The following is a 144,179-nucleotide window of genomic DNA, read 5'->3' on the forward strand; positions in this document are numbered from 1 at the left end:
AAGGTTATCAAGAGTATCAGATATAGAAGAGTGGAGCGTCGAGAGGGCTGTGGCAGGGTGAGAGTCAGCAAAAGGGAGAGGAGGAGGTGAGAAGGTGGAGGAAAAAGCCTCAACTGACATGCGCTTCATGGGTTGGATGAGCGAGAAGGTGGGTGGCAGTGATGGAGGTGGCTTGGCCTGAGGGGTAGGGAGGGTGAGGTGTGAAGATAGGAGAAAGTGATCACTCCAGGAGAGAGGAGTGGAGAGAGGGACAGAGAGGGGATGGTCTGATGAGATCAGAATACCGAGAGTGTGCCCTGCAGAATAAGTCGGGCCAGAGGGGAGAATGGTGAGTGAGAGAGAGTCGCAGAGGTCACAAAAGAGTCCAGAGGGGGGGACAGGAGGCATCCAGGTGGATGTTGAAGTCTCCAAGAAGGAGAAGTTGAGTGGTTGAGGAAAGGAGTGAGGAGGAGAGGTCCGCCCACTCGGAGAGGAAGGAAGAAATCTGACCAGGTGATCTATTGGATGTTCTCCTGCTTACCTGGTCACTTGTTGGATTGCTTCATAAATACTTTGGGACCCTCTGCTGATTTTCTCCTTTGGATTGGTTCTGGACTATTACTTTAGTTTGCCCCCTTGTGCCGTTCGGGTTAGGTGGCTCTGCACAGCCTTTCTGGACCTTGGACTACCTCCTTCACCATTCACTGCCATCACCTTTCCACTGACCACAAGTAGGTTGATGGTCTTCTTCTTTACAAAACAGGTAAGAGTGGGTAGTTGTGGGTGGTGATGGCTGCATTCCAGCATTCCTGGCTGCATTTCTAAACTGTTGTATTATTCTTTGTTCCCTTAGCTCTGTTGTTGCTGCTCCTGCCTTTTCACTCAAGCTCCTGGCCTGTCAGGTGTTTTTATTTCCTACAGGCTGCGCTCTTGGGGGGAAAGTCTTTCTTTACATCTTGTTCAAGACTTTCTGAGAGTGAAGGAACACCCAAAGAGGGAGTTGTATCTGTATCACTTCAGGTTGTGACAGATTAAGGAGCCTACTATTGCCTGTCGGTTATGGATCCTGGGACTGATCCAATGGCATGCTGGGGCCAGTCTAATACAATAGTAGCAAGGATCTTACTACTCGAATCTAGAAGGACGATGGGCCGATAGTTATTAGTTGAAAGCCTATCATCCTTTTTAACAAAAGGTACCACAATTGCGCTTCTCCAGGACTCAGGAATCTTTTTCCTAGAAAACACATCAGAATGCAATGTGTTCAGAATAGTGGCCCAAAGATGGGAGTCTGCCTTCATTATAAAGTTAGATATATCATCCAGGCCGGCCACCCTCGTGGGCTTTGCGACCCTGATCAGATGTTCTGCCAGAGGGAATGTTGTCTCTCGTTCTTAAAGCAATAAGCACACACAAGAAAAACCTAATTAAGCGTGAATTATTTTTTTTCCAGAACAATATATGTTTTCAAGTTAAACAATAAAACTGTTAGGCAAATGTTCCAAGCTCCTAAAAAGAGATAGGTGTTCAGAAAAAAAGAAAGGACAAAAAAAAAAACAGAATGGTTTTGGGGAACATTTGATGCTTCTCTTTGAATTGAAAAAAAACATACTCTGTGCTGAGGAAGCGTCTTTGAAGAATGTTAGAAAAATGTTCTTGTGCTAAACAACTCAGTACTCTGTATTTTATTCTTGCTACTGCTCCTGCTGCTGATTGACTCTAGTCTGTTCCCGCATCTGTGGTCTTTGAAACTCCTTCTTTACCTTTGATCTCTGTATCGTTAGACAGGAGGACATCATGGCAGTACTTCTTGCCGTCACTCAGGTGGATCCAGGCTTTCCTTCCCTCTACTTTAACTGCAGAGGTGGTTGTTGCTTCCACTGCATAAGGTCCAACCTAGGTTTGTGCCAATGTCTCAAAGTTTTGATACAAAGGGCCTCATTACGAGTAGCCCGGTAAAAACAGGTTAATTACTGGCATGTCGGTAAGAGCGGGTCCATGCTTGTATAAACCCGCTAATAGCGGGTGATTATGAGTGCGGGAGCACGCGCACACCCCCATGCCGGTAATGGAAATACTGGCATGCCGTTAAAGGCGGTCCAGCCCCCCAATAGCAGCATCACGGGACCCTCCGATACCGGCACCGCCTAGGAGCAACCCCTAATACAGGCCCGGTAATACCACCATGCTAATACCGGGTTCGCAAAACCGGACCCGGAAATAACGTCATCACGCAGGAACAGGAAATGGGATGGTGGCCATCTTTAAAAACACAATCATTGCAATCCTCCAGAACCACCAGTCGATAACTGGAGAGCACAGTGGAAAACTATAGAGAATGTCAAAGGCTACCAGGAAGACCACCCCCCGGCTGCGGAAACAGCGTTACTCAGATGCAGAGCTGACCATGTTAGCGGACACTCTAGCTGCACATGCAGACATAATCCAGTCCCGCGACAAAAAGCGGGAGGTGCAGCAACAAAAGAGGCAAAACTGGCAGGAGGTAGCCTGTGAGGTATCAGCCGTAGGTACCATCCCGCGCAGTATGAGGGACTGCAGGAAGTGGTGGGATGACCTCCGGTTGAGGGTACGCAATATCATGGCCAGCAATCGGAGGGAGGCCATGTCCACAGGCGGGGGTGCCCACCCTCCTGCCAAATTGATGCCCTGGGATGAAACGGCTACCAGATTCATCAGTCCTGAGTCCATCGAGGGATTATGCGAGATGGAGATGGGTGCAGCATCAACCGTGGAAGGAGGTGAGTGACCCTGCAGATCCCTGTAGGGGAGACCATGACGTAGCACAAGTGAAGTGGTAGAGAGTCTAGGCAAGGCAATGCATGTCCCAACACCCACATGACCATATCCAAGTCCAGATGGCGGGCCAAACGCTGCCACACTGAAATGCATGCTGAGTGCCAATCCCATAACCAACACACAGCCAACACACCTGGACCGTGCCCATGTGATACATCACACAAACCCCAAATCAACGGCATGCCACCTGCCATGCAGTGAATGCTAACATGTCCCCTCTGAATACCCTGCGTGACACACCTGTTAGACATGAATGTATGATCAAATGAATAATGAACAGCACCATCTTATGCTTCTGCCATGTCACACCATCACTGATGCCCTGCATCTCTTCTACCCCCCAGGCACCGATGAGGAAGAAGCAACCCAGGAGACCACCGCGAGGGCATCCACCTCACACCCTAAGAAGAGGGCAACCACCACCACCCCCGCTGGAGGCAAGCAGGCCACAGCCACTGCCAGTGTGCCTGTGCGAGCAGGGACGAAGCCAGCAACACCTGCTGCCAGTGTGCCTGACACACTACTGACCCAGTAGGCCTGTAAGCGATATTCAATCAACACTACAGCCAAGTCAATGCCTAGTCTGGGATGCTGAGGAAAACCCTTATTAATGTATTTTTATGTCTAGTTCAGTACTCTGGATGACCACCCTTGTATAACACCCCCCTCTTAGAATCCCCCTGACCCCACTGAGCCAAGAAGTAGGTTTGTTTTGCAAATTAAAAGGTTTATTTGAGAATTTAAACAATATATATATATCACACTTTATAATAAATTAATATCTGATAGTACACTTAGACATATGATGTTGATCAACAATGGGTAATCTGGCACTAGCACACTTCTTTATAATCAATGAGGAGTTAGTATAGGATGGATAAAGTAGCAAAAATACTTTTATGATTTCAAGGGAAAAGCAATGAGGAATAAAATGCAGTACAGAAATACTTGATATGATTTTAGCAAAAGATAAGATAATCACCTTTTCTCTGGCAATTCACCCCCCTCCCCTATGCAATGTAAGAAATGGAAGGAGATGGAAAGAGGAGCACACAGTTCTCAGGAATGCAATCAAATACAATACGAAATTCAGTTCCCCCCCAGCAAGCTTAGAGGAAACAGGTAGGAGTTTGAAACACAGGCCCAAAATGCTTTTTAAATGTGATGGCAATGAATGGGAAAATGTGCCAAATGATTTTAATTCCCTTTAGAGATTCAGGGTGAGTGGGAGATGCGTGTTGGTATTAGTTCAGGCTCACTTTAGCAATGCTCTATGAGTTATTACCAAGTTGCAAACGGATTTTAACAAAGGAAAGAATGGAGCTGCTATTTTGACAAGTGGAGAAATTGAGCCAAAATCGCAAATCGCGGTAAATTCGCGAGTGCGTGAATCGTGATTGCGGCAAAAGTATAAGGAGTAGGAAGTCGTTTCTAGGCTTGTTGGAAAGCTTAGATTCTAAATCTCGTTCCTAGCCCAAACAGTTCCAGAGATACGGACGATTAAATAAAGGTAGTTTTTCAGATTTAAAGTAAAACTCAAAATGACAGGTGACAGCTTGCAGCTTCAGAATTGACAGGTGACAGTTGTGCAGCTTTACAAATGACAGATGACACGATTTCTAGGAGGCTGTTCTACTTAGGTTAAAATAGTTTGGATTAGATTATTTTAACTAAGAGATTGGTTCTGCACAGTTCTGCTAGGTACTCACAATATAAATTTGAACTAGGCCTCGTCACGGATCTGGTCAACACGTCCGGCTGCGGTTCTGTCTGCTCGGCGGGTCAATCAGGCACCGGTTCTGCTCACAGCGATCTGGGTCCGCTCTGCTCTGCTGGTCTAGCCTCTCTGGAATTCAGCGGCCTCTGGTTCTGGATACTGCTCTGCTTTCCGGTCCGGATCAAGTGGATTCTGGATGTAACACTGCTTTCTGGGTACTGGCAAGAGTTCTTGGCAAAAGAATTCAGACAGCTCGCCCGGCTGTGGAATAGTTTGCAAATGATTTTGAGGCCTGCTGACAAATACTTTTGCTTGCAGTGGGCCTTCTTGGTTCAAAGTTCTGTAGTCTCTGTTTAGCTTGGAAGTCTAAGTGTTGGATCTCTGGATGTGAAGTCGTCGGTCAGCATGCTCCGCAGCAAATGGAATTGAATGTCTCTGCCTGTCCCAGCAGTCTCTTTTTATGTGTTTTGAAAATGGGTGTGTGCCTGGGCCTAGCTAAGCCTGCCCCTCTCTACTTGTCATTGGCCCAATTCTCCCCTCTCCCATGATTGGGGGAAGGAAATTGATTGTCATCATGATGAAGTCTGTTTATGGGTCAGAGGATCCTCCCCTGGTCAGTTTTCCCACAAATCTATATTTGATTCAAATACATCTTTCCCAGATATACAATTTGTTGAAATTACATGTGCACATTATATATCCCTTATGGTCCATGCTTGTCCGCCTCTGATCTTCCTGGGGGCTTGCATTCAAAAATGACAACATTTTGTGCTTTTTAACTGGTTTTGCAATATCGGACATTTACCCAAAATTACACACATGTGCGCAAGGAGTATGGACATTAATTGATGAAGTGTCAGATTTTTAACATGCAGACATTTGGAGTGAGACCCTATTTTCCGCTAGCAACCCCCCAGAATACACCACAGGGTCCTAACGCCTCTCAAAATGTTCACAGAAAAATCACAAAAATAATGATATTACTTATATAATTCTGACAAGTCCGCACTATGAGTTATCTGTCTTTTTAAAATTTTGCCCTGGTCAAAAAGGGGTGTGGCTTCCCACATCACATGGTGGAATAACTGGTTTATCCACTTACCCCAAGCCAGCTTGTTCACAGAGGCACAGCTGCCCCCCAGTTTCTCCCAAGAGGAAGCTATTTTACGACGCCCACAATATAACATTCGCCTGAGTCCAGGACAGGCCTTTGTTCATCTCCCTGTAGTCCCCAGCTGCGCCACCCCTGATCTAATCAGAGAGGTGTTAACTCCTTTTGGCCAGGGGCAGAGTGGCTGAGCATCCATTTTCAACTCCTGTCGGGGGTAGTTGTCAGGCAGAATTCAGTTTCATTAAGACAGGTTTCAGCTAAATGTCACTTTTTGTTCCCAGTTTTCTACATTCAAATCAAACTGACAATTTTTACCTATACATTAAATAATTACTCCCTTCAAGTCATTTCAGAATATAGTTTTACATTGTATCCACCTCTTAGCAAGTCTTTCCTTGGTCTGGTTTTGTTTCATTTGTTCAGTTTTACACAAAAGTCTGGTGGTTTTAAAACGCCGGCTTTCTGATAGTGGTGAGTACTGGTAATGCAACCATTTTTGGGATTAAGAAAATGAATTCCCCATAGTTCTGGGTTGCTTTTGGCAATCAGCATTGCCATTCCCAATGGTTTCAGGCTACTGTGTGTGTAGCCCAATGGTGGTTTTAGGTAGTGCCCTCCTGTGCTCACAACGTAGGCAAAAATGGGTGGCAGCCTATTCTTCATGTTTTCCCTGTGCACTCTCTGGGGAGTTCTGGCCATCATGATGTTTTCCATACCAGTACTGCACAGTTTTATTGTAGGGCTTGGATGCATGGGTAAAAACATCCCACAAGCCCCCGTTCTTGCCCCCCCCAATGGCCATTCTGTCCTTTCTCAGATGGAACTCGCAAGATCTGGGATGTTCTCCTCATCTTCTTCCGGTAGATGGCACAGTTCAGCATATTTTCCCCCATCCAGTTGGATCGATCGGTTCTCCTCGCCAGTCCTGATGGGAATATTGGGCGGTACCCCGGGCCCCTCGGGTCTCTGCTCCCGGTCCCCGGTCGTCCTCCTTGATCAGTGTCCATGGTTTCATCTCTCCTAGGATGATAAAGCAAAGCGGCAATACACATTCCTAGACATTTTTCCACCACTATTAATGGTGTGGCGAACATATACATTTTATGAATCAGAAGATATGAACATATACATTTTCTTTTTTAACTTAGGAGACAAGAACATATATATATATACAAGGATCACAGAATTGTATATGCTATTGCTGGAATATTTTAGGGTTGGAACTGAATTACTCTGGAGCGCCCCCCTCTGGGATTCCAGTGGATTCCTCCAGTTGTTGCAGAGTGTGCCTGGGATGGCAACACTTTAGCTGATTTATATGTACCCACTTGTCTTCCCCCTCTGCCAAACCGCCTTTTGGGATGCGGATCTTGTAGGCCACAGGATAGATTTTGTCTATAATTTCAAACGGTCCCTTCCATGTAGGCAAAAATGTTCGCTGTTTGGCCTGGTTCCTCTTGAAATTGTATAGATAGACCCGATCACCCACCTTATATTCCTTTCGGGTAGTTTTTAAATCATAGTGGGTCTTCATTCTCTCGGCTGATCTTTCTAGATTCCGCTGAGCATAGGCAAAAGCATGTTGAAGGTGTTTCCTTAAATTCTCCACATACTCATGAGTTGTGGAGGCATTTATCAGTGTCTGCTCTTGAGTCCTGTAGAGCAAATGCTGGGGAAGCACCATCTTGCGTCCAGTCATCAACTCAAATGGTGACATTTTGGTTGCAGATGAAGGGGTAGATCTGATGGCCATTAGAACCAGCGGTAATCGGATATCCCAATTTGGCCCAGAATCTGCCACAAACTTTTTTAAGATGCTCACAATGGTTCAGTTATATCTCTCCACTGCTCCAGAAGAAGCTGGCCTGTAAGCAATGTGTAGCTTCCTTTTAACCTCCAGTATCTCCCACATCTTTGTCATTACTTCACTGGTGAAGTGGTTACCCCTGTCTGACTCAATCCTTTGAGGTAGACCAAAACAGGAAAAGATGTGGTTAATCATCAGGGCAGCTGCTATTTCTGCCTTGCAGTTTGGGGCTGCGAGACATTCCACCCACTTGGTAAACAAGCATGTAACGGTCAACATGTACGTGTTTCCTCTAGACGAGCGAATCACAGGGCCTACAAAGTCGATTTGCAAATCTGACCATGGCAGTGTCATCCCCCTCTTTTGGAGAGGCGCATGGTGTGTGAGGGATGATGGCTGAAATTGTGCACACACAGGACACCCCTTCAAGTATTGGTCGAGGTCCTGCCCCATGTGTGGCCAGTATGCAACCTCTCTTAAGATTTCCAGTGTTGTGTGAAACCCCCTATGACCGGCGGTGGCCGCATCATGGGCGTGACTTAACATCAGGCTTCGGAATGAGGTAGGAACCACCCACTGATCATGGCCAGCTTGGGATTTCCTTACCAACAAACCGTCTTGGATTCGGAACATTTTTGGGCATTTCATCAACACTCTTAGGTCCTCTTTCCCAATGTAATCGGTATCCGTCAGGGGAAAGTTCTCAGGGTCCTCAAGGTGCTGGTAAAACTTACCAATAATTGGATCCCCCTTCTGAGCTGTAATTAAATCAGCATCAGGGGTCTCCTTACTCCATTGTGCAGTTGAAAGATCATTGTGAGCATTTGTCTGGGACCTAGTGATAGCAGTGACCTGGATTTCCCCCAATAGGGACTCTATTTCTATTAGATCCCCTTGGACGGCCCCGGTTTTGGCCATCTGATCAGCTAAGTCATTTCCAGTTTTGTCTGGTCCCTCTACTTTGGAATGACCCTTGATCTTTTTCCAATGGATGGTCATCCCATTCGAGGTGACCAAATCATCAATGTTTTGAATTAACTTCCCATGCTTCAAGGGTTTGTTATTAGCACATAACATGCCTCTGGTTTTCCAGTTAACCAGGTGTTCCACGAACCCGTTCCGTACATAATCCGAATCTGTGATTATGACCAGTTCGTGGAGTTGATGTTGGACAGCAGTGAGGATGGCCTGATGCACAGCCATCAATTCTGCCACCTGACTACTTCGGGGACCAATTTTGTATCCAGCGGAGGGTTCTGGGAACTCCTTCACCCATGCATTCCCTACGCCAGCCACCAGTTCTTTCTCCCTGTCGTTGTCAACATGGTAAGAGCATCCATCCACATAGACAGTGGGCATTCCCTCACACTTGTCTTCTTCAAAGACTTTGTGTGGGGAATTAAGGTATGCCTCCATGTTGTCCTTGATTTTTCGAGTTTCGTCCTCGAGACAGTTTTCTCTGGCACAATCATGCAAGTCAGCCAGACCTTGCGCGAGGGGACTCTTCTTGTTTTGGCCATATCTGACCTCCACAGGAAAGCCTTGCATTGACAGAATCCAGGAAGTAATTCGAGAATTACTCACATTTTCGGCCCGGATTCTGTCACTTTGGAGATATTGCAGAGGCTGGTGTGGAGTCTCCACTATGATGTGTTCCCCCTGGATAAACGGGCGGTAATTCTTCAATGCCCACACCGTTGCCAGGAGTGCCTTCTCACAATCGTTGAATTTTTCCCCCACAGAGGATACATTTTTGCTCGCATAGGAGATTACTTTATTGACCTTGTCATGCTTTTGGTATAATACTGCGTCAAGCACGTATTAGAGAACCCCGTCTCCAGGAAGAACTCCTTGTTTCTGACAGGGTAAGCTAGGCAAGGCGCTTGTGAGAGGCTTCTTTTGAGTTGTTTTACCGCCTCGGATTGTTCTGGACCCCATTCCCACTTGACCCCCCCTTCAAGAGATGAATCAAGGGTCTAGTGAACTCTGCGTAGCCTTCAATGAATTTTCTGCTGTAATTAGTCAGTCCAAGGAGGCTCCTTAGTTCCCGCAGAGTTGTGGGGTCTTTCAGTTTCTGGAGTGCTTCCACTTTCTTTTCTTGGGGACAGAGACCCTGAGGAGTAATCTCATGCCCCAAGAAATTAACACGGGTTCTACACCACTGTGCTTTCTGAAAGGAAAGTTTTGCTCCGGCGGCCCTCAACTGTGTCAGAACATAACGGATCTCCGCTATGTGTTCCTCCACTGATGAACTTTTGATGAGGACATCATCTACATAAGCCAGGTTACCCCTCGCACCCAGGTCGGGCATGGCCTTATGTAGGAAAATGTTGAATTCATTGCCGGAGTTGAGGTATCCGAAGGGAGTCCGGGCCCATGTGTACTGCTGGCCCCCAAAGGTAAAAGCCAGTTTGTATTGGTCCTCCCTACTGACAGGCACGGTCCAGTATCCATTGGTCAGGTCTATTGCTGTGAATATCTGTGACCCCTGAATCTGGGCCAGCCCTTGGTCAATGTAGGGCAGAGGCCATCGGGAAGTATGGACCCGTTTGTTGAGCTCCCTAAGGTCGGCGCAGAGTCTCCACTGGCCGTTTGGCTTCAATATTCCCAGCACCGGATTATTGAAGGTGCTGTGTACTGGACAGATTATTCCCCGGGACTCAAGGTTCTTAATTATTTCAGTAAGGCCCTCCATGGATGCGAGAGGCAAACGATATTGCTTCACAAACACTGGAGTCATTCCAGGGTCCGTGGGAATTGTTGTTGTGTGGATGTCGGTGCGACCACAGTCATGTGAGTCTACCGCAAAGAGATCTTGGAAATCCAAGAAAACTTGTTTCAACTTTTGCTTCTGTTCCAGAGTCACACAGGCATCAGCTAGGTTGACTCTCTCTTCCACCATCTGCCTGAAGCCTGGAAAGACTTCCGGTTTGGCTATCTCAGCGGCCTCCTCGAGCTGGGTGGAGAAGTCCCTGGTCAGAGTGCTGATTTGGACTGGAGGCTTCAGGTGGGAAAGGCAGCCCTCATGGACCTGGAAAATCACCTCATCCCTCCTGAAGTCACAAGTCACATCTTCCTCACCATAAGGGCAAGAAGTGTACACCAGGAAGTTCCCCCCATGCCGGGTGAAAATCCTGTCTGGTGTTGTGTTGTCATCACTGTCACGGTCATCAATCGCCATTCCTATAATGGTGCCTGCGGCTAGAGTAATACTCTTTAAGTCGCTGTTATCCACCTCTATTGGAATGATGTCATGTTCTATGTTGACTAATGGTGTTGGGTTTACCCCTAACCCTTGTTGTTGGAGAGAAGCATTTAGATTAATATAAGCATCAGGGTTTTTCAATTTTTGTCCTCTTTTAACTTTCACTTCCAGGGAGAATTGTCGGGTCCTTTCTGGGATGGTGACTTCCTCTTTAATCTGAATTTCAACTGCATAAGGTAGCAATTGAGCTGACCTAAATGCTTTTTCTGAATCATCAAAGCCCATGGGATTATCTGCTAATCGGGACCAAGCTTTGAAGTTTATTAGGTCCAAACTAATGGCGAAGCGATTGAGAATGTCACTGCCTAAGTAAAAGGCGGCAGTGACGTCTCGCACGACCCAACAATTATGGACTATGCTCTTGTTGCCAATGGAGATTTTGAGCATACACCTGCTTGGCAGGAGATGTCTGGAATTAGGTACTTCCAGGTCCATTTCCCATTTGTCTATCAGTTTGAATGTGGGAATGGCTGGATCTTTTGGGAGTTGGAGGAACATGGCTTCGCTGATGAAGCTCTTACCGTTGTTCACACACACTCGAGCGAGAACAGAGTCCTTCCCATCATTTAACTGAACAGGGATGAACAACTGCTCTCCAATTTGCTGAATATCAGCCAGGCTCTGACCTGATTTCACATCTTTCTGGACTATAGGAGTGGGAGTTTCTGATTGTGGATTGGTAAAGAATTTCAGGGTGTTTCCTTCCAGTGTGGAATACCACCTTAAACTGGAAGGAAGGTTGATTTTCAGAAATAGAGAGGACCCCCCATCACCAGTCTTTTGTCCTACTGCTAATACTAATTAACAAGGGGGGTCCTGGGAGTCTCTCTGCCAGACATTAGTCCTGGTTGCGAGAGACTTACCCAGAGTCTTTAGCTCACTATCTTTCACAGAGAAGAAATATCCTAAACATATCAGTCTTTGTCCTGCCTCGGGGCAGTCCAGCACCGAAATGCTAGGCAATTCTCCTCTGAACAAGAGTACCAACAGCATCCCCAGACACGTGTTTCGGTCTGGTTGGACCTCATCAGTAGGGAGGAGCTGTGCCTCTCTAAGAATAGTGAGCAAGGGGTCCACGTCTGGATTCCCCTAGTAACTTAGGGTGAGACCCAAAGTTACTTGCATATGCAAATTAACAAGGGGGGTCCTGGGAGTCTCTATGCCAGACATTAGTCCTGGTTGCGAGAGACTTACCCAGAGTCTTTAGCTCACTATCTTTCACAGAGAAGAAATATCCTAAACATATCAGTCTTTGTCCTGCCTTGGGGCAGTCCAGCACCGAAATGCTAGGCAATTCTCCTCTGAACAAGAGTACCAACAGCATCCCCAGACACGTGTTTCGGTCTGGTTGGACCTCATCAGTGGTTCTCACTATTCTTAGAGAGGCACAGATCCACCCTACTGATGAGGTCCAACCAAACCGAAACACGTGTCTGGGGTTTCTGTTGGTACTCTTGTTCAGAGGAAAATTGCCTAGCATTTCGGTGCTGGACTGCCCCAGGGCAGGACAAAGACTGATATGTTTGCGATATTTCTTCTCTGTGAAAGATAGTGAGCTAAAGACTCTGGGTAAGTCTCTCGTAACCAGGACTAATGTCTGGCAGAGGGACTCCCAGGACCCCCTTGTTAATTTGCATATTTAAGTAACTTTGGGTCTCACCCTAAATTACTAGGGGAATCCAGACGTGGACCCCTTGCTCACTATTCTTAGAGAGGCACAGATCCACCCTACTGATGAGGTCCAACCAGACCGAAACACGTGTCTGGGGTTTCTGTTGGTACTCTTGTTCAGAGGAGAATTGCCTAGCATTTCGGTGCTGGACTGCCCCAGGGCAGGACAAAGACTGATATGTTTGGGATATTTCTTCTCTGTGAAAGATAGTGAGCTAAAGACTCTGGGTAAGTCTCTCGTAACCAGGACTAATGTCTGGCAGAGGGACTCCCAGGACCCCCTTGTTAATTTGCATATTTAAGTAACTTTGGGTCTCACCCTAAGTTACTAGGGGAATCCAGACGTGGACCCCTTGCTCACTATTCTTAGAGAGGCACAGATCCACCCTACTGATGAGGTCCAACCAGACCGAAACACGTGTCTGGGGTTTCTGTTGGTACTCTTGTTCAGAGGAGAATTGCCTAGCATTTCGGTGCTGGACTGCCCCAGGGCAGGACAAAGACTGATATGTTTGGGATATTTCTTCTCTGTGAAAGATAGTGAGCTAAAGACTCTGGGTAAGTCTCTCGTAACCAGGACTAATGTCTGGCAGAGGGACTCCCAGGACCCCCTTGTTAATTTGCATATTTAAGTAACTTTGGGTCTCACCCTAAGTTACTAGGGGAATCCAGACGTGGACCCCTTGCTCACTATTCTTAGAGAGGCACAGATCCACCCTACTGATGAGGTCCAACCAGACCGAAACACGTGTCTGGGGTTTCTGTTGGTACTCTTGTTCAGAGGAGAATTGCCTAGCATTTCGGTGCTGGACTGCCCCAGGGCAGGACAAAGACTGATATGTTTGGGATATTTCTTCTCTGTGAAAGATAGTGAGCTAAAGACTCTGGGTAAGTCTCTCGTAACCAGGACTAATGTCTGGCAGAGGGACTCCCAGGACCCCCTTGTTAATTTGCTACTGCTAATACTGTCACGTCTGGAGTTTGGTTGTTCTGGAAGCGAAATTCTACTTGGTCAGATTTTTGTTCAACCATGTGGCAGGTGCCGTTTAAACTAACATGGTTGACACTCTGTTTTAATTTTATTGGTCGGCTTGTCTGGGTCCAGAGGACCTTGTTTACACAATCTATTAGGGGTGACAACCTTCTCAGGAGGTCATTCCCTAGTAAACAAGGGGTGCCCTCTGGAGTCACTACAATGACCGGGTGTTTCACCTTGTGTCGCCCAATTTTAATGTCCAAGTCTGCAGTCCCCTCAACGGGAATTTCCTTCCCGTCAAAGTTCTGCAGTTGTCCAGGAAGAGAGGTGAGAGGAATTCGGTAATTCTTCCCCCTTCCTGCATTTAGTTCCTCAAAGGCCCTTTTGGACAGAAGGGTAGCTTGGGATCCAGTGTCCACCAGTTCCAAAATTGTACCCTGCCCCTGTACTTGTACCGGGGCATAGTATCTTCCCTCCTTCTCCTCAAGGGGGCACAGATAATGCACATTTTTGGACAACTGGTGGGCTAACTTTCTGGTTTTGGACATGGGGAGAGAAGAGATTTGGGCAGAATTCTGTGGAGAGTCTTGGGAATCTGAAAGAAAAAGTTGGCAACTGGAGATCAGAGCCATTGTGGGTTCCCCTGGTTCCGGTTCTGGGCCACCCCCCGCTTTTTGGAGGCAGTCTCCAGGATGGGTTTGAACCAGGGGATTTCGGTATTGTCGGTTCTGGGATGAGATGATGGGTGGCGGTAGCTCAGTCTCCACATCTCCCCAGTCTGGATTGGAATCCCTTGGGTCCCATTTTTCCTTGGGAGGAGTTCCCCCATTTCTGAAGGAGAAGATCCTTTTCCCAGGATCTTCTGAGGATCCCCCTCCCTCAAATTGGAAGACCTATACCTCCTCCACAAAGTGGGTCTCTTTGGGTCCTTTGTTTCTCCACCTCCTCTCTGCTCCTTGGGTGTCAGATTTTCAGGGGCAGGAGATTTTGTTTCCGGTTCCTGGTTTTCCAGGGGCTGTTTACAAGTTGGAAAGGAGGCTTCCTCCAAGGCTTTACACCCCCCTTCCCCGTGTGCCTCCTCCCTGGGAACCGGTGGGTTATCAGGGTGCTGCCCCCGTCATTGTTCTGGAGCACCAGGTCCAGAGTTTGGGGCATTCTGCGGTGGCATGCTCATCTGAGGGTTCTGTTGAGCCCTCAGTATGTGACCCAGATCCCGTGCCATATTTTGGACCTGGCGCTCTAACTGGGAAACCCGCTCAGGCTGATACGGGGCTCTATTTTCTCCCCTGGGCTGAGCCCGGGAAGGGTAGCTATCCCTTCTCTGGAATACCCTGGGTTGGGAAGATTCGGGTACCCCTCCACCCTTGGCCTCACCTCTCCCGGATTAGGTTGTCTGGGCTCAGGGAATTGGGGAAAGAAGGATGGATGATTTTGGGGCTGAAAATTGGGTGGATACCTGGGGAAAAAGTTCTGCAAAGGATTTGGTGAATTTCTGCCCTCCTGGGGGACGTTAGGAGGGAAGTTCCCTGGTTCAGGTGCTTGGCTGGATCCCCCCCCTTGGGCTGGAGGAGTCCACACATAACCCAGGATGGGTCGGTTTCCCTTGTAGCGGGGACTTACTTAGTCAGGGGAGCGGGGGACCCCATTTTTGGGACTACCTCCTCGACTCCCTGTCTGTGACTGGCCCGAGGGCCTTCTGGGCTGTGAATTATTTGGTGCAGGCAAGTTTTTACGCCCCCCCATCTCCAAATCTAAAACAGGGGCAACCTTTATCTCTGCCACCTTGGCAGCAGCAGGGGTGCTGTTGGTTTTGGGATTTTTCGGCGCATTATTTTTATTTTCGATGGGCTTCTTCACCTCATAGATCCGGGTAGCCTGTTCAATGACCCAGTCTAAAGATCTTTTCTCATGAAAATCTCTCACGAGCTGGGTCATTATGTATTTGGGTAAGGCATGGAAAAACGTACTGATAAATTCTCTGCTATCCGTGCACACCCTTCTGGTGGTCTGCGCAAAAGCACGCTTTAATTCTTGCACAAACTCTTGTGGGGCCTGATCCTCCCCACATTGCAAATTGTAGGCTGCCTTGCGAGCCTCTTGAGGATTTCTGTGCACAGAAAAATGTTTCAAGATGGCCGCCATGTATGTGGACCACCTTGAATGGTTTTGATCCTCCAGCCCCGCAAAGAAACTGGAGTATTCTGGTGAGAAGGTCCACTTTACATATTGAATACAGCTTTGGCTGTCCTTCAAATGGAAAGTCTCCATCATTTGCTCATAGAGCTCCAAGTGTTCCCAAACAGAATACTTGGCGTTCTTATGATAAGGCGTGATGACACTCCTTATTGCCTTTATTTGTTTCAATGGGTCCTTAAGCAAGGCCCTTTTTGCCTTATTGGCCTTTTTGGTTCGGGTAACCCTGGTCCATTCATCCTCCGACTCAGAAGCGCTGCTCCCAGAGGTGCCTGTCTGATCTTCCAGGTTTTCCCGGATTCTGCGAGCCTGGGAATGGCTGGCAGAATGTGGGGACCTGGTCTCCTGTGTCCTGCGACACTCAGAGGAGTCTTCAGATCCCTCCTTGCTACCAGGATTTGCTGGGTATCACCCCCACTGACCTAACTGGGCAGAGGTTTTCAGGATGCCCTTAATGGGCCTACTCTCCTGGGGTTCCCCACTAAATTGCACTGTGCTTAGGTGCCCATACCCGGATACCCGGATACCCGCCCATCCATTCCTGGGAGGTACTGGCCTATGAGCCCCATACTTCTAGCTGGATATTAATCTGCTATCCCCGTGGCCCTGGTCTCATGTGCGCGAGGGGACATGGGGGTGGCAGAGTCCAGGGACTGGGAGAGATGAAGGCCTCTGGTACTAGGGCTCCTGAGGTTATGCTCAGGAGTTTCTCTTTCCCAGCGAACCTCATCTCTTTCCGCCCCTGCTTCCTGTTGCAATGCAAGAGCCTGCGCTTTCAGTTCCTCAGTTAAGGCCATACTAGACTCTATCAGTCTCTCCTGCATCGCTACCTGTTGCTGGAGCCTATCATTGTGCTGACAGAGAGCCTCATTTTCTCTCTGTGCCTCCTGATTGGTCTTGGAGTACTGGGCCAGTCTCTGCTGCAGGAGGGTTACCTCCTGAGCTGTGTCCCTATTGGCCTGCTCCTTTCTTGCCAGAGCATCCTCCACCCTCCTGGTGTGCTCTAACAAGTTCTGGTGTTCTTTTTGGAGGTCACCCAGTCCCTGGAGGGCCAGGTGATTTTCTTCCATTTTCCTTTTTAAGTGGCAGACTTCCTGGCCTAAGGTATCCCTTTCCTGACTAAGAGCCTGCATCTGTGCCGCCAGGTCCTCCCTTTGCCTTTGGAAGGCACCAGCTTTCTGGCGCTCCTGATCAAACTCTGGCTGGGTATCCAGGTCTTTCAGAATCAATTTATTGCTTTCCTCTTTCTCTCTGTCTAATCGAATTTGCAGGGTGGCTACCTGCTCTGTGCATGCCCTGTTGAAGTCCAGTTGATGCTCCAGCTTTTTCTGGCTCTGCAGAAGGGAGTCCAAACCTTCTTGGTACTCCTTCTGCAAGGCCAGAAATCTGGTATCCTGGTCTGTCTTTTCCTGTTGCAGTATATCCATGTCCTCTTTTATTTTAATGATATACTGCCTACTATCATTTTCTGACTCCTGGCTCCTCTGCAGCCTCTGATCAGAAGAGACCAGGTCAGATTGGGCCTTTTCTAACACCAGCTGTTGCCTACTTGCCAGATCTTGGCCTTCAGCACATTTGTCCTGCATGGCTCCCATATATAGATACAAATATGCCGCTATCCTAACCATCTTGTCGTGTTCATCTTTAACTTTAGGAGCCATGTATAATTCACTCAGGGCCACATGTAATGGACCCTGATCTCTCCATTTATCTGACCCTGTTTCAGTGACCTGTTGCGCGATTGCCTGCAGCCAGACCGTTTGGTCCTGATGAGTCCACTCACCTCTCACAAATAGCTTATGTAAGAAGTGCTCTCTGGCTATTTTCATATCAACCAAGGTCATCATTCTGGAATTTGAGTTCCTTCCTGACTTACAGAAGTTTGTATTTTATTTTGCAAAACAGACCGTTTCCTTAGAGCGTTCCTTTGACGGGTGCTTTCACAGTGTAAAACAGCGTGGTGATCTAACCGGATATGTGTATCTGGTCAGTTGGCACACTGTATTAATCTGCACAAATGGTAAATCTACCCACTTTTGTAAGCGATATTCAATCAACACTACAGCCAAGTCAATGCCTAGTCTGGGATGCTGAGGTAAGCCCTTATTAATGTATTTTTATGTCTAGTTCAGTACTCTGGATGACCACCCTTGTATAACACCCCCCTCTTAGAATCCCCCTGACCCCACTGAGCCAAGAAGTAGGTTTGTTTTGCAAATTAAAAGGTTTATTTGGGAATTTAAACAATATATATATCACACTTTATAATAAATTAATATCTGATAGTACACTTAGACATATGATGTTGATCAACAATGGGTAATCTGGCACTAGCACACTTCTTTACAATCAATGAGGAGTTAGTATAGGATGGATAAAGTAGCAAAAATACTTTTAAGATTTCAAGGGAAAAGCAATGAGGAATAAAATGCAGTACAGAAATACTTGATATGATTTTAGCAAAAGATAAGATAATCACTTTTTCTCTGGCAATTCACCCCCCTCCCCTATGCAATGTAAGAAATGGAAGGAGATGGAAAGAGGAGCACACAGTTCTCAGGAATGCAATCAAATACAATACGAAATTCAGTTCCCCCCCAGCAAGCTTAGAGGAAACAGGTAGGAGTTTGAAACACAGGCCCAAAATGCTTTTTAAATGTGATGGCAATGGATGGGAAAATGTGCCAACTGATTTTAATTCCCTCTAGAGATTCAGGGTGAGTGGGAGATGCGTGTTGGTATTAGTTCAGGCTCACTTTAGCAATGCTCTATGAGTTATTACCAAGTTGCAAACGGATTCTAACAAAGGAAAGAATGGAGCTGCTATTTTGACAAGTGGAGAAATTGAGCTAAAATCGCAAATCGCGGTAAATTTGCGAGTGCGTGAATCGTGATTGCGGCAAAAGTATAAGGAGTAGGAAGTCGTTTCTAGGCTTGTTGGAAAGCTTAGATTCTAAGCTTTCAGAGGAGAGTTAAATCTCGTTCCCAACCAGTTCCAGAGATACGGACGATTAAATAAAGGTATTTTTTCGGATTTAAAGTAAAACTCAAAATGACAGGTGACAGCTTGCAGCTTCAGAATTGACAGGTGACAGTTGTGCAGCTTTACAAATGACAGATGACACGATTTCTAGGAGGCTGTTCTACTTAGGTTAAAATAGTTTGGATTAGATTATTTTAACTAAGAGATTGGTTCTGCACAGTTCTGCTAGGTACTCACAATATAAATTTGAACTAGGCCTTGTCACGGATCTGGTCAACACGTCTGTCTGCGGTTCTGTCTGCTCGGCGGGTCAATCCGGCACCGGTTCTGCTCACAGCGATCTGGGTCAGCTCTGCTCTGCTGGTCTAGCCTCTCTGGATTCAGCAGCCTCTGGTTCTGGATACTGCTCTGCTTTCCGGTCCGGATCAAGTGGATTCTGGATGTAACACTGCTTTCTGGGTACTGGCAAGAGTTCTTGGCAAAAGAATTCAGACAGCTCACCCGGCTGTGGAATAGTTTGCAAATGATTTTGAGGCCGGCTGACAAATACTTTTGCTTGCAGTGAGCCTTCTTGGTTCAAAGTTCTGTAGACTCTGTTTAGCTTGGAAGTCTAAGTGTTGGATCTCTGGATGTGAAGTCGTAGGTCAGCATGCTCTGCAGCAAATGGAATTGAATGTCTCTACCTGTCCCAGCAGTCTCTTTTTATGTGTTTTGAAAATGGGTGTGTGCCTGGGCCTAGCTAAGCCTGCCCCTCTCTACTTGTCATTGGCCCAATTCTCCCCTCTCCCATGATTGGGGGAAGGAAATGGATTGTCATCATGATGAGGTCTGTTTATGGGTCAGAGGATCCTCCCCTGGTCAGTTTGCCCACAAATCTATATTTGATTCAAATACATCTTTCCCAGATATACAATTTGTTGAAATTACATGTGCACATTATATATCCCTTATGGTCCATGCTTGTCCGCCTCTGATCTTCCTGGGGGCTTGCATTAAAAAATGACAACATTTTGCGCTTTCTAACTGGTTTTGCAATATCGGACATTTACCCAAAATTACACACATGTGCGCAAGGAGTATGGACATTAATTGATGAAGTGTCAGATTTTTAACATGCAGACATTTGGAGTGAGACCCTATTTTCCGCTAGCAACCCCCCAGAATACACCACAGGGTCCTAACGCCTCTCAAAATGTTCACAGAAAAATCACAAAAATAATGATATTACTTATATAATTCTGACAAGTCCGCACTATGAGTTATCTATCTTTTTAAAATTATGCCCTGGTCAAAAAGGGGTGTGGCTTCCCACATCACATGGTGGAATAACTGGTTTATCCACTTCCCCCAAGCCAGCTTGTTCACAGAGGCACAGCTGCCCCCCAGTTTCTCCCAAGAGGAAGCTATTTTACGACACTCCCAATATAACATTTGCCTGAGTCCAGGACAGGCCTTTGTTCAACTCCCTGTAGTCCCCAGCTGCTCCACCCCTAATCTAATCAGAGAGGTGTTAACTCCTTTTGGCCAGGGGCAGAGTGGCTGAGCATCCATTTTCAACTCCTGTCGGGGGTAGTTGTCAGGCAGAATTCAGTTTCATTAAGCCAGGTTTCAGCTAAATGTCACTTTTTGTTCCCAGTTTTCTACATTCAAATCAAACTGACAATTTTTACATATACATTAAATAATGACTCCCTTCAAGTCATTTCAGAATATAGTTTTACATTGTATCCACCTCTCAGCAAGTCTTTCCTTGGTCTGGTTTTGTTTCATTTGTTCAGTTTTACACAAAAGTCTGGTGGTTTTAAAACGCCGGCTTTCTGATAGTGGTGAGTACTGGTAATGCAACCATTTTTGGGATTAAGAAAATGAATTCCCCACAGTTCTGGGTTGCTTTTGGCAATCAGTATTGCCATTCCCAATGGTTTCAGGCTACTGTGTGTGTAGCCCAATGGTGGTTTTAGGCAGTGCCCTCCTGTGCTCACAACATAGGCAAAAATGGGGGGCAGCCTATTCTTCATGTTTTCCCTGTGCACTCTCTGGGGAGTTCTGGCCATCATGATGTTTTCCATGCCAGTACTGCACAGTTTTATTGTAGGGCTTGGATGCATGGGTAAAAACATCCCACAGGCCACACCCACACCTGTCCAAGGGGAGTCCCTGGAAGTACCTGCCTCCACTGGGGAAGAACTTGATGCCAGTGTGGAACCTGAGGAAGACACCAAGGTGACATGCCGGCTACCCCGAGCCCCGTGCGCACACCCTCGCCCCAACACCTGCAGTCACCCACCTGCAGTGAAGCTGATCCCTGCCTCCGTGACTGTTACCTACCCGCCTCTGAGGAGTACAGTCCCGAAAATGCCATCCATGTGACTTCACAACCCACCACTCCAGCCCCCTCCAAAACCCTGGAGACACGATTGTCGATGGTGGAGGCCCAACAGGAGGCCATGTTAGACCTACTCTGCCAGTATATAGCGGACGGGCAGGAAACCAGGTGGGGTATTGCCACAGCAATTGCAGGGACCACAGCGGCCATAGAAGCCAACACAGCCGCTGTTAATGCATCGGCTCGGCTAATGAGGAACTGCCTGGGGACGGTGACACAGTTTCTGACTTCAATGCTGCTCCATATGCAGCAGCCACGGCTTGCAGGAGGTGTGGAACCTGCCAGCGACTCACCTACCACCTCCACACCAGCTTCATCTGTCCCCACCAGCCCAGTGCGCTAGACACATAGGAGTGCAAGGCACACTGAAATGCTGCCTCCGGACAGGAAAATGTCCCGTAAGTTGTGTGGGTGGACAATGGAAGTGGGACACAAGGTTGGGGGTGAAGGGGTGCATCTTGTGGAGTCTATTGGGGTATTGGTGTTGGTTCGGGGGGTTTTGGAGTTTGTTGGGGGGTCTAGGAGTTTATTGGGCGGGTCTGGGAGTTTGTTGGGGGGTCTGGGAGTTTGTTGGGGGGGTAGGGAGGGCGGAGTGGGCACATTTTTGCTGTTGTAAATAATACACACGTTGTGATAAGAAAAATCCATGGCTGGACATTGTTATTTTCGTTTGCATCCATTTAATATGTTACGGTGTTCAGTGCCCAACTCCCAACATTCCCTGTGTGCATGTCCACATTGGCCCAGTGTTTAGTTTAGTTTATTATTTGTATAGCGCCGCCTGGCTCTGAGGCATCCAGGCGCTTTAGATGAATACAACATAGCAATATGATACAACATGGTCTTGCGGTAGACAAAACAAGAGGTTTAGAACATTATCAGGCAGTTACCTATATACAGATATAACACAACATGGTCCTTTGGTGGACAGTTCAGAGAGTTTCGAGCATTATCAAACAGTTACAGATAGTGTGGAGGGTTTTGTAAAGGAATCCAAAATGTACATGGGATGCAGGCTGAAGGCATGCTAATAGTATCAGGATGACAGCTTTACATTTCTTTGGTCAGTAACCATGTTTTGGCACAGTGTCTAAATCCGTGAAAGGACGGTGCAGATCTAAGCTCGAGTGGAAGTGAGTTCCATAGTTTAGAGGCAAGCACAGGGAAGCTAGAGCCTCCCGCTTTTTGGAGTTTATATCTGGGGATGTTTAAGCAATGTGTTTGAGCTGATCTGGTTGGACGAGCTGGGGTATGGTGAGTGAGGTTGTCTGATAGGTATCTGGGTGCTTGGTTAGATAAGCGTTTGTGAGTGAGTGAAAGGGTTTTGTATTCAATTCTTTGCGGTATAGATAGCCATTGGCAGGAGCATCTGACGTCAGAAATGTGAGCATGCTTGGGTATGTTCAGGGCTGCTCGCAGGGCGTTATTTTGGATAACTTGCAGCTTGTTAATGTTTTTCAGGCTGGTGCCCAAGTATAGAGCATTGCAATAGTCGACTTTAGAGAGGACTAGCGCTCTAGCTAGGGTGGTGCAGTTGGACGGTGAGAGGTAGGGTCTACTGGCATTGATAAGCTTACAGGTGTAAGCAGTGGAGGATGAGATGGAGTTAATCTGTCTTGTCAGTGTGAGGGAGGAATCGAGGTAAATCCCTAAGGTTTTGACACTGTTGGAGACGGTGATGTTATTGCCGTCGATAATGAATGCCTGGTAGAGTTTGTCGAGTTTGTTGAGTCAGGGTTGGGAACCTAGGAGAGGAAGCTCAGTCTTGTCGTCATTGAGGCACAGGCCGTGCTTGGCCAGCCATCCTTGTATAATGGAATAAATGTTGTTGAGTGCCGTGAGGTTTGTGGAGTAGTCGCCTGATAAAGGGATCAGTATTTGGGTGTCATCTGCATAATTGGTGTAGATGACACCCATGTGGTCCAGAATGTCGAAGAGGGGTTTTGTAAACACATTGTATAGTGTGGGGGAGATGCAGGAGCCCTGAGGGATGCCGCATGTGACTGAGGCTGGTTTGGCTGATGCTGTGGGTGAGAAGACCCTCATGGATCTGTTGGTTAAGAAGGACTGGATCCATGCGTTAGCATTGTCTGAAAATGTTGCTGCAGAGGATAGATGTTTGCAGAGGATGTCGTGGTTGACCAGGTCGAAGGCAGCCGATGAGTCAAGGAGAAGGAGTACTAGCTTGCCATTGTCTGTGATGTTGTCCATCTGTGTCTTAAGATCGATCAGTGCAGTCTCGGTGCTGTGTTTAGGGTGGAAGCCTGATTGTCTAAGTCCTATTAAGTTGTTTTTCTCAAGGTGGTTCTGTATCTGGAAGTAGGCAGCTCTGTCTAGGAGTGTCTGACTGACACATGTCTTTCATAGTCCCTGTGGGTCTGTGCTTGGCATACTGCATGGCCATCCCATGCATCATGTACCAGCAGGGGGGCTACTTCACCACCGTCTCCATCCGCATCATCCTCACCCGGGGCATGCATGTCAATGTCTGGTGGCAGTGGTACATTTCTCCGGACGCACATGTGTTGCAGCATGACGCAGACAATGGTGATCTTTGCCACCTTCTCAGGCCTATATAGGAGTGCCCCACCAGACCTGCTTAAGCAGTCAAAATGTGCCTTCAACAGGCCAAAGGTCTGCTCTATCACAACACGGGTGCGGGTGTGCACACAAATGTACTCCTCTTCATGGCTGTTCTGCGGGTTCTGCACAGGGGTAAGTTGCCACGACCTCAAGGGATATCCTCCGTCACCTGCAAGCAAATACAAATAGGTGTGTGTCACTCTGAGCTGGCACCTTCAGGAAGCACAGCCATGGCGGCAGCTATTTGCTGTGGACATGCACATGTCCCTGTACGTATGCAAAATTGTCACCTAGATGCATTCTAAACTGATATGAGGTGTGGTAGTCTGGATGGCATTCAATAGATGATGATGGGTGTAATCATGCATGCTGAGGCAGATGTGCTGTGGTAGTGCAACAATCATTAGCCTCCAATTCATGCTGTTCATTCTTCACTATGCATGGTCACACTGACCAAATTGCCACAGTTGCCATCCTGTTCATTGATGCATTGCTTGCCATCATCATGGTGGCATGGTTATGCCTCTTACTTGTTGTCATAGATATGCATTATTTGTGATATGTGGCCCAGTGATGTGTCAAGTTCCATTTGGCCGGTTCAGGTCAGGGGTGTTTAGCTCTGCATGCATTCTCCAATCACCGGCTATTGCCACCCAGGTGCAGTATGCCCCCCCTTTCCCACCCAGGTGCAGTATGCTCCCCTTATGGATCCCTACACATCAGCACCCCAAACCACTGCCATGGGACAGTTGTGCAACTCACCAAGCAGCCAAGCACGTGGTCCAGCATGTCGCTCCATGTGACAGGGTAGCGTGGAATTACGCAGTACCATGGCATCATGTGTTGATCCGGGAAATCGGGAGCAGCAATGTGTGATGATCTTGCTGGAGTCACATACCATTTGCACATTGATGGAGTGGTATTGCTTGCGATTGTGGTACACCGCCTCTATGGCATGGGGGACTACCAATTCCACATGGGTGCAGTCGAGGGCATCAACACAATTGGGCATGCCTGCCAGTGCATGGAAGCCTACTTTGGTGTCGGCTATCTCCTGGGCAGTCCGTGGTAGGGATATGTGGCTGCTTGCGTGCTTCAGGAGGGTATCCAGCACTTGGGTCAACATGCGTGAAAATAGTGGCTGTGGAATGCCATGCAGCTGGCCCACTGTGTGTTGGTAGGTGCCTGTGGCCAGGAAGTGTAGCACAGACACCACCTTTAGTAGCGGGGGGATGGCAGTGCATATATCTATGAGGCTGGCAATCTCGTTCTGTATCATGACCACTATGTTGGTGATGGTGTCACGGTCCAACCGGTACAGGGTGTGGATCTGCTGAGGGGTTAGCTTAAAAGGGCTGGGTCTGGTGCGAGGGATTAGTGGTTGCCTACGAGGCACTGCTGGCTGCACTGGTGGTAATTGCTGGGCCTGTCTCACCCTCCTTCTCCTCCTGCGCCTCCTCTGTGCTGCCTGTTGTTGCTGCTGTAGTTGTTGTTGTTGTTGCTGTAATTGTAGCAGAATGGGCATGTCCTCCAGCACCATAATTGCAACAGGTAGTGGTAGCATTTTGGTGTTGGAAGGGGTGTGGTGTGTGGGTGTGATATACTTGCCCAGCCTCCATTGACTCCACCTGTGGGGATTGTGTGCACCTGTGGCAGTTGCCTTGTATCCTGATTGCAGTTTGCGGGTGGTCCGTGATGCCTGTATGGCTGCAGCCCATGATTACCGGCTTTGTGATGCTGGTATTTGCATGTCCGCGTTGGTTGGGATGTCCCCCTATTACTGGCATGCCGGTATTTGCTCCCCGAAGGGGAACCACTATTAGCGGCACCGTTATTTAGGGTGCCGCTAATACTGGGTTGCCGGGTCAGAATACACCGGAGCGGTAAACGATGCCGGTATTAGCATTCCGGCATCGTTTTTGCCTTACCGCTACCTTGTAATGAGGCCCAAAATGTCATCACCTGGATATAACTGTAGCAGCTGTAACAACTTTTCTACATCAATATGTTCGCTGGCCTCTTCGGTGACTCCTGAAACACCCTGCCTCGCCTGCACCTGTTTGGAGATACATTTCAGGTATTTAATCATAGCCATCAAATAGTCATGCATTACTTCTCCAAGTACAGTGGCTGAATTCTCATTATCAGTTTGAGACTCTGTTGGAGGAGCAATTGGGGCAGTCGTTCTGTGCCCCGTCACCAGCTCATGAGGTGTAAGTTGGTGGTCGGTGCCTGGATGATTACGTAAGGCAAAGAGAGCCAGGGGTGTAACGCTCACCTGGTATCCACGGGGACGTCACTCAGCCTGTTCCGACCTCTTACAACCTCGAACCCTTCCCTGGAGTCTACTCGACTGGAGACTGGGCCTGAAACACAGGATTGGTAGAGTTTAACTCCCTATTTGTCTCTCTGTGCTTGAACCCCTTCTTCCCCGGGGTCCAACCCTTCCCTTTGATCCACAGCTCACCTTGTTTTCTTGGAAAGTGTACTCTCTGTCCTTCTTTCAGCACAGGTGCGCGTTGATTGATGCGGGCTCATTGCTGCCTAGGTACTTCACTGGCAAGAGTCCGACAGGTAAGTATAATTAGCCTTTTTGAACAGTTCTCTAACTTCGTTCCTTTCCTTCCTTAGATGATGGCCGGCGTCCGGGGATGTCGACGTGCTGCTGAGATGAGTAGCGCTGAAGGTGAGTGAGAGCGCGATGCGCGATGCCACCCTTTCGTATTTGTATTGAACTGAGCTCTTTTTCTGTGTCTTTTAGGTGCCGCAATGTTTTCAGCGTGGATGCCGGTTATGAAGAAGAAATGCGGTGAGTAAGCGTGGTATGTGGCGCCTCTAGATGTTTGCACGCTAACCTGTAGTGTCTTTTCCCTCTTGCAGATGGATGAGAAGTTCCGGAGACAGAGTTCCCCCAGAGCGGCTGGGATTCAGGTAAGCGTTTGAAGCTCGTACAGTCTTTAAAAATAAGTGAAGATTTGCTGAATGCTTACTAATGCCTTTTTTCTGTTCTTTTCCCTTTTCCTTAGGAAGCGGCGTGCCGGGATGGGAATGACACTGCCGAAGATGCCCGCAGAACAGAAGAAGCGGTGAATGATGGGCAGAAGCGCCGCAAGGTAAGGCTGTTCCTAACGGTGTTCTTGTTCTTGCAGGAGCTGAGCGCAGAAGAAAGATGCAGGTCTACTGGAGACCGATCCGAACACGGTGAGTGTCACGCTGCAGGTGCAGAAAACACAAAGCATGTTTCTCAGCCTGGGCGTGGCTTAAATAGTCTCTGGGTATCCCAGGTGTCTCTGGGCTGAACCACACCCAAAAGACAAGACCGCACATGCAGTTCTGGGAACCGAAATATGTAGGGACAGCCATCTTGTCCCCATCAAAACACTACAAGTCCAATCCCCAATGTTATCCTATGGGAGTGAGTGAGTCTGGTGCCACAAGCGCCAAGTCTGACTCCAAGTGGGACTTTGGAGGGATGGAGAGGCCCTTGAGGGCCATGTAGGTGATTGTGGCCTGGCTCCAGCCTGACATCTTGGAGGGCTGGTGACATGAAGGGCAGGAATCATGACAAGGGTAAGGCAGTTTAGCCAATTCTTATGCAGGGTATCTTTTATTTTAGCAATGTGTTCCTTTAACGTGCCATTGAGCCACTTGCAAAGCCTCTTTACTTGTGGGTGATTGTCACGCCCTCTCACACAACACATCTCTCACTTCCCCCCTCACACCTGTCTCCCTCATCAGGCGCTTCTCGCCGTCGTATTCTCCATTCACATCAGCGGGGGAAGCACGGCAGGCGGAATACCATGTTGGGCGGATCCGCCTCTTTTCGCTCTTTTCTGCGTTGGCGGTTGCCATGGCGCCTCCTGCACAGCCGGCGACGCCAGGATACCAGGAGGATACCAGGAGGTACCGGCAGCCCCAATCGCTGGCTGTGTTCGCTCCACGCAACGTGCGCGAGCAGTCACGTGATACCGCGCGCCGCTTCAAAAGAAGCCGGCAAACAAGACTCTTTGCTTCACAGCTACTTCTACGGAGGACTGCCAGGCGTTACCTTTTGCTTCTTGTTTCTCTCCTTGCCTCAACCTTGGAACGCTTCTCTTGGACCTGCTCTTGGATTACCCTTGGACTCTGGCGTGCTCTCTGATTTCCCGGACATCTGATACCTATTTTGTACTCTGGACTTGCTTTTTGGATTGCCCTTCTGTTTTTGCAACCTTCGGATTGCTTCAAGTTTTGCCACGGATCCAGTCTTGCTCCACCAGGTGCTTTCAAGAGTGCCAACTACATCATCTCAGCCTGCTGTGGGTTCCCCTGCTGTCTGCATAGGTTTCTTACCTATACTCCATCCCTTTTAGGTAAGCTGGTGTCACTGTATCTTGTTTGCGCCTTCTGCCAATTGCCAATTGTCTTTTTGGGTGTTTCCTTGATTATAACCCTTTGCCTTACAGCACTCAGGGGTCCTTCCGGCGTTCCCGGTACCAGGCTGATGACGACACTCCCACCTGTGGCCTCAAAGATTGCTAGGGCAGTATTTTACATTCTGCTCGAGCGGTACTTGGGGACGGAGGCATTACATAACTGCACGACCATCAAGTCGGACTCATCAAGTTAGAACAGACTGTGAAGCCTTATGGTCGTCCAGTTATGAATGTTTCAGCCGGGGACCCTGTGACTGCCTTAATGCAAGCAGTGACATCGCTTAGGACAGATATGGCAGCTGCTACCACTGCCCTCCGCACTGACCTGGCCACTGCCACCACTGCACTGAACCACCGTCTTGATGCCATGCAAAGCACACGACATCCCTTACCTGTTGACGCCAAGTTCGGCGATGCTGCCCCATCCCAAAACACGATTCCCGTCACACAACCCACTCTGCCAGCCCCGTCTGTGGTGGTTCAGCCCCCATTTCCTCTAGCAGCCCCTGAGAGGTATCAGGGGGATCCCTTGAAATATCGCACCTTCATAAATCAGTGCAAACTGCATTTCTTGTGCCGACCCCAGGCTTTCTCTGATCCGGTCTCTAAGGCGGATTTTCTTCTCTCCCATTTGTCGGGTGTGGCAGCCACATGGGCTAACCCATTGTTGGAGGGCAACCATCCTGCTCTGTACGAATTTGAGTTATTGACCCAAGAAATGGCCAAGGTTTTTGACACTAGATATAAAGCCCAATCCAGAGACATGGAACTCCTAGACCTATATATCACCAAGTTCAACCAACTCGCTACTGAGACCTCCTGGCCAGAGAACAAAAAAGCAGTAATCTATTATCGGGGCTTGTGTGGTTCCATGCAGGATGCTTTGTCTGTGGTGCCTTCTCTTCCCTCACTCTATATAGACTAGTTGATTTGACCTTGCAAATCGACGCCAGGCGGGCGAACGTAAGGGGGAAGTAGGGCTATCCCATACCTCACCTTCAACTTCATCCGGCACCTTACCCAAACCCATGCAGGTCGGCGGGGTACGCAGCCCCATTACTCATGCCGAACGAGAGCGCAGAAGGGCGGACAACGCTTGCTTCTACTGCGGTCTCAACGGGCATTTTGTAAAGGAGTGTCCCCACCGGCCAAGGAACAAAATTCCGGGTTTTCCGAAGACTCGCCCTTGAGATCAGGGGTTGGGGCGAGTCCTATACCAAATTCCTCTGATCCAGCTTTTGGTCCCGTCCTACCTGTGGTGGTACAAGCTTCCTTAAACCCAGCTGCAGGAGTCTCCCATGCAGTACGAATAGTGATCGACTCTGGAGCTACAGGCTGCTTTATAGATATAGCGCTAGCCAGTTCACTAAACTTACCTCTGATCAAAAAGAAACACCCCGAACCGGTTCATGCAGTAGACGGGACGTCCCTAGCCTTTGGACCAATCTTGCAACAGACAGCCCCGTTGGAATTAGTCATACAGGAAGTCCATAGAGAGACCATGTCATTTGATCTCATAGCCATGCCTCAGTTTGGAGTTATCCTGGGCATTCCTTGGCTAAAGAGGCACAATCCTCTGATTAACTGGGGCACGGGTCAGGTCTCCTTTGAATCAGAAACGTGCCAATACTACTGCCTGCTCGAGACACCTCGGGCTTCCAGTCCCGCAGACACCCTAGGGGTAGTCGCTTCTTTAGCCATAGAAGACAGACCCGACTCTCAGGACACTCACATGATAGGGGCAGTCACGAACAACATACCTTCTGAGTATTATGAATTTCAGGCTGTGTTTGACAAAGGTTCTGCGGAAGGTCTTCCTCCGCATCGATCCTACGACTGCCCCATTGATTTAGTCCCGGACGCCCCCATCCCAAAGGGGCGGATCTACTCCCTAACCCAGACGGAAGAGCGAGTCCTGCAAGAATACATACAGCAGGCCCTGCGTCTGGGTCATATTCGCCCATCAACATCTCCAGCTGCAAGTCCTATCTTCTTTGTGCCAAAGAAGGAAGGGGATCTCCGTCCTTGCATAGATTACAATCATTTCAACGCCATCACGGTAAATCCCATACCTCTCATTACCCCATTGTTAGACAAACTCACTCATGCCACGATCTACACCAAACTGGATCTGCGGGGAGTGTACAATCTCATACGCATGCGGGATGGAGATGAATGGAAGACGGCCTTCTGCTCACGACAAGGGTTGTTTGAGTATACAGTTATGCCGTTTGGCCTCTGTAATGCCCCTGCTACGTTTCAACGCTTCATGGATGACATATTTGGTGATATCTTGAACGCTTACGTGGTAGTGTACTTAGATGACATATTGGTTTTCTCTTCCTCCCTCGATGAACACATCACGCATGTCAAGGAAGTGTTGTTGAGTCTCCAAGCCAACGCACTATTTGCTAAACCCGAGAAGTGCATTTTCTACACCAGTCAGGTTGAGTTCTTGGGGTTCCATATCTCTCCCGGGGGTCTCTCTATGAATCAGTCCAAAGTCTGGGCAATCAACGAATGGCCAGTTCTGACCACACTCAAGCAACTGCAGTCATTTTTGGGTTTTGCAAACTTTTACCGACGATTCATAGCTGGGTTCTCCTCTATTGTAGCACCACTCACTGCACTCACTAGCCCTTCCGTCCCCTATGTCTGGTCCGTGACACAACAAAACGCCTTTGACTCTCTTAAAACTATGTTCACCACTGCTCCGGTGTTACAACACCCTGACCCTGAACTCCCGTTTGTCCTTGAGGCAGACGCATCCTCCTATGCATTAGGCGCTGTACTGTCCCAACCATGTCCTGCCACTGGTCGTTTGCATCCAGTTGCATTTCACTCTCGTAAGTTCACGGCAAGCGAATTGCACTACACAGTCACAGAAAAAGAACTATTGGCCATTAAGGACGCTCTACAGACCTGGAGACACCATCTCCTGGGCGCAAAACACCAGCCAGTGGTGTTCTCCGATCATAAGAATCTCCAAGACCTTGCCTCTCTGAAATGTAAAAACAGCAGACAAGTACGCTGGCATCTCTTCTTTGCCGCGTTCGACTTCGTGGTCAAACATAGACCTGGTGTTGGGCATGGGAAAGCAGACGCTCTGTCTCGTTCCCCTGGGGGGGAGGTTCTCCCATCCTTCCCTGAAACCTTGTTGAGTGAGACTCATGTAGTTTATGTCTGCACACCGTCACCTTCATTACAGTCCACCATACGACAGTGGGTCTCCCGCTATCCACAATCACTAACAGAATGGGATCCGGTTATGCAGGATGGGCTGCCCTTTGTACATGGGAAACTCTTTCTTCTCACAAGTGAAACCAGGAACCTGGCGTTGGAGTGGTCTCATGATGCTGCCATTAATGGCCACCCCGGGCAGCATCGTACTCTGGAACTACTCAAACGCTGGTGTTGGTGGCCGACTATGAAACGTGACGTACAGAACTACGTCAATACCTGCTCAGTCTGTGCCCAGGGCAAGTCATGCAGGGGCCGACCTTTGGGTCTTCTTCTTCCTCTCACTGTTCCTCCACATCCCTGGCACACGGTCTCAATGGACCTGATTACCGACCTGCCACGTACATAGGGTTTCGATACTATTTGGGTCGTTGTTGACTCCTATACCAAACTGGCCAGTTTCATACCATACAAGGGGGTACCCTCAGCCCCGGTCTTAGCCAAGCATTTCTTTAGGTCTGTATTCTGTCTCTTTGGCCTGCCCCATGTTTTGGTGTCCGATCGAGGCACACAGTTCACCTCCCGTTTCTGGCAGGCCCTCACCTCTCTGTTGGGTATTGATGCTCATTATTCCTCTGCTTACCATCCAGAGAGCGACGGGCAAACCGAGAGGGTCAATCAAACATTGGAGCAGTATCTACGCTGCCTAACGTTACAGTATCAGGACACTTGGCTTAATCTCTTGCATCTCGCCGAGTTTGCTTATAACAATACACTGCACTCTGCTACTGGGTTCTCACCTTTCTTCGCCCTCTATGGCCAACACCCCTGTACTATTCCCATTCCGGACTTCTCCTCTTCTGATACCCCCGCCACTTCGGCCTGCGCTCGGGATTTGGTCTCAGTCCATGCCCAAACGTTGGTCCACCTGCGTGAGGCCCAAACCTCCATGAAAACCGCTGCTGACAGGAGGAGGGTGGATGCGCCTGCATACAAGGTGGGGGACCGGGTGTGGCTCTCTACCCGCCATTTACACATCCCTGACTGTCGCAAACTTCTCCCTCGCTTTGTGGGTCCATATGAGGTGGTCAAAGTCCTGAACCCGGTGCCTATGCGCCTGGCGGTGCCCCCCCCCTGGCGGATCCACCCGGTATTTCACGTCTCCCTGCTTAAGCCATGCCCTGGCCCTACCCGGTTGACTGCCCCTCCTGCCCCGGTCTCTGTCTCGTCCCCCGATGTATTTGAGGTGCGGGCTATTCTGGGTTCCCATATACACAGGGGCGGGTTGCAGTATCTAGTAGACTGGCTGGGGTACGGCCCTGAGGACCGCTCCTGGATTGCTTCCCGGGATGTTCACGCTCCTCGCCTGGTGGCCCGGTTTCACCAGGAGCATCCATCCAGCCCACGCGGTCGTGGGCCTTTGAGGGGGGGCTCTGTCACGCCCTCTCACACAACCCATCTCTCACTTCCCCCCTCACACCTGTCTCCCTCATCAGGCGCTTCTCGCCGTCGTATTCTCCATTCACATAAGCGGGGGAAGCACGGCAGGCGGAATACCATGTTGGGGGGATCCGCCTCTTTTCGCCTTTTTCCACGTTGGCGGTTGCCATGGCGCCTCCTGCACAGCCAGCGACGCCAGGATACCAGGAGGTACCGGCAGCCCCAATCGCTGGCCGCGTTGCGCTCCACGCAACGTGCGCGAGCGGTCACGTGATACCGCTCGCCGCTTCAAAAGAAGCCGGCAAACAAGACTCTTTGCTTCACAGCTACTTCTACGGAGGACTGCCAGGCGTTTCCTTTTGCTTCTTGTTTCTCTCCTTGCCTCGACCTTGGAACGCTTCTCTTGGACCTGCTCTTGGATTACCCTTGGACTCTGGCGTGCTCTCTGATTTCCCGGACATCTGACACCTATTTTGTACTCTGGACTTGCTTTTTGGATTGCCCTTCTGTTTTTGCAACCTTCGGATTGCTTCAAGTTTTGCCACGGATCCAGTCTTGCTCCACCAGGTGCTTTCAAGAGTTCCAACTACATCATCTCAGCCTGCTGTGGGTTCCCCTGCTGTCTGCATAGGTTTCTTACCTATACTCCATCCCTTTTAGGTAAGCTGGTGTCACTGCATCTTGTTTGCTCCTTCTGCCAATTGCCAATTGCCTTTTTGGGTGTTTCCTTGATTATAACCCTTTGCCTAACAGCACTCAGGGGTCCTTCTGGCGTTCCCGGTACCAGACTGACGACGACACTCCCACCTGTGGCCTCAAAGATTGCTAGGGCAGTATTTTACATTCTGCTCGAGCGGTACTTGGGGACGGAGGCATTACATAACTGCACGACCATTAAGTCGGACTCATCAAGTTAGAACAGTGATAAGCATAGAGAATTTCCGTCATTCAGAAGAGGGATGTTATGTGCTCAAACACTCCATTAACAAAATGTGAATGTAGTACTTCACATACTCCCCATCTAGGAAACGCCTCTTATATGAGGAACTTTCCAGCCGATGTCACAGCTGGAGGTGTGCATGGACCAGCTTCAATCCAGTGGGAAAATGGGCATACAACTACGATCATGTATTTGTAGCCATTACCAATTTAAATGATAGCTACATAGTCGATATGCAAGTGCCTAAAAGGTCCAGTAGGACAGGGTATTGCTTCTCTTATTCTAGATGTGTGGCCAGCAGTTCGTTTCAGACATGTCATGGAATTTATAATAAAATGAGTCACGCGCTCATTCTGATGGGGGACAAACCAGTCACCTGAGATCGATGCTGCAAGACATTCTCTGGGGATGTGTGATGGGTAATGGAGTTGCTCCAGGACTAGTGTGAGCAGTTCAATGGGCATAACAGGTTTTCCTTTGCTATCCTTATGCCACACTAGGCTAGTACCCCCTTTTTCTTCATAACTCATCTTCTTCTTTTGGGGTGTGTCCTTGTAGCTCCACAATCTGTATTATAGGCAATGTATCAAACCTTCTGTCATTAACATGTTACGTGTATTTGTTTTGGCTTCTGCATCTGCAGCTCTGTTGCCACAAGAAATCAAATATATGCCTCTCATATGTGCTGAGCACTTGACCATGATGATCGCTGAGGGACATTCAAGTGCTTCCAATAGCCTCTTTAACAATGGCACAAGCTATACTGGTGTGCTGTCTGTGCAATGGAAGCCCCTCCTTTTCCATCATAACAAACCTGAATGTACAGTTGTAGTCACTTAGGCTGTGTCAGAGTACAGGGCTACCACCTCATCCTCATGCATCTCTAGTGCTAAAATAATTGCTGCCAATTCTGCTGCTTGCAATGTAACATGTGCAGGTAATCTTGCACTTTTCACAACTTGAACCTTTCCATGGTCTATTGCCTTTACTTCTGCCACCCCACTATGTCGTAATACACTGCGATGATCATTGATAACCCATCAACAAGTATTATGCCTCCTCATAGGGCATCTTCATTGATGTGTAGCATTTCATCATGGAAATCCATGTAGGTAGCACAATCATGTACATGATTACCCTCTTCCACTGGTACGGCTATGAACCTTGCAGGGCTCACTGTGCGACACCAACTGTGTATTGATGGGTTTGATATCATCACTTCATAGCCTGATGCTCTCTGGGTAGTCAATGTACTTTTGGGTTTCTCAAGAATAACAAAAAGAGTATGTTCCACTATAATGTAAGTGAACAGCCCATGGTGATACTTGCTGCCTTCTCAATTGCAAAGGCTGCTGTAGCCAAAGCAGGTTTACATGAATAATGGTCTCTCATTACTGGATATAAGATCCAACTGGAATATTCCAGTGGTTCGTACCCTATTGAAGTTTGCTGTGTGAGGAAATCTGTCACCAAAGCTCCATTTGAATGGGAGAACAAGGAACAATCATTATTATAACCTGGGATCCCCAGCACGGGAGCTGTGCTGATTGCTCCTTTCAATTCACTGAACACACATATTATCTCACCTGTCCATGCCATTTCTATCCTGTCTTTCTGTGCTCATTTGGGTTTTTCCAAAAGTGGTCTTATATATGTGCTAAATCAAAGAACCATCTCCTGCAAAAGTTACAAAGTCCTAAAAACTGTTGCATCACCTTCAAAGTATTTGGAGTGGCCATGTTGCTAATTGCCTCTGTCCTTTCAGGTTTCAGTTTTCTCCCCTCTTTTGATATTATCTGGCTTATGTGCAATACCTCTTCTTGACAATATTGCAGTTTTCCTTTGTCCACCTGATATCCGTTTTCAGCCAGAACTGTCAATAATTTCACTGAGCCTTTCTTGCACTCTACATGTGTTGCACTGAAAACTAATAAGTCATCCATGTACTGCTTGACTGTGCTGTCAGTCTGGACATTTCCCAAGTCCATTTGCAGCACCCTATTAAAGAAACTAGGGGATTCACAGAACCCCTGTGGGAGGCGACTGGACTGTAATGGAATTCCGCGATATGTGAACGCAGTCAAATATTGTGAATCTTAATGCAGGGGAATGGAAAAAACACATTATTCAAATCTATCACTGGGAAATTCTGCTTCAACAATGTTGTTTAGGGGGCATACCTCCAGTATAAATCTCCAAGACCCTCCTTGTGCCTTTTTTACAGGGTATACCGCTATGTTATATGGTGATTCAGAGGGTACTAATATACCCTACCACCCCAAGGCAGCAATGGTTTTATAAATACCCTCATCTGCTCCCTTGGACATGGGGTACTGTCTTACTTGTGGTGGAATGGCTTTCTTTTTAAATGTTATCTTCTATGCTCATCCTGCTTTTAATAAGCCAGCATTGTATGGACCATAAGTTTGACAGTTTTGCCAAATCTTCCAGCATGAATGATGGTTCTTTCCTCACCAATGATATTGATTGGGGAACTGCTCTGTACTCTATTTGCAAATGATATGTAAAACAAATAAAAAAATTGCTACATCATCTGAGTCATCATCTTCAAATAGGTCTTCATCAGTCAGTCCGTTCATTAAATCAAGCACTACTACAGTGTGCCATGTCACTCCTGCACCATCTACTCTGTGTAATATCACTCTGTTGTCTCTTACTATTGCTGCTTCTAATTCAATTGTAATTATTTGCCCTTCCTACACATCTGTGGGTATATCTGGCTTGAAAAAACTTCATGCGGATAACCTTAAGCCGCCTGTCTTGTATTCGTGGAAGCCATGCCAATAAAATATGTACTCCATACAGGAATACCTTGGGGATAAGTGGCACACCTCTCTGGGCCCTGACCATAGAATCTCTTACAAATTTGCTAAACTCATTCACATAATGAAAGCTCAGTGTAGAACAAAGTAACCCTCTTCGGTAAAAGATATTGTCATGTTTCATTTGCTCATCAGTTCTCTCTCCAATATGTTGACTGGTGTCTTTCGAGAGTTTAACAATGGCATAGCCAACTCATGCTCCCCTATCATTATGGGTAAACTGTTTGTGAAAAGAACAATTGTCATAGCCCCAGAGAATCCTTATGCATCCATCGATATCACTGACATTGGACCCTTCACCTCTCTAACACAGGATCTTGTTGCCCCAGTGTCAACTAAGAAGGAAAAGGTCTTGTCACCTATGGTCACCCAGACCCCCGGTTCCACTTGTGGGTCTGGGGCAATTGATAGAATTGGGCACTTCAGGTCTACCTGTGGGCTGTCCTATTGTGAATACATGCACAGTCCTGTTCCAGTGAAAGGATTCCTTGCCACTTCTGTCACACTCCTTACTCTGGGGGCAGCCGAGGCCTGCATCAATATGTTTGCGTCCCATTATACTATGGCATTCTGGAGTACTTGTGGTTGCATCTCTGGTTGCTGTATCTGGGTTTGCACCACCTGTTGTGATGGTTGTACTAGCTGTTGTGCTTGAAGCATTTGTGGTGTCTGTGTTTGCTGATGCTGTGTGTAATATTTGAAATGACATTCTGGTGGTTCAGATCTATACTGTGGTCGGTACGCTGACCCTCTCTTGGGCCAAATTGTTGCCTGTTTTGTTGCATGCCTCCCCTGATTTTGCAAGCCAGTGACATGTGTCCTAGCTTTCTGCATGACAAAAACTGTGCTCGAGGTACTCCAAATTGTGGTTGCCCTCCATTAAACCCTCCTGCCTGTGGTATTTGAAATCCATACAATGTACTTCTGGGTGCAAACCCTCTCCCCCAGGTGTAATAATGGTATTCCTCTCTTCCTGAAAAGGTTCCATTGAATCCCGGGTGCATCTGCTGTGCCTCCTGCATGCTATTATTTTCCCCCACACTCGATAACACAGATCCTTCTGTTATCATTTTTGACTGTTTCTTTTGCACTAACTTTGCTTTCTCTATCTTTCTTCAAAATTCTTTCTGTCCTTCTCTCGTGTCAGTCTGTAATGGCGCGCACCAAGCAGAAGTACCTGTGAAGTCCCTCTTGGCCTCGTATGCTGCTGGAGTTGTGAGAGACTAACTGATCAATTTGGAAAAAAAGCTTATTGTTGAGAAAACGCTGTTTCTTGGGCCACAGTACGTTATCCTCTGAGGCCACACCCCCTCTTTTATGAGTCCATATAGCCATCCGTGTGCGCACACCAATGCGTGCGCACCAAACGGAAGTACCTGTGAAGTACCTCTTGGCCTCGTATGCTGACAGAGTTGTGAGAGACAAACTGTGACCAATTTGGAAGTATGTGTCAACAAAAGCTATTCACAAAGGCTCTAAGTGGACATTTCAGTATTTCCCCTCGATTTGTGCTAATTCTACTTCATTTGTTTTATTTAGAAAATGCTTATTGTTGAGAAAACACTGTTTCTTGGGCTACAGTACAAGGTTATCCTCTGAGGCCACAACCCCTCTTTTGTGAGTCCATCTAACCATACGTACGCGCGCACCAAACGGAAGTACCTGTGAAGTACCTCTTGGCCTCGTGTGCTGACAGAGTTGTGAGAGACTAACTGTGATCAATTTGGAAGTACATGTCAACAAACGCTCTTCTCAAGGACTCTAAGTTGACATTTCGGTATTTCTCCGCAATTTGTGCTAATTCTACTTTATTTGTTTTATTTAGAAAACGCTTATTGTTGAGAAAACGCTGTTTCTTGGGCCACAGTACAATGTTATCCTCTGGGGCCACACCCCCTCTTTTGGGAGCCCATTTAACGATCTGTGTGTGCGCACCAGCGTGCGCGCTCCAAGCAGAAGTACCTGTGAAGTACCTCTTGGCCTCTTTGCCTCGGTGTCGAGGAGAAGAGGTACTTCGCGGTCCTTCCAGCATAATATCACAGGCAATATGCAGCCTTGCACGTTTAAAACAGATATGCTGGTAATGATTGGTAACCGAGCGGTTCGGGCGAGAGGACTCTTGTGATCCCCAACGCTCTACAATTCACCGCCGGTATGGTATGTTCAACACCGCGTACGCAGACTCCCTCTAAAACAGTGGCTGCATCTCCGAATATTGGTAATTGTAAAGATATTCAAGCATATTGGAAGGATGCTCGTGTACGAATTGCAACAGACACTGGTTCTGAGGTGGGGGTGGGTACTCCAGACATGGTGAAACGAAATGGTGATCTCGCTGCCCGCTGCTATAAATAGAGATACCTTGCAGGGGGCGCAGGAGTCACCGGCAATTCGGACGGCAATCATCCCAGGTGTTGCAATAACTACTAATTCAGACTCTCTATCTGATTCAACCCCTATAACGGGAGCGTCATAATTATCTGATAGCATTATGCTAAAGGCACTTCCACCAACGGCGAAGCCATCTATACCTGAAACGGTTAAGCATCCTAACACTGCTGTGGCAATCATTGATTTAGACCCTGAAGGTTCAGTCTTTTCGGTACAAATTTTGCTAGATAACCTGTCTAACTCTCCTGTGATGTTTGATTGTCAATAGCAGTTATGCATTAAGCATCTCTTTCATGCACCCAACTCTTAGGAGAGAGCACAATTCATTATTAAATGTAAATGAGCCGATTTTCGGCTCACAAAATGATAGGTTGCTAGAGGTTACCCTTCAGGTTATGAACCTGGCTATACAAGCGTTGGGCAAATTATTTGAAACAATAGACACCAAATTAAAAAAGCAGACAGGAGTCTTGGAGAATATGCAAATCTAGCAGGAATCACTGGGGCAGCAACTGAGTACTAAAACTATTTCTCAGTTGCCTTGTGAAATCGCAAAAACAACTGTGGCAACAGTAGCGTGTTAAACACTGAAACACAGTGAATCACAGCTAACAAGTAAGTCAAAAAAAGCAACCACAGTATTGCAGTGCATTGATAAAGTAATCTTTGACATAACAGAACCTGTACAGGTTCCTCCCACAATGGAGTCTGTACTAAAGGATACCCCTAGCTTGGCACATACCATAGCCCCAAAAATGGCGTATACATTTTCAATCCAGGCAGAGTGGGACAACTTTGAACTAGTTTCCCTAATAAGTTATCTAAAAATCAGAAAACAGTCAAAAGTTTGGTGGGACCGGGCAGTAAGCAGTTTTTCAAGGCCATCAGTATTCCACAGAAGAGTGACACAATTGCCTCACAGGCGATCAAAAATGTCCCAGAGCGGCAAAAGCTGAGCTGGCACAAGCAAGAGATCAGGAGGCAATTGCTAATCATAGATAGGAGATACGGAAAGCCATCGATGCCTATATGTCTGGTCATATGATCACAGATTTATTTGGCGTGAGTAAGGCAAAGGGGCCGTCAGTTGCAGTAGAGGAGTCACGCAAAGATGCTGCTCCGCAAAGGCAAACTTAATCGAGGAGTACAGTTACATATACCCTCAGCAAAAAAACAACTAGCCTAGGGGATGTGGGACCTCGGCAAGCCACACATATTGGTGAATCACTGCCCACTCCTTCCAAATTGAATAATGATCCACCCGTAGCAGTGAATAAACATCAGGAAGTTAAATTGGGGAACAACAGTTCTAACAATAATGGCTCAAATATCACAGCAGAAGTACTTCAACTAATAGAAAGAGCTTTAAGGGACATCAAACTCATAAAGAAACCCTCTACTTTGAGCGATGTTCATAAAGTTGACAAAAATGACAAATTCATTCCCTCAACTAAGTCAGAGGGTAAACGATTAGGAATGGATTCTTTGATTCTTGCATGCCGGCAATCTTCTTGTGTGCAATACGATCTCAATAGAGGTTGGTAATGGCCATCTTTTCTGATGTAGTACAGTTAGAGGATATAATTTCATCAGATATCGACTGTGTGGAGTTCACCAATAATTATAGTCCAAACTCAGTCAGACTTTGGTTGAACTCACGGGTGGTACAAAGTGTAATTTGGTCAGCAAAAATGGCTCTATATGAAATGGGTTTTGACCTAAAAATAGAGTCAACACCTCTTATAAATCATACATCAGATAAAAATCACAAAAATTAATCCAAGGCGAGCATGTCCCAGAGTTTGATGGACAAAGCGTCACAACAAAAAGTCAATTTATGTCAATGTATATGCAGCCAGGCGAATCAATAACTAGACATAATAAATCAAAAAAAGACCACTACTCTGTTGAGTTGGAATAGAGGCTTTAGCCATCTGCTCAACAATGATAGCAGCAATTTGGGAGCAGCTGACATAATATTATTGCAAGAAACGTCTCTCTTTGCTGCTTCAGTATGGGACAACCATGACATTTATCTAAATCCTGCTTATAAACTAGCCTCTGGTAGACCCTCCTCTGGATTGCTAATCGCTATTAAAACTATGAAGGAAACATCATCAGAATTGTGGGCCATGCCAAATAACCGTATGATAATGGTGAAGATAATGACCCAAAAATCGGGGTACGCAATTCTGAATGTATATTGGAATGCGATTGCAATAGCAGAGAATACATTCTATAAAGATCTAACTATGCTACTAGATCTGGTGGAGCTTGATCCAATGGTGACTTTTCTAATTACAGCAGGAGATCTAAACATCAACTGCTGTGAGGAAAAAGCTTGAGGAGATAGAGGAAGAATACATTGATGGAATATGTTCATTAAGTACTGCAACCTTCACATGCTCAATGGCATTTTTAAAGCAGACATACCGCCCCATGCAACATGGAAAAGAGGGAACAATCATTCTGTAATTGACAATATATATATGTTACCAGCTGTACTGGACTTTGAGGTTCGAGACTCCAAGCAAAGTGACCATAAAATCTTACCAATGAGATGGGAGAGTGAAGATCAAAGCCGGAGTGTGAAAATTCTCAGTGAGGACTCTATTTACTTGTCAATCCTGGGTTGAATCGACTCTGATGGTCGGAGGAGGGTGTACAGCACTTTAACTAATTATTGGCAAACTCACACAGTGAGAATAGTGGGATAATGGGCTGTCTAGGAATAGAGTATAGCAATACAATGCAACTATTCCAGCATTACAAATCAAATTATAACAAACCAAAATCTAAATTTCACCTGCACTCATTTGATTAGGTCGTTAAAATGAAGAAACCATTATACTGTGCCGAATTGAGGCAAGTGGCTCACTACCCCTTGGACCTGAAGGCTAGTCAACTAAGGAAGATTAGAAATCATTATGTAAATTGGGTAAAACAACATTGAGCACAAATGTATCAAAATGATGGTGGTAATATGCTGAGCATTCTTGCAACCAAGAATACAGAAAAAATGTAGTCAATCATTAATCAGGTTACGTTGGGTTCACAGATCGTGATTCAATCAAGCGCAGTGAGTGAACAAAGGTGGATACAATACTTCACTGATCTGTACTCTGTACTTTAAGGGCAGTGTAAGATTAGACTCTAGCAAGTGCATGCAAAAATTCCATCTCAACTTTGATCAAGATGACTTGCTGACTCATTAAAACAGCAAGCAACTCAAGGGCTTTGGGCCTGATGGGTTGACGAATCAAATGTTGTAGTTGCATCCCAATCTTTGGGCCTCCATATTATTTAAGATATTCTCGTCTATAAATCTTGCCCAAGCATTGGCAAAAAGTTGGTCACATTCAATCACACTCCCAATATTTAAGAAGGGAGATCGCCAGTGGCCTAGTAGTTATCGACCCATCTCATTGTTAGATGTCCCGGGTAAAATCTATGGGAGGTTATTGTTAAAAGAACTAAACCTATGGGTCACAGAATCATCTAAAAGATCCATTTCAAGCGGGATTTGTGTCAGGAATGGGGACTGTTCCAAATATCTTATGCCTACACCTGATCAAAAAGCAATACTCTGCACAGGGTCAATCACTATATTTGGCGTTCATCAACTTTCAGGCAGCGTTTGATTCTATTGACCGGGTTATGTAATTTAACAAATTGAAAAAACTTAATTGTCCACCATCTGTATTAGCCCTAGTAATGTTACTGCATACAGAAACAACAATGCAAGTGTAATTAACATACAAGGGTGCCCTGTCCGCCCCAATAGCGACCGAGAGGGGCTTGAAACAAGGGTGCCCACTTGCTTCATATTTGTTTAATTTCTTTATATTTGATATGGGCGAGATTTTTGTTATTACAGTTTGTGATGCGCCTAAACTGGGAAATCAGAAAAGAAGACATATGTTATACGACAATGATTTGATGATATTGTCCCAGACCCCAGGTGGCCTACAAAATATGTTGCATAGCCCTTGACACATATGTCAAAGAAAACAATATGGTAATAAACAGCAACAGATCACAGGTGGTGGTGTGTAAGAACAATATATATCACAAGAAACATCTATACAGATGGAGGTTACAAAACAAAGATTTGACAGTTGTAGACCATTATAAATATATAGGCATTATGTTCTCAAACTTAAAAAATGTAGCCTGACACAAGTCGGAATTGCAATACAAACTACAGGCTTTAACCTCAGAAGCAAAATTATTAGCAAGCAGCAGGGTCCCGAAGATTTGGCAAATACTCACTTAAACATGTATTAACATTCTATCAGATGAAAGTAACGCCAATATTGTTATACAGCAGGGAAGCCTTTTGTCCTGAGTCAAGAGAGAAATGGGATAAATTGTCGTCCAAATTTTGGAAACAAGTTTTATAAAGTTACCCTAATGTACTCCATTACCCATGATACGCTTCCAGTTGGGATCTCTGTCTCTATATTCACAACTTTTGTGGAAGATGTGCTCGTTACTTCATAAATGCTTGTTGGGAATGCAAACACCCAACATTTTGAGCACAGTAGCGCAAAATCTTTTGGCAGTTTCTACTACATTCTCCAGAAATTGGTGTCAAATGTTATTCAATGCCATGGCAGAGGCTTCCATTGATCTGGACCTATTAATCTATAACCCCGGGTGAGCTCAAATCAAACTTTTCCAATTCGACTGGATATATAACATATCTGCTTGTGCCCGCTTTAAGGACTTTGACATAACCTTGTTTGGGAGGAAAAGATATAGGCAAATGGTGGAATATATTATCAAATGTCCATCACCACATGTTCAAAGTAAATACATGCGCTTCAGGTTCAACCTGTGGCATAACCGAGAAATATTGTTTAGAAGGAAACTCATTCCTAGAAGTCAAAGGCGTTGCCGATACTGCTTAGATGAGCAAGAACTCGAATCCTTGCAACATCTTGTGATAACATGTCCTGGCATCTCCTCAATTTGCAGACTATTTTTTCAGCATGTTTTTGATTTGAACACCCAATTAAATCAAGATGAAATATGGCAATTAGTCTTCTCATGCCCAAGACTGGCTCTAAAAGTGGCAATTGTACACTTTCTAGAAGCCACAGTGCCAGATTGAAAGGTGTTTAAAAAGTGAAAAATAGTTTAATAGATTAATGTGACATCTGGTTTGCTGATTCAAATTTATTTTAATATATTAATGTGACATTGGCTTTTGTTAATCTTAATCTTAATTTATGCTTCAAAACTGTACAAATTGTATTTTATTTATTGTGTTGTGTATGATATTTGATAAGTTGTGTTTCACAACTAAACAAATAAAATAAAAAACATAAAAAACGGTGGACAATATTTTATTGTATCTCTGGCCATGGTATTGCCTCAATCTCCACAATTTTCTTTAATTTCCTGTGATAGTGATACATTTGACCAATGATTCTCTTGTCTCTGCATATCATTTCTCTTGTACATCGTGCACATAAGCAGCAGGGTCCTCATCTGGCCCCATTTTCTGTGTCATTATTGCACTCATATCTGGTGTGTCTGGGAATTGTACTCTGATTGTGCGACAAACGTCTGACCTACAATTGTTAAAAGGTGCTCCATCATTTCTCATGTTTTGGGCTGTCAACCCAAGATACCCTGCCCGTTTCCAAATTAAAATCAAATTGTTCTGAAATATAGCAGCAAAAAAGGTTTTCAAGTCTCTCACAGCCAACATCATGAACACTGTTTCTCATTGTAACTCATAAATCAACTTCCCTGCCCCTATTGTGAGCAATGGTCATTTATAGATCAACTTATTTTTATCTGTCTGTGACCAGGAAATATATTGTGCTAGTCCTTCATCTTTCTGTAATAACGTAAATTGTGTCAGTCCCGTTCTGCACAAGGGTGTAGCTGCACCCTTCATTCCTTTCAGCACATCTGTCATGCTAACTTTCTTTAGTCCTGGTAAATCTATTAGCTTGTTTGCATATGGAGTCTTCCTTTCTGCCCCTCTCAACCTCATCTCTTGAAGCCATGGGTATTTAATGGGCTCTGGCCTTACCACCAGTTCCTCAAACTCTAGTCTCCAAAGGGGATGTATCCTGTATATCCCACTCATTACCTCATCCATTGCATCCCTGTCTTCCTCTTGTTGCTCCATTCTGCAACTTCCTCTTGCACCAATACCACCCCTTCTGTTCCTATCTAGACAGTCTTTTCATCTTCTCATAATGCCTTCTTCTACTTCATTTAACATTATATGTCTACTAAAAATATCACAACTCCCTTCTGGCGCCTCTCGAAATTCTCTTTTTCCCTTTCTTCATCTTGCTGTTTTTCTCTTTCTTTCTCTTCCCTTTTTTCCTTGCCCTTTCTTTCTCTTCAGTTTTTTTCTCTTTCCCTGTCTTCTTCTTGTCTGTTTTCCCTTTCTCTCTTTTCCTGCAGCCTTTTCTCACTCTCCACCTCCTGTCCATATCTACCTTCCCCACCTTTCTGTTACATTCGTCAATGCCATTTCCATCAAGTTTCAATATGATTTGCCCTCCTATCCTTTTACGTGGTACAATTACTGTCTCCTCTTTTTTGCCCTGTATGCATGCTGTTCTCTGCCACTCCTCATCCACTTCCATTGACTTCTCTTGTATCCTAAGCCAAGCATCAGATTCTTCCTGTAATAGTTCTGGCCTTTTCCTGCTCACCGTTTTGCCTCTCATACTGTCTTCATCACTGTAGCGGGGGGCACATGTATAGGGTTGGAATATCCTGTGGCAGCATTTAACTGATATAATCCTTGTACAGTCAAGGACGGGTCACTAGTTAGGAGAAGAGGGGGAGGATCTGTGAGTTGTGTGCCCACTCCATCGTGCTGGTACAGCATCGATTCTTTTTTACTTTGTTCCTCCTTTTCTTCTTCCAACATTTTCCACAGCTCGAATATACTCAATCTGTTCTATAATTGTTTTCCCTTTGTGTGGCCATTAAATATGTGCACATGTGTTGCAGCACCATTTTTGATTGAGTGTGGTCTTGAGGCCATGGCAAATAAATCTTGCCAGCCAAGTTTTTAACCCACTCAATGTGGAATTTCATGATTTTAGTTTTGTATCTGGGAAGTGACTTGCACAAATGAACAATGGGAGTATCTGCCATGTTGACGAAATAGAACACAACTTAGCAAAAATCAATGATTCCAGCTTCAATCCTCGCTCACCTTTTTTAAATCCTTTTCAAATCCCTCCCCACAATAGTTCCCCCAATATTACCACACTCAAGTCTCTCTCTGAGACCAAGCCCTTAATAACACACACTCCACCGGAGCAGCACCATAAACCGCTGCTCACTCTGGACCTCCTTTTCCAGGATTACAACACCAAACCACTTCTTCTATCAAAAGAAAAAACACCTATATTATTCTACATTACCCAACAACAATTAATACACTCAAAATACAGCTGTCTTCCCATATACTCAGCAATCTGCCTCTTTATCGCTAACCCTTAAAGAGGCTTTACATGTGGTCTTCCTCATCCATTGTCAAAGTAATTTGATCCTTTATCATTTCTATTTTTCATGAATCAATAAAACAGAAAAAAAGTCCCCAGTTTTGGTGTGCACTGTTCATACTCACATCCACAGATCCTCTGAGAGTGTCTGGCGCCGAGCCTCCTCTATCTGCCTACACCCATCCACACCCAGCGGCTCAGCCTGCGCAGACCATTCAGGACTTCCCATCATTGTGGGTACCTGCCGGCCTCTCTTCCTCGGTTCACGTTTTCTCTGCTCTCCAAAGACACCCTTGCTGTCCAAGGGGACACGACAAGGAACCCTCGATAGTCCGAAAGCTGCTAGAGAACCATCCTCTGCTACCAAGTGTAAAGGTGCACCCAAGATGACACAATTAGTCAGACTAATACCCAATGATGGAGGACTCAGGTACACGTCAAAACACAGCTTTATTCAAACATTGAATCTAAACCGGGACAACTTACAAGCATTTTTGTTCTCATAGCTCAAAACTCCAATAATGATTGCAAATGGGGTTTGTACCAAAACTGCAACAGCAATGACTTCATATTAATATAAAAAAATGTCCAAACCTACGGAGAAGTTGGGTTGGTTAATAGTCCAAGCTACATATACGATGTATACGGGTTAGTCATTTTATGGGGTACTGTCTATCTGATAGCTCCGCTTTGATCTATCCTTCTACTAATACTATTTCTAATACATCGTTACAGGACTGCTAATTGGACGGCTTTGTCCATCATAGGTGGTGCAGCAAAGGGACTTCTCATTGGTTGGCGTCTAGCTTAACAACCTTGGACATTTTGACATGATGTCAATATATGTGTGAGACACAAGTGGGGGATCGAACTCCGTTGTCTGGCATAATTGCAATTAAAGAATACTCCTGATAATCCCAAAGCAATAAGGCCTTGCCTCTCCTTTGAACTTGGCCTTTTGTGTTGTCTGGTGTCTGCATGTGCTTTGATTGAGTTCTGCATGTGTCTTATCAGTGTTTGGCTCGCAATGTTATGTTATGTTATTTGGCATTTATATAGTGCTTTATATATCAATGATATGACCTCAAAGCGCTGGGAGGTTGAACGCCCTCATGGGGACCGCAGCTCAGGTCAGTAGAGAGAGTAAGTGTCATATGGTGCGTAGGTGCATCAGTTTTGTGTTCAGCTGATGTAATTGCCTGATGGCAGCTGCATCCTAGCATTAGGTGTGGTGGTGATGGTATCAGTTCAATGTGTGCAGTCTGGTGGGTGGGCACCCAGACTGGTTTCTGGCTGTGTTAGGCATGTAGGATGCTTAAGTGTGCAGCTAGGCCAGTTTGTCATGGGATATAGCTGTGTTTTATTAGAGTGATGAGGTGTTCATGCGGTAGTGTTTGTATGTGAGCAGCTAGACCGAATTTATCAAGGGGTGTATCTGTACTCTAATTGTATGATGGTGTAGAGTAGAGAGTAAGCATAGTGATATTATATGATCTGATGGTTTATCCACAAAGCACCTAAGCACAGTGCGCTTTGAAAGTGGTAGGTGACAAGGGGGGAACGAGGGAGAATGCAAAGACACTCCCACAGGCCATGCACAGCACAAATGTGAAGATTAGCTACTGTACTCGGTCTGGAGAACCCAGACCGTGCACATGCTAAGGCACAGACAGGAGTGCATGCCTGGGAATGGTACATGGGGCCCGGAGGGGCTGGGTACACAGCGACATCGCAGAGGGCCGGTGTAGGGGTAAAGAGCAAGCATGCAGGGGCCAGAGGTACAGAGAGACATCACAGGACCAGAGGGGCTGGGGTATACAGCGACATCAAGGGGGACCAGAGGAGGCGGGGGCATGCAGCGACTACGTGGGATGCAAGAGGGGAATGGGTATACTGCAATATCTTAGGGGAACAGGTGGGAAGCTGGGGGCGCATAATATCACCACAGAGAGCCAAGGGGCTGTGCACAGAGTGGCATCATCGTGGACCGGCAGTTTGTGGGCGCAGTGACGAGATGGTCAGGGCAACAGTGAAACATGGGGAACTAAGGGGTTGTGGGTACACAGTGACATTGAGGGGAAATGAGGGGCTTGGGTAAAAAGCGACATCACGGGGGACCAGAGGGGGGGGTATGCATCTACAGCATGGGGGCTGGAGGCATAGGGGCATATAGGGACATCACAGGGACTAGCGGGCTGGCCATACAACAATGGGTATAGCTATTGAGCTGGGGCGACCACTTTTTTGGTAGGGGCTTGTGGGATGTGGTCAGGACATCATAGACGAAAATTGGGGTTTTCCCAGAAACAAGCTACCTGTTGCTGTCACAATCTCGGGCGCAAGGTCTAGATAAAGATGAGGAACATGCAGGAGAAACATAATCTTGTTATAGAATCAATCTGCACAAGAGCTAGTATTTTTACTCAAAGAACATGATTTTATTTTATTACATAAAAAGATTGAACATAATGAGTTCAATTATTAAAAAACACCAAGAATGACCAAAATCACAATCCTGTTTAACAGAAACAATTCATGATAGAAGTAGTCGTGTGGGACCACTATTTTTCATCCAATCATATATCGGGCCTATTTTCTTTTTTGAATATAGGTGATGTTAGTAGTTGTATAAGTGACTTTCCAACACAGACATTGACTCATGAAAACATTTCAAACAACCGCTAATGGTACAGTGTATGGGCATAAGCCCATCTGTAAACAGTGTCGACAGGTTAGCTCTGTTTCCAGCCTTATAAGTCAAAACCAGTCTTTTGTAAGTGACTGTCTTCCGTGAGATGGGTAGGACCATATAAGACTTTCGTCAGGACACGTTAGGGCGGTGTTAGTGACCCCAGCATCAAAATCTTCACACTGGGATGAGAATATCAAAAGATGTATCTCTAAAAACAAACAAACACAATAGATTAAAAACTAGCTAAGTTCCAAATGTCATTCATAGGCATGCCTCATCAGTGTTTCTATGACCTGCACTGTCTTATTTTAGTAGGTGTGCAACCAAGAAAAAAACTAAGTGGTTAATCACCTCAGTCTCGATCAGAGTTAGTTAAATAACATATATTTTTTGGAGTGTCTTATTACTGATATAGAGAGATATTTATAGTTTTCTTATTTATGCATTATTCATAAAAGTGTTACTCATGTTATTTATATACAGCGATGTTATTTTTTGTGATACCTTCAAGTAGAGCTCAATTTTCACGTTGTTTGATTGAGTGTTACAAGGTCCAGGAGTTATTAGTGACTTTGTTTTCTTTTCCTTACGGGGGCAAAAGGTGTCGATCAATGCCTTTTAATGGCTAAAGGAAAAAAGAAATGCATGTAATGCACATCAGTGTTGTAGCAGTTGCCTCGCTAGAAATAAACGTACATTATAGAGGAGATGTATGTAAGTCCTCATACCTTTAATCAATGGTGATGCTGTTGCCATCAGTACAATATTGGTCTGCAGATCAAAGGCGAAATGCGGTGTTGTTTGGATCCGTGTAGACAAAAGTCGGGACGGTGCGTCTCACATATCGCGTGTGTACCCGATCTGGGTCTACAAAGTCAAAAAGTACAGAACAGCAGGCTGTAAATGAGAAGAATTCTGATCCGCTTTTCGGATATAAAAAGTCGCTAAGTGCGGAAAGACTTACTTGTACGTATGGAGCAGGACTGTTTGTTCTCTGTCCAGACGGTCGCGTACCGTGTGGGATACGTGTCGGTGGTCATGTGATTTATATGGCGCCTTTTTACATGATCACACGTTAGCGTTGGCGTGATGACGTGCTTTCTAATGGCTAGCCTGATGCGATTCAACGCAAAAAAGGACAGAAGAAATCGGCCCTTTCTAAGTAGCTGCCCAAGATCTAGATGGATGTGTGTTAGATGTATGGCCGTTTCTGAAAGACGGCACAGAGCATGGGAGCAGGTTGTTGAAAAACACAATACGATGGAAGCTCTGAAATGTATCATCACAACGTTGTGAAACGTCCATAATTCTGACTAGCAAAGGTGTTAGATATTAAAGGAGAAGAACATCATCTCATTTGTGTATAAACAAATTCCATTCGATATATAAATTTAGGCCGCTTTTAACCGAGTCTTGCTTATGGATCCATTTTTGTTCAAGTTTACGTAGATTGAGGTCCCTATCTCCCCCTCTGGGATGTGGATCAAGAGTTTGCAAGACAAACCAGGTCAAATCATTGAAGGAGTGTTTCATTTTATTGTAGTGATCTACTAGTGGTTTGTCTTTGGTGTTATTCTTAATACATGAACGATGTTCTCCTATTCTAGTTCTGATGGTACGTTTAGATTTCCCAATGTACATCAGATTGCATGGACAAATAATACAATAGATCACCCATTTTGTGGCACAGTTGGAAAAAGATTTTAATGTCCAAATGCCAGTCTTGAGCTCGATAGTTTTGACATTTCTAGTGAAGTTACACATTAGGCATTTGCCACATTTGTAGTGGCCTACAATTGGAGGGAGACTCCATAGTGTGGATTGTGTAGATGGTATAGTAGACTGTCTGGGATACGTGTGGACCAATCTGTCCCCGATATTTTGTAACCGTTTGAAAGCAAAACGGGGGGGAGGAATAGAAAAGGCCTCTGTATTTATCATTTGCCAATGTTTGAGAATAATTCTCCTCAAGGCATTGCTGATGGGAGTGTAGGTTGTCACGCAGGTGATTTTATCTAGTTTCGTGCGGTCTTGTTTTTCTAAGCAGTCCGCTCTCGGAGTATTTTTAGCCCTTTTGTATGCTCTTCTAATCGTATGGGGTGGATAACCCCTTTCTTTCAGATTGTTCTTTAGTTTATCACTGTCGGCTAGAAAATCTTGTTTCTCAAAACAATTCCGCCTGATCCTCAAAAACTGTCCGAACGGAAGGTTTTCTTTCAGTGATTGAGGATGGAAGCTCTCAAAATGCAGGAGTGTATTTTTTTGAGTTGGTTTCTTATAAAGACTGGTTCCAATCCCATTGTCAGATGTGCGATATATAAGGAGATCTAAGAAAGGTATTTCTTTGATGTTAGCTTCCCACGTGAACTGCAGTGATGGCTCGCGTTGGTTCAGCCAGATGTTAAAACTAGTAAGTTCTTCCTTTGTACCGCGCCAAATCATGAAAATATCATCGATATAACGATGCCATGTGTGGATGTTTTTTCCGAAAGGGTTCGTATCATGGTATATATGGATGTTTTCAAAATGATCCATGTATAAATTAGCCAAATCTGGGGCAAAAGTAGCCCCCATACTTGTGCCATTTAGCTGTTGATAAAACGAGTTCTTATGAATAAAGACATTTTTTGTCAGGGCAATGTGTATGCACTCGGCAATAAACGCTGAGGGAGGCTGTTTATCAGGCCTTGTTTCCAAAAGTTTGAACATCACGTCAATACATTTTGTTTGAGGTATATTAGTGTAAAGTGATGTGATGTCAAGGGTGACAAAAAGATCTTCTGATTCTATAGTGATAGAATGCAAGATTTTTATCATTGCAGTAGAGTCTTGAATGTAAGATCTCATTTTATTGACGAAAGGTCTCAGAAACACGTCTGCATAGACTGACAGAGGTTCCAAAAGTGAACCGATGGCAGACACTATTTGCCGTCCTGGGGGACATGTCAAATGTTTATGGATTTTGGGTAAGCAATAGAACGCCGGGGTGACTGGATTTTTGTTAACCAAAAACAGTTTTTCGTCATCATTTATCCACCCTTGGTCAGCTGCATGTGTCATGAGATTGACAATTTCTTCCATGATTCTGGTAGTAGGGTCTGATGGAATAAATTTGTAAACCGAGGTATCAGATAGTTGTTTGTCAACCTCTTTGTCATAGAGATCCAATCCCCATAATACAATCCCCCCGCCTTTGTCAGCCGGTTTTATTATGAATAAAGGGTTGGATTCCAGATTCTTCAATGCCAGTTGTTCTGCTTTTGTAAGATTGTGTATTTGTCTATTTTTATTAGTACATAGAAATTTCATATCCCTTAGTATTCTGTTTTCGAAGGCCAGAATTTCTGGTGATACCATGGATTGTAAGGGGGTAAAATTAGATGGTGGTTTTTTCCCCGATTTATTATCATTTTCTGGAGCTGGATGATTTTTATCATGGAAGAAAAAACGCAATCTGACAGCCCGAAAGAAATTCCTCATTTCAATTTCGGTTTGAAAAAGGTCTGCTCGTGCTGCCGGAACAAAGGATAGGCCTTTGGATAAAAGTTTTATTTCGCCCGGCAGTAATGTGTGTTTGCTTAGGTTGAAGATCGGGTTTACCATGTTGGTGGGGGGATCCATTGGCGGGTCCGCATCCCATGGTTGCCCCATTGTCTGTTTCTTCCCCGAGTTCCCCTCCTTTGAAAAAACTGCTGTTGTCCTCTTTGAGGTTGAGTGACATCACTTGCATTTGAAGCATTTGTGGAATTGTCTGAGTCACTACTATTGGAGGAGTTGGAGAAAGTTACCCATTTTCTGTTTCTTTGGGATCTTATTTGTGGCTGTCCATTCCAATTGGTCTGGTTTGGATTGGGTTGTTGAAAAAAGCCGGGAACTAGATAAGGGTATGTAACTTCTTCTTTGTAATTAGCAATATCCTTCTTTAGTTTCCAGATCTTTTTGTCTAGTGTTAGTGTTTGAAATTTGGACATTTCCATATTCAATTTTTCTAAAGCAGATTTTGCCTCAGGGATACTTGAGTCAGCTATGATCTTTTTTTCTAGAATGTCAATGTCAATTTGTTGTTTCTTACTCTCTTCTTCTGCTGTCTCAATAATCAAGATTACCCAGTCACGAGAGCATTTGTTGCCTACACCGCTGAATCCTTTCATAAATTTAGGATTATCAAGAAAAACTCTGGGGAAGTTTTTTACCTGTAAGCCCTTAGGAATAACTCCGGCCTTTAGGTACTCAATCATTAGTTGTCCGTGAGATTGGGTGCGTATCAATTTTTTTGTTTTTTGCGCCAGAAGGTCCACATCGTTTGTATTATTTGGTGGGGCCTGCTCCCATGCTCTGTGCCGTCTTTCAGAAACGGCCATACATCTAACACACATCCATCTAGATCTTGGGCAGCTACTTAGAAAGGGCCGATTTCTTCTGTCCTTTTTTGCGTTGAATCGCATCAGGCTAGCCATTAGAAAGCACGTCATCACGCCAACGCTAACGTGTGATCATGTAAAAAGGCGCCATATAAATCACATGACCACCGACACGTATCCCACACGGTACGCGACCGTCTGGACAGAGAACAAACAGTCCTGCTCCATACGTACAAGTAAGTCTTTCCGCACTTAGCGACTTTTTATATCCGAAAAGCGGATCAGAATTCTTCTCATTTACAGCCTGCTGTTCTGTACTTTTTGACTTTGTAGACCCAGATCGGGTACACACGCGATATGTGAGACGCACCGTCCCGACTTTTGTCTACACGGATCCAAACAACACCGCATTTCGCCTTTGATCTGCAGACCAATATTGTACTGATGGCAACAGCATCACCATTGATTAAAGGTATGAGGACTTACATACATCTCCTCTATAATGTACGTTTATTTCTAGCGAGGCAACTGCTACAACACTGATGTGCATTACATGCATTTCTTTTTTCCTTTAGCCATTAAAAGGCATTGATCGACACCTTTTGCCCCCGTAAGGAAAAGAAAACAAAGTCACTAATAACTCCTGGACCTTGTAACACTCAATCAAACAACGTGAAAATTGAGCTCTACTTGAAGGTATCACAAAAAATAACATCGCTGTATATAAATAACATGAGTAACACTTTTATGAATAATGCATAAATAAGAAAACTATAAATATCTCTCTATATCAGTAATAAGACACTCCAAAAAATATATGTTATTTAACTAACTCTGATCGAGACTGAGGTGATTAACCACTTAGTTTTTTTCTTGGTTGCACACCTACTAAAATAAGACAGTGCAGGTCATAGAAACACTGATGAGGCATGCCTATGAATGACATTTGGAACTTAGCTAGTTTTTAATCTATTGTGTTTGTTTGTTTTTAGAGATACATCTTTTGATATTCTCATCCCAGTGTGAAGATTTTGATGCTGGGGTCACTAACACCGCCCTAACGTGTCCTGACGAAAGTCTTATATGGTCCTACCCATCTCACGGAAGACAGTCACTTACAAAAGACTGGTTTTGACTTATAAGGCTGGAAACAGAGCTAACCTGTCGACACTGTTTACAGATGGGCTTATGCCCATACACTGTACCATTAGCGGTTGTTTGAAATGTTTTCATGAGTCAATGTCTGTGTTGGAAAGTCACTTATACAACTACTAACATCACCTATATTCAAAAAAGAAAATAGGCCCGATATATGATTGGATGAAAAATAGTGGTCCCACACGACTACTTCTATCATGAATTGTTTCTGTTAAACAGGATTGTGATTTTGGTCATTCTTGGTGTTTTTTAATAATTGAACTCATTATGTTCAATCTTTTTATGTAATAAAATAAAATCATGTTCTTTGAGTAAAAATACTAGCTCTTGTGCAGATTGATTCTATAACAAGATTATGTTTCTCCTGCATGTTCCTCATCTTTATCTAGACCTTGCGCCCGAGATTGTGACAGCAACAGGTAGCTTGTTTCTGGGAAAACCCCAATTTTCGTCCATACAGCAATGGGGCCAGAGGGGTACGGGGCAGGGGACGAGAGGGGCAGGATTACGCAGTGACAACACGGGAGCTGGGGGGGCAGGGGTACTCAGTGACATCACAGGGACTAGTGGACTGGGCTTACAGTGACAGGACGGGGGCCAGAGGGATACATAGCGACTCAAGGAATGGTTTTACAGTGACTGGACGGGGGGCCAGAGGGATACATAGCAACATAACGGGGAACAAGAGGTTGGGGTACACAGTGACACACGGGCATAGTGTGGCACACAGCAACCTCACAGGGACTAGAGGGGAGGGCAATACAGAGGAATACATAGCAACATCACGGGACCAGGAGGGCAGGGGTACACAGCGACACACCGGGCACAAAGGGGCACACAGCAACATCATGGGGACTAGATGTGTTGTTGAACAGCGACAGCACAGGGGACCAGAGGGAAACACTGTGACAGCACAAGGAGCCAGAGGGTCAGGAAACATAGTGACAGCATGGAGGACCAGAGGGGCACAGAGAGGTTGGGCATACATCGACTGCACAGAGGGCCAGAGGGGTAACAATGACTACATGGGGTGCCAGTGGGCAGGGGTGCACAGTGAGAACACAGGGGACAAAGGTGCTGGGGGGCACATATAGATATCACAGGGTAACAGAAGGGTACACAGCGATATCACCGGAGCCAGTGGGTGGGGGGTACGCAGTGACAACACGGGGACTAAAAGGGGAGGGGCACAACGAAACACGGGGGACGAAAGGGGTTTGAGGGGTATGCAGTGTTACACAGTGGACCGGAGAGTATGGGGTGTATAGCAAAGGCATGGGGACCAGAGGGTACATAGCAATATCGCAGGGAATCCGGGGGTAGAGGCACACAGTGACAATACAGACCAGCCTGGTTGGGGGACACAGCGGCCTCATGGGGGTTGGGAGGAGTTATGACCCAAGGAGATCATTATTCTGTGTTTCAGGTATACGGTTGTTTATAGCCAAATGAATGGGTGTATTCATTTATGACATGGTTGGGAGTCCGATTGTGTATTTAGTCATTGGGTTGTTAGAAATTCAATCGCTTCTTAAGGTTGAGGTTGGTGTTATGGAAAGAGCCATGTTTTTAGAACTTTGCGGAATGCCATATTGTCTTGGGTGTGTTCAATATGTGGGGGCAGCGAGTACCACAGAGTAGGGGCCAAGGCTGAGAAGGAAGATCCTCCGATCCTGACAGAGTTATTGGTTGGGATCACTAAAAGGAGGGCAGTGCTTGATCTTAGGGTGCAGGGTGGGAGGTATGGTTTTAACTTTTCTTTCAGATATAATGGGCCGGTCTTGTGTGCTGCATGGTGAGTGATGCACAGGGTCTTGAAAGTGGCTCTTCATCTGACTGAGAGCCAGTGGAGGGTTTGGAGAGCTGGAGAGGTGTGGTCTCTTGGACTCAGGGCGAGGAGCAGTTTAGCAGCAGCGTTTTGCGCTCTTTGGAGTTTATTAAGGTGGTATGCCGGGACTCCTAGGTAGAGGGAGTTGGCATAGTCCAGTCTCGACATTACAAAAGACTTAACAGCGGCAAGTCTGTTCGGGAAGGAGAGGTAGGGAAAGATGCGTCTGAGAAGTTTGAGATGGTAGTGACAACATTTAGTCACATTGTTGATCTGACGGGAGAGGGTTAGGCCAGAGTCCATAGTGCAGCCTAGATTTTGTACTGTGTCGGAGGAGGGGGGGTTGGCCCAGGGATGCGGGCCAAGGTGGTAGATGAGGTAGAAGGGCAGTGCTGCTGCACACCATGATTTCGGTACTAGTGGGGTTTGAGAGGAGGTGGTTTATTGTATTTGTATTTGTATTTGTATTTATTTATTTGTAATGCGCACCAAACCCAAGGGTAACTGGGCGCAGAGGCAGCAAGAGGGTTGCAAAGCTTCGTTACATACAATAAGGTGAGGTCCAGCTGGGGTTACATTGCCGGACGTATCACGCCAAATAGGATGGGTAGAGCATGTAGAGGCAGTAATATACATATTTACATTCAGTGAGTGAGCTAGAGCATATATATTGGGCAGTACTATAAACATATTTACATTCAATGAGGAGCCACGTGGTACTGGCGAGTCCGGGTCTCAAGAGTCGTTATGAGTCGAGAGATTTGAGCCAGTTAACGGTCCTGGCTCTGAACTGGTGGTAGGGAAGGTCCTCCCTGCAAGTCGGAGGGAGGGAGTTCCAGAATTGCGCTGCTTTTACTGGAAAGCTATTGCCCCCAGATGTAGTACGTTTGAACCTGGGCACCAGAAGAAGGTTGGAATTGGCCGTTCTAGATGGGCGGGAGAGGGTAGGTCTGGTAAATCTGGCGATGAGGTATTGGGGGGCTGCTTGGTGGAGGCATTTGTGAATCAGAGACACCGATTTGAGGAATATCTTGTCCTTGGTGGATAGCCAGTTGACAGATCTTCAGGAATCTGAGATATGGGCTTTCTTTGGGATACTGAGGGCCGCTCTGAGGGCGTTATTTTGGAGGATTTGGATTTTGTTAGAGATATATTTGTTGCACCCTACGTATAAGGCATTACAATAGTCCAGCTTGGACAGGATCAGCGCCCTGGCCAAGGTGGTGCAGTTGGTGGGGGAGAGAAAGGGTTTGGCTGCCCTGATGAGTTTGCAAGTGTAGGAAGTGGCGGATGCCATTGCGTTCACTTGTTTGTTAAGGGTAAGGGTGGAATCTAGATAGAATCCGAGGGTTTTAACCTCCTTAGCTACCATGATTTTGTTATCGTCAATTATGAATGATGAATATTTGTGGCCCAGTTTGTTGAGGTAGTGTGTCGAGCCTAGAATGAGGAGTTCCGTCTTGTCATCATTCAAGCATAGACCGTGTGAGGCCATCCATGCCTGGATGATGAGGTACACTTTATTAACGAAGGCCGAATCCTTGTCATAATCCCCTGACAACGGGATGAGGATCTGGGTATCATCGGCATAATTAGTGTAGGTGATACCTAGATCGTCTAGATCATCGAAAAGGGGCTTCGTGAAGATGTTATAAAGTGTAGGGGAGACGCAGGATCCTTGCGGCACGCCACACGTGATAGGGGTGGGGTCGGCCGCAGAAGATAGTGAGAAGACTCTCATTGTACGGTTATTGAGGAAGGAATGGATCCAGTTGGTTGCTTCTTGAGAGAAGTGGGTGGCTATTTGTAGGTGGTTACACAAGATCTCATGGTCGACCAGATCAAAGGCCGCGGAGAGATCCAGGAGAAGCAGTAGTGCTGTCTTCCCCTGGTCTCTCAGCTCATCTATCTGTGTCTTGAGATCTATGAGTGCGGTTTCTGTTCCGTGTTGTGGCCTGAAGCCCGATTGTCGGACACCTAAGAGTTGGAAGTGCTCAAGGTGGTGTTGGATCTGTTGGTAAGCTATTTTGTCAATGATTTTGAGTAGGAATGGTACAGTGGTGATAGGACGGTAGTTGGTTGGGGTGGAAGGGTCTAAGTTCGGTTTTTTAAGCAAAGGGAGGACCCAAGACTGTTTTAAGTTGTTGGGTACGGTGCCTGATGTGAAAGACGCATTTATTAGTTTGGTAATAAATGGAGCAAGATCACGGGCAGCATCCTTGATCAGTTGAGCGGGGCATAAGTCTCCGTGGCAATTTGAAGGTTTGAGAGTGAGAATGGTATTTTCAACCTCTTTGGTGGATACTTTGTGGAAGTTGAAGGAGGGGTTGTACGCTAGGGGGGAGGATGGATTCAGGTGAGTCTTTTTGTGGGGGATGGTACTCTGCTTGGTGGAGGAGAGCAGAGATTCTTTTTTGGTGCTTATCTTAGTCTTGAGGGATGAGATTTTATTCGCTAAGGCATTTTGAATGCCCGTGCACCAGTGTTTATCTTTGATACTCGAATCTGGTGCTTGGATCGGGGATTCTACCTCTTTAAGAAATGTGAAAAGCTCTCTAGTGTTAGATTTAGCTTGTGCAATTCGCGTGCTAAATGACGATTGCTTAGCCAGTATGATTTCTTTTTTATATTGGGAGGCTAGATTACTCAGGTATTTTTTGTTTTTTTCTGAGGGGGAGGCTCGCCAAAGTTTTTCGCAGCGTCGCTTTTCCTGTCTGAGGGCTTTGAGGTGGGGTGAGAACCAGGAGTTAATGTGTTTCCGAGGCTTGCTCTTTTTTAGCTTCAAAGGGGCTATAGCGTCAAGGGATGAGAGCATAATTTTATTGTAGATGTCAACCATCGTAAGGGGATCAGTGTGATCTGGGATGGCGTTCAGAGTTGGTATGATGAGTGGGATCAGATTGTCAGGGGTGATGTTCTTTTTATTACGGGATAGGATAGCTGGAGCTATGTTGTTGGTTGATGCTTGGGTTGCCTTTAGGGTGAAAGAGATCAGATAGTGGTCTGTCCAAGGCTGCAGGAGTATGGCAGAGACCAAGACTGGGCAGTTGTGCACGGCTAGCCAGTCCAGAGTTCTCCCTTTGATATGGGTGGGCTCGGTAATCTTCTGGGTGAAGCCCAGTTCCTCTAAGGTGTTATTGATTATACTGGCATTGGCGTCTGCAGGGTCACCAAAGCCAAGGTTAAGGTCTCCTAGTAGGATCCGTTGTGAGGAGTTTTTAAGATTATTTGATAGGATGTCTGTGAGGTCTTCTTCGAATGATCCTAGGGGGCCTGGTGGTCGGTAGATAAGATGGATGGAGATGGATTGAGTACTAGAAAGTATTAACTTAGCTGTTAGAGATTCACAGGAATTCACATTAGTGGGTGGTTCAATTGTGATAGTAAATTTGGTTTTGGCTATGATGGCAAGACCTCCACCTCTAGAAGTGGTGCGATCAAGTCTTAGTAGCGTGTAGTCATCTGGGACTGCTAGCATGATTGCAGGGCCTGCCGTGGGGTGAAGCCAGGATTCGGTCACCGCTAAGAAGTCCAAGTCTTCATTGTGTAACAGGTCAGCAATGTCAGATGCATGAGCTACCATAGAGCGGGCGTTTATTAGTGCACACTTGGTTCCTAGATCTGCTGGGTTTAGAAGTAATGGTGCAGATTCGTGAGTACTTTTCTGGTCACGGATGGGCTCCCGGTGGAGTCTACTGTTCAATTGAAGAGGGTGTAGGGATGGATTCCTGGTTGCCTTGCTGTGGGTTGGTTTGGGTCGGGGGTCATAGAGTCTTGTAAGTCTGTCGCGTAGTCTAATGTTTCTCAAGAGAACAGGACAGGGTGTGGAGTTCATTTCAGTTGATATGTGTGGGTTGTGTGCAGGTTCAAGTGCTGATGAGTTGGGTAGCATGATTGGGTGTTGGCTGTTCAAGATGTGCAGTATTAATCTTAGTAGCACTGTGTAAAGTGCATGGAGATACATTGTAAAGTTGGCAGAATAGACTGGTGCACTGTAGTTATTGTCTGGTAGTGTGGGTCTAGTCTAATGGGCACCTAAAGTCGATTTGGGCAATCAAAGTACGAGAGCAAGGTCACTAACATAGTGCAAAGGCAGTGGGTCGCTTAGGTTCAGATGTTTAGCAATCAGGCACGAGAGCATAGTTCGCTTGGTAAAGTGCAAGGCAGAGGATCATCTAGATTTGGTTTCAACAATCAGGACACAAAAGCGTGGGTCACACTAGCAAAGGTTCATAGACAGAGGTTCAGCTAGATTTAGTTTTAGCAATCAAGGCACAGAGCATAAAACACAGTCATAAGCAATGAGTCACCTAAGTTCAATTATTAGCAGTCGCGGCACAAAGGCATAGGTCGCTTGGTAAAGGTGCAGGCAAGGGTCGTCAAGAAACAGTATTAACAGTTAGGACCCAGGACGTTGGTCACTCAAGTAGGGTGCAAAGGGTCACCTAAATTCAGTTTTAGCAATCAGGCACTAGAGCATAGGTCACTTAGGAAGGTGTACAGGCGGGGGAGCATCTAGATTCAATTTTAGCAAACTGGGCACAGAGGCATGGGTCACTAGTCAGGTGCAGGGGTGGTTAGTACTAGTCATAGGTTTATTAGGTGCAATTTTGTGCGCAGCGCAGGTTTGAGCCAGTAAATGTTGAACGCAGGTGTGCTAGATGCAGTTACAGGTGTAAGAGAGCATTACAGGTGTATTACATAGGCAAGAGTCAATGGAGGCGCATTCTGAGGGTGGTAGATCTTCAGGATGCAGTAGGTTGCTATGTAGCTCACACAAAAGACTTGATTACAAATATGAGGCATACATGATGGTAGGGAGGCACTGTGTGTATGGTGGACATTAGTTGAACCTTAATAGGCTTAACCAAGTGGTGATATCAAGGGCAGGAAAGTTACCTTAGTGAAAACATTGGAGGTCCAGGGGGTCTGGCAGACGGCAGACTAGGCAGTCAACAGGCAGAGAACAGGCACCAGCCTTGTCCTCGAGGGCCTTGACGGAGGAGGGCCGGCTTCGCCTGCCGGCGCCCAATGGAGGGAGTAGTAGCTCCTGTAGCCAATCGGATGGCTCGGGGCTGCTGCTGGCTTCCGCTGGTTGATGGGCAAGAAGGGCAATGGAAGCGTGTTGCACCAATTTGAGCATAGGGGCATCGCCTAGCGCCGGTAGCGCTCGTTCAGCTCAGTCAGAGTTGGGCCTTGTCTCTAGGCCTTACCTCATTGGCCGGCTCTCGCCTGCCGGTGATTGGTGCCAGAAAAAGTAGGAGGATTGGGCCAATCCGGTTGCAGCAGCGGCTCGTGTGAGGTCAGGCAAACAAAACAGACAAGGTCAGGCGCGGGAGGCACAAAGCGCGGCGGCCATCTTTAAAGGCACAAATCAGCCGGCTTTCAGGCAATCTTGTTTGCACAGGGGTGGTAAGCTTGTGGATATTGCATCCAGATAGGTGGGCAGCTTAGCTGGATGAAGCAGGCAGGGTGCTGGGCATTGAAAACGATTTTAGGAGGCTTGGGAGTGAAAGCGACACAATGTGCATGAGGGGCTCTAAGGCAGCTGGTAATATGCCTGGAGCTTACCTCTGCAGCACGGCATCTCGGTGGCCGCAGGTGTTGCTCCTGTGGCGCGCAGCGATGTGGATGAGCTCCTGCTCGAATCGATGGAAGGACTGGGGCGCAGCTCAGTCAGAGGTGGGCCTTGTCTCTAGGCCTTACCTCATTGGCCGGCTCTCGCCTGCCGGTGATTGGTGCCAGAAAAAGTAGGAGGATTGGGCCAATCCGGTCGCAGCAGCGGCTCGTGTGAGGTCAGGCAAACAAAACAGACAAGGTCAGGGGCGGGAGGCACAAAGCGCGGCGGCCATCTTTAAAGGCACAAATCAGCCGGCTTTCAGGCAATCTTGTTTGCACAGGGGTGGTAAGCTTGTGGATATTGCATCCAGATAGGTGGGCAGCTTAGCTGGATGAAGCAGGCAGGGTGCTGGGCATTGAAAACGATTTTAGGAGGCTTGGGAGTGAAAGCGACACAATGTGCATGAGGGGCTCTAAGGCAGCTGGTAATATGCCTGGAGCTTACCTCTGCAGCACGGCATCTCGGTGGCCGCAGGTGTTGCTCCTGTGGCGCGCAGCGATTTGGATGAGCTCCTGCTCGAATCGATGGATGACTGTTGTCATCCATCAGTCAATATTTAGGAGACAGGCTTCGAGTTCGGGCTGGGGTTGGTGTCTGAATTGTGTATTTTAAGGATGATTTGGGTATCATCAGCGTAGTTGTAGCACGAGATGGTGTGCAACCTGATGATTGCAGGAAGGGTGGACATATAGAGGTTGAATAGGAGAGCAGATAGATATGCACCTTGCGGTACTCCAGTAATAACTGAGCGGGCAACTGAGACAAAAGGGGAGAGGAGGTTTATTTGTTTCCTGTTGCTGAGGAAGGAGGCAATAAACATGAGAGCAGTGTCACAGATTCCAAGGGAGTGGAGACGATCAAGGAGGATTGAATCATTAATCGTGTCAAAGGCTGCAGAGAGGTCGAGGAGAATTAGTGCAGCGCATTCTTCAGAGTCTGCAGTGACCTTAAGATCATCCCAGATCAAGGTCAGAGTGGTTCTGGTTCCATGTCATTGTCTGAAGCCTGATTGTGTGGGCCTAGGAGGTTGTTGGATCCAACAAAGGCGTTTAGCTGGTAGTATGCTGTTCAGTCGATGGGTTTTGCAAGGAATCTGGTGTTCATGATGGGTCTGTAGTTTTTGGGCAGTAAATTTAGAGAGATAGAACAAGGGTAGAAAGGTCAAGTGAAAAGATTGCTATTTGAGCAAAATTTGGATGGCCACTTGGAGATAACAATAAAACACTAAAGTTTAATAAATTAGTAACAAGTATTAAATCAACATACATGTGACAATGTAATCACAAAAAACACTAAGATGGCCGCCAGGTTTCACAAATGCTTCACCTATCCATAGCTCAGTAAAAGAGAGACATAGGACTAAAGCGTGCTGCATATCCTAGCAACGACCAAGCTTGGTCCCGTTCATTTTAGCCGCCTGCCATCATGGCTGCCATTTTTTGAGCGTGTCCTGACAGATCGCCAACTTTGGGCACACAGACTGTATCTCCGGTGCATACTGTTGCACTCACAGCCTAGGTAAGGCATGTATATACGTTATTTATCTTGCAGTACACACATCAACTACGATCTACATTACAGACAGTCTTTTTTATCTTTTTACTCTCCCGCAGCGGGATTTCAGAACACGGCCGCTAGTGTCCTGGCATTGCAAACCCGATAACAGCTGGTGGGGCCGTTTCACTTTTGGACCGAAGGTACCTTTTGGCACGATATTTTTTAGATCGTTTTTGGTATCTTTGGCTATTTTGCATCACAAACAACTTTTAAGCTTGATTTTGATACGTGCATATTTTACCATTAGACACTATGGAGTAATATCGGTGGATATACGGAGTAGATACTTTGCTAGCAACTGATGCATCTGAGAGCACATAAACCTGCTGCCTCCACCTTACAGACAACCTTAGGTAATATCTGTCCACTGTTGCATCGGATGTATGTCTTGTTCTTGCATCTTTCTACTTTATCTCAACAGCGTCCTGAGTTGTTTGACCTTTACATTTACAGGCCCCTTGACTCACTGAGCCTTTTGACCTCTGCTGTTTTGCATCTTAAGCATTTCCATGCCCCCTCTAATCTAGAGGCTATGGACAAGTTCCTGCCTGCAGTTATACCTTAAGGTGGGTCCCTTGTTTTCTCTCCACTATAACACTTACCTTTTTTGGGGTTCCTACAAGTGTTGATTCCGGGTGATCCCTAATCCTGTTAATGACTCAAAAGCCATTCTTTTTGCTTTTCCTTGCAGTTACGCTTAAGGAATACTGAGTTTTTTTCCTTTGACACTTCAATTTCAGAGCTGTATGCCCCCACAAGAACCATTTCAAGGTAAGAACCATGAAATACGACAATATGGCTAGGGGCAGAAACAAGGTAATTGGGCTGCCTTGTTTCATTGGTTCACGAACATTGGTTCACGAACCACTTAGGGTTCTTATAGAGATACACATGGCACTTAACGCTGTTAATGTTTCTCGTTTTCTTTTATCAATGATAGGTCTTGTGACTGGCCCACACTAATAGTTTTGACGATAGGAATCCTGAAGAAAGTTCTGTACACACGACACTTGAACTGAAAAATGTCGAGACCTCAGGACTCTGAAGAACATCAGAGTCTCAAAACTGAATATAAGTAAAACTATCGCAAATTGTACACAATGATTTACCGCTGATTTTTGTACTTACCTGTTCTACTTTTGTTCACTACTAGGCCTTTTTTTGTCATTGTTTTCCTACTACACACAGTGTTAACATGTTTTCACTTGTGATTATATTGTCACATGTATGTTGATTTAATACTTGTTTTAACCTTGTTACTAATTTATTAAACTTTAGTGTTTTATTGTTATCTCCAAGTGGCCATCCAAATTTTGCTCATGGATCAATCTTTTCACTTCTACCCTTGTTCTATCTCTCTAGATTTACTGTCTATCCTACCCCAGATCAGATAGAATAAGACCCTTGTGTCAACCTGGATTCCTTATTTATTACTAGAGATCTGTAGTTTTTGGGGTCAAGGGGGTTGAGAGATGGCTTTTTAAGAAGAGGCTTGACATGCGCAGTTTTGAAGGCATCGTGGACGATGCCAGAGCTCAGGGAGTCATTTAGTATGGTTCTTGCATGTTCTCCTGCGCTTTCATGTAAATCACATAGATAATAGCCTGCTTCCAAGATTTGGGACACCAACTCTGCCTAATCATATGATTGAAAATGTTAGCTGAAAATCAAACCAAAACTGTTCAAGAGATCTGTACAAGTCAACAGGTATTGCGCACATGCCAGGCCTTTTCTTCAGCACCTGTTTTCTTAAAGCAATTAAAACATCCAATTATGAAAGGCTTATCATAGGTTAGAAGGAATATCAATACCTTCTGGAGGCCCGTAGTTCATATATGGTAGAATAATGTTTTAACCAATCAGCGGCTAATCCATTTCAGTTCATTTTGTTTGTATTTGACCTATTCCCAAGTCCACAATTTACAAGTTCCCAAGATGTCCTTGCATTGGGTGCAGACTCTGCAGACAGATGGGCCTCCCAGGCTTCCTCATCAAGCTCTAATTTCCTCGTGGAAATGTATTTATTATATTCGGCCCTAGCTTCCACAATTACGACTGTCGCTATTTGGACATTTTCGTGAAGGCAAAAGAGGCTGCTTAGCTATCAGTATTTGCTATCAAACCAACCAACCCTGTATGTGTCTCTAGGAATCCACTTCTGCTTAAACAAATAAGGAAGAGGCTTAGAAGTAAGTTCTGAATATTGCTCCAAAGCCATCCCAGAAGATACTGTTTGATCCCTAAACATCTGTGTAAGGGAGCGGATGAGCCAATTATTGGATTGTGAAGGTCTTCACTAATTGTGGGGTCCCATTTTATCTTTCTTTTAAGAAAAGGGTAAGATATGTTATGTTTGTAGAATATTTTCTACAAAAAATACTTAGGAACCCCCATTTAGTTTAACAACTGAAGCAAAATGAAAACATCTGAAATGTTTGGCAGATTGCCACGTCCTTTTGATTTACTTATGGGGATTTTCTTTGGATGTATTTAATCTTATTTGACTTTAAAAACAATCCATTATGTAACTATGGTTCAAACGTGTTCTAACCACAAACAAGACGAATTGCACATTATAAGTCTCACTGCAAATACGGCCCCATGTCGGCTCTTAGAGGTCCGACTTATTTAAAGTGATTTGATCTATTAGTTTAATGGTTCGTTCCATGATTTGAGTCAAGCATTTCAGATTTTGCTGAGCCCTATGAAATAGGTCTACAGTCCTCTTTAGATAGAGGTAAATCCTCTAAATAACATATTTACTTTAATCATTGTTATTCAGGAATTTTCCTGTGGTAGCGTGAATTGACAAGTCAAGTATTGTAAGCCGACATATATACCAGCATTGCCCAAGTACACTCTCGAGCCCCTCATGCATGCAACTCTACTTGATCTCTGGGCATCATTACAAGGTTGGAGGTACCTCCAAACCGGCAAGAAAATCTAACACCGCGAATAGGCAATTACCGGGGTATTCCAGCCCCGCCGGACCCAGTAATTGCCCTTTCATGGGTGCCAGAGCTGGTATATCCCCATTCCCATTGAGCCCCATAGGGCTCAATGGGAATGGGGATACCTGTAGCATCATTATCGTGCCCATGCTGCAGGATTGCTGTGCTCGCGGGTGCCTTTGATTCCTCCAGGTCAGACATGGTGGAATGAAAGCCACCAGCGCCACAACTCGGAGTTTGCATGTCAGGATACAACGGTACCGGTAAGCTTACCGTTACCGCTGTATCCGGACAGGCAACCTTGTAATGAGGCTTTAATACTCCAAAATTCCCTTGGATTCCCAGTGTGTGTATTATCAACACACACTCTTTTGTATCACCTCTCTTTAGATGGTAGTCCATGTCGATAGATAATGGACACACACACACATTCATACTTATATAAGCAGTTAGCTCTTCCTAACTCCCTCCCTGTGTCTACAAACTTCCCTGCTTTCCCTCCCTCTTGCTTCCCACACGCTCAGGCTATCTTTCCTGTGACCCCCCCCCAAGAAGCACAAGGTGCCTCAGACAAGAATCCAGTGATTTTAAACAACTACGGTGGTGATTCTGCAAAATAAAAAAGCTTAGTAACATAACATATATTAGCAAATTGATGTAACTTTTGATCAGAATAATGAGACAGCTTGGATACCAGAAGGCTGTACCAAAATGTTTAGAGGTTTCTGACAGAAAAGCAGGCGCTAAGATGTGGAGAAAGCACAAATAGTTTTTGTTTCTAGAGCACTAAGGAATACTTTTATTTATTTGTTATTTAGAGTGCCACTCATGTCAGTTTTCAAGCACTTGGGAGTGCTTTTACGGCTGAAGCGTTGCTGTAGCATTTCAGCCTACATTACACACAGCCAGGTGTTATTGTCTGTCTTAGCTGCGTTGTATGCTCTACTTCTGAAAACAAATTTTAGAATTGCTATCACAGTAAAACAAAAATCTGTTGTTTCAGAAATGTTGCAATATCGGAAGGTTAGGATCTTTGATTTTACAACATGAAATCATATGCTGTGTCGTTTTCACCAATCATATGACATTTAGTTTTACTCTACAAAGTTACATTTTTATGGTGTCAATTTCCTCAATGTTTTGGGGTGGGTAGCTCAGTAGTTACGTGCTGGCCTTTGGCATGGACCCAGCACGTTTTTTTACAATCTGAAATCCTGCGGGAGAGCTGACTCAGAGCTTTGTCCCTTTCAGTTGAGTAAATTGAATACCATTACATTTGGTAATAATACACTTAAAATTACAGTGCTTTGAAGCAAGAGGAATCCTGCATGAAGCACTAAGTAAAACAAAAATGATTATGACTATTATTATTATTATTTCTATCATTATTATTACCTATAGGGTTCCAATGGAAAGGTAACAAATGATTCAATTCACTGCAGAAAAAAAAAACATGATCTAAATTTATAATTTAACTCTATAGTTTATAATTTAACTATGTCCACAGTCTAAAAAATGTGCAGGTCATTCATTCCCCATTTGCTCCTGCTAAAAGGAGAGATCCCCTCATCCAACCTATTACTCTCGAGGGCTCCTCCCAAGCACCAACTACTTTCCCACCTGCCATTTTTTATCACGTCTACCCTTTTATTTAAAACTTTCTTTATTAGATGTTACATAACTGAGCAAAGAGGCCATGCACCGGCCGTAGCAGAACCCACCCATTTCCCCCCCTGCTCCCTGATCCCTCTTCCCTCCTCCTTTCCATAGAAGTCAAATTCAGGAAATTCAAACAACAATCATGATTGCATGTTCGCGCTGAGTCCGACATCTCAGTGTAATGGATTGTGTTGGTCCAAAGCCGGGGACGAAGTCTGCGAATATAGTATATCAGTGGTGGATATCAAGTAAGCTATGTATGGGCCCCAGATGTTAGGGGGGCGAGCATGCAGAGGTAGTGTCTTTATAAAGCTGGATTGCACATCCTGGCGATACGTGAGGTTGTTTAGCAAGCGTTGTAGACTTGGTGGAGGTCCTCGCCCCCAGTTGATTGCACCTCTTCTGCGTGCTAGCCGAGCAAGAAGTTTGTTAATTTACGGACTGTACCTGGCAGGTGTTTGGTTAAACCCAGCAATGCCAGTAAAGGTTAAGGATCCAGTTGTGTTGCAGTGATTGCTGAGATTGTCTCCAGTACTGAGCTCCAAAATGTCGCAACACCGGGGCATGACCACGCCAGGTGCATAAAGTGAGCATCGGGGGTCCCACAGTGGCTGCATGATGCAGATACTGCTGGACGTTGAGCATGGAGTTTTGCTGGCGTATGATACACTTGTTGGAGGTAATTAAAGTGGATTTGTTTGTATCTAGTATTGATCGCTATCTTCTGAGTGAGTCGAAGTATATAGTTCCAGTCTCCGTCCGCTATTGTGGTGTTTAGCGTTTTCTCCCACCTCCTTCTGGGCTTTGGTTATTGTAATGCCACTTCGTCAGGCGTGACTTGTATATATTTGCAACCAGCTGGCCTTCTCCTTGGGCTTGTTTTACTCCATGAATCAGACGCCAGGCAGGTGGTTGCCGTGGGAAGGCAGGGATGTTAGCTTGAAGAGCAAGGTGTAGTCTGAAATAGATGAATATATTTAAAGCAGTGTTACAGACCATGTCCCGAGCCTTTTGCGGCGACAGGAATGTTTCCTCTGGAAAGAGATTACCTAGAGTTTTTACTTGTAGCTTATCAGTCCATTATTGGAAGATCCTCTCCGAGGTAATGGGAATTCCAGGTATGCACCTTATTGGGATGAGGGGGGAGAATCTAACTTGGACTTCGTTCTTTAGCGCCATCTTCTTCCAGTGGGGTATGTGGTAGAAACGATGTTCATCGGTGTGAGAGGTGCCTGTAATTGGCCAAAGATAATGGCACAAAGGAGTTAGGGGGACGCCAAATCTCTCTCTATCTGTACATGGGGTCTGATAAAGTGTGTGCCGTACCAATGGCTGAGGAATTGGGCTTGAGCGGCCCAATAATAGCGCTCTAATTCTGGGAGAGCGAGTCTTCCTTGCGTCACAGGGAGAGTCAGTGTGGTGTAGGCCACTCTCACCACCTTGCCTGCTCATAGGAATTCAATAATCATGCTTCTGATGCGTTGGAGAAACCGCTGTGTCAGCACCAGTGTGATGTTTGAAAACAGATACAGCATTTTAGGAAGGATGACCATCATGACCAAGGAGACTCTACCTCAGAGCGTGAGTGGGAGGAGCTTCCACCTGTTTACTTTTGTTTTGGATAATTTCCACTGCGTTCTCGTAGTTGTCATGCATGATGTTGTGGCTGGATCTGGACAGAAAAATTCCCAGATATCTAACTTTTGACTATTGTCACTGGAAGCCAAAGTCATCTGGGAATTCCCGAGTATTGGCAGTCAAGGGAAAGATTATGGATTTCGAGTTGTTGATCTTTAACCCTGAGAAGTTGCAGAATTTAATCACAGCGCGCATCACTGGGTTCAGATTTGCAATGGGATTGTGAAGGAAGAGTGGGACATCATCAGCGTAAAGAGAAATAATCAGTCTATGTGGTCCTAGGGAGAGGCCTCTGTTCAGGTGGTGGAGATGAAGATCTGAAGCCAGGGGTTCCATAACTAAGGCGAACAGCAATGCTGATAGCGGGCAGCCCTGTCTTGTCTGTCCCTCTTTGTAGGTAAATATCAGCTGAGCGTGTGTTACCCAGTGTGATGTTGGACATTTTATGTTTATACATGAGGCCGATTAATTGTATGAAACATTTGCCGATGCCCATACGTTCTAGGACTGTGAAGAGGAGGGGCCATTCGACTGAATCGAAGGCCTTTTCAGCGTCAAGTAGCACCGATATCGCTTGGCATTCCGGGTCAAGGGCTTCCATGACTCCGAACATTCTTCTTATGCTGAACGATGTGCTTTTGCCCGGGATAAAGCCCGCCTGATCAGCTAGCACCATGGCTGGCATCAGGGGGAGCAGCCTCTTTGTCAGTATCTTTGCTAATATTTTGTTGTCTAGGTTTATTAGGGAGATGGGTCTATAGGAGGCACAGTCTTTGGTTTCCTGGGCTTATGGAGGAGAATGATGTTGGCAATGTAAGAGTTGTTGGTAGTTTTCCGCTGATCAGGGCCTCGTCATAGACTTGCAGCAGGAGCGGGACCAGGAGATCTGTGAAAGTTTTATAGAACTCACCAATTAGTCTGTCTGGACCGGGTGCCTTTGCGTTTGGTAGCTCTTTGATTGCCTCGAGAATTTCGTCTGTAGTGATAGGTTCGTTGAGTGGTCCACGAACTTCGGCGCTCGTCCAATACAGCTCGATGTTGTCTAGGTATTGGGCCAGGTCAGTGGGGTCGGCGGTGTAGTGAGAGTTGTACAGTTCTTGATAGAACTTGCGCAGAAGGTTTCAGTGATGTCCTACTCGGAGTATACGAGATTGCCAGTTTGGTCGAGGACCGTTTCGACCATCGTAGGTTTTCTTTTCGCTGCCACTAATCTTGCCAGGAGGGCTCTGGGTTTCTGCCCCTAGCCATATTGTCGTATTTCATGGTTCTTAGTCAAGAATTTTGTCTCTCTCTCTCTGCTGTGGATTTAAAAGTTTCTAGTTCCGCCTTGAGTGCCACCAGAGTTCGGGAGTCATTTGCTGACAAGTGTGCATGTTCGAGTTCTTTAAGACGGGTTTCACTCAGGGCCAGTTCTCTCCTTATCAACTTGGACCCTGGGTGTGAACCTCCAATTTAGCTTGATGTGGCTACCTTGTGACGTAATGCATTCGAGGGTTACAGCTGAGTGATCTGATAAGGATCTGGGCAGGATATGTCACTCCCCCCAATGGAGTCCCCCCAATGGAGTCAGCTGTGTGAGGACACCAGGAGGTAGTCAAGTCTTGAGCTAGTTTTGTGGACCCAAGAATAGTAAGTATACTCACAGGTCTCCCAGTGTTTATGCCTCCAGATATCGTCAAGGTCGTAGGCCTTACAAATTTCTGTAATTTGCAGACATGCCTTGGAGGGAGGAGCCCCTTTGTTGTGAGATTTATCTTTGCTAGGATCTAGTGGTGTGTTTAGATCAGCTCCCCAGATGATTGGGGCTTTTCAGGCGAGTTCCAGGTGCGTCAATACCCAATCGTCCTTGTTCGATCCGTCCTTGTTCGGGCTGTAAGTGTTAACAGGAATAATTTCTTCCCCGTCTATAGTCCCTCGTACCAGTAGCGATCTGCCTTCCAGATCTTTTTGGGGCAGTATTAGCTTAAATTTTGTTTTCTTGTTGATTAAAATGGCGACCCCCGCGGCATAGGAGGAATAGGAGGCAAAATATCTGTGATAGCCCCAGTCCCGGGCTCAGTTATTCTCGGAGGAAGGGCGCAAGTGTGTCTCCTGGGTCAGGGCTACATCGATTTTGTGCCGGTGCAAATACTACATTATTTTTGACGTTTTGGTCGACTGGTTGCCTCCTCTAATGTTCCATGTGGCTAGGTTGAATGCGCTGGTCCATCTCTATCCCTTTGGCTGAGTGTCTGGAATCTTCTGTGCTCTCGACTGTAGTGCAATAGATCTTGGGTGACTTTCAGATGGTGTCCAGTTGTTAAGGAGGCAGGGCGTGATACAGAGAGTTCTAGTGGGGCCGGGTGTGGGGTGACCGGACCACGATCGGTGCATGTTTAAAACAGTGAACTTCACTTAACTTGGCAACCTCCAACTCATCTTCTGTCGGCCACCCTTTCTCACAGGCAACCCCCAACATGCCCGTCCTCTTAACCCTCCCTATTAACAACAAAGTGGAGTGTGGCAACAGTGCTGTGCTAGGGGCACTAGTGGCCTCCCAAGTTGTGTGGCTCTCTATCACTTACAAAGTTATGGGTCTCCGCTGGTGGTGCAGCTTTGATTGTGCTCTGTTCCACCCTCTGATGCATGATTATGGCGGGTTTCGCCATGCCCTGTCTCTTTGTGGTGGCCCTGGATTGTAATTAAGAGGTCTGCAGCTGGCCTGGTCGAGATAGGAGTTGGCCTATTCTGGAAGAATTGGGTTTTCCCGTCATGCTGAACTCGAAGCCTGGCGGGAAAGAGCATTGAATAAGGTATCGGGTTATCTCGCCTGAGATCAGACCATCCTTAATGACTGTTTGCGTCTAGATAGCGACAATATGTGTTTGATTTTATGTGTTTGATTCTGGTAAAGGATCTTCTCTACGCTTGGACGGCCGGAGAGAAGTCTGGGTAGAAATGGATGGTATCGCCATCGTACTAAAGCTCGCCCTTTCTCTATCGCGAGCCTTAGGATTGTGTTCTGGTCTTTGTAGTTAAGCAGTTTCGCGATGATTGGGCGAGGGGGGGGCTCCAGGAATTGGCTTGGTTGTCAGAATCCTATGGGCTCTTTCGACAACAAATAGCCGTGATAGTGCTTCTGTTCCGAAGAGTTCTGTACAGATCTTTTCAATATGTTCCTCCATTCTCGACTGTAGCTGTTGTTCTCTGACCCTGACTAGTCTTACGTTATTCCTTAGGGCGCATCCTTCCAGGTGTTAATTTCTTGCATTTGCTGTTTTCATTTGAGCCTCCAATGTTAACACTCTGGTTGTCGGTGCTGTTGTGTCATCATCCAGGTCAGACACTCTTTGCTCTACTGTATCTAGACGTTCAGCGTTTATGTCTAGCCGATGCTGCAATTGGTCCACTTTGGAGGAGAGACCATCTATTTTGCTGTGCAGATTCCCAATCCCAGCTTTCAGCTCAAGAAGGATTTCCCTGATGTCGAAGGATTGGGGGAGGTCTTCCTCTTGAAGTGCGTCCTGTGTGGGAGATTCCAGCCTGCTGTTGGGTTGGCGGTCCTGGACTTCGTTCCGGATTCAAAATTCAGGTTGTGTTGTGATTTGTCGGTTTTCCCCATGGTGAATATGGGCGGACAAGGAGCTGAGTTCTGGCCAGCTGCTGGAGTGAGGTGGTGTCTAATATAGCTGGAGTAGGTCGTGCCCCATAACACCTCCCCAAATTGGTTCTCTTGGGTGCAAAGGAGGTGCCGATCAGTCACAGTGGGGTTTTGCTGGATTGCCTTTTGGGGTAGTGACCCGCTGGATATGCTCACAGGCAATGGTTAAGGTCTGTGGACTGTTCGGATGAGTGCCTCCTCAGTAAGGATCTGGGGTATTACTACACAAGGCTCCCAGTGTTGCTTTGGTTGTTAACTGATAGGACATTTACTCTGTGGCGTTCGCCCACGCTTTCTGGTGACGGGGGAAGTGGCAGGCAATTGATGTTCAGTGAGATAGTACTGTTATGCTCCCCCTATGCTGATCTAAGTGTGGTAGGTCGGGCAGCGTGGTCGGCCGCTTTCCAAGCCCTCGTTACATGGCTTTCCCCTCGGTGTGTGTTAGGTACTCATGTGAGAGGAAACGGGCGATTTGTGGCTTGATATTTAATGAAGATCACTATTTGTTGGGCGCTGCTGATATAGGTCACTTAGCGGGGTGAATGGCACCGGAAAGCGGGGGTCACAGCACCCAACTCAGCACACATTGACAATATCAAGATTCGTGTGGGCCATGGTACCTTCTATCTGGAGGGCAGTCACTTCATTAGCAGCTGTGTGTTCGTTGTCCGCTGTGAGTGTCCTCCATGCGAATTTACTGCAGGATTACAGGCTGTTAGCAAATGTTCCAGTCTGGCTCAGTGCCCCAAGGACTCAGGAGCTATGCTGTGAGGGGAAACCCTGGATTCTATGTCCCTGTTTCGGAGCTAGCTGGCTTGCAGTGTTCCATGCCTCCGGCAGACACCGCCCGCAGTTGCTACCGGTCCCATCCCCATGGGCCGGGAATGTCAGGAAGGTGGGCCCCTCTCCTTCTGAACACTTTTTGCCAGCTGCCGTCGCCGGAGCACGGGCGGCATATCTCTGCAAACTCCCCCCTGTCTGGAATCAGGCGCAGGAATCGAGGGAGGAGCAGGACACGCCACCCCCGCCAGCGGCTCTCGCTGGCCGGCCAGGTCCTTGGTTCGGCAGTCGCTGTCTCTTCTTGTGTGGTAGTGGTGTTGGTGTCTGTATTGCAGACCAACGTGTGCAGGGGCTGCGACTCTGGGGCTGAGTAGGGATCTTCTTTTTTTTTTCTTTTAGCGAGGACCCTGCTTGGTTCGTCCACGTTCCTGGTCTTCCGGGTGTCGCCTGAGCGGGCAGGTCTCCACAGTACTCAGCCCCCGACTGTCGGCCTAGTGGGCAGGCTGGAGTTTCCCCACCGCAGGAGCACGGCCAATGGGCCACTCGGTGGAACAGTATTAACCTCTTTATGGTGCCTCCCCCATGCCGTGCACCGACAGTGTGGTCAGCGCCTGCTAAAGGATTCGTCCGCAACGGTGAGCATATGGCCCAGTAGCCTCTCAAACTCTCAGTTCCTTAGCAGGTAGGGCTCCCGGCACAGGAGGCACTGATCTCGGCATTTTTGGGCGCATTGTATACGCTGACTCTTAGTGGTGCATATTAATGAGGGATTAGGTTGTTTACCCACCGGAGAAGCTGCGATTGATCAGGATTGATGTATGGCCACACGGGAGCTCACAAGGGAGCGGCCACCTTGGTCGACCCTCTAGCGCCCTCTCTCCCACGTCTACCCTTTTAAACCAACGCTACCATCATTCTCCCCTTTCTACCCATCATTGCCCCTTTTTGAAACCCATTTCCGAACTTTCTCACTTGTATTTTCTCCCACATCAGGGGTCTGCGATCAGCGTTTCTCCAGGTGTTTCGGAATATGAAACCCATGATCCTTCATCATTGACTATGATGGCTAGGGCTGACAGAAGGTGTAATCCAACACTTCCAGAGAGCCAAAGGTTGCAGGCCATCAATCCCCAACCACTGCTGCTCTGATTTTACCTCCTTAGCTGTAAACATGTTTCCTGAAACTAATGGGGGGAAGAGCAGGGCACTCTTTATTTCCTCTTCCTATTATCTTTAAACCCACACTACCTGCCCCACTGTCTTGCCCTCTCCAACAAACACATCTTCCTTAGTGATATATTTTTTTGCAATGTAATTGGTAACAGAAAACGCATTTCAAATGACACAATGTTATGAGTATGTGTTGAAAGTTGCACTGCATGCCTCAAGCCACAGACACCTGAAGCAGTAGAATGGGGTGAACACGCATTATCTCCTGCTGCCAACAGGTACTACACACTGCTCCCCTTATTTACAATCTATTCCTGCGATGTCTGGGTTTCCTGTTTGGAGCATGCCAACTCCAAGATAGCCATTGGCCCCCCAGCACCCACGTGTGTGGACGGCTGGGATAAGGATCCGCCCATAAAAGCTCCACGTGCATACTGCAGGCACTGGGCCTTAAAGGGCCCATGACCTCAAATGCTGTGTTCACAAGGGGTGAAAGTGTATCTCTTTGAAGCACAGCAGGGCAGGCAGGTCTGCTGTGCGTTACCCCCTCTGCATTGCCTGCGGCAGGGCAGGCCAAGCAGAGGCTCTCCACTATGGAATCAGAGAACCAGAGTTTCCATCCTGACCTGACCACTTGGCTGGGTTATGAGATTGTCAGAAAAGGTGTGTATTATATGACACAAGTGTGAGTTTTAGAAACAGGCCAACCCTCCATTTTACACACTTTGAAAATGTGTTGGTTTATTTTAGGGACGCAGGTCCTAGATACCACGATGGCTGTGCATCCCCAAATCTCCAAGGCCGGCCCGATTTATATACATTTCTCCACTTCTCTATCATCAAGTTTGAAGGCTCTGCACATCACCCTCGTGTTAATTCACACTCCTTCACAGGCTGCCTGAGACAAGACCATCCTTAATAACTGTTTGCTTCTAGATAGCGACAATAGCCGCTTTTTGTGTATTCAGGGATGAGTTACACCTAGGGGTGTTTGTTTTTTGCCAGGGAAGGGCCGTAAAGCAGGTGTGTCGAGAAGTGCTTCTTCCAGTCTGCATCACATCACACAGTGTCCACAGGAGGCCTTCTGAACAAGCAGAGGCGCATGGTAAGGACGCATTGCGGGTTTGATGGCGCCAGCTGTTGGTGCCACGGGATGATGATGATGCGTGAGGGGCAAGCTCATATTATATGGCTGAGGAAGGTGAGAGAAAAAGCCTGTAAATCTGGGCTCGTATTTAAGGGGTGAAAGGGACGATCGTACGGTTTATTGGGCTGGACTGACAATAGGTTGGCAGTTGGGTAGAGTCTGGGCTAGCCGGTTGGTGGTTGAGAGGAACATTTCAAATGGCAGGGTTGTAAGTGTTCAGAATATCTTTGGGAGGTTCCTTTGGTGGGGGCTGCCCATGGATTACGGGATATAAACGTGTATACCCTGCTTTGTGGGCCGGTGCTTGTAGGTCGCGGTACTCGGTTTTTAAGGATTTAACTTGCTCCTGGAGCTTTTCTTGGGTGTCTTTCGCTGCCTGGATCTTAGACTGCCTCTTATTAGCTTTGGTATATCAATCTTCATAGCTATCCAATTGCCGTTGGTATACATGTGCATCATTCTTTTCTAACGCCTAACGTAGGTTGGTTATCTTCTCTAAGTCAAATGTGGCTTCCTGTGTGAAGTGTCTAGATGACTCACTCTGTGTATGTTCTTGCATTTATCCAGGTACTTCCATGTTTTGGCTGAGTAATGAGTAAACATGAAGTGTGTTGGACTTTCTTCAGGAGGAAGTGGCACTTGTCTATAATTACCTGAACCCATTTTCACAGGGGAAAGACAAGGCATGACTTATTACTGATCCAGGTACGTTCCTAACTATGTCTGCATCGGAACTCTGTTGTGTCCCGTGGCAGGCAGAGTTGGTATGGCTCATAGCTAACTGCTCTGCCGCATCTATCTAGAGGCTCCATAATCACCACCTGACCTCTGTTCTTCCCCCATACAGACATTTCATTGTCACCCGCAGGTTTGGTCAGATTCAGATGACTGCTGGGTCACAGCCTATACCCCGATTACACTACCCACAATGAAGATAAGTATTTCAGCTTGTATTTTCAGAGACTAGAGTAGGTGAGAGTCAAAGACAAGAAACATAATTGACAGAAACAAAGCCTGTTACAGCTCCCATACTAAGATAAAGGAAAGTCTGAAATACAAATCAGGGTGGAAAATAAGTTGCAGATTAAGGGTTTCATGTGGCAAGGTATGGGTTTAGACAGGATAACCATGGGGTTCTCATCCAAAATATTTTCTTCGCACCGGTACAATACATATCCATCTTCATCCTTGATCCATACTACACTACTCTGACTGGTGCAAAAGTCTCATGTCCTCTTAAGTCAGTAGGCAGCATGGATGTGCTGCTTTTACCTTTTATTTTATACATAGGTGGCCAACCGCTTACATTGTTTCTTGTTCCGATAAACAGTTCTGCAGGCAGGGTACCTTCCCTAGTGTAACCTTCAATAATCACAACAATTTTCAGATTTCAGATTTCATAATTCTTTAACCAGAGACAAAAATGTACCCCAACCCATTTCAAACAATACTATATAAGACATGACAATACACTGATGCAATTACCTGTGTTCACCAACCCATGATTTTCAATTGTCGGCTCTTCTTTCACCTCTGCTCTGTCCATCTTCCCCGAGTCTCCGGGTGCTCTGGCCAGCTCTCCCGTCCAAAAACATCATCTCTCCTGGGCGCAAGGGGATCACCGTGAGGAGAGCCCAACAATCCTTGGACTTGGTCGCAGGGCAATGCTAATCTGACATAGCAGGCACCAATCTTGTCCTGCTAAAATGACCACTGACTATTCCGGTGGATTGGTGAGCAATTAATTAGTAGTAAACAAACAGTAAGACCACAACAAACCAATGACGGTACAAGACATGTACGCAATTGTGAACCTCCCTCTGTTCTCTTATACCCAAAGGAACACATGTATTTCAATGGAAGGGGGTTCCAGACAGGGCAGGGAATCATACTGAAACAATATGAGTGCGGGGAACAAAGCCACACTATAAAAGTCTTTGAGACCAGCTGCAATCTCACACGTTGAAACAGTGTTATCAGGAAGGGCAACATGAAGTGATACATTTAGTGGAGCTGACTATACTCTTCAAAAGTTCACACACGGTCTGTGGCAGGCAAGAGCATGCTTATAGTATGATGACATCCGTCTGCTAATGCTGCATTTCCTAAGGAAGTGGGAGCCCCAAACATGCGTAACTATGCTAAAAGTGAAGCACGTCAGAAGCGAGATATGTGAAGACTAACAGAGCAACACACTAGGCAAAAGGGCTTCATTGCAAGGACATGCACAGTAGAGCTGAAGCCTCACCTCACACTGGCAAGAAACAGTTGTTTAAACATGGCAGTTTTCAGTACCTGCTCAATATTACAATGCAGCAGTTTGCTAGGGGAGTACATAACATTTTAAATTCCAGCCTGTCCCCCACAAGGATGAGCCCAACAAAGATTGTAGAGAAAAATGTAACGGGTGTGTGAAGTAAGTGAAATATGGGAGGAAGAGGAAAGAGAAGAATAGAAGAGAAATCTGATTTTACGAACAGAGGAAGAGAAAGAAAGCTGAGAGGGGGTAAGAAAGAAAGGATGGGAGGGTTAGGGAGAGGATGGAGAAAAGAAGTGGACTTCTCTTTTAGAGGGTTTTAGGTGAAGAAAAGGAGAGGACATTCAGGATTGGATGGCGGAGAGACAGGCAGAGACTCAAGAGTGAAGAACATTGGAGGACTCAGCAAAGAAAAGAAGATTTGGGAATCGCTGGCATAGAAATGTCAGAAAAGATTGAAAGATGCAATAAGTGAGGAAAGAGGAATAGTATAGAGGGAAAAATAGAGGGGGCCGAGGAATAGTATAGGGGGAAAAAAAGAAGGGGCCGAGGACTGACCCTTGGGAAATACTGTATACAAAGGGGTGGGGGGAAGAAAGACAGCCCGCCCAGGAACTGAGCGAGAATGACCAGAGAGATAGGATTCAAAGCAGGTGAGAATGAAGCAAGAAATGCCAAGGGAAGAAAGGGTGACGAGAAGAAGAGTGTGGGCAAGGGTGTCAAAGACTGCTGAAAGACCAAGAAGAATTAGTATAGAGGAAAATATATTGTGGCGTGCAGACAGAAATTAGTTGGAAACATGTAGATGAGCGCTTGCGGTTGAAAGCCAGACTCAAGCTGTGGGAGAACAGAGCAGAGTTGTAGAAAGGAAGATACTTGGGAGTAGACAATTTGCTCCAAGTGTTTGGATAGGAAACATGTGAGATCGGGCAGAAGTTAGAAGGGAGAGAGGGATCAAGAGAGGCTTCTTTTAATATGGGGATAATAGTGTATGCTAACGGTGAAAGGAAAGGCAGAGGAATAGAGAGAGAAATTGATGATAGTGGTGACGTATGAACGTATTTGAGGGTAGACAGAAGGAATGGGGCCAGCCAGAGAGGCAGTGGGATGGGCATGTGGAAGCAAGCGTGTAGTATCAAGATCAGTAAGGGGAAAAGACAGAGAGAGAAGATGAAACGGGGAATGGAGAAGAGGGATGAGGGGTAAGGAAAGATAAGTAAGGGGTTAAAAAGGCAAAGCAGAAAGTAGTAACCTAAGTTGGGAAATAATCCACATGGTCACAAGTGGATATGGAAGGGGCGAGAGATGAGTCAGTTGGGCGTGGGGAGAGGATATTATTAAGTTGAAAAAGAAAATGCAGATGATGGGATAGGGAAATAGTGAGTGAGGAAATGTATTGTTTTTTGACAGAAAGAAGAAGGGAATCATAGGAGGAGCGAAGGGAAGAGAGTAAGTCAAGATTGGAGAGGTACCGATCTATTTCCAGCAGCACTTCAGTTTCCAGAGGGAAATAAGAGACAGAGTGAGACATGGCTGAGCGGGTGTAAAGGAATAGGATAGCTCAGGGGCAACGTGCTCGCCTTGGAAGCAAGATGACATGGAGCACCACAGGTTCGATCCCAGGGTCCACACTTAGAAACCTCTGGGTATTATGTGCATTATAAATAACATATCATATCATATCATAGTTGTGAACTTGACTGAAGAGTGTGAGAGAGAAAATAAGAGAGATTAAGAAGGTAGAGTTGTTAAAAGAGTGCCGATCATGATGAAAAAAGGAAGAATAATTTGAGGAGAGAGAGAGGGGAAGAAAGGAGAAAGAAGAAATGATCAGAGGAATAGCTAGCACATGAAGAAACCGAGGTGTGACATGGAACGTAAGAAAAATAATATCTAAAGAAGATGTAGAGACATGGGATGGAGACATTTTAGAAGGAACAGGTGATAGTAGTTAATTAGAGGGAGAAAGGCAGAATTGAAGTAGATAGAATCAAAATGCAAGTTAAAGTCGCCAACAATAAAAAGAGCCGAGACCAAAGGAAGACTAGCTGAAAGAAGAGCATCAAAATCGGAGACAAAAGTTGAATGTGGGCCAGGAGGGAGGAAGATAAGAAATGAAAGTTTTACTGACACAGATGGTGGGTGGCCCACAAATCCCTCTCTTCTCTGCTGGGAAGCTATGACAGCTTCCCAAGAGAACAGGACATATCTCCTCTAGGGTTGTGCTGGAAGCTTCTAAGGGGACATTGCATCATAATGGGGAGGTCAAGCAGAGGAGATAATTAGCAGCGTCCTTTTGATCTATGGCAGATAAGGGCTGGTGGGAATGAAAATTTAGCTGGAGAAGACCTTCACAGTAGGGAAGGAGCCAACCTACATGGATTTTCCAGGTCCTCATTTCCTATAGGAAACACCCACCTAACCAATAACTCCTTGTAGACAAGGCACCCTGGGAGTTGACATCAAAATGAATAACCCTTGTTATAACAGCAAGGATTGGCCCCTCTAAGGGCACAGAAGTAGGCACAGGACAAAAAGGGGACATATTTGTGTCCATAAACTTATATTCAATAGAAAGTAAGGAAAATCCCTGCCTGTCTCTATCACTAAGAGGGTTTCTCTGCCTGAAATAAAATTAAGAATGCTGTCAGAATTTCCATCAAAAGAAATATAGTCCACTTTCCTATGTCTAAAACCTATTTCCGTTCCTTACACTTCAAAAGAAAACTATATAACTAACACAACCCTGGTTCTAGAAAGTTGGTTCCTTCCTTCTGGATGGCTTTAGGCAGTCTGTAACTGTTGCAGGAATATCCCTCTTCCCCTGGCTGTCACCTGGCCTTTCACTATAGTTCCACACAGATGGATGGGGAGGTCTCCCTTCCCCAGGCCTTTTTAGGCAACTCGTTACAGTTCCACAAAGATGGGAGAACATCACTCTCTTCCCCAATCCTTTCTTAGGCCCTCTTTCAATATTCCGAATTATTTCTGTGGGTTTGCCAGATGATATCTCTCTCCTCTTCTGGTCTTCTCTTGACTTTTGCCAAAGGATATCTCTCTCTCCCCTTGGTTTTCTCTTCTAGTTATGTGGTTCCCATACCCCTTTCTCAGGCTTATTAACGTCCTGCCTTCTCCTACCACTCCTCCGTCTGCCACCCCTATGGCCTCTTCTCCCCCTCCAATGGGTGTACCTTGTGTCTGTCCCCTACCTCGGAAGACCTTTAAAGGTGGCAACTAGCTTCACTTAGTTACCTCGCTCTGCTGTGAAACACTCCTCTGACATCCGTCACCTCCTCGAAGACTTTGACCTTGACATCCTCGTTCTCACTGAGACGTGGTTCAATGCTAGCTCTATCATTGCTTTTGACACTCTCCTTCCTGAGGGCTACAAGATCCTCTCAAAACCCAGGTCTAACAGGTCTGGCGGTGGAGTGGCCCTCATCTTCCCTGAATGGGTACCTGCTTCCATCATACCTACTCAATCCTACTCTTCCTTTGAATGTCTTGTCTGCAAGCATTGCGTCTCCCCTTCCCTCTCGTTCACTCTCACTACCATCTAAAGGACTCCTGGGCCGATCTCCCCCTTCCTTTCGGAGTGAGCCAGTCTCGCCTCTTCCCTTCTGACCAATACCTTCAGGCTTCTCCTCCTCTGATTCGTGTTTGGTGGGTTAGATGCGTAATACTGTGCGCTATTTCTCCAATTTATATTATCACTAAATGAGAACTAGCTGCGAAAACTTCGAAAAATGAGAACCACCCACTGAGGTTCCCGATTGCTATAATGTTTAAGTGGTGATTTAGAGACATTGGGCCTCATTACGACCCAGGCGGTAAATTACCGCCTGGGTCGTACCTTTACCACCATGGCGTAAACTATGTTTACGCCATGGTGGTTGGCGGACTTACCGCCCCATTCCGAGGTTGGCGGGCGGTAAATCCCCAATCCCCATTTACCCTTCCCCATTTTCATTTTTGCCCCATAGGGCATAATGGGAGTGGGGAAGGCATTAATTACACCACCGTAAATTACGGTGGCGTAATTAACAACAAGGTCCCTTAGTGCCATGGATTTTAACACCTGCTAAAAGCAGGTGTTAAATCCTCCATGGCGCTAAGGGACCTCGTAATCAGGCGGTAAGGGTCGGCGCTGTTTACGCCGCCGTAAACCCCTTACCGCCTGGGTCGTAATGAGGCCCTATATATGCGCTTAGTACATATATATTGTGATCAAGGACATTTTTTCTCCAATTTAAAATAAAAGGTTGTTTCACAATTCATACTATAAGTAAATAAGTGAAATCTTTAGATATGCAATGTCTTGGATTGCGATATTGGTATTTTATTTTGACAGAGCAGCCGCCACGTGTTTCAACTTCTTTTGGTTGTTATCAAGGTGAAAAAGCTGGATAATCTTATCTCAAATCTCAGGGATCTATCCGTCAGTTTATAGTCATAATCCCGAATTTAGAAATCCCGGAAAAAAAAATCTCGAATAAAAAAGGCTGAAAAAAAAAATATCGCATTTTTTTTAATGACGTTTTTTGTTCGAAATGGGGGGGTTCCCCCCCAATAACCCCCCTTTTTTTTCTTTTTTTTTTTTACTTACTTTAATTATATAACTAGAGCCAAAAAAAAAAATATGAAAATTCGATATTTTATTTTTCGGCCTTTTTTATTCGAGATTTTTTTTTTCGGGATTCTGAATTCGGGATTATGACTGACCACCCTATCCGTCCCTTTCTGAATTATTATGTTGTCGCTGTGTAATCCAATATGCCAATGAAAACCTCTTCTTGAAAGAACAATGGTAGCAGGTAATGTTTCCCGGTAGATGTATGGTCGAGTAATCTTAACGGAGTTAATATCTCCATATGAATCATTTGTTGTCTGCACCCTGTGTATTGGCCATTAGGCACGGACTTTGACTCTGGGGATTGAACACTGATTATATATCTAGCGCACTTCTATGAATTCATTCTGCAGACAACGAATGATTCTGAGAGGTATTTATGAAGAGAATGTTGGATGTAGAGAGGCCCCACACAGCCTTGTGGATGATGCAGAGGGTCTTGAATTTGATCCTTGCAGGCACCGGGTGCCAGTGGAGAGATTCTAGGGCTAGAGAGATATGGTCCTTGGGCTTGAGGCCAAGGATAAGCCTCACAGCCCTATTCTGGATTAATTGAAGAGGTCAAAGGAAGGAATGAGGCAGTTTGAGGAAGAGGCTATTGCAGTAGTCCAGCCTAGAGAGAACCAGAGTTCTAGAGACATTGAGCTTCTGGGGGAAGGTGAGGAAAGGGAGAATGCCTCTGAGGAGGTGAAGCTGAAAGTTGGACTTCTTGGCAAGTTCTGTGCTGTGAGGGGAGAAGGAGAGTGAGGAGTCAAAGATGACCCCAATGTGTTAGCCTCAGAAGAGGTTGAGGGGAGGGTAGCAAAGGAGGGTGGCCACGGGGTGGGGGGAGTTACGGAGCAGGCATCCAATTGAGAAGGACCTCTCTCTTACTGCAATTAAGACAGAGATCGTTAGCAGAGCACCATGCCTGGATAGCAGTCAAGCAGTCAGGTATGAGAGAGGAAGGAGAGGCCGTAGAGGATGGACGCTTAAAGGAGAGCTGAGTTTCATCAGTGTAGCACTGGAAGTGAGGAGAGAAAGTACAGATCAGGTGGGCCAGAGCAGCAAGGTAGATGTCGAAGAGCCTGGGCATTAGGATAGAAGCTTGATGGACACCACAGGTGGAGAGTGAGATGGAGAAGAGGAAAGGACTCAATTGCACTTTGGAGGGTCGGTTTGAAAGGAAGGAGGTCAGCCACGCCAGTGCCCTATCAGTGATGCATAGGGTATCATGGAGATGATTTATGAGGATGGCATGAGTGACTGTGTCAAAGTCAGAAGAAAGATTGAGAAGAATCAGAATGGAAGGAGAGTTAGAGTCAAGGTTTGAGAGTAGGTCTTCACAGGTGTTCAGGAGAGCAATTTCTGGATGCTCTGAAGCCAGATTGGTGGTCATGGAGCAACCGGTCAATTCGGTGTGGTGGGTCAGATGGGTGATGACCAACTTCAAACAAAACAAATAAAGACTTGGTGTAAAGTCCATCAATGTAGGTAACCAAAGAAGACGGAAATAACCTCCAGAATACTAGTACTAGGATAAGAAAAAATGTAATTCTGATCCGTTCTATGGTGTTGTTCAATCCCACAATTTTATTAATATAAAATTTCAATATGTAAAAGAATTTTAATAGTATGATAAAAAAAACTCTTCATCAATAAAAAAAAGTATTACTTGAACACTATTAAAACTCATTTGAAAAAGATGTGGAAAATATCAGCACCTAATCAATGAGTGATAAACACAACAGCCAGACTACCCTAAACAAAAACAAAAAAAATAGAGTATTCAAAAAGTAAATTACCCTTCTGTGGTAACAACTAACTAAGAAAATCACCACAAAAAGGTGTAGGACAATCAAATAAATTAAACACTAGTTACAAATAATCAAATATTACAAAAAGAAAATAATGAGAAACTATCCTCAAGGGATCTTTGAGCCTTAATAATTAAGATTAGGCCTTAGATGCAATTAGATTCTGTTAGTTTTACATTGTTTTGAAGTATTGATTTCAGAGTGCTGTGACTCTTCCTCAAACTACGAATCTTTGTATAATTCCAAGTTATCAGCGCTCACTAGATCCAAGAAATGTAAAGTTCAGAAATAATCAAACATGCCAGTAACAGACACTGTACAACACTGATCACCGGGATTTCAAGAGCTGCATTGTGGCTAGTGTTCTGGCTCAGACACTGTGGAAACAGACACTCTAATTTCTCATTTCGAAAAATTCATTCTGTAGCGGGTTGCTCAGACTGTCAGGAGGCATGTTTACTTCATCATGGTGATTCATCATTCATAGTTTATGAAACAGTCACAGCACACTGAAACCAATACTTCTGCGATACCCTTGATTGTTTAACAATATATCAATTGGGTGAAGAAAAGAAGTAGAAATTGACTTCCAATTTGTTTGTAGTGCAGTGTCACCAGTAAGACTGCCAACAAACAAAACCCCTGAAGTATTTCCCAAATAATTGTAAAACTTTTCTGTGGGAAAGAAACATGTTGGGATGATTGTAGTCTTAATTAATTAAAGTAGGCTTCCTACTAAGTCACTCATAGACTCTTGCTTTTGTAATTAATTATTATATGTGTTTGTTTCTTTATAACTGTTTTGTATTTTTTCGTGTGTTTGCATTTTTTATTTTTGTTGTTTGTTTGGTCTACACTTGTTGGCATATTATATCTGTAAAGTTTATTTATTTATTCACCTTGTATGTTACCTAATGGGTGGTCCGCTTTGTTTTTGTTGAGAACAGTCTTGTTGGCAAGTTCGCTACTTGCGTAAATAGGTGTTGACCTTTTCACACAGCAACTCTTTAGAATGATTCTTAGCAATCTTTTAAAATTTTGATACATTTGTTGTGATGCATTTTTTGTTCTTTTTTTATGAATTATGTTGTATATAATGAGTTTTTATATTAATAAAATTGTGAGATTGAGCTCTGTCATAGTACGGAATAGAATTGAATTATTTCTTTCCAAATACTATGCATTTTGTAGGCCATTTCTGCTTTCTCTGGTTCCCTGCACTATGCACAGTACGTCCAATATTTGTTAGTATTTGCAGTTTGCAGGCCAGGTGTGGCTGGGATGTATTAGTACCTGGAGTCCCACTTTCTAGTGGGGTAGAACAGACAGTGCACCTGCTATCTCCATGGTACATCCAGACAAAGGGGCACTTTTAAGGCCACAAGCAAATTGGCAGATGAAGGTCTTAGGCCTGAGAATGCGGAGGGAGTTTTCTTCTTCAAACTGAAACACAGCAGTCCATCATCTCTCCTTCCCCATCTGCATCTTGGCATAGCCTTAAAGTGCCGAAGTCTTGAGACAAAAAAGCAAAGGCTAGGCCTGGACACATATCTTGGGAACAGAAATCTGCAAGTTAATTGAAGGAAAAATATGCATGTCAAATATTGTTTCATAGAAGTTTATGCAGGACCATATTATGTTCATTTTCTCAGAAGACATAAGTCATACAATAATGGGCCAAATATCACTGTAAAACATAGGAACAGACCTATCTGTTGATTTACCTCTCATAAAAATGTAAGACATGAGAACTAAAGCTACAACCTAAACTGTGTTATTAGCTCCCCAGAAAATGTAATGAATCAGAGATTCAGGGAGATAATAGCTTAAATGTATCTGTATAGGAAATGTCATGTTGATAACTGTTATATTTGCGTAATAAATCAGGAAAAACTCTCATTCAAACATGTAACGTCGCACCACAATGAGACATGTTCCATTAGAACTATAACTATAAACTACAAATATTCACTGAAATAGCTGCTTTTGCCGACGACATGATGATGTCTTTGACAGATACAGAAATGTCCATTCATGCGTTATTAGATGAACTCTCCAAAATAGAAAAAGTAGCAGGCCTGAGGATAAATATGTCCAAATTGGAGCTACTGAGCCTGGGACTCTCGGAGCAGCAAAAGGTGGACTTGCCTGTAGTGTCACCGTTTTACGAAAGCCAGGTATACAATTATGTATTTGAGTGTGAAAATAAGTAATTCAATGTCATGCTTATATGAGGCAAATGTTCGTGCATTGATATCCAAGATAAAACAAGATTTAAACAAATTGACCCTTTTGCACATCTCGTGGCTGGGAAGGATAGCTATGATAAATATAATCACGCTAACCAGGCTACTATATAATTTCCAATCACCTCCCATTTTAATATAACAGTAATTTTTTAAGAATATCAATAAGATAATATCATGATTTATCTGGCAGAATAAATAACCAATGGTCGCCTTGGACTGGGACTTCCAAATATCTTCTAAATATCTCTAAATATTACGAGGCAGCCCAACTACGAGTGATATGAGAATGGCACTCGAATGAGCTAACTAAATCATGAGACAGGATGGATAGCCCAGTGGAAGGGACCCTACTGAGGAGCTTTTGTGGTTAGATAAACGAGATAGACCCTGGAAGGCCAATACAAGCAAAGTACTCTCATTGGTGTGCGATACATGGGACTGCTTAATTAGACAGAGATACCTTTCTACACGCCCGTCCTCATTTACCCCACTATTTGGAAACCCACAATTTACACTAGGGATGACACATAACTCCTTTAAGTAATGGAGGCAAGTGGGCTGCAAGAAAGTGTAAGAACATATGAAGATTTAAAATACAAATTGGCTTGGCAGAAAATGATAGAATGGAATACTACCAATTAAGACACTGGCTGAAACAACCAGAAATTAAAAAAGCAACCCAGTGACCCCTGACACACTTTGAGAAGTTCAATGCAATGCACACGAGAGACAAGCAACTGGTGTGCAAACTCTACTCAATCCTAGTGGAGCTAAATTCGGACCACACGTGGTCGTCCATGCAGAAATGGGAAAGCTCACTTGGGAGGAGGAAATCCCCGAAACATACTGGGAAAACCTCTCGGTAAATATTCCAAAGTTAACTAGATCAATACAAACCAGGAAGGCGTGGTATAAAATAATGGTTCAATTGCACTACAGAACAGAAATATTACATGACATGTACCCCACTATAACACAAGAATGCTGGAGGGGATGCTCAGGAAGGGGCGACTGGAGACACATCTGGTGGGATTGTCCTCTGCTAATGAGATTTTGGGAGGAAATAACTGATCAGTTACAACATTTGGTGGACACGCTCTGATCATATACTCTCAGAGAATGGATGTGTGGGCTGTTCGACCCAGAGATGCAGACCCCCTTGAAACCACAACGTTGAGCCTTCATGATCTTGCTAATAGCAGCGTGGCTAGTTGTTGCAAAAACATGGAATCAGAAAACACTGCCTACAAATGTATAATGGCTACACAAACTATTGGGAATACTGGCCATTGAGTGGGTCACATACAGAATAGAAGGGGAAGCGGACACATTTTGTGCGGACTGGGGAGTGGTACTGGAGTGTTGTAGGGGAGATTACATGATACAATGGAGCCCCCAGAACTTGGAATCATAGATATAATGTAGAGGATGGGACATTCCTCTGGAGGGCGATCGACAATCTGCAGTTAATGAAAAGTGGACCGGCTAAGCAAAAGGAGGGCAGAGGGATTGGGGTGGGAGGGTATGAGGATTGTTCAATTGTAAACATTGAAAATGCCAATACAAATATGTTTAAAAAAAGAAATATTCACTGCATTGTAGTTTTTTAAGTGCAAAACTGAAATGCGTGAAAAGGTTGTCGGGTCATAAATTCACTGGGATGATGTCTTGTAACTTCAGGAACCAATCGTTGCAAAGGGAGTCACAGCAGACGCCCAATGCAAATCAAGAGCCAATAAACTAGAACATCCTAATTTTAATAATTTGGGGTGTGATCATTGCTTTATAAGGTGTCACACAATGGGAGAGAGGAGAGTGGGGTGGTATCATCTGGTTTGGAACTGCTGACCAAAATTGCTGGAGGAAGCCAGGGAAGGACCACAATCTGGCTGAGATATATACAAAAGAGAATCAAATCAGTGGATTTATGCTGGATGCCATTCTTAACTGAACCTGGAGAGGCCTCTAACCCAGTCCTGATGTCCTTTCCCTGTGAGACATTGAGGAGCAGGGAGGTGGGGTCTTTTTTCTGAGAGCAAAAACCCAAAGATTCAATATATGTAAACGTGTCCTACCAAATCAAGTCTTGTGGAGATCTGTTTGATTAAATAGTTTTGATTGGGTGGGCAGACAAAGTATATCCTTAGTATTTTTAGTCAACTAACACGGAGTGTTTTTGTTGAAATTCAAACTTGACAACATTGCTTCCAGTGTGAATAGAGATAAAGGGACTCAGTTACAAACCTGTTTTCAATGGGACTTTTCCATGTTAAAACATTTTTGTAAATCAGGCCCATAGTCTCTAAAACAATTGGGGTACTCCTATTTCTGATTGTCAACCGCAAAATTCCCCAAAGGGACGGGTGCATAGAAAATGAAATTCCCAACTGTTCACAATTTCTCAGACCCTGACTTAAGGTAGAGGGGTGCTGAATGTAAACTGAATAACAAGGTTTTGTGCTGGGATAGAAAACTGTCTTGAGAAATTAAATAAAGGGCAGTGCTTGATTTGGAAACCACACCCTCTACATAGATTGAGAAGGTGGCTGCTGATAGAAGAGGGATTTTTCATTGCATTCTGGTGAAGGAACAAGTGTTTTGTTTTCAAAGTCTGTTGTGCTCCAAAACAGCTAACCTTGCCTAGTGTGCAGTGAGATAAAGAAATACAGAGCGCTGCATGCGTGAACTTGTGTTTGCAAATAGAAAAGTGTTGCATATCATTTAAATTCAACTTCAGAGAGAGTAGAGTGCCAAGCGAGTGGTCTTGTCAAGTTTCAAAGTGCTACATGTTATTAGAACTGAACCTCCTGCAAAGAATTTTAACTGTACATGTTGTATGATTAAATAATTTGTGATCCATGTTATACTAAACCAGCTAGTGTTTTCAGTTTATAAAAGAAAAAAAGAGAATTGTGAGGTGGTATGATTTGTGATTTTGTACAAATATAAATGTGTTCCTATTCATTAATGACAATATATTATTTCCTCTTACTGGCCTGATTCGTTGCATGCCTAATGCTCAGTGGTGAGGCATCTATGTGGTACTATATGAAACCTAGACAGGGCTAGATTGAACAGTAAAGGAATATTGGTGTGGTGCTTTTGATTGGGGAGGGAAAAATTACTTGCATTGATGGTGGCAGCATAAATATCTCCTGCATATAAATGGGGGCTCACGTAGGGATGTAGCTCTCTGTTTTTGATTCATGGTAAGTGCATTGTTAGCGTGCCAATCATTTTAGTTCAACATCGGTAAGGTGAGGCAGGTTGTTCATGTAATTGTTAAAGTATCACTATTGGCTTGACCCCTGTGAGTCAGAGAGGTATACAGAACAATACGATTTGTGCAGGGTAATGCAAAAGTAATCTGATTCTGTATTGATTGATGAAATCTAGCCGGAATAAAATGTACGGTTTTTGTTCCTGTGTAGACAGAGTTTATACAATTGCAAAAAGCCACTTTTAAAAGGAGCGCCATTGAAATGGAACAGGCCAGAAAACATCTCCTAGCAAAATCTGTTTATTCTGGGAGACTGGGATGACCAGGAGACTGGATGCTGGCAAGCTGGAATGGTACAAGATGTTACATCACTAGGCACTGACATTTGGCTTGAAGGTGGGATTTTACATCAAACTTTAGAAGTGCTTTATATGACTCAAAATGTGCATGAGGAGCAGACTAAAATTTCTCACTCATTGCTCAGTTGTATTTTCATTTACAATGAATCGGAGAGGGATTGCAAAATAAAGGTGCTAGTCTGTTACAAGCCCAAAAAGCACTGACAGAGCTAGAAGATAAATAACATCTGGTGGATGAAATTGTGACCTCCAAACAGTGGATAGAGGAACTTCAACTGGAAAACAGTCAGTTAATTATAAAAAGGGGTTGAATCCAAAAAATCAGATGCACACGAAACAGCAGAAAATGCAACTGATTAAGAAACAACACATCTTACACCAGGATAACAATTTCCTATAACAAAAAGTGAATCCATTGAAAATGGATGCAGAAAATTGTCAGTCAAGTTCTCAGGAACTGATCAGAATCAGGGAAGAAAATATAGAGCTTATGGAACATTTCAAACAAGCAGAGGTTGACCTTTTACAGGCAGTGCATAGTAGAGACGCTCAAGAGAGAGGACTTGTCATTTCAAAAGAGAAGCGCCATGATCGTGCGCGTATCACACAAATCTCAAAGGGAATATGAAATCCTTCATAACAAAGTACAGAAAGAAAAGGATCAATTGGTGGCTCAGAGCAGTGTGCTTGAAGCCAGCAGGGCTTGGTGTCAGAGTTAAACATTCAGCACTCTGAACATAAGCAGGAAATCCTGGCAGAGATAAACATGAGCGAGAAATTAAATACTGACATTTGAAAATATGAACAGGCACTGAGACACCCGGATCAATCAGGGTATGTGATAGGGCCCTATGACCAAGGAAAGATGACCCTCCCATCAAGGATCTCATGCCAGTAACCTACAAACGCCCATGTACATGCTGGAAATGACCTCATGCATACCACTTATAGATAACAGGGAAACATGAAGCAGCTGGACTCGCCTATTCCTAGCCGACCTAATCCGCAAGGCCAGTCCTTATCTGACATTGATGAAGATTTACCTCTACCAAGCAGACTCGAAGGTGGCCAGACCAGTGTGTCATGGGAGACTAGAAATAGCCCTGTAAGTACTTCTGACCCTGAAAACTCACAGGAAGGAGGGATAGTACACCTTGGCAACAGTCTGAAAAAGAGACTGTATCTGCGTTAAAAGTTAACGACAGGGAAAGTGACTCTGAGAGTTCAAGACAACTCAAGAGAAAGGAGTCTGGCTCCTCTGATTCTGCAAAGTATTCCCAATCTCATTGAGATGGGGAGCGCTTAGGAGACAGGGAGTGGAGTTCAAATGGCAGCACTGAGTCTGAAGTTGAATGGACTCAGGTTCAGGGGCAAAAAAGGAATACCAAACAAAGGAAGGGTGCTGTTAAAGACACAATCAGGCAGATTAAGGCTATAAAGAGCTTCATGACCCCATACTTCAAGATCGCCAAGCATTCGGTGTGGGAACATTTGGAAATGTATGAACAAATGATGTCATCATTTGAAATTAAAAATAATGTCAACCACATGGAGTTTGTTAAATCGATGTTTTCCCTAGAGATCGACAATTCATTTGCGGGACTGGGATACCAGGATCATTGCAAATGGTTCACCTATGAATTGGCCATTTTAAAACACTTCTCCACTCACAGGAACCCATAAGAGTCATACACGGCTGCCTATAATTTACAATGTGGGGAAGATCAGGCACCTAGGGAATTTGCACAAGAATTAAAGTGTATGTTTGTGTAGATTTCCAGGTGAATGTGAATAACAGTGAATTTGTGACCACATTCTTCTACACTCTTCCCAAAAATATAATGACCCAACTAATTTTTGATTTCCTTGAGTGCAGGACACTGGATTGGAAAATAGATCAAGCCACTGGGATATATGAGGTCCAGAAACTCGCTTACAATAAAACCAACCCTAAAACAACAAAGCCATCTACCACACCTGTCACTGTCAAGGTGGCCACAGTGATTACTACCCCTACTTTGGACCTGGAGCCAGGGGGGTGGCTAAAAATACTCCTCCAGCTGATAAACAGAATGCGAGGCAGAGGAGGCCCTCTGCTCAGGCCCAATCGAATGGTAGCCAGGCAGGGTATCAGCAAAATGACCCAGCTGACCCTGCCACCTATGTAAATCCTCAATACAAAGGTAACAACCAGTCCTGCAGAATGTGTAAACTCCCCTGGCACAGAGGGGGACGGGGGAACCAAGTAACTACTCCCCTGGGAAACTTTCCTCCAGATTTCTCACAGGAGAGACATATCACTCCACCTCCCGACCTGAATTTTTGCAACAGATACCCTCAAAATCCTAACTTCCAGAACAATATTCCTCCTTCTCCCCGGTTCCAGGATAATCACTCCCTGAACCAAGGACAAGGGAGATTCAGGACTGAAAATTATAGGGGACATTTCCAATACCAGAGCTCCTTCACTTGAAGGCACTGTTACCCTTTTAGGGAGCAGCAAACGGTTGAGCAGAGACCTCCCTACAACCCGGAGAAAGTTACCCAGCAATTGACAAATTGACTGGGACGCATGCTGAGGGCTCAGTCGAACCATCAACTCAACTATGCTTCCCAGAACACACCAGTACCATTGTCTGATACCCTGAGGGAGGAAATGACTGAAGGAAAATCTTGACAATCAGAAGGTTCCTGAGGATGGGGTTCTGGTTGAAGGGATATGCCAAGTCCTTGCAGGACAAGGCTGTAGTGTAGTGCGATGTAGGTGGCAGGAGACGCAGCCCATCGACACATAATATGTTTCACCTATCTACACACATCTAAACTTTAGGATCCGAGCATTGGTCCCTCTGGGGCAAAACCCTTGCAGGACAAGGCCACAGTGTTGTGCGACACAGGTGTTTGGTGACGAAGGGGTAGCAGCGCAGAGTGCCATCACGTAGCACAGCCGTCGACCATCAGCGACTGAAAGGTAAGAAAGGTCGAGGTAGGGGGAGCAGCCACTACTGCTCTTCTTTAATCTTCCCAGCCTTTCTGCGTACTTCCACTTTACCATCTGACACAACGTACTCTGTCTCTGCACAACCTTAGGCTCTCCCCTCCAGCAGTTAGCCGTACTTTGTGTTGGTGTCCTTTTTCGTGGTCCCCTCATTTGCAGTTACCATTGTACTGTGGTCTGTGTCCCTCAGGCTTTCTCCCACTCTCTAGGACCCCACCCCACTGGGGGTACCATGTGTAATGTTGAGTGTACCTGTTTGCCCCTTCTGTGTGACACCCACCTCCCCTTTCAGCGCATCCTGAGTTTCACGGCAAGGACTGTGCGTCTCTCCTCTCTCTCTTGTACTCCCTCCTGCTCCTATTTCCTCCTTGCACCCTCTATTGTGCTTTACATCTCCCCTACCCTATCTAACTGCTACTCTTCCTCCTATCCTATCCCTCTCACTAAATCAGGAAGGAAGAAGTTCAAGAGGAGCATCCTGGTCTCCAACCCAGGCCTCCCTATCGCTGATCCCTAGATCAACTGATCCCTAGAACCTCTTTGTCGTTCCCTCTCCAGACCTATGGACCACTCATATGGTCTCTGTTCTCTCTCCATTTTCCTCCTCGCCCATTGATGGTGGCACTCGGTGAGAAATCTTCTTGTCCTCCTTCCACTCCTCCAAGACCATCATTAATGTCTATCTGAATGGCACCATCTTAGGCCAGGGCCCTCGTCACAATCTCCTCTTTTTAATGGGGGTCTCCCGCATCATATCAACTTCCGTCCTTCACCTGCTACTCCTACCAGCACCTCTTTGGCTCCTTTCTGGTGCCTCCACCACCTCCTTTCTCCACCACCTCCCTGGCACCCTCCTGATCCTCCCTGGCAACCTTGCCATCTCCTTCTACCTTCTCTGCCCACTCTTGGGCCCCTCTACCCCCTCCACAGAGTGTACCTCAAGCCTGTACCCCTCCACGGAAGTCATTCAAATGTGGAAGACTGCTCCACATCGCTGTGATGAATTTGTCCTTGCTCTCACCGAGACTTGGTTCACAGCCTGCTCTGTCACAAATTGTGACACACTCATCCCTGACGGCTTCAGGAGCCTCTCCGAACCCGGAACTAACCGTCCCAGAGGTGGAGTGGCTCTGATCTTTCTAGAGTGGGTACCTGCTTCTGTCATTCCTACGCAGGACTCCTCCTCCTTTGGATGCCTGGTCTGCAGGCTCTCTATCTCTGCTGGCATCTCCCTGACTTTGGCCACCATTTACAGTCCTCCTGGCCATATTGCCATCTTTCTCTCTGAATGGGTTGACATCTCCTCTTCTCTCCTTGCCTCTTCCTCTCAACTTCTCTTCCTCTGAGACCTCAACATCCACCTGGATGCTTCTAATCCCTCCTCGGGGCTCTTCTGCAACCTCTGCGATACTCTCTTTCTTTCCATTCTACCCTCAGGTCTGACTCACTCTGCCGGGCACACCTTGGATGTTCTCATCTCCTCAGTCATCTCCCTCTCAAACCTTCTCACTACCCCTTTCTCTTGGACAGACCACTTTCTGTTCTCCTCTCACCTAAAGCTCTCTGTCTCCCAGGCGAAGCCCACCCTAGCACTGCCACCTACCTTCTCAGTCATTCGGCACAAGAAGCAGTTGTCAGTGGATGCCTTTGCCACCACTTTCTCTGCTCCTCCTACGCCTGAGGCTGACTCACACTCTGACACAAGCCGCTCTAACCTGCATCTTTCTATCACCAACACTCTGGATGTCATTGCCCCTGTCATGAGAATCCATCTGAAGCCTAGCTCCAAGTGCAACTCTTGGTATGACCCCGACCTTGCACCCTGAAATGCAAGTGTAGGGTGGCTGAGATGAAGTGGAGTGCATCAGGCACATTCTCTGACAAATTGGCCTACCGCCTGCTCCAAAGGCAATACAGACTCTCTGTCGATGTTTCTAGACAAGGCCGATCATGAAAGTGTAATCCAAAAAGGTGCTCCCCTGCTCCTTCAGAACCATCAAGGAACACATTGACACCCTCACTCCAGCCTTGGCCAATTTCTGCAATCACTCTTTTGCCACTGGAAATTTCCCCTCTCCCCTCAGGCACTCCCTTGTGCACCCCCTCCTGAAAAAGCCTTATGCCGATCCTACTAGTCTAGAAAACTACTGCCTGATCTTTATCTGTCCTTTCCTTTGCAAACTCCTGGAAAGGTTGCCCATCGCTCAGCTTACACTCCACACTAAATCTGGTGGTTGTCTCCATGACCATCGGTCTGGCTTCAGAGCAGCCAAAGTCATGGAAACTGCTCTACTGAACACCCATAAAGATCTGCTCACTACTCTATATTCTAGGTTTCCTTCTGTCCTCATCCACCTTGACCTTTATTCTGCTTTTGATAGGATCAATCACGCCATCCTGATCAATTGCCTCTGTGAGAACCTGGGTATCACGGATCAGGCCCTGGCGTGGTTGACCTCCTTCCTCCTGGACCGACCATGCCAGGTCCAACTTGGGTCATTACTCTCCACCACCTCTCTCTCTCTACATGTGGTGTTCCTCAGGGCTCTAACCCCTCACCCTGGCACTTTAACCCTTTAAGTGCCATGGGTATTTCTCCCCAGTGCCAGAGCCTTTTTTGGTGATTTTGGTATGTGGCCATTCAATGGCTTGTAACTTTTTTGTTACATGAGATATCTCGGCCAAATTTGGCTCCTTTTTTTCCCACATGTAGGCGGTCGTAACGCCACCCAGGAATCCCAGGTTGCTGTAGGGGGGGGAGAGAAAATAAGGAAAAAGTGCGAAAATTTTGGGTTTTTTCAAAAAATGCCAATAAAATGATGTACAAAGAAGCCTGTGGTTTTTTCCTTGTAAGAGCTAAAAACAAATGGTTTGCTGTGCTGAGTTCCCCAATGTGTTGGCTTTCAGGAACAGGTTGAGTGGAAATGGAAAAAAATTATTTTGATGGGGTTATCAACCGTTTTGTGAGAGGTAGGCGATTTTTGCCATTTTTGCCAATTGGACATGCATGGACGGAATGGAAGAAAAGGGCAGGAAAGCCAAATTGGAGGACAGAAAGGCATATATTTCTGAAAAGTAGACAAAATTCCAAGTTTAGGAAGGGGTGATTTGTATAGGTCAGGCAACAACTAGGTAGGGGAAACTGCCATCGAATGGGGGAAAAGCGGGAAAATGACTGAAAAAAAAGGTATGTGTTGGACATGGTTGGCTTGGTACGGCAATGGCTTCTATGAATTCTGAGAAAAGCAATGCTCCGCTACATTCCCCCGACTCTTGCAGTTAGGAGAGCATACCATTTTTGTAGTGTTTGTACAAAACAAGCAATACCACAAGCCAAACACTGAGCCATGGTACACAGGAGTTTTACGCTCACGGCCTGACCAGACGCACTTAGCATGTGTAAATTGGGAAAACCAATGTGGTGAGGAACGGCAGCCATACATTTTTTGAAAGAGCACAGGCAGACCTTTTCAAGGGTAGGTGACTTGTGCAGGTTACAAAAGTGTATGGTGGCTAAAGCAGCGACTAAATGTAGGTCACATTTGGGAAAAGAAAGGGTTGTGAGACAAAGGGCTCCAGCAAATGGGTCAAAACGTTATGAAAACCACACAAACACAACACATGGCCTACCGTCCCGCGTTCCCACAGGTGTCCCGATGAAAACGGTACCTCACATGTGTGGGTGCACCTACCTGGCCGCCAAGGGGAAAGCCTAAAACACAAGTAACCCCAAGTCTGTTGGCAGAGGGAAATCTCAGACATTCTGCCGAGCGGCGCAACTTACAGATATGGGCCTCGGGTGTCCAAGCCACCGAGGAAAACAGGGAACCCCATGCATTTTCGAAAAGAGGACACCCGTGGGAATCCGCAGAGGTGTGATTTGCGCCCATCGCCCCAGATTTTTTTACCCAGACAGCCCTGCAAAGTCGGAAATGTGGCGAAAAAAACGTTTTTTCCGCACATTTCGCTCGCCGCACCCATCGAAACACGCCCCCCACAACACATGGCCTACCGTCCCGCGTTCCCACAGGTGTCCCGATGAAAACGGTACCCCACATGTGTGGGTGCACCTACCTGGCCGCCAAGGGGAAAGCCTAAAACACAAGTAACCCCAAGTCTGTTTTCACACCGGAAATGTCACACAATCACATCATACAGATATGGGCCTCGGGTGTCCAAGCCACCGAGGAAAACAGGGAACCCCAGGCATTTTCGAAAAGAGGACACCCGTGGGAATCCGCAGAGGTGTGATTTGCGCCCATCGCCCCAGATTTTTTTACCCAGACAGCCCTGCAAAGTCGGAAATGTGGCGAAAAAAATGCTTTTTCCGCACATTTCGCTCGCCGCACCCATCGAAACACGCCCCCCACAACACATGGCCTACCGTCCCGCGTTCCCACAGGTGTCCCGATGAAAACGGTACCTCACATGTGTGGGTGCACCTACCTGGCCGCCAAGGGGAAAGCCTAAAACACAAGTAACCCCAAGTCTGTTGGCAGAGGGAAATCTCAGACATTCTGCCGAGCGGCGCACCTTACAGATATGGGCCTCGGGTGTCCAAGCCACCGAGGAAAACAGGGAACCCCAGGCATTTTCGAAAAGAGGACACCCGTGGGAATCCGCAGAGGTGTGATTTGCGCCCATCGCCCCAGATTTTTTTACCCAGACAGCCCTGCAAAGTCGGAAATGTGGCGAAAAAAACGCTTTTTCCGCACATTTCGCTCGCCGCACCCATCGAAACACGCCCCCCACAACACATGGCCTACCGTCCCGCGTTCCCACAGGTGTCCCGATGAAAACGGTACCTCACATGTGTGGGTGCACCTACCTGGCCGCCAAGGGGAAAGCCTAAAACACAAGTAACCCCAAGTCTGTTGGCAGAGGGAAATCTCAGACATTCTGCCGAGCGGCGCACCTTACAGATATGGGCCTCGGGTGTCCAAGCCACCGAGGAAAACAGGGAACCCCAGGCATTTTCGAAAAGAGGACACCCGTGGGAATCCGCAGAGGTGTGATTTGCGCCCATCGCCCCAGATTTTTTTACCCAGACAGCCCTGCAAAGTCGGAAATGTGGCGAAAAAAACGCTTTTTCCGCACATTTCGCTCGCCGCACCCATCGAAACACGCCCCCCACAACACATGGCCTACCGTCCCGCGTTCCCACAGGTGTCCCGATGAAAACGGTACCTCACATGTGTGGGTGCACCTACCTGGCCGCCAAGGGGAAAGCCTAAAACACAAGTAACCCCAAGTCTGTTGGCAGAGGGAAATCTCAGACATTCTGCCGAGCGGCGCACCTTACAGATATGGGCCTCGGGTGTCCAAGCCACCGAGGAAAACAGGGAACCCCAGGCATTTTCGAAAAGAGGACACCCGTGGGAATCCGCAGAGGTGTGATTTGCGGCCATCGCCCCAGATTTTTTTACCCAGACAGCCCTGCAAAGTCGGAAATGTGGCGAAAAAAACGCTTTTTCCGCACATTTCGCTCGCCGCACCCATCGAAACACGCCCCCCACAACACATGGCCTACCGTCCCGCGTTCCCACAGGTGTCCCGATGAAAACGGTACCTCACATGTGTGGGTGCACCTACCTGGCCGCCAAGGGGAAAGCCTAAAACACAAGTAACCCCAAGTCTGTTGGCAGAGGGAAATCTCAGACATTCTGCCGAGCGGCGCACCTTACAGATATGGGCCTCGGGTGTCCAAGCCACCGAGGAAAACAGGGAACCCCAGGCATTTTCGAAAAGAGGACACCCGTGGGAATCCGCAGAGGTGTGATTTGCGCCCATCGCCCCAGATTTTTTTACCCAGACAGCCCTGCAAAGTCGGAAATGTGGCGAAAAAAATGCTTTTTCCGCACATTTCGCTCGCCGCACCCATCGAAACACGCCCCCCACAACACATGGCCTACCGTCCCGCGTTCCCACAGGTGTCCCGATGAAAACGGTACCTCACATGTGTGGGTGCACCTACCTGGCCGCCAAGGGGAAAGCCTAAAACACAAGTAACCCCAAGTCTGTTGGCAGAGGGAAATCTCAGACATTCTGCCGAGCGGCGCACCTTACAGATATGGGCCTCGGGTGTCCAAGCCACCGAGGAAAACAGGGAACCCCAGGCATTTTCGAAAAGAGGACACCCGTGGGAATCCGCAGAGGTGTGATTTGCGCCCATCGCCCCAGATTTTTTTACCCAGACAGCCCTGCAAAGTCGGAAATGTGGCGAAAAAAACGCTTTTTCCGCACATTTCGCTCGCCGCACCCATCGAAACACGCCCCCCACAACACATGGCCTACCGTCCCGCGTTCCCACAGGTGTCCCGATGAAAACGGTACCTCACATGTGTGGGTGCACCTACCTGGCCGCCAAGGGGAAAGCCTAAAACACAAGTAACCCCAAGTCTGTTGGCAGAGGGAAATCTCAGACATTCTGCTGAGCGGCGCACCTTACAGATATGGGCCTCGGGTGTCCAAGCCACCGAGGAAAACAGGGAACCCCAGGCATTTTCGAAAAGAGGACACCCGTGGGAATCCGCAGAGGTGTGATTTGCGCCCATCGCCCCAGATTTTTTTACCCAGACAGCCCTGCAAAGTCGGAAATGTGGCGAAAAAAACGCTTTTTCCGCACATTTCGCTCGCCGCACCCATCGAAACACGCCCCCCACAACACATGGCCTACCGTCCCGCGTTCCCACAGGTGTCCCGATGAAAACGGTACCTCACATGTGTGGGTGCACCTACCTGGCCGCCAAGGGGAAAGCCTAAAACACAAGTAACCCCAAGTCTGTTGGCAGAGGGAAATCTCAGACATTCTGCCGAGCGGCGCACCTTACAGATATGGGCCTCGGGTGTCCAAGCCACCGAGGAAAACAGGGAACCCCAGGCATTTTCGAAAAGAGGACACCCGTGGGAATCCGCAGAGGTGTGATTTGCGCCCATCGCCCCAGATTTTTTTACCCAGACAGCCCTGCAAAGTCGGAAATGTGGCGAAAAAAACGCTTTTTCCGCACATTTCGCTCGCCGCACCCATCGAAACACGCCCCCCACAACACATGGCCTACCGTCCCGCGTTCCCACAGGTGTCCCGATGAAAACGGTACCTCACATGTGTGGGTGCACCTACCTGGCCGCCAAGGGGAAAGCCTAAAACACAAGTAACCCCAAGTCTGTTGGCAGAGGGAAATCTCAGACATTCTGCCGAGCGGCGCACCTTACAGATATGGGCCTCGGGTGTCCAAGCCACCGAGGAAAACAGGGAACCCCAGGCATTTTCGAAAAGAGGACACCCGTGGGAATCCGCAGAGGTGTGATTTGCGCCCATCGCCCCAGATTTTTTTACCCAGACAGCCCTGCAAAGTCGGAAATGTGGCGAAAAAAACGCTTTTTCCGCACATTTCGCTCGCCGCACCCATCGAAACACGCCCCCCACAACACATGGCCTACCGTCCCGCGTTCCCACAGGTGTCCCGATGAAAACGGTACCTCACATGTGTGGGTGCACCTACCTGGCCGCCAAGGGGAAAGCCTAAAACACAAGTAACCCCAAGTCTGTTGGCAGAGGGAAATCTCAGACATTCTGCCGAGCGGCGCACCTTACAGATATGGGCCTCGGGTGTCCAAGCCACCGAGGAAAACAGGGAACCCCAGGCATTTTCGAAAAGAGGACATCCGTGGGAATCCGCAGAGGTGTGATTTGCGCCCATCGCCCCAGATTTTTTTACCCAGACAGCCCTGCAAAGTCGGAAATGTGGCGAAAAAAACGCTTTTTCCGCACATTTCGCTCGCCGCACCCATCGAAACACGCCCCCCACAACACATGGCCTACCGTCCCGCGTTCCCACAGGTGTCCCGATGAAAACGGTACCTCACATGTGTGGGTGCACCTACCTGGCCGCCAAGGGGAAAGCCTAAAACACAAGTAACCCCAAGTCTGTTGGCAGAGGGAAATCTCAGACATTCTGCCGAGCGGCGCACCTTACAGATATGGGCCTCGGGTGTCCAAGCCACCGAGGAAAACAGGGAACCCCAGGCATTTTCGAAAAGAGGACACCCGTGGGAATCCGCAGAGGTGTGATTTGCGCCCATCGCCCCAGATTTTTTTACCCAGACAGCCCTGCAAAGTCGGAAATGTGGCGAAAAAAACGCTTTTTCCGCACATTTCGCTCGCCGCACCCATCGAAACACGCCCCCCACAACACATGGCCTACCGTCCCGCGTTCCCACAGGTGTCCCGATGAAAACGGTACCTCACATGTGTGGGTGCACCTACCTGGCCGCCAAGGGGAAAGCCTAAAACACAAGTAACCCCAAGTCTGTTGGCAGAGGGAAATCTCAGACATTCTGCCGAGCGGCGCACCTTACAGATATGGGCCTCGGGTGTCCAAGCCACCGAGGAAAACAGGGAACCCCAGGCATTTTCGAAAAGAGGACACCCGTGGGAATCCGCAGAGGTGTGATTTGCGCCCATCGCCCCAGATTTTTTTACCCAGACAGCCCTGCAAAGTCGGAAATGTGGCAAAAAAAACGCTTTTTCCGCACATTTCGCTCGCCGCACCCATCGAAACACGCCCCCCACAACACATGGCCTACCGTCCCGCGTTCCCACAGGTGTCCCGATGAAAACGGTACCTCACATGTGTGGGTGCACCTACCTGGCCGCCAAGGGGAAAGCCTAAAACACAAGTAACCCCAAGTCTGTTGGCAGAGGGAAATCTCAGACATTCTGCCGAGCGGCGCACCTTACAGATATGGGCCTCGGGTGTCCAAGCCACCGAGGAAAACAGGGAACCCCAGGCATTTTCGAAAAGAGGACACCCGTGGGAATCTGCAGAGGTGTGATTTGCGCCCATCGCCCCAGATTTTTTTACCCAGACAGCCCTGCAAAGTCGGAAATGTGGCGAAAAAAACGCTTTTTCCGCACATTTCGCTCGCCGCACCCATCGAAACACGCCCCCCACAACACATGGCCTACCGTCCCGCGTTCCCACAGGTGTCCCGATGAAAACGGTACCTCACATGTGTGGGAGCACCTACCTGGCCGCCAAGGGGAAAGCCTAAAACACAAGTAACCCCAAGTCTGTTGGCACAGGGAAATCTCAGACATTCTGCCGAGCGGCGCACCTTACAGATATGGGCCTCGGGTGTCCAAGCCACCGAGGAAAACAGGGAACCCCAGGCATTTTCGAAAAGAGGACACCCGTGGGAATCCGCAGAGGTGTGATTTGCGCCCATCGCCCCAGATTTTTTTACCCAGACAGCCCTGCAAAGTCGGAAATGTGGCGAAAAAAACGCTTTTTCCGCACATTTCGCTCACCGCACCCATCGAAACACGCCCCCCACAACACATGGCCTACCGTCCCGCGTTCCCACAGGTGTCCCGATGAAAACGGTACCTCACATGTGTGGGTGCACCTACCTGGCCGCCAAGGGGAAAGCCTAAAACACAAGTAACCCCAAGTCTGTTGGCAGAGGGAAATCTCAGACATTCTGCCGAGCGGCGCACCTTACAGATATGGGCCTCGGGTGTCCAAGCCACCGAGGAAAACAGGGAACCCCAGGCATTTTCGAAAAGAGGACACCCGTGGGAATCCGCAGAGGTGTGATTTGCGCCCATCGCCCCAGATTTTTTTACCCAGACAGCCCTGCAAAGTCGGAAATGTGGCGAAAAAAACGCTTTTTCCGCACATTTCCCTCGCCGCACCCATCGAAACACGCCCCCCACAACACATGGCCTACCGTCCCGCGTTCCCACAGGTGTCCCGATGAAAACGGTACCTCACATGTGTGGGTGCACCTACCTGGCCGCCAAGGGGAAAGCCTAAAACACAAGTAACCCCAAGTCTGTTGGCAGAGGGAAATCTCAGACATTCTGCCGAGCGGCGCACCTTACAGATATGGGCCTCGGGTGTCCAAGCCACCGAGGAAAACAGGGAACCCCAGGCATTTTCGAAAAGAGGACACCCGTGGGAATCCGCAGAGGTGTGATTTGCGCCCATCGCCCCAGATTTTTTTACCCAGACAGCCCTGCAAAGTCGGAAATGTGGCAAAAAAAACGCTTTTTCCGCACATTTCGCTCGCCGCACCCATTGAAACACGCCCCCCACAACACATGGCCTACCGTCCCGCGTTCCCACAGGTGTCCCGATGAAAACGGTACCTCACATGTGTGGGTGCACCTACCTGGCCGCCAAGGGGAAAGCCTAAAACACAAGTAACCCCAAGTCTGTTGGCAGAGGGAAATCTCAGACATTCTGCCGAGCGGCGCACCTTACAGATATGGGCCTCGGGTGTCCAAGCCACCGAGGAAAACAGGGAACCCCAGGCATTTTCGAAAAGAGGACACCCGTGGGAATCCGCAGAGGTGTGATTTGCGCCCATCGCCCCAGATTTTTTTACCCAGACAGCCCTGCAAAGTCGTAAATGTGGCGAAAAAAATGCTTTTTCCGCACATTTCGCTCGCCGCACCCATCGAAACACGCCCCCCACAACACATGGCCTACCGTCCCGCGTTCCCACAGGTGTCCCGATGAAAACGGTACCTCACATGTGTGGGTGCACCTACCTGGCCGCCAAGGGGAAAGCCTAAAACACAAGTAACCCCAAGTCTGTTGGCAGAGGGAAATCTCAGACATTCTGCCGAGCGGCGCACCTTACAGATATGGGCCTCGGGTGTCCAAGCCACCGAGGAAAACAGGGAACCCCAGGCATTTTCGAAAAGGGGACACCCGTGGGAATCCGCAGAGGTGTGATTTGCGCCCATCGCCCCAGATTTTTTTACCCAGACAGCCCTGCAAAGTCGGAAATGTGGCGAAAAAAACGCTTTTTCCGCACATTTCGCTCGCCGCACCCATCGAAACACGCCCCCCACAACACATGGCCTACCGTCCCGCGTTCCCACAGGTGTCCCGATGAAAACGGTACCTCACATGTGTGGGTGCACCTACCTGGCCGCCAAGGGGAAAGCCTAAAACACAAGTAACCCCAAGTCTGTTGGCAGAGGGAAATCTCAGACATTCTGCCGAGCGGCGCACCTTACAGATATGGGCCTCGGGTGTCCAAGCCACCGAGGAAAACAGGGAACCCCAGGCATTTTCGAAAAGAGGACACCCGTGGGAATCCACAGAGGTGTGATTTGCGCCCATCGCCCCATATTTTTTTACCCAGACAGCCCTGCAAAGTCGGAAATGTGGCGAAAAAAACGCTTTTTCCGCACATTTCGCTCGCCGCACCCATCGAAACACGCCCCCCACAACACATGGCCTACCGTCCCGCGTTCCCACAGGTGTCCCGATGAAAACGGTACCTCACATGTGTGGGTGCACCTACCTGGCCGCCAAGGGGAAAGCCTAAAACACAAGTAACCCCAAGTCTGTTGGCAGAGGGAAATCTCAGACATTCTGCCGAGCGGCGCACCTTACAGATATGGGCCTCGGGTGTCCAAGCCACCGAGGAAAACAGGGAACCCCAGGCATTTTCGAAAAGAGGACACCCGTGGGAATCCGCAGAGGTGTGATTTGCGCCCATCGCCCCAGATTTTTTTACCCAGACAGCCCTGCAAAGTCGGAAATGTGGCGAAAAAAACGCTTTTTCCGCACATTTCGCTCGCCGCACCCATCGAAACACGCCCCCCACAACACATGGCCTACCGTCCCGCGTTCCCACAGGTGTCCCGATGAAAACGGTACCTCACATGTGTGGGTGCACCTACCTGGCCGCCAAGGGGAAAGCCTAAAACACAAGTAACCCCAAGTCTGTTGGCAGAGGGAAATCTCAGACATTCTGCCGAGCGGCGCCCCTTACAGATATGGGCCTCGGGTGTCCAAGCCACCGAGGAAAACAGGGAACCCCAGGCATTTTCGAAAAGAGGACACCCGTGGGAATCCGCAGAGGTGTGATTTGCGCCCATCGCCCCAGATTTTTTTACCCAGACAGCCCTGCAAAGTCGGAAATGTGGCGAAAAAAACGCTTTTTCCGCACATTTCGCTCGCCGCACCCATCGAAACACACCCCCCACAACACATGGCCTACCGTCCCGCGTTCCCACAGGTGTCCCGATGAAAACGGTACCTCACATGTGTGGGTGCACCTACCTGGCCGCCAAGGGGAAAGCCTAAAACACAAGTAACCCCAAGTCTGTTGGCAGAGGGAAATCTCAGACATTCTGCCGAGCGGCGCACCTTACAGATATGGGCCTCGGGTGTCCAAGCCACCGAGGAAAACAGGGAACCCCAGGCATTTTCGAAAAGAGGACACCCGTGGGAATCCGCAGAGGTGTGATTTGCGCCCATCGCCCCAGATTTTTTTACCCAGACAGCCCTGCAAAGTCGGAAATGTGGCGAAAAAAACGCTTTTTCCGCACATTTCGCTCGCCGCACCCATCGAAACACGCCCCCCACAACACATGGCCTACCGTCCCGCGTTCCCACAGGTGTCCCGATGAAAACGGTACCTCACATGTGTGGGTGCACCTACCTGGCCGCCAAGGGGAAAGCCTAAAACACAAGTAACCCCAAGTCTGTTGGCAGAGGGAAATCTCAGACATTCTGCCGAGCGGCGCACCTTACAGATATGGGCCTCGGGTGTCCAAGCCACCGAGGAAAACAGGGAACCCCAGGCATTTTCGAAAAGAGGACACCCGTGGGAATCCGCAGAGGTGTGATTTGCGCCCATCGCCCCAGATTTTTTTACCCAGACAGCCCTGCAAAGTCGGAAATGTGGCGAAAAAAACGCTTTTTCCGCACATTTCGCTCGCCGCACCCATCGAAACACGCCCCCCACAACACATGGCCTACCGTCCCGCGTTCCCACAGGTGTCCCGATGAAAACGGTACCTCACATGTGTGGGTGCACCTACCTGGCCGCCAAGGGGAAAGCCTAAAACACAAGTAACCCCAAGTCTGTTGGCAGAGGGAAATCTCAGACATTCTGCCGAGCGGCGCACCTTACAGATATGGGCCTCGGGTGTCCAAGCCACCGAGGAAAACAGGGAACCCCAGGCATTTTCGAAAAGAGGACACCCGTGGGAATCCGCAGAGGTGTGATTTGCGCCCATCGCCCCAGATTTTTTTACCCAGACAGCCCTGCAAAGTCGGAAATGTGGCGAAAAAAACGCTTTTTCCGCACATTTCGCTCGCCGCACCCATCGAAACACGCCCCCCACAACACATGGCCTACCGTCCCGCGTTCCCACAGGTGTCCCGATGAAAACGGTACCTCACATGTGTGGGTGCACCTACCTGGCCGCCAAGGGGAAAGCCTAAAACACAAGTAACCCCAAGTCGGTTGGCAGAGGGAAATCTCAGACATTCTGCCGAGCGGCGCACCTTACAGATATGGGCCTCGGGTGTCCAAGCCACCGAGGAAAACAGGGAACCCCAGGCATTTTCGAAAAGAGGACACCCGTGGGAATCCGCAGAGGTGTGATTTGCGCCCATCGCCCCAGATTTTTTTACCCAGACAGCCCTGCAAAGTCGGAAATGTGGCGAAAAAAACGCTTTTTCCGCACATTTCGCTCGCCGCACCCATCGAAACACGCCCCCCACAACACATGGCCTACCGTCCCGCGTTCCCACAGGTGTCCCGATGAAAACGGTACCTCACATGTGTGGGTGCACCTACCTGGCCGCCAAGGGGAAAGCCTAAAACACAAGTAACCCCAAGTCTGTTGGCAGAGGGAAATCTCAGACATTCTGCCGAGCGGCGCACCTTACAGATATGGGCCTCGGGTGTCCAAGCCACCGAGGAAAACAGGGAACCCCAGGCATTTTCGAAAAGAGGACACCCGTGGGAATCCGCAGAGGTGTGATTTGCGCCCATCGCCCCAGATTTTTTTACCCAGACAGCCCTGCAAAGTCGGAAATGTGGCGAAAAAAACGCTTTTTCCGCACATTTCGCTCGCCGCACCCATCGAAACACGCCCCCCACAACACATGGCCTACCGTCCCGCGTTCCCACAGGTGTCCCGATGAAAACGGTACCTCACATGTGTGGGTGCACCTACCTGGCCGCCAAGGGGAAAGCCTAAAACACAAGTAACCCCAAGTCTGTTGGCAGAGGGAAATCTCAGACATTCTGCCGAGCGGCGCACCTTACAGATATGGGCCTCGGGTGTCCAAGCCACCGAGGAAAACAGGGAACCCCAGGCATTTTCGAAAAGAGGACACCCGTGGGAATCCGCAGAGGTGTGATTTGCGCCCATCGCCCCAGATTTTTTTACCCAGACAGCCCTGCAAAGTCGGAAATGTGGCAAAAAAAACGCTTTTTCCGCACATTTCGCTCGCCGCACCCATCGAAACACGCCCCCCACAACACATGGCCTACCGTCCCGCGTTCCCACAGGTGTCCCGATGAAAACGGTACCTCACATGTGTGGGTGCACCTACCTGGCCGCCAAGGGGAAAGCCTAAAACACAAGTAACCCCAAGTCTGTTGGCAGAGGGAAATCTCAGACATTCTGCCGAGCGGCGCACCTTACAGATATGGGCCTCGGGTGTCCAAGCCACCGAGGAAAACAGGGAACCACAGGCATTTTCGAAAAGAGGACACCCGTGGGAATCCGCAGAGGTGTGATTTGCGCCCATCGCCCCAGATTTTTTTACCCAGACAGCCCTGCAAAGTCGGAAATGTGGCGAAAAAAACGCTTTTTCCGCACATTTCGCTCGCCGCACCCTTCGAAACACGCCCCCCACAACACATGGCCTACCGTCCCGCGTTCCCACAGGTGTCCCGATGAAAACGGTACCTCACATGTGTGGGTGCACCTACCTGGCCGCCAAGGGGAAAGCCTAAAACACAAGTAACCCCAAGTCTGTTGGCAGAGGGAAATCTCAGACATTCTGCCGAGCGGCGCACCTTACAGATATGGGCCTCGGGTGTCCAAGCCACCGAGGAAAACAGGGAACCCCAGGCATTTTCGAAAAGAGGACACCCGTGGGAATCCGCAGAGGTGTGATTTGCGCCCATCGCCCCAGATTTTTTTACCCAGACAGCCCTGCAAAGTCGGAAATGTGGCGAAAAAAACGCTTTTTCCGCACATTTCGCTCGCCGCACCCATCGAAACACGCCCCCCACAACACATGGCCTACCGTCCCGCGTTCCCACAGGTGTCCCGATGAAAACGGTACCTCACATGTGTGGGTGCACCTACCTGGCCGCCAAGGGGAAAGCCTAAAACACAAGTAACCCCAAGTCTGTTGGCAGAGGGAAATCTCAGACATTCTGCCGAGCGGCGCACCTTACAGATATGGGCCTCGGGTGTCCAAGCCACCGAGGAAAACAGGGAACCCCAGGCATTTTCGAAAAGAGGACACCCGTGGGAATCCGCAGAGGTGTGATTTGCGCCCATCGCCCCAGATTTTTTTACCCAGACAGCCCTGCAAAGTCGGAAATGTGGCGAAATAAACGCTTTTTCCGCACATTTCGCTCGCCGCACCCATCGAAACACGCCCCCCACAACACATGGCCTACCGTCCCGCGTTCCCACAGGTGTCCCGATGAAAACGGTACCTCACATGTGTGGGTGCACCTACCTGGCCGCCAAGGGGAAAGCCTAAAACACAAGTAACCCCAAGTCTGTTGGCAGAGGGAAATCTCAGACATTCTGCCGAGCGGCGCACCTTACAGATATGGGCCTCGGGTGTCCAAGCCACTGAGGAAAACAGGGAACCCCAGGCATTTTCGAAAAGAGGACACCCGTGGGAATCCGCAGAGGTGTGATTTGCGCCCATCGCCCCAGATTTTTTTACCCAGACAGCCCTGCAAAGTCGGAAATGTGGCAAAAAAAACGCTTTTTCCGCACATTTCGCTCGCCGCACCCATCGAAACACGCCCCCCACAACACATGGCCTACCGTCCCGCGTTCCCACAGGTGTCCCGATGAAAACGGTACCTCACATGTGTGGGTGCACCTACCTGGCCGCCAAGGGGAAAGCCTAAAACACAAGTAACCCCAAGTCTGTTGGCAGAGGGAAATCTCAGACATTCTGCCGAGCGGCGCACCTTACAGATATGGGCCTCGGGTGTCCAAGCCACCGAGGAAAACAGGGAACCCCAGGCATTTTCGAAAAGAGGACACCCGTGGGAATCCGCAGAGGTGTGATTTGCGCCCATCGCCCCAGATTTTTTTACCCAGACAGCCCTGCAAAGTCGGAAATGTGGCGAAAAAAACGCTTTTTCCGCACATTTCGCTCGCCGCACCCATCGAAACACGCCCCCCACAACACATGGCCTACCGTCCCGCGTTCCCACAGGTGTCCCGATGAAAACGGTACCTCACATGTGTGGGTGCACCTACCTGGCCGCCAAGGGGAAAGCCTAAAAAACAAGTAACCCCAAGTCTGTTGGCAGAGGGAAATCTCAGACATTCTGCCGAGCGGCGCACCTTACAGATATGGGCCTCGGGTGTCCAAGCCACCGAGGAAAACAGGGAACCCCAGGCATTTTCGAAAAGAGGACACCCGTGGGAATCCGCAGAGGTGTGATTTGCGCCCATCGCCCCAGATTTTTTTACCCAGACAGCCCTGCAAAGTCGGAAATGTGGCGAAAAAAACGCTTTTTCCGCACATTTCGCTCGCCGCACCCATCGAAACACGCCCCCCACAACACATGGCCTACCGTCCCGCGTTCCCACAGGTGTCCCGATGAAAACGGTACCTCACATGTGTGGGTGCACCTACCTGGCCGCCAAGGGGAAAGCCTAAAACACAAGTAACCCCAAGTCTGTTGGCAGAGGGAAATCTCAGACATTCTGCCGAGCGGCGCACCTTACAGATATGGGCCTCGGGTGTCCAAGCCACCGAGGAAAACAGGGAACCCCAGGCATTTTCGAAAAGAGGACACCCGTGGGAATCCGCAGAGGTGTGATTTGCGCCCATCGCCCCAGATTTTTTTACCCAGACAGCCCTGCAAAGTCGGAAATGTGGCGAAAAAAACGCTTTTTCCGCACATTTCGCTCGCCGCACCCATCGAAACACGCCCCCCACAACACATGGCCTACCGTCCCGCGTTCCCACAGGTGTCCCGATGAAAATGGTACCTCACATGTGTGGGTGCACCTACCTGGCCGCCAAGGGGAAAGCCTAAAACACAAGTAACCCCAAGTCTGTTGGCAGAGGGAAATCTCAGACATTCTGCCGAGCGGCGCACCTTACAGATATGGGCCTCGGGTGTCCAAGCCACCGAGGAAAACAGGGAACCCCAGGCATTTTCGAAAAGAGGACACCCGTGGGAATCCGCAGAGGTGTGATTTGCGCCCATCGCCCCAGATTTTTTTACCCAGACAGCCCTGCAAAGTCGGAAATGTGGCGAAAAAAACGCTTTTTCCGCACATTTCGCTCGCCGCACCCATCGAAACACGCCCCCCACAACACATGGCCTACCGTCCCGCGTTCCCACAGGTGTCCCGATGAAAACGGTACCTCACATGTGTGGGTGCACCTACCTGGCCGCCAAGGGGAAAGCCTAAAACACAAGTAACCCCAAGTCTGTTGGCAGAGGGAAATCTCAGACATTCTGCCGAGCGGCGCACCTTACAGATATGGGCCTCGGGTGTCCAAGCCACCGAGGAAAACAGGGAACCCCAGGCATTTTCGAAAAGAGGACACCCGTGGGAATCCGCAGAGGTGTGATTTGCGCCCATCGCCCCAGATTTTTTTACCCAGACAGCCCTGCAAAGTCGGAAATGTGGCGAAAAAAACGCTTTTTCCGCACATTTCGCTCGCCGCACCCATCGAAACACGCCCCCCACAACACATGGCCTACCGTCCCGCGTTCCCACAGGTGTCCCGATGAAAACGGTACCTCACATGTGTGGGTGCACCTACCTGGCCGCCAAGGGGAAAGCCTAAAACACAAGTAACCCCAAGTCTGTTGGCAGAGGGAAATCTCAGACATTCTGCCGAGCGGCGCACCTTACAGATATGGGCCTCGGGTGTCCAAGCCACCGAGGAAAACAGGGAACCCCAGGCATTTTCGAAAAGAGGACACCCGTGGGAATCCGCAGAGGTGTGATTTGCGCCCATCGCCCCAGAATTCATTACCCAGACACCCCCGCAAAGTCCGAAATGTGCCCCGGACTTTGCAGGGGTGTCTGGGTAATAAATTCTGGGGCGATGTGCGCAAATCATACCTCTGCGGATTCCCACGGGTGTCCTCTTTTCGAAAATGCCTGGGGTTCCCTGTTTTCCTCGGTGGCTTGGACACCCGAGGCCCATATCTGTAAGTTGCGCCGCTCGGCAGAATGTCTGAGATTTCCCTCTGCCAACAGACTTGGGGTTACTTGTGTTTTAGGCTTTCCCCTTGGCGGCCAGGTAGGTGCACCCACACATGTGAGGTACCGTTTTCATCGGGACACCTGTGGGAACGCGGGACGGTAGGCCATGTGTTGTGGGGGGCGTGTTTCGATGGGTGCGGCGAGCGAAATGTGCGGAAAAAGCGTTTTTTTCCCCACATTTCCGACTTTGCAGGGCTGTCTGGGTAAAAAAATCTGGGGCGATGGGCGCAAATCACACCTCTGCGGATTCCCACGGGTGTCCTCTTTTCGAAAATGCCTGGGGTTCCCGGTTTTCCTCGGTGGCTTGGACACCCGAGGCCCATATCTGTAAGTTGCGCCGCTCGGCAGAATGTCTGAGATTTCCCTCTGCCAACAGACTTGGGGTTACTTGTGTTTTAGGCTTTCCCCTTGGGCGGCCAGGTAGGTGCACCCACACATGTGAGGTACCGTTTTCATCGGGACACCTGTGGGAACGCGGGACGGTAGGCCATGTGTTGTGGGGGGCGTGTTTCGATGGGTGCGGCGAGCGAAATGTGCGGAAAAAGCGTTTTTTTCCCCACATTTCCGACTTTGCAGGGCTGTCTGGGTAAAAAAATCTGGGGCGATGGGTGCAAATCACACCTCTGCGGATTCCCACGGGTGTCCTCTTTTCGAAAATGCCTGGGGTTCCCTGTTTTCCTCGGTGGCTTGGACACCCGAGGCCCATATCTGTAAGTTGCGCCGCTCGGCAGAATGTCTGAGATTTCCCTCTGCCAACAGACTTGGGGTTACTTGTGTTTTAGGCTTTCCCCTTGGCGGCCAGGTAGGTGCACCCACACATGTGAGGTACCGTTTTCATCGGGACACCTGTGGGAACGCGGGACGGTAGGCCATGTGTTGTGGGGGGCGTGTTTCGATGGGTGCGGCGAGCGAAATGTGCAGAAAAAGCATTTTTTTCCCCACATTTCCGACTTTGCAGGGCTGTCTGGGTAAAAAAATCTGGGGCGATGGGCGCAAATCACACCTCTGCGGATTCCCACGGGTGTCCTCTTTTCGAAAATGCCTGGGGTTCCCTGTTTTCCTCAGTGGCTTGGACACCCGAGGCCCATATCTGTAAGTTGCGCCGCTCGGCAGAATGTCTGAGATTTCCCTCTGCCAACAGACTTGTGATTACTTGTGTTTTAGGCTTTCCCCTTGGGCGGCCAGGTAGGTGCACCCACACATGTGAGGTACCGTTTTCATCGGGACACCTGTGGGAACGCGGGACGGTAGGCCATGTGTTGTGGGGGGCGTGTTTCGATGGGTGCGGCGAGCGAAATGTGCGGAAAAAGCGTTTTTTTCGCCACATTTCCGACTTTGCAGGGCTGTCTGGGTAAAAAAATCTGGGGCGATGGGCGCAAATCACACCTCTGCGGATTCCCACGGGTGTCCTCTTTTCGAAAATGCCTGGGGTTCCCTGTTTTCCTCGGTGGCTTGGACACCCGAGGCCCATATCTGTAAGTTGCGCCGCTCGGCAGAATGTCTGAGATTTCCCTCTGCCAACAGACTTGGGGTTACTTGTGTTTTAGGCTTTCCCCTTGGCGGCCAGGTAGGTGCACCCATCACATGTGAGGTACCGTTTTCGTCGGGACACCTGTGGGAACATGAGAAGGTATGACACCTGCTGTTGGCGACGTGTTTCGGTGAGTGGACACAGGGAATTGTCTCTGAAATTGGCCGGAAATGAAGACAATTCTGAGACATTTTGCTCTGGCCACCCACCGAAACACACCGCCAACAACACGTGGCCTACCTTCCCGTGTCCCCACACGTGTCCCGATGAAAATGGTACCTCACATGTGTGGGTGCACCTACCGGGGGCGCAAAAGGAAAAGGGTAACCGACTGGGAACCCAAAGCCATTCGCCACTGCCCATGTTGTTCATGTGGGCAACCTACAGATTTGGGCCTAGGGTGTCGCAGCCAGCAAGGGAAACGGGGAACCCCATGCATTTCCCAAAAGAGGACACCCGTGGGAATCCACAGAGGTCTGACTTACGCAAATCGGCCCAGAATGTAATACCCAGAACCACCAGCAAAGACCCACATGGGAGAAGGGTGCCCAAGGCCAGGGATATTACCGCCGACTTTGCTGGAGCCCTGGCTGCCCTGCGTTACAGCTTCTCCCCACCAAGGAGTCTCGTCAGTGTGCCAATACCTCCCCGAAGGGAAAAGCTGTAATGCAGCCCAGCCGCAACTCCAGGACAGTTGGAGGTGATTTGCCCAGACGGGCCATTCCCACCCACACCACCAACAATCCAGCCCCAGTCTCACCCACCCCACTGACAGTGGGCCCTAACCATAGAATAATAAAAAACAGTACTCACATAACGTTGCAGCTGCTCGGGTAGAAAAAGCTGTAAACAAAACAAAGAACATGTGTTACCTACGGTCACACCAGCAAAATGTAGCCCTCCCCGGGGGCAGATAAGGGGGGGGGGGCTGTCCTGCACCCCTCCCTGGGCTCAGGCGTCCGTTCCTAGGAGCAGATATCTGGTCCCAGGAAGGGCTACATGACTTGGCACCCACTCCATTGCGGGTGGTGGGGAGGGGGTCAACCCCCCATCCCATTCGAAAATTCCCTGACCCTTTGGGGTGCCCCACCGCCCCCCCCTAAAAACCGTTCCACTATTTTCATTTTTTTCTTTTGGTAACCCAACTCCCCTTGGTGCAGAGGGTCACATTGGTGTGCCAATCTGGCGCCGGGGTGCCCAAACCTTACTGGCCCACCCACTGGGGGGGCCTGTCCCACCATTTTTGGGGGCCCTCTCCCACCCCACCCCCAATGGCTGGGGGACACACCTCATGCAGGCCTCCCTGGGCCTCCTCCAAATGGCTGCGTGAGGTACACCCCACCTCCATTTGGGGTGAGGGGGAGAGGGCCACCCCAAAAGGTGGGGCGGGACCCCCAATAGATGGGGCAGTAGGGTTTGGGCACCCTGGGGGCAGATAGTCACACTAATGTGGCCATCTGCACCAAGCAAAGTAGGGTAAACAAAAAACAAAATACAAACTCACAGGCTGCTTTTTTGGGGGGCCTGAGGGCCACCCTAAATTGGCAGCGCCTGATGTACCGCAACGGGGGGTGGCCCTCAACCCCCCCCCACCCCAAATGGAGGGCCCCACCTCATGCAACCCTCCCTGGGGGCAGATATCTGCTCCTAGGAAGGGGCAACTGACCCCAGGGAGGGATGCATGAGGTGGGCCCCCCCCCTATCTGCCCCCAGGGAGGGTTGCATGAGGTGGGGCCCTCCATTTGGGGTGGGGGGGGGGTTGAGGGGCACCCCCCGTTGCGTTACATCATGCGCTGCCAATTTAGGGTGGCCCTCAGCCCCCCCTAAAAAGCAGCCTGTGATTTTGTATATTTTTTTTTGTTTACCCAACTTGGCTTGGTGCAGATGGCCACATTAGTGTGGCTATCTGCCCCCAGGGTGCCCAAACCTTACTGCCCCATCTATTGGGGGTCCTGCCCCACCTTTTGGGGTGCCCCCCCACCCCACCCCCAATGGCTGGGGGACACACCTCATGCAGGCCTCCTCCAAACGGCTGTGTGAGGTACACCCCACCTCCATTTGGGGTGAGGGGGGAGAGGGCCACCCCAAAAGGTGGGGCAGGACCCCCAATAGATGGGGCAGTAGGGTTTGGGCACCCTGGGGGCAGATAGCCACACTAATGTGGCCATCTGCACCAAGCCAAGTTGGGTAAACAAAAAACAAAATGCAAATTCACAGGCTGCTTTTTAGGGGGGGCTGAGGGCCACCCTAAATTGGCAGCGCCTGATGTACTGCAACAGGGGGTGGCCCTCAACCCCCCCCCCCACCCCAAATGGAGGGCCCCACCTCATGCAACCCTCCCTGGGGTCAGATAGGGGGGGCCCCACCTCATGCATCCCTCCCTGGGGTCAGTTGCCCCTTCCTAGGAGCAGATATCTGCCCCCAGGGAGGGTTGCATGAGGTGGGGCCCTCCATTTGGGGTGGGGGGGGGTTGAGGGCCACCCCCCATTGCGTTACATCATGCGCTGCCAATTTAGGGTGGCCCTCAGCCCCCCCTAAAAAGCAGCCTGTGATTTTGTATATTTTTTTTTGTTTACCCAACTTGGCTTGGTGCAGATGGGCCCATTAGTGTGGCTATCTGCCCCCAGGGTGCCCAAACCTTACTGCCCCATCTATTGGGGGTCCTGCCCCACCTTTTGGGGTGCCCCCCCCGCCCCACCCCCAATGGCTGGGGGACACACCTCATGCAGGCCTCCCTGGGCCTCCTCCAAACGGCTGCGTGAGGTACACACCACCTCCATTGGGGGTGGGGCGGGGCGGGGCACCCCAAAAGGTGGGGCAGGACCCCCAATAGATGGGGCAGTAAGGTTTGGGCACCCTGGGGGCAGATAGCCACACTAATGGGCCCATCTGGAGCAAGCAAATTTGGGTAAACAAAAAACAAAATGCAAAATCACAGGCTGCTTTTTAGGGGGGGCTGGGGGCCACCCTAAATTGGCAGCGCCTGATGTACCGCAACGGGGGGTGGCCCTCAACCCCCCCCCACCCCAAATGGAGGGCCCCACCTCATGCAACCCTCCCTGGGGGCAGATATCTGCTCCTAGGAAGGGGCATCTGACCCCAGGGAGGGATGCATGAGGTGGTGCCCCCCCTATCTGCCCCCAGGTAGGGTTGCATGAGGTGGGGCCCTCCATTTGGGGTGGGGGGGGGTTGAGGGTCACCCCCCGTTGCGGTACATCATGCGCTGCCAATTTAGGGTGGCCCTCAGCCCCCCCTAAAAAGCAGCCTGTGATTTTGTATATTTTTTTTTGTTTACCCAACTTGGCTTGGTGCAGATGGGCCCATTAGTGTGGCTATCTGCCCCCAGGGTGCCCAAACCTTACTGCCCCATCTATTGGGGGTCCTGCCCCACCTTTTGGGGTGCCCCCCCGCCCCACCCCCAATGGCTGGGGGACACACCTCATGCAGGCCTCCCTGGGCCTCCTCCAAACGGCTGCGTGAGGTACACCCCACCTCCATTGGGGGTGGGGCGGGGGGGGGGCACCCCAAAAGGTGGGGCAGGACCCCCAATAGATGGGGCAGTAAGGTTTGGGCACCCTGGGGGCAGATAGCCACACTAATGGGCCCATCTGGAGCAAGCAAATTTGGGTAAACAAAAAACAAAATGCAAAATCACAGGCTGCTTTTTAGGGGGGGCTGGGGGCCACCCTAAATTGGCAGCGCCTGATGTACCGCAACGGGGGGTGGCCCTCAACCCCCCCCCACCCCAAATGGAGGGCCCCACCTCATGCAACCCTCCCTGGGGGCAGATATCTGCTCCTAGGAAGGGGCATCTGACCCCAGGGAGGGATGCATGAGGTGGTGCCCCCCCTATCTGCCCCCAGGGAGGGTTGCATGAGGTGGGGCCCTCCATTTGGGGTGGGGGGGGGTTGAGGGTCACCCCCCGTTGCGGTACATCATGCGCTGCCAATTTAGGGTGGCCCTCAGCCCCCCCTAAAAAGCAGCCTGTGATTTTGTATATTTTTTTTTGTTTACCCAACTTGGCTTGGTGCAGATGGGCCCATTAGTGTGGCTATCTGCCCCCAGGGTGCCCAAACCTTACTGCCCCATCTATTGGGGGTCCTGCCCCACCTTTTGGGGTGCCCCCCCCCGGGGTGCCCCCCCCCGCCCCACCCCCAATGGCTGGGGGACACACCTCATGCAGGCCTCCTCCAAACGGCTGTGTGAGGTACACCCCACCTCCATTTGGGGTGAGGGGGGAGAGGGCCACCCCAAAAGGTGGGGCAGGACCCCCAATAGATGGGGCAGTAGGGTTTGGGCACCCTGGGGGCAGATAGCCACACTAATGTGGCCATCTGCACCAAGCCAAGTTGGGTAAACAAAAAACAAAATGCAAATTCACAGGCTGCTTTTTAGGGGGGGCTGAGGGCCACCCTAAATTGGCAGCGCCTGATGTACTGCAACGGGGGGTGGCCCTCAACCCCCCCCCACCCCAAATGGAGGGCCCCACCTCATGCAACCCTCCCTGGGGTCAGATAGGGGGGGCCCCACCTCATGCATCCCTCCCTGGGGTCAGTTGCCCCTTCCTAGGAGCAGATATCTGCCCCCAGGGAGGGTTGCATGAGGTGGGGCCCTCCATTTGGGGTGGGGGGGGGGGGGTTGAGGGCCACCCCCCATTGCGTTACATCATGCGCTGCCAATTTAGGGTGGCCCTCAGCCCCCCCTAAAAAGCAGCCTGTGATTTTGTATATTTTTTTTTGTTTACCCAACTTGGCTTGGTGCAGATGGGCCCATTAGTGTGGCTATCTGCCCCCAGGGTGCCCAAACCTTACTGACCCATCTATTGGGGGTCCTGCCCCACCTTTTGGGGTGCCCCCCCGCCCCACCCCCAATGGCTGGGGGACACACCTCATGCAGGCCTCCCTGGGCCTCCTCCAAACGGCTGCGTGAGGTACACCCCACCTCCATTGGGGGTGGGGCGGGGGGGGGGGGCACCCCAAAAGGTGGGGCAGGACCCCCAATAGATGGGGCAGTAAGGTTTTGGCACCCTGGGGGCAGATAGCCACACTAATGGGCCCATCTGGAGCAAGCAAATTTGGGTAAACAAAAAACAAAATGCAAAATCACAGGCTGCTTTTTAGGGGGGGCTGGGGGCCACCCTAAATTGGCAGCGCCTGATGTACCGCAACGGGGGGTGGCCCTCAACCCCCCCCCACCCCAAATGGAGGGCCCCACCTCATGCAACCCTCCCTGGGGGCAGATATCTGCTCCTAGGAAGGGGCATCTGACCCCAGGGAGGGATGCATGAGGTGGTGCCCCCCCTATCTGCCCCCAGGGAGGGTTGCATGAGGTGGGGCCCTCCATTTGGGGTGGGGGGGGGGTTGAGGGTCACCCCCCGTTGCGGTACATCATGCGCTGCCAATTTAGGGTGGCCCTCAGCCCCCCCTAAAAAGCAGCCTGTGATTTTGTATATTTTTTTTTGTTTACTCAACTTGGCTTGGTGCAGATGGGCCCATTAGTGTGGCTATCTGCCCCCAGGGTGCCCAAACCTTACTGCCCCATCTATTGGGGGTCCTGCCCCACCTTTTGGGGTGCCCCCCCCCGCCCCACCCCCAATGGCTGGGGGACACACCTCATGCAGGCCTCCCTGGGCCTCCTCCAAACGGCTGCGTGAGGTACACCCCACCTCCATTGGGGGTGGGGCGGGGGGGGGGCACCCCAAAAGGTGGGGCAGGACCCCCAATAGATGGGGCAGTAAGGTTTGGGCACCCTGGGGGCAGATAGCCACACTAATGGGCCCATCTGGAGCAAGCAAATTTGGGTAAACAAAAAACAAAATGCAAAATCACAGGCTGCTTTTTAGGGGGGGCTGGGGGCCACCCTAAATTGGCAGCGCCTGATGTACCGCAACGGGGGGTGGCCCTCAACCCCCCCCACCCCAAATGGAGGGCCCCACCTCATGCAACCCTTCCTGGGGGCAGATATCTGCTCCTAGGAAGGGGCATCTGACCCCAGGGAGGGATGCATGAGGTGGTGCCCCCCCTATCTGCCCCCAGGGAGGGTTGCATGAGGTGGGGCCCTCCATTTGGGGTGGGGGGGGGGGTTGAGGGTCACCCCCCATTGCGGTACATCATGCGCTGCCAATTTAGGGTGGCCCTCAGCCCCCCCTAAAAAGCAGCCTGTGATTTTGTATATTTTTTTTTGTTTACCCAACTTGGCTTGGTGCAGATGGGCCCATTAGTGTGGCTATCTGCCCCCAGGGTGCCCAAACCTTACTGCCCCATCTATTGGGGGTCCTGCCCCACCTTTTGGGGTGCCCCCCCCGCCCCACCCCCAATGGCTGGGGGACACACCTCATGCAGGCCTCCCTGGGCCTCCTCCAAACGGCTGCGTGAGGTACACCCCACCTCCATTGGGGGTGGGACGGGGGGGGGGCACCCCAAAAGGTGGGGCAGGACCCCCAATAGATGGGGCAGTAAGGTTTGGGCAACCTGGGGGCAGATAGCCACACTAATGGGCCCATCTGGAGCAAGCAAATTTGGGTAAACAAAAAACAAAATGCAAAATCACAGGCTGCTTTTTAGGGGGGGCTGGGGGCCACCCTAAATTGGCAGCGCCTGATGTACCACAACGGGGGGTGGCCCTCAACCCCCCCCCACCCCAAATGGAGGGCCCCACCTCATGCAACCCTCCCTGGGGGCAGATATCTGCTCCTAGGAAGGGGCATCTGACCCCAGGGAGGGATGCATGAGGTGGTGCCCCCCCTATCTGCCCCCAGGGAGGGTTGCATGAGGTGGGGCCCTCCATTTGGGGTGGGGGGGGGGTTGAGGGTCACCCCCCGTTGCGGTACATCATGCGCTGCCAATTTAGGGTGGCCCTCAGCCCCCCCTAAAAAGCAGCCTGTGATTTTGTATATTTTTTTTTGTTTACCCAACTTGGCTTGGTGCAGATGGGCCCATTAGTGTGGCTATCTGCCCCCAGGGTGCCCAAACCTTACTGCCCCATCTATTGGGGGTCCTGCCCCACCTTTTGGGGTGCCCCCCCCCCGCCCCACCCCCAATGGCTGGGGGACACACCTCATGCAGGCCTCCCTGGGCCTCCTCCAAACGGCTGCGTGAGGTACACCCCACCTCCATTGGGGGTGGGGCGGGGGGGGCACCCCAAAAGGTGGGGCAGGACCCCCAATAGATGGGGCAGTAAGGTTTGGGCACCCTGGGGGCAGATAGCCACACTAATGGGCCCATCTGGAGCAAGCAAATTTGGGTAAACAAAAAACTAAATGCAAAATCACAGGCTGCTTTTTAGGGGGGGCTGGGGGCCACCCTAAATTGGCAGCGCCTGATGTACCGCAACGGGGGGTGGCCCTCAACCCCCCCCCACCCCAAATGGAGGGCCCCACCTCATGCAACCCTCCCTGGGGGCAGATATCTGCTCCTAGGAAGGGGCATCTGACCCCAGGGAGGGATGCATGAGGTGGTGCCCCCCCTATCTGCCCCCAGGGAGGGTTGCATGAGGTGGGGCCCTCCATTTGGGGTGGGGGGGGTTGAGGGTCACCCCCCATTGCGGTACATCATGCGCTGCCAATTGAGGGTGGCCCTCAGCTCCCCCTAAAAAGCAGCCTGTGATTTTGTATATTTCTTTTTGTTTACCCAACTTGGCTTGGTGCAGATGGGCCCATTAGTGTGGCTATCTGCCCCCAGGGTGCCCAAACCTTACTGCCCCATCTATTGGGGGTCCTGCCCCACCTTTTGGGGTGCCCCCCCCCGCCCCACCCCCAATGGCTGGGGGACACACCTCATGCAGGCCTCCCTGGGCCTCCTCCAAACGGCTGCGTGAGGTACACCCCACCTCCATTGGGGGTGGGGCGGGGGGGGGGGCACCCCAAAAGGTGGGGCAGGACCCCCAATAGATGGGGCAGTAAGGTTTGGGCACCCTGGGGGCAGATAGCCACACTAATGGGCCCATCTGGAGCAAGCAAATTTGGGTAAACAAAAAACAAAATGCAAAATCACAGGCTGCTTTTTAGGGGGGGCTGGGGGCCACCCTAAATTGGCAGCGCCTGATGTACCGCAACGGGGGGTGGCCCTCAACCCCCCCCCCCACCCCAAATGGAGGGCCCCACCTCATGCAACCCTCCCTGGGGGCAGATATCTGCTCCTAGGAAGGGGCATCTGACCCCAGGGAGGGATGCATGAGGTGGTGCCCCCCCTATCTGCCCCCAGGGAGGGTTGCATGAGGTGGGGCCCTCCATTTGGGGTGGGGGGGGGTTGAGGGTCACCCCCCGTTGCGGTACATCATGCGCTTCCAATTTAGGGTGGCCCTCAGCCCCCCCTAAAAAGCAGCCTGTGATTTTGTATATTTTTTTTTGTTTACCCAACTTGGCTTGGTGCAGATGGGCCCATTAGTGTGGCTATCTGCCCCCAGGGTGCCCAAACCTTACTGCCCCATCTATTGGGGGTCCTGCCCCACCTTTTGGGGTGCCCCCCCCGCCCCACCCCCAATGGCTGGGGGACACACCTCATGCAGGCCTCCCTGGGCCTCCTCCAAACGGCTGCGTGAGGTACACCCCACCTCCATTGGGGGTGGGGCGGGGGGGGGCACCCCAAAAGGTGGGGCAGGACCCCCAATAGATGGGGCAGTAAGGTTTGGGCACCCTGGGGGCAGATAGCCACACTAATGGGCCCATCTGGAGCAAGCAAATTTGGGTAAACAAAAAACAAAATGCAAAATCACAGGCTGCTTTTTAGGGGGGGCTGGGGGCCACCCTAAATTGGCAGCGCCTGATGTACCGCAACGGGGGGTGGCCCTCAACCCCCCCCCCACCCCAAATGGAGGGCCCCACCTCATGCAACCCTCCCTGGGGGCAGATATCTGCTCCTAGGAAGGGGCATCTGACCCCAGGGAGGGATGCATGAGGTGGTGCCCCCCCTATCTGCCCCCAGGGAGGGTTGCATGAGGTGGGGCCCTCCATTTGGGGTGGGGGGGGGTTGAGGGTCACCCCCCGTTGCGGTACATCATGCGCTGCCAATTTAGGGTGGCCCTCAGCCCCCCCTAAAAAGCAGCCTGTGATTTTGTATATTTTTTTTTGTTTACCCAACTTGGCTTGGTGCAGATGGGCCCATTAGTGTGGCTATCTGCCCCCAGGGTGCCCAAACCTTACTGCCCCATCTATTGGGGGTCCTGCCCCACCTTTTGGGGTGCCCCCCCCCGCCCCACCCCCAATGGCTGGGGGACACACCTCATGCAGGCCTCCCTGGGCCTCCTCCAAACGGCTGCGTGAGGTACACCCCACCTCCATTGGGGGTGGGGCGGGGGGGGGGCACCCCAAAAGGTGGGGCAGGACCCCCAATAGATGGGGCAGTAAGGTTTGGGCACCCTGGGGGCAGATAGCCACACTAATGGGCCCATCTGGAGCAAGCAAATTTGGGTAAACAAAAAACAAAATGCAAAATCACAGGCTGCTTTTTAGGGGGGGCTGGGGGCCACCCTAAATTGGCAGCACCTGATGTACCGCAACGGGGGGTGGCCCTCAACCCCCCCCCACCCCAAATGGAGGGCCCCACCTCATGCAACCCTCCCTGGGGGCAGATATCTGCTCCTAGGAAGGGGCATCTGACCCCAGGGAGGGATGCATGAGGTGGTGCCCCCCCTATCTGCCCCCAGGGAGGGTTGCATGAGGTGGGGCCCTCCATTTGGGGTGGGGGGGGGGGTTGAGGGTCACCCCCCGTTGCGGTACATCATGCGCTGCCAATTTAGGGTGGCCCTCAGCCCCCCCTAAAAAGCAGCCTGTGATTTGTATATTTTTTTTTGTTTACCCAACTTGGCTTGGTGCAGATGGGCCCATTAGTGTGGCTATCTGCCCCCAGGGTGCCCAAACCTTACTGCCCCATCTATTGGGGGTCCTGCCCCACCTTTTGGGGTGCCCCCCCCGCCCCACCCCCAATGGCTGGGGGACACACCTCATGCAGGCCTCCCTGGGCCTCCTCCAAACGGCTGCGTGAGGTACACCCCACCTCCATTGGGGGTGGGGCGGGGGGGGGCACCCCAAAAGGTGGGGCAGGACCCCCAATAGATGGGGCAGTAAGGTTTGGGCACCCTGGGGGCAGATAGCCACACTAATGGGCCCATCTGGAGCAAGCAAATTTGGGTAAACAAAAAACAAAATGCAAAATCACAGGCTGCTTTTTAGGGGGGGCTGGGGGCCACCCTAAATTGGCAGCGCCTGATGTACCGCAACGGGGGGTGGCCCTCAACCCCCCCCACCCCAAATGGAGGGCCCCACCTCATGCAACCCTCCCTGGGGGCAGATATCTGCTCCTAGGAAGGGGCATCTGACCCCAGGGAGGGATGCATGAGGTGGTGCCCCCCCTATCTGCCCCCAGGGAGGGTTGCATGAGGTGGGGCCCTCCATTTGGGGTGGGGGGGGTTGAGGGTCACCCCTCGTTGCGGTACATCATGCGCTGCCAATTGAGGGTGGCCCTCAGCCCCCCCTAAAAAGCAGCCTGTGATTTTGTATATTTTTTTTTGTTTACCCAACTTGGCTTGGTGCAGATGGGCCCATTAGTGTGGCTATCTGCCCCCAGGGTGCCCAAACCTTACTGCCCCATCTATTGGGGGTCCTGCCCCACCTTTTGGGGTGCCCCCCCCGCCCCACCCCCAATGGCTGGGGGACACACCTCATGCAGGCCTCCCTGGGCCTCCTCCAAACGGCTGCGTGAGGTACACCCCACCTCCATTGGGGGTGGGGCGGGGGGGGGCACCCCAAAAGGTGGGGCAGGACCCCCAATAGATGGGGCAGTAAGGTTTGGGCACCCTGGGGGCAGATAGCCACACTAATGGGCCCATCTGGAGCAAGCAAATTTGGGTAAACAAAAAACAAAATGCAAAATCACAGGCTGCTTTTTAGGGGGGGCTGGGGGCCACCCTAAATTGGCAGCGCCTGATGTACCGCAACGGGGGGTGGCCCTCAACCCCCCCCCACCCCAAATGGAGGGCCCCACCTCATGCAACCCTCCCTGGGGGCAGATATCTGCTCCTAGGAAGGGGCATCTGACCCCAGGGAGGGATGCATGAGGTGGTGCCCCCCCTATCTGCCCCCAGGGAGGGTTGCATGAGGTGGGGCCCTCCATTTGGGGTGGGGGGGGGTTGAGGGTCACCCCCCGTTGCGGTACATCATGCGCTGCCAATTTAGGGTGGCCCTCAGCCCCCCCTAAAAAGCAGCCTGTGATTTTGTATATTTTTTTTTGTTTACCCAACTTGGCTTGGTGCAGATGGGCCCATTAGTGTGGCTATCTGCCCCCAGGGTGCCCAAACCTTACTGCCCCATCTATTGGGGGTCCTGCCCCACCTTTTGGGGTGCCCCCCCCCGCCCCACCCCCAATGGCTGGGGGACACACCTCATGCAGGCCTCCCTGGGCCTCCTCCAAACGGCTGCGTGAGGTACACCCCACCTCCATTGGGGGTGGGGTGGGGGGGGGCACCCCAAAAGGTGGGGCAGGACCCCAATAGATGGGGCAGTAAGGTTTGGGCACCCTGGGGGCAGATAGCCACACTAATGGGCCCATCTGGAGCAAGCAAATTTGGGTAAACAAAAAACAAAATGCAAAATCACAGGCTGCTTTTTAGGGGGGGCTGGGGGCCACCCTAAATTGGCAGCGCCTGATGTACCGCAACGGGGGGTGGCCCTCAACCCCCCCCCCACCCCAAATGGAGGGCCCCACCTCATGCAACCCTCCCTGGGGGCAGATATCTGCTCCTAGGAAGGGGCATCTGACCCCAGGGAGGGATGCATGAGGTGGTGCCCCCCCTATCTGCCCCCAGGGAGGGTTGCATGAGGTGGGGCCCTCCATTTGGGGTGGGGGGGGGTTGAGGGTCACCCCCCGTTGCAGTACATCATGCGCTGCCAATTTAGGGTGGCCCTCAGCCCCCCCTAAAAAGCAGCCTGTGATTTTGTATATTTTTTTTTGTTTACCCAACTTGGCTTGGTGCAGATGGGCCCATTAGTGTGGCTATCTGCCCCCAGGGTGCCCAAACCTTACTGCCCCATCTATTGGGGGTCCTGCCCCACCTTTTGGGGTGCCCCCCCACCCCACCCCCAATGGCTGGGGGACACACCTCATGCAGGCCTCCCTGGGCCTCCTCCAAACGGCTGCGTGAGGTACACCCCACCTCCATTGGGGGTGGGGCGGGGGGGGGCACCCCAAAAGGTGGGGCAGGACCCCCAATAGATGGGGCAGTAAGGTTTGGGCACCCTGGGGGCAGATAGCCACACTAATGGGCCCATCTGGAGCAAGCAAATTTGGGTAAACAAAAAACAAAATGCAAAATCACAGGCTGCTTTTTAGGGGGGGCTGGGGGCCACCCTAAATTGGCAGCGCCTGATGTACCGCAACGGGGGGTGGCCCTCAACCCCCCCCACCCCAAATGGAGGGCCCCACCTCATGCAACCCTCCCTGGGGGTTAAAAAAAACTGAAGCCAGTAGCGATTCTGCCAAGGTCAAAACAATATCCCTTATCTAAGGAGGCAGACAAAGTAATTTTTTAGACAACCTACGCACTAGTGCAGCAGGGAATCTTAGACCATCAGAATCTCAATGTAACAAAGCTGTGTTATTTCTACATGGGCTCCTCCATTTTACCTCGGTTATTCAGATTACACAATAGTTCATGGTTGTAGAAGATACCAACGATTGAGTGGTTTGGGTTAGAATACTGCAGCAATATTCTTAATGGTGTTCTCTCCAGCTGGTCAGCGTGCAAGGAGTGGACAGCCTCCTGCTAAAAGTATGGGCTTACTGTTAGTTCTAGAGGGGATTGTGCGGTTACTAATTCCTACCATAAATTCACATGTACGATCCAATTCATTATATGCCTACCTCCGAAAACCGAACGTGTAGGCGTCTCTGTCCCCTGGCACCAGTGAAGATTGCATGCATTCCTTTGGCACGTTGCTAAGCAACCATGCTTACTGCAAGCCCCTTTATCGGGTAAACACTAGTTTTGGCCGAATCTGGCCACCATCTTGGTTGTCTTTGTTAACATGCCTCCTCATAACGGCTTATCCGTTTGAGATACTACATGTTACAATACAATCTTCCGCTCCACATAAACACTAACAATTGCAGGCACTTACTGGACTAATAACACTGATAATCAGTATATTTATAAAATCAACAATTCCACCAATAGATTTCACGGATATTGGGTGCAATTTTCAACGTATTCACGCAATCATTTGAAGTTCACCTGTTTTCTGGCCTGTATGAGTCGAACTGTAACAGGCTGATTGTAATATTCACTATGAGGATAAATGTATGCATATTCATACTCTGTATCATAGATCTCTAAATACACCTAGGGACGGGTATTTTGATGACTATATGGATATCATTAAATAGTCTTCCACAAAGTGATACATGGGTGCATATTTACAGTTGGCATCATACATTCATTGGTTGTCACAGACATCAATGGTTAGAAATTACATGTAACTCATACTAATCTCTTATACTTGGTTTACAGATTATAAGGATCAAATAAATGTCTCAAAATGAATATGACATTTCAATATGTGCATTAGTTCATGTCCTGACCTTTCAATACGTTGTTATATTGACTTCAAGTTTTGATTTACAGATAACAGTTCAGATCTCATTCTAAGTTCATCCCACGTGGATACATGGTATCAAGTTTCCTGATCCAATATATCTCCCTCTGTTGCAGGAGTTTGGTTAAATTGCCTCCTCTCCTCGGTAACGTAAGGTGTTCCAATATTAGGAATTGAATCTGTGCAATCGTCTGCTTGTGTTCATTGAAGTGCAGTGTCACAGGTGATTTTGAGGATGACAGACGGATGTTTGATTTATGTTCTACCCACCTTGTTTTTGATTTCCTGCCAGTAAGACCCACATGTGAAGTGAGACCTTATTGCAATGTGAAACCCAAGGTTTTTTTTCTCCCTTCTTTAGGACTCTCAAACCTTGTTGTTTCTTCCCTCCTGTCTTAGGACGTTTATGTTCTGAGCTCTCACCCCGAGTTTCACCGTCCTGTCCCATATCTCCACACACTTGCCTCTCGCTGTCTTGTCTGTTTACCCTAGGGCCCTACCCTCTCCCTCCCACCTACTCTATGGTGCTCTCTGTCTCTCCTATCTTTCCTAACTGCTTCTATATTGACTATCCTGCTCTCCTCACTAAGTCTGGTAGGAAGAAGTTTAAAAAGGACATCCTGGTCTCCAACCCAGGCCTCCCTATCGCTGACACCTACACCAGTGCCTCCTCCAAGGAAACTCTCACCGACATCCTCTTTGTCGTCCCGTCACCTGACCTATGGACCCCTCACATGGTCTCTGTCCTCTCTCCTTTCTCCTCCTCTCCCATTAATGGTGGCACCCGTTGTGACGCCCTCCTGGCCTCCTTCCACCCTTCTAAGGTCATCATTAATGTCTACTCCAATGAGACTGTCTTAGTCCAAGGCCCCCAGGCCAACCTGCTTCTCTTTAATAGATGCTTTCCGCGCCTCATCAACTTCCTTTCTTCTCCTGCTGTCCCCTCACACCTTTCCCCTACTACCTTGCCTCCCCCTTCTGCCTCCTCCTTGGCAACCTTGCCTTCCCCCTCCCTCTCTGCCCCCTCTCGGGCTCCCGCTACACCTCTGAAGGGCTTACCTACGATCTGAACCCCTCCCGGAAGTCCTTCAAGGATGGCAATCTTCCCCATATTGCCACTCTTAACACTCGCTCTGCCGTCAAATATGCCTCTGATATCTGCCGCCTCCTGGAAGAACTTGACCTTGATGTCCTCAGTCTCACCGAGACATGGTTCAAGGTCATTCTGTCACTAGCTTCGACACTCTCCTCCCTGATGGCTAAAAGATCCTCTCCATGCCCAGGTCCAACCGCTCTGGTGGTGGTGTAGCCCTGATCTTCCCCGAGTGGATTCCTGCCACTGTCACTCCTACGCAGTATTACTCCTCATTTGAATGCTTCATCTGCAGGCTCTCTCTCTCCCCCAGCCACTCCCTTACTGTGGCTACTATATCTATCGGCCACCTGGTCAGATTTCATCCTTCCTCTCTGAGTGGGCAGACCTCTCCTCCTCTCTCCTGGCCTCCACCACTCAACTCCTCCTTCTTGGAGACTTCAACATCCACCTGCTTGCCCCCTGTCCTCCCTCCAGACTCTTTTGTGACCTCTGTGACTCACTCTCACTCACTATTCTCCCCTCTGGCCCAACTCACTCTGCAGGGCACACTCTCGATGTTCTGATCTCCTACGACCTTCCCCTCTCCGACCCTCTCTCCACTTCTCTCTCCTGGAGTGATCACTTTCTCCTATCTTCCCACCTCACACTCCCTACCCCTCAGGTCAAGCCACCTCCATCACTGCCACCCACCTTCTTGGTCATCCAACCCATGAAACGCATGTCAGTTGAGGCTTTCGCCACCACCTTCTCACACCCTCCTCCCCCTTTTGCTGACTCTCACCCTGACACACCCCTCTCCACGCTCTACTCTTCTATATCTAATACTCTTGAAATCCTTGCCCCTGTCATGAGAATCCGCCTGAAGCCCAAAGCCAAGTGTAACTCCTGGTATGACTCAGACCTCGTCACCCTAAAACGCAAGTGCAGTGTGGCTGAAAGGAAATGGCGTGCTTCATGTTCATCCTCTGACAAACTGGCCTGCTGCCTGCTGCAAAGGCAATACCGGCTCTCCGTCCTCACCAAGAAGAGAACTCATATCCAAGCCTGCATCTCTGCGGCATCTAACAACTCGGCCAAACTCTTTAAAATCTGAAAGGAACTGGCAAACCCTGCCCCAGTCTCTACCTCTCCTGTCCCTTCCCAAGGCCCTCTGCACGGCACTGGCTTCTCACTTTATTTCTAAAACTCAGGACATCCTGTTCTCACTCTCCTCCTATCCCTTACCCCCACCATTCCCTGCTCTTCCGCGGGCCCTTCTGCAGCCACCCACCATCGGTCCTCTGCCTTTCCCCTTTTCTCTGCAGACAAGGTTTCTAGACAAGTCCGATCTATGAAAGTCTTGTCGAAACAGGTTCACCCCTGTTCCTCCAAAACTATCAAGGACCACATCGATTCCCTTGTTCCTGCCCTGGCTAATTTCTGCAATCACTCCTTCACCACTGGAATCTTCCCATCCCCCCTGAAGCATTCCCTTGTGCACCCTCTTCTTAAAAAACCCTCTGCCGACCCCTCCTGCCTGGCTAACTACCGCCCAATCTCCATTACTTCCTTTCTGGGCAAGCTCCTGGAGAAACTGGCCATCACCCAGCTTAATCTCCACACTGAATATGTTGGTTGTCTTCATGACCATCAGGCTGGCTTCAGAGCTGCCAGAAGCACGGAAACTGCTCTCCTGAACATCCGTGAAGACCTGCTCTCCAACCTTGTGTCCTCATCCGGCTTGATCTCTCTTCTGCCTTTGACACAGTCAATCATGCCATTCTGCTCAACCCTGAGCTGCCAGAAGCACGGAAACTGCTCTCCTGAACATCCGTGAAGACCTGCTCTCCAACCTTGTGTCCTCATCCTGCTTGATCTCTCTTCTGCCTTTGACACAGTCAATCATGCCATTCTGCTCAACCAACTCCGTGATAACCTGGGTATCACTGGCCAAGCTCTGGCATGGCTGACTTCTTTCCTCTCCGACCGACCCTCCCAGGTCCAACTTGGGTCCTTCCTCTCCGATATCTTTATCTCTACCTGTGGTGTACCCTAGGGGTCTAACCTCTCTCCCTGGCTTTTCAACCAATACCTGGCACTCCTTGACCACCGCCGCGCTGCTCTTTGCCCCAACTTTCAGTGCTATGCGGATGACAACCAGTTCATTTTCAGGCTACCCTTGGCCTACTCCTCTCCTTCCCTCATCTCTGATTGTATGTCTGCCATCAATGAGTGGTGTGCCGCCAATGACCACTGTCTTAATGCCAGTAAGACTGAGATTCTACTAATCGGCGAACCCGCTGCCTCCTTCCCTGCAGCTCTCTGGCCGGCCTCTCTTGGCCTCTTGCTCCCACCTGCACAGCAAAAAAGATCAGAGTCATCTTCGACTCCACACTGTCCTTCTCTCCTCACATCTCTGATGCCTCTAAAAAGTCACACTACCAGCTGCACCTCCTCAGAGGTATACTCCCTTTCCTTTCCTTCCCCCAGAAGCTCACTGTCTCCAGAGCCCTGGTTCTTTCTAAGCTGGACTATTGTAACAGCCTCTATCTAAATCTGCCTGCCTCTACTCTCCGCCCTCTGCAACTGATCCAGAACAGGACTGTGAGACTTGTCCTTGACCTCAAGCCCAGGGATCGTATCTCTCCAGGACTGAAATCTCTTCACTGGCCCCCAGTAGCTATGAGGATTAAGTTCAAAACCCTCTGTATTGGCCACAAGGCCTTCTGTGGCTTGGGGCCACAATACCATCAACTATCTCTTCCTAAATATCTTCCTTCCTGTGCACTCAGCTCATCTGCATCCAACTCCCTCAGGGTCAGTCGCTTCTCCAAGCAACAAGTTGGTGGTAGATCTCTCTCTTCGGCCGGGCCCTCCTTCTGGAACAGCCTTCCTGCCTCCCTGAAACTTGAGGAGAACCATCTCCGGTTCCGGAAGCACCCATAAACCTTCCTCTTTGCCTCTGCTTTCTCTCCCCCTCTCTCCTGCTAAATTCCTGGCTGAAACGGCACTGGTTACCTGGCCACCGTTCTGACTCTCGGGCCCAGGCCCCACCAGTTGCCCACCTGCACTGCATCCCTGGCAACCCCTGTACTTGGGACTGTTTTCTGTAACCCTACTGTCCCCCTACTAGCACTTATTTCTGCACTTCCTTGCACTTGCCACCAATGTCTGCACTTCCTTGCACTTGCCTTATTTATCTTGTTATCTACTATCCCATGTACTGCACTTTCCCCTCTCCCTCCCCACGCACTTTTCCCGTTTCCCCTGCCCATGCACTTGCGCGATCTGGAGGATACCTGGCCTAGTAGGATCGCTGTTTCTGTCTTCCCTTGTTCCCTCTCCCTTGCCTCGTCGCGCCTCGAAACACTTGTGTATAGGCGCGTTATAAATGCTATATCATATCATATATCATATCATAATACAGTCCACATGGGCATTTGTTATTCCGTAAATGACATTCTTGGTGTCACAGGTTGATGTATGCATTAATGGTATACAGTGTCTTTTGTGTGGATGATTTACATCATTTCCTTTAATTATGTTATGGCAACAGTTACAGTTATTACACAGGATGATCCCACTGTTAGTTTTTTTCTTTGTTTTCTTCTGGCTAAAGTCATATTGAATCAGGTGGTCATGGACCGTCCTACTTTGCTATAAGCAAACAACAGTGGTGTAGGGAAGATTTTAGCCAATGCCGGATCCAATGATAACATCTTCCAATTTTTCTTAACGATTTTCTTTATCCGAATACTCTGTTGCAAGTAGGTGGTGACATACACAAGATCACTCTTGGTATATTTGGTGCTTGGTTTCAAAGCTTCCGATCTAGGTATGTTTTTTTTATCTTTACAGCTTGCATCTGCACTTTTTCTTTGTCGTATCCTCGATCCAGGAATTTGTTGGTGAGTTCTGTTGCTTTGATGTCAAACTCCCTTTCATCTGAAATGATCCTCCTGTATCTAAGGAGCTGACTCAAGCGGATACTCTCTATAGTCAGAAAACTGGAAGCCAGCAACAGACTGTTTCTGTCCTTGGGTTTGGTAAAAACTATGGTCTCGAGTTTGTTAGATTTAAGGTAGACTAGTACATCCAGAAATTCTATAGAGGCTTTTACTCCACTTGTAAGTAAACTTAATTCTTGGCAAAATGTGTCCATGAATTGAAATAATTCTCCCAAATTTTCTTCAGTTTCAGTCCATACTTCGAAGAGGTCATCAATATACCTGACAAGGAATTTGAGTTTATTATTCCATCGGGGGTTGTGCATCACTTGTGTCTCCTTTAGGTAAGTTGTAGCTTTATGCATTAGTGGTTGGATAATTTTTTGAATGTATTGAGCTAATGGCTTTAGTAGACTATTATTCACTGCTATGACTGTACGTCCTGGTGGTTCTTTCAGAATCGTATGGATTTTTGGTAGTATATAAATGGCCGGCATTGTTGGGTATAGATTTGTGAGGAATGCTTTTGTCTTGTAAGTTGTGAGTTCATCTGATTCCACTACATCTAATGTTTTCTTGATGATTTCCCGTATTTGTTCCGTGGGATCATTAAATATCTTGAGGTAAGTGTCCTGGCTGCTTAGTTGTTTTTCAACCTCAGCTTTGTACTTGATAGTGTCCCAAATTACTAGTGCTCTACCTTTGTGAGTGGGTTTGATGATTATGTCAGCGTTTCGCCACAGTTTATCCGAGACATGTTTTTTCCCTGTTGGTCAAATTAGAGCGTGCTCTATTCTGAAATTTGAGTTTTTGTAAATCCTTCAAGACTGATTTTTGGAATGCTTCAAGAACACAATTTTGAACCAGTGGGGAAAAAGTACTCTTGTGTTTCATCTCTAAGTATTCTGATGTTTGTCAGTTTTCTGTTATTTCAATGGAATCAAAATGAGTTTTAATTTAATTTTCTGGATTAGTTTGAAGAAATCTATCTTCACTTTAAGTAAAGTGCTATTGTGATGAGGGATAAAGGAGATCCTTTTTGTAGTGTGGATCGCTCAAACATACTTAATTTGTAACTTGAAATATTACCACTAAGTCTTCTTTGGTGGAAGGTTTACTTTTCTCGTCAGAATTTTTCTTTTGGCCTCTTCTGACCTGACACGGTCTAAAAAAGAGTAGCTTCTTGATGGTGCACTAGATGGTGGTTTTAAGGTACTTGGGGTCTGACTGCTGTTTTTCAGATATAATGTGGTTTCTTTCCTTGTTTTCAGGTATTTCTTATGGATTATCAATCTCTCTGCTCAAAGCTTCTGATGAAGATGGTGTTTGGTTGGGAGTACATTTGTTTTTATTGTAGGGTGGTCTCCCTCCTCTCGAATTGTCTCTCTGGTAATAATAATCCTTCCAGGTGTATACTATGTCGAGTTTGTAGTTAAGGGTTTCCATTTGGAATTTACTTATTTTCTTAGACTAAATCTCTTTCTTGTAGTCATCAGGTCTGTTGTTAATCTCCTCCAATAGTACGGATAATTATTTTTTCGTTATCAAAGATGATATTGCCTTCTTAGTAGTTTCTAAGTCTACCTCAATTGTTGTGAGGGATTTTGATAACTCCTCAATCGTTAAGATTATGAGATTCAGTGAACATTTGTTCAATATGAGTCTCCACCTTTCGACAAATTTTAGATTCTCCTTTCAGAGTGTTGGTTCTAAGTCTATCCTTAACCCGCGTGGGATTCATTGGGCTCTGTAATATTGAAATTGAAATTCTTTATTGAATATACATATAGCACAAAGCTTTGTATATCATTTGATTTAAAATGTTAAAAAACTTGCTCATTACGATTAACAAGTAAAACAAATCTTTTACAAGCAGCTTAAAATACATTTCATCATTTTTACAGTTAATCTCAGTAAAGACATTTAAAAATCTCAACAATGTGCATATAAAATCTAACCGTTAAAATAAATCAAGTTAGTGTCATCACCTTGTAGAAATTCATGCCATAATCGGGGAAGATCAGACATGATAACAGCATTGTTGTACGATTTAAAATATTGCAGACGAAGACAATTTAAGCTTTCACATACAATTAAAAGATGAAACAATGATTCTTCCAGCAGGTTGCCATATAATCTACAGTATTTATGGTTATATTCGATTTTGTTCAACCAACTTTTAGGTGATAATGCCACAGATGTATTAAATTTCAACAGAAGGTATACCGAAATATATTTGGGCTCGGATATGCCAATATATATCTCGGAGTAGCTTCACATGCTCGTCTATATTGACAATAATCTGTGGCGGATGTCAAAGATTCAAGATGGTTCATATTATGGTGGAAAGCCGATATAGCCAATTTCTTTTTAAGCCACAATTTAATGTCACCTGTAACATATGGATAACCTTCTGCATTAAGCCACTGGCTATGAGTGCGTTTTAAAATACCAATTGTACCAACTGGTTTAGTGGCATCCAAAGATAAAAATGCCTGTATATAAGGGACAATTATTGTGTCAATTAGGACAGTAGTCAAACGCTGAAAGAACATCACACATTGTGACAGGTAGATATTCCATATGCCCTTTAAATCAAATTTGAGATACATGTATTGGATGCTTATGTTTTTGGGTAGTCGAAGCAGACGCCTCAACAATTTGGCTTCAAACCGAATTAGTGCTATTTTGAATTTATGACCCCAGATTGCTATTGCGTAAGACAATATAGCAGTTATTTTAGAATTATATATGGATATAACAGCCGCTGCACTGTAGCCATTGTTCCTACCAATAAATGCACTTAATATGTTTATAGAGTTCTCACATTTCAGTTTTATCTCTGCTAGTTGCAGGTCCCACTTCAACTTCTCATCAATGACAATCCATAAGTATTTATAGGAAGACACTTGTTCTAATGGGGCGTCAGATAAGGACCAATTAAAGCGCTTTGGCCTCAACTTCTTGGTAAAAACCATGATTTTGCTTTTTTGGTTATTGATAATGAGGCCATTATTAGACGCATATTTAGCTAATGCATTTAGCATAAGTTGTAGCCCCGCTGGAGTGTAGTCAATAAGTAGGAGGTCATCTGCATATGCTAGCCAGCCCACCGTCACATTCCTTATTTTGATGGGATTAGCAGCATGGATGTTAAAGGAGACAATCATATCTGCCAAATACAAGTTGAAGAGTGTTGCAGCAACCATACATCTCTGTTTTACACCACGTTTAGAGGGCATAGATTTGGATAGTTTGCCCAAGGCGTTAAGACGAACACTCACTGATGTGTCTGCATGTAGTAACATCAGCATGCGCATCAAGCCACTCGGAATCCCCCATTCAAAGAGATTGTCAGGTAGAGAGCAGAAGCCTGGCATCCATTGGGGGAAGGTGCCTTTGGATCTCGGTGTAAAGGTCAGCTGTAATGAACCAAAATCTGTACCATTTCTTTCATTACACATAAGGCCTGTATAGATGTGTTCCCCTGTACCATGCCATCAATGTTCATCTTTTCATCCTGGTATGTATGTTTTACATCATTTTGATAATGAAGATTCATGTTTCCCATGTGCTAATCTACACAATGCACACCTTTCTCAGTAGCATCTTTCTTTTGGAAGAAAGTGCCCTTTGCAGCCTCCTTCACATGTATTAGATAAGTGGACCTTTAGTTTTGGGCTTTGTCAATCACATGCAGGGCCCATTTAATGTTACTTCATTGGAAACGGCTTTTTGATGTGGCAGTTGCGAATGAAATGCTGCATTTTCAGCTTGTCAGTAATCTCTGTGTGTTTTCAATGCTCTGCATGTTTAGGCCCATAGTAGCCAAATACAGTTTCCTTTTTGACAGGGGCTGGGTTTGAACCCTGGTTGCATTGCATGCCCTTCAGGCATACAGAAAGGTACACTGTGATAAGAGCATGCCTGTGATCCATAACCAAAGCTCAGCACAAACAGTCAGGGCCTGGAGGATAGTAGTGCAGTGGCTGGGTCATGGCCTTAGGACATCCCCTGGTAGAAGTGCCAACTGTCCATACCAATTGGTCCCTGAGAACAAGTTGGCACTGCACTTGTGGCATTGCCACAGTCTATCCCTGAAGACAGTGGTGCCAGAGCACCACGGCTGGGCCATTAGTCACTGCTGGAGAGGTTATATGGTTCAATTATATCATTATAAAAAAGGGATTTAGGACAAAATAGATGATGAGAAGGAAATCCAACAAGAGAAGATAATCAACAAATTGAAGCAAATTGACTTTCTGTAAGTAATGTTCGAACAATGACCAATTCACTGCTTATAAGTGATATAAGGATAAATAATGTCTCGTATATGCAGGAAAATAAGCGCTTAACAGTTTCTTATAGTCTTACACATGTGGCAGGCTGCAATATGTGCGTGAAAGCCTGTACATAATTTGCCAATTAGAGGCCAGTTGTGACAGAACTACTCACCTGTAATAGGAAACTGACATCACTATGAAACTATAATAACCTATTACAGTTGTCATGTGATATCATAAGGCCTGTTGCTTGAGAGAGCACAGAGCAGATTCCCAGCAGCCATGGGGCAACTATTTAAAGCTGTGACTAGATTTTCAAATTCGTTTAATCAAATTTACTTCTCTGAGACATTTTACACCTATTCATTGAAAATGACTGTTACTGGTAGCCTGTTTATTGTGTGCACTGCTGGAATTTAACAAAGGGAAGCAAGAACCTATATGCATATTATTACTTACATGCATTGTAAAATCATATTTATTAAACTGTTTAAAATAGTGTTATGCAGCAAGCAAGCAAGCTGCATATAGGTGTTTTTTCATACAAAAATATGCTATATTGATTACATGTATCAACAACTAATATCTCTAGTTCATTTGAGTAAGCAAGAAGTCAGGTATAATATGGTATGGCGTTGTGTGGAATATATTACCTCCACTGTACGTAAAAAGGATATTGCAAGTCGCTTCTGAGTCCTCTGACCTTTTAAATGAACTCTGTCTTCGGCTCACTCCTATTTAGTCAGGGAATTCCTCAGCGACTGTCAACATACAGTAGAGGGCACTTCATCCCATATATCTCCACCATATGTAATTGTGAAATGCACACAGAGGTGGGTGGCATTATTGTCCATAATACATATCGCCCATGCATTTTTAGTAACACTTGTGAAAGAATGCTTTGTAGTCTTCCCATTTGTTGAAATCCATATTTCACGAGATTGATGTCAATTCCCTGAACCACAGAATATACCTTGCCAAGTTAGCATGATTCTTATGTACCTATTTACATATACTTGGATTTTCGGGCAGAGATATGTATTCATGTGTCCAAAATCCCACCAGCATGGATAAAATGTTTAGGATTCTCACACTACAGTACAAATGATGGGATAAACAAGTCATGAAACTTATCATGACAGATAGGAAATGTAAATAACAACCTCTTAAAATCTTAGCTTTGAAAATTAACCAATTAACAGTGGTTTTCCAAAGATTTGATTATTGGGACTTAACAAACTTGACTTCCCTGATGCAGAAAATCTTGGAGCAAAATGTTTTTCTTCAGTAACTGTCATTTGGAATGTTGATCTTGTAACCGTGATACATCATGACTAATTTCCCATGTTTAAGTGTGAAACTTGGAAACCCAGGTAAGTTTGTTGACCTCCTCTACATCTATATAAAGATAACCTTTTTGGACATAATCTTTATTTAAACTTGATGGGTTGTGCATCCTTCTTGGCCGGGAGGTGACGCCCTGCCACCGTAGCGGTGTTTACCATGACTCGAGAAGGAAAAAAACAGTGCAAACCTGCAGTTAAACATTTTAAAATGTAAAAGAAGGAAACAAAAAGGTACAATTCATAATAAACCCACCTGCTCCAAACCAGATTACACAAAACATTAAAAGGGATTACAGATATACAATGGGAAAAGAAAACTGCTAGAAACAATATAAGAACATTGAATGGGTGATTTCCGAGCATGACAGCAGGCCATTAACTCCTCGTCCGTGTTCTTGGTCACAGTCCTTACTCTATGTCAAGGACTGTGATGAGAAAGACATGGTCTCAGAGTAATGAAGATTGCCAATAAGTACCACTTATCACTTTTGTGGTTATAGTTTGTCTCGCTGTGGGAAAGAGGGTATGCCCAGATGTGGGTGTATTGCTTGCTGCGCCATAGGGAATCAAACACCACCTTGTGGGGTTTAATCAAAGGGCCCAACAAACAGAACTGAAGTGCCCATTCGAAAATATGACCTGCCAGCATTCATACAAAAACAAAGCAAACTTCACATTGAAAATTAGTCTATTAAGGTAGGCTGTGGGGTTTCTGCAAGTAACACAAGGAAGGGAAATATGAAAAAAGGCCTACCTGTCATTACAAAAGGAAAAGCAGCATTTCTTCAGAAGTGGCAGAAGAAATTCAAAGGTCCCCTTCACATGAAACCAGGAGTTTCAAACATTGACACCAAAACGGCTTTGCATGTGTGTTTGCAGTTTAAAGCAAGACATAAGAAAAATGTTCCCCTGCTAACATCAAGATGTCAGGGTAAAGACATAGTGTGTGTTGATAAAAAGTAATGTTTATTAAGCTTCACATGTGAAAAACTGGCAAACATTTATAAAGAAAATCCATCTTTGTGTCCATGAAAATTTCCTGTAGGCCCAAGGTAGACCATGCATGTGTCTTTCTGCAGTGGAAATCCAGAGAAAGCTAAAACAAAAATGTACTCCAAGTGCAGATTGGTAGAGCACATAACACTGCTGTATTAGAAGTAAAAGGTGGTACAATGATACAATTGAGACACACTTTTCAGCAGAAAAACGGACAGCAAATAATGAAAAGTTTATTTTATTAATGACCGAAAGAATCAGCAATGCCGTTTAAGCGCAAAAGCAAAGTGAACCCTGATCAGTACAACAAACCATGTGTAAAAGAATCAAGGCTGATGTTAGAAAATAATATGAGAGTTCCTTTCAGCCTAGCACAAATGGTGGGTTTCTGGGCAAAATTCACAAAGGACTCCACCACTGAAAGCCTGGTTTGCATACCCACTATTTACAACTGCAATAATATGTGGCCTGCCCGAAGGGTGTTGAAAACCAAGTTTCCCTAGAACTGCTGTCTCTGAGGACAGTCTGTGTATGCCAAATTTTATAGCCGGTGCATGGCCGGAATGTATAGGGACTGCAATCAAGGTTGAACTCTGAATTCAAACAATAAAAAGATGAATAAAAAAAAATCTCTGGTCACAGGCTGGCTAAGAGTGACAAATGGCATGGAGGAATGACAGCTCAAATTTGTACATATGAATATTCCCTTTGTTTAAATGGATGATCACAATTGTTGCATTTTTCCAGAAACCACAGGTCACACTGATTGCATGCATTTTTCATTTTTAGATAATTCCCAGGCGATATTGTTGAAATACAATTTACCCACCTGCGATTTATGGAATTGTAATGACCATCTAAAAGATGTTCCTGGCTGCTCTGAACATCTTCTGAGTTTGCAAATTGGCAAACTGGTGGATGGTAAAATTAGGAATATGGAGAGTAAAGTGCATGTTCCTAATGATTATGCTTTTTGTAAAAATGATGGAACATGGCCAAATGGCTGTGCAACATGGTGCAGACCCGGCTGTTGTTTTATTAAATTCCCCATGATAAGCTCAAGCAGAAAATATATATTTTATGGCAGTTACTAGTAAATTCTGAGTTTTTGACACATAACTAGATTTTTGCCAAAAGTTGACATGTGTCTGCTCCAGACTCCTAAACCAATCCTAAGAGAGAGGCTGGACTTGGTGGTAGAGAGAAGGGTAACTGTACAATCCTAGTTGTGAGAATTCTTGCAGGGCATCGCCTAGTATTGAAATCCTGTTGGTGTCATCACTGGCATATAAAGTGGGTGCACTCTAAGGAAAGGACAGAGCTGCTGAAATTCAGCATCTACAGTCCCAAGGAAACAACAAAAGGAGATGTTGCAGAAATTGCAGCTGGCTGGAGTGATCTACAGCTGGGAAGGCCTTAAAGCTGACTGGGTTCCATGGTGAGGAGCTGGGGACCATCCTTGAGAGTGGAGTGGTCATACCTCTACCCTGTCCTCCAAGAGGGTCCTGAAATGCAGCTGGATTTGCTGAACTCTAAACAGAGGTTTTAAATCTAAGTAGAAATGTCCATTTGAAACCAAAAGGTGGGGAGTCTGCTTGCCTTCAATCCTTTCCCTTTGTAGTGGGTGGGGGGGGTGAACTGTGTAGATCCTTAGCCTACTTAACTAAAAATATAAATTTAATTAATTCACTTTGGCAAACCACCACACAGTGGGCCTCATTACACGGTAGGCGGTAAGGGATTACCGGTGCCGGTAATCCCTTACCGCCCTACTACAAGGTCCCTTAGCGGGTCCCTTCCTTAACGCCAGGTCTGACCTGTTGTTAAGGATGGGACCCGTTAAGGGACTTCAGAGCTAATAACGGTACTGCAAATTGCGGTACGGTTATTAGCTACTTGCCCATTCCTATTGAGCCCTATGGGGGTTCAAATGGGAATGGGGAATGGTTCCCGGAAAGGGGACTTAACGGGTCCTCCAAGATCGGAATGACTCGGTAAGTCCCTATTCCGGGAACACGGACCCGGAATCCGGTAAGGCGGTAGCCATGGCACTAATAGCGCCATGGCTACCGCCTACCGTGTAATGAGGCCCAGTGACTGTTTTATTTATTTCAAAATTAGCAAACCTCATTCCCAGTGTGCACTGAAAACTATAGACTGTAATTTAATTGAGTAATCCTATTGGTCCAGCTTCCCCAACACAGGCTTTTAAGTGGAGGAGGTCTTAAATCCACAATTCCCACGTCACCTCCTTTTTTTCTGTCCAGCTTCCCCAACACATGCCTTTAAGTGGAGGAGGGGTTGGAATCCAAAATTCTCAAATTATCCCAATTTTACTGTCCAACTTCCCCAAAACAGCCTTTTCAGTGAAGGGGGTCACTAAATCACAGTGAGTTTATTTTAAACCAAAGGTCTGGGTGAAATCATAATTACCATATGCATGTGTAACAATCTATAAACTCAACTGCTAGCCCTTTTAGTGCGCCTAAAAATCGTAATTGCAAAGCACTGCATATGTAAATTACTTTTCTTCATTGACCAGTTTAATTGTTTCTCAAAGTGAAATCTGTCTAAAGTAAAGTATTATGATTTGTGTTTTTCCCAACCAACTTGCATGATTTATTTGTGTAACCTGAAGTTTAATTGTGAGACACAAAGAACTTGGTGTGTGTTATTTTTCTCTATTACCTATTTTCCAAATAAATACAAATATATTTCCTATACTCCTGCCTGGTTCTTGATCCACTGTGAGAACAGGGGGTTTGGGGGCTTTGCAGGACTCCTTGATTGGGCGTTGGATGGAACTCCCCAGGTTAATGGTGATCTCAATATAACGCAACACTCTTCAACCCCAAAAATGCGAGCCAAACAGAATTGAAAATGACGGGTTTCCTTTACCCAAACAGGTTCTGAGAACAGCCTCAGGTAGAGGGGGACAGCAAAATCCACCCATGGTTAATTGCAACATTTTCTTTACAGATTCCCGATCTCCGACACAGAAAATCACCCATGATCACACAATGCCTGAGTTCAATATTAAGAAAATGACCACCGGGCTGGCAAATAATTTGCAAATTCTTTGCACCCTGGAGGAGAAAGAAGGCAGACATTAAGCACCATTAAGGGTGCCGTGTCAATGTGAATTATCAGCTCTGGTGGATACTGGATCCCAAGCCACTCTCCTGTCCAAAAAGGCCTTTGACCAACTAAACACAGGATGGGGTGAGGGACACCAAATTCCCCTCACACCACTTCCTGGACAACTCAAAAATGTTGATGGGAATTACATTTCTGTCCAAGGGACAACAGAGCTGGAAATACAAATTGGGCAACATTGTTTCAAACATCTGGTGATAGTCGGGACTCCAGAGGGCATACGTTGTTTACTGGGGAACGATCTGATGAAGAGGTTATAATCTCGGATCGACTGTGTAAACTAGGTCCTCTTGATCAGACTAACCAGCCTATAAATTTAAAAATGAGTACCAATTATGTAAGCATGAATGGTACCTGTCATTTAATTGATCGATTCTCTGAGAAATAGAATTAAATTTTCAAGAATAACCAAGTCCCTGATATCACTGTCATCTCTGTAGTAGAACAAACTGGCGATGTGATCCCTTCTCCATTCTTGAAAATCAACCTTCATCACAGTTTTAAGTGTCAATCCACACTGCAAGGGGATATTTGTATTTGTCATAGGGCTGTCAAGCAACCTTTCACAATGTTTTAATACACAACTCATATAAACAACAATACATTAAAACACATAATTCATAGAATTAAAAACAGATTAAACAGACCCAACTCATTGCACATTTCCTAAAAATCATTCAAAGTCATATCAATTCTGCCCTCTAATCCTAAAATATTTCCAATATATAAAATGTAAACTACTGTTCCTTCCACTTCTCCAACTTCCCAAGTCGAATTTATCTTATCACAAATCAGCAGACCTAAGGAAAGCCACAACTGCTATCAGATAAGAGGTTACTCGTCCTCCAAGAATCCTTTCCAAAAATAATCCAAGTAAATTGAGTACTAAGAAATAAAAATGTCCAAAATATTTCTATCAAGAGAGTTGCAGGGAAGAGCATTCACCACTAGATGCTTAATTGTTTCCATCTCATTCTCCACTGCTAAATATTTACATTTAATCTCAGTTCGATCCATTATTGTATATATAAATGAATTGCTTTAGTCAGTTTAAGGATCCAACAAAACCTCAAAAATGTATTTCTATCCAATCGACATGTATAAATAGATATAAAACGGTGCTAAAATTCCCTGTTTCTTGTGTTCAGTAGACAAATGTGTCAAGGAAGGGTAATTTTGCAATGTTTCTATAGTATTGGCTCAGTACCAAGTTCTTAGGTGTCTCTTTGTGTACTGTGGTCTTAATTGCTGCTCCTCCCGATTGCATTCTATATCTTGAAGGATGCTATCACATTCTTTAACAAATGTAAAAGGAGCTATTATAATAGTCTCTCATTAAAAGCAAACATAGCCCTCAAGACATCCCCATAAATAGAAGCCTTCCCTGCAATTAAAGTTTTCCGGTATAAGTTCAGGTAGCTCCACATCCCCCTCGATCTAAGAGATTGGATGCTGGATTCATACCTGAGAACCGCTGGGAACGAGTTTGCAGTGTGAACAGCTTTCTCCAATTAAAGACTCAAGGCCTAGCAATAGACTCAAAAAAGAATATTCATAGAGTTCTATGCCATAAAGTAATTTGGGAATTATTTTAACTTGATAAAATGTTAGGTCCGGGAGTGTTGAAAATGTACCATACATCCTGTCAACCTTTTCATTTGATTTACTAACCCAGTGGTGTTCTGCAGAAGATTCCCCCTTATGGAAACCTTGGTAGGCTTCACAGTTATATAAAATCCAAAATGAACCAGAGATTCAACAATCTCCCATTTGTGATCATCTGTCCACCAAGACACAGGACAATTGTTTCTTTTCCTCGTAAATCTAATCACCTTTGCCTTGCTTGGATAAATGATAAGATTATTTGTCCTTGAATATAACCCAAGCGCATCAATTAGTTTCTGCAGACCCTGCAGGGTCTGAAACAATAATAAAACTAGTCTGCAAATGTGAGCCACTTTAAATGTGATTATTTAGCTTTAGGGGATGCAAATGCACACTTCTCCAGTCACTCTGCCACATCTGACACATATACATTAAAAAGACAGTGCATTAATATGCATCCCTGTCTAACTCCTAAAAAAGTTGGATTGCTCTT

This window comes from Ambystoma mexicanum, chromosome 11, assembly GCF_040938575.1.
Source record: "Ambystoma mexicanum isolate Mex_15411 chromosome 11, UKY_AmexF1_1, whole genome shotgun sequence".
Lineage (NCBI taxonomy): Eukaryota > Metazoa > Chordata > Amphibia > Caudata > Ambystomatidae > Ambystoma > Ambystoma mexicanum.